At 43.9% G+C, this 124280-nt stretch overlaps 11 protein-coding genes across 14 annotated transcripts; 4 read left to right on the forward strand and 7 right to left on the reverse strand.

Annotated features, from left to right (window-relative positions):
* Nucleotides 1-6072: 6072 nt before the first annotated feature.
* Nucleotides 6073-10494, forward strand: LOC127771670 (AP2-like ethylene-responsive transcription factor BBM1). Its single transcript, XM_052297595.1, has 9 exons — nucleotides 6073-6507; nucleotides 6602-7229; nucleotides 7858-7940; nucleotides 8118-8126; nucleotides 8258-8346; nucleotides 8466-8539; nucleotides 8661-8711; nucleotides 8855-8931; nucleotides 9416-10494. The coding sequence occupies exons 1-9, from the start codon at nucleotides 6279-6281 to the stop codon at nucleotides 10156-10158; spliced, it is 1983 nt and encodes a 660-aa protein (XP_052153555.1). The 5' UTR covers nucleotides 6073-6278; the 3' UTR covers nucleotides 10159-10494.
* Nucleotides 10495-11672: 1178 nt separating this feature from the next.
* On the forward strand, nucleotides 11673-15332 carry LOC127771804 (uncharacterized). Its single transcript, XM_052297739.1, has 8 exons — nucleotides 11673-12056; nucleotides 12527-12738; nucleotides 13014-13295; nucleotides 13388-13510; nucleotides 14106-14259; nucleotides 14349-14560; nucleotides 14771-14807; nucleotides 14889-15332. The coding sequence occupies exons 1-8, from the start codon at nucleotides 11696-11698 to the stop codon at nucleotides 15017-15019; spliced, it is 1512 nt and encodes a 503-aa protein (XP_052153699.1). The 5' UTR covers nucleotides 11673-11695; the 3' UTR covers nucleotides 15020-15332.
* Nucleotides 15326-16840, reverse strand: LOC127771805 (uncharacterized). Of its 2 annotated transcripts, none has more exons than XM_052297740.1 (3): nucleotides 16725-16840; nucleotides 16568-16630; nucleotides 15326-16458 (listed from the first exon to the last, which is right to left on the reverse strand). In XM_052297740.1, the coding sequence occupies exons 1-3, from the start codon at nucleotides 16752-16754 to the stop codon at nucleotides 15541-15543; spliced, it is 1011 nt and encodes a 336-aa protein (XP_052153700.1). In that variant the 5' UTR covers nucleotides 16755-16840; the 3' UTR covers nucleotides 15326-15540. The 2 variants fall into 2 exon arrangements, with proteins under 2 accessions (XP_052153700.1, XP_052153701.1); XM_052297741.1 differs by having other exon boundaries at nucleotides 16703-16833.
* Nucleotides 16841-18651: 1811 nt separating this feature from the next.
* Nucleotides 18652-25043, reverse strand: LOC127770458 (polyadenylate-binding protein 2-like). The gene is made up of 9 exons (XM_052296183.1): nucleotides 24472-25043; nucleotides 22795-22913; nucleotides 22037-22693; nucleotides 21877-21954; nucleotides 21716-21805; nucleotides 20869-21003; nucleotides 20165-20341; nucleotides 19574-19774; nucleotides 18652-19175 (listed from the first exon to the last, which is right to left on the reverse strand). Exons 1-9 carry the CDS (start codon nucleotides 24746-24748, stop codon nucleotides 18930-18932), a joined length of 1980 nt encoding a protein of 659 aa, XP_052152143.1. The 5' UTR covers nucleotides 24749-25043; the 3' UTR covers nucleotides 18652-18929.
* Nucleotides 25044-32031: 6988 nt separating this feature from the next.
* Nucleotides 32032-38328, forward strand: LOC127772124 (filament-like plant protein 7). 2 transcript variants are annotated; one of them, XM_052298110.1, is made up of 4 exons: nucleotides 32032-32236; nucleotides 35121-36943; nucleotides 37048-37105; nucleotides 37500-38328. In XM_052298110.1, exons 2-4 carry the CDS (start codon nucleotides 35166-35168, stop codon nucleotides 37914-37916), a joined length of 2253 nt encoding a protein of 750 aa, XP_052154070.1. In that variant the 5' UTR covers nucleotides 32032-32236; nucleotides 35121-35165; the 3' UTR covers nucleotides 37917-38328. The 2 variants fall into 2 exon arrangements, with proteins under 2 accessions (XP_052154070.1, XP_052154071.1); XM_052298111.1 differs by lacking the exon at nucleotides 32032-32236 and adding an exon at nucleotides 34171-34498.
* Nucleotides 38329-42063: 3735 nt separating this feature from the next.
* Nucleotides 42064-43816, forward strand: LOC127772323 (uncharacterized protein At4g06744-like). The gene has a single exon (XM_052298352.1). The coding sequence runs from the start codon at nucleotides 42237-42239 to the stop codon at nucleotides 43599-43601; it is 1365 nt and encodes a 454-aa protein (XP_052154312.1). The 5' UTR covers nucleotides 42064-42236; the 3' UTR covers nucleotides 43602-43816.
* A 1633-nt stretch (nucleotides 43817-45449) lies between these two features.
* Nucleotides 45450-51900, reverse strand: LOC127769356 (uncharacterized). Its single transcript, XM_052294906.1, has 4 exons — nucleotides 51532-51900; nucleotides 46266-46385; nucleotides 45973-46003; nucleotides 45450-45768 (listed from the first exon to the last, which is right to left on the reverse strand). The coding sequence occupies exons 1-4, from the start codon at nucleotides 51898-51900 to the stop codon at nucleotides 45644-45646; spliced, it is 645 nt and encodes a 214-aa protein (XP_052150866.1). The 3' UTR covers nucleotides 45450-45643.
* A 4987-nt stretch (nucleotides 51901-56887) lies between these two features.
* Nucleotides 56888-58870, reverse strand: LOC127769682 (putative UPF0481 protein At3g02645). The gene has a single exon (XM_052295298.1). It carries the CDS (start codon nucleotides 58601-58603, stop codon nucleotides 56924-56926), a length of 1680 nt encoding a protein of 559 aa, XP_052151258.1. The 5' UTR covers nucleotides 58604-58870; the 3' UTR covers nucleotides 56888-56923.
* A 9964-nt stretch (nucleotides 58871-68834) lies between these two features.
* LOC127771739 (F-box protein At1g47056-like) lies at nucleotides 68835-70976 on the reverse strand. Its single transcript, XM_052297665.1, has one exon. The coding sequence runs from the start codon at nucleotides 70690-70692 to the stop codon at nucleotides 69025-69027; it is 1668 nt and encodes a 555-aa protein (XP_052153625.1). The 5' UTR covers nucleotides 70693-70976; the 3' UTR covers nucleotides 68835-69024.
* A 5018-nt stretch (nucleotides 70977-75994) lies between these two features.
* Nucleotides 75995-83733, reverse strand: LOC127770354 (probable leucine-rich repeat receptor-like protein kinase At5g63930). Its single transcript, XM_052296020.1, is given in 4 exon segments — nucleotides 75995-78159; nucleotides 78898-79331; nucleotides 79503-82515; nucleotides 83193-83733. Coding segments are annotated over 3 exon segments (4890 nt in total). The 5' UTR covers nucleotides 82435-82515; nucleotides 83193-83733; the 3' UTR covers nucleotides 75995-76635.
* A 21424-nt stretch (nucleotides 83734-105157) lies between these two features.
* On the reverse strand, nucleotides 105158-109359 carry LOC127769920 (uncharacterized). Of its 2 annotated transcripts, XM_052295581.1 has the most exons (13): nucleotides 109268-109354; nucleotides 108948-109169; nucleotides 108752-108828; nucleotides 108398-108557; nucleotides 107950-107974; nucleotides 107720-107809; nucleotides 107443-107614; nucleotides 106674-106747; nucleotides 106525-106594; nucleotides 106305-106376; nucleotides 105937-106070; nucleotides 105666-105739; nucleotides 105158-105417 (listed from the first exon to the last, which is right to left on the reverse strand). In XM_052295581.1, exons 2-13 carry the CDS (start codon nucleotides 109117-109119, stop codon nucleotides 105323-105325), a joined length of 1215 nt encoding a protein of 404 aa, XP_052151541.1. In that variant the 5' UTR covers nucleotides 109120-109169; nucleotides 109268-109354; the 3' UTR covers nucleotides 105158-105322. The 2 variants fall into 2 exon arrangements, with proteins under 2 accessions (XP_052151541.1, XP_052151542.1); XM_052295582.1 differs by having other exon boundaries at nucleotides 105666-105848; nucleotides 108948-109359.
* Between the last annotated feature and the right edge of the window lie 14921 nt (nucleotides 109360-124280).

A 124280-nucleotide genomic window follows, 5' to 3' on the forward strand; every position in this document is an offset into this window, starting at 1 on the left:
TTACATAATTTTTTTAAATAAGACGAATGGTCAAACATGTGAGAAAAAATCAACGGTATCATCTATTAAAAAACGGAGGTATTACTCTACATTAAATCTTCTGGGCACTTCCCTGGGAAAAAAACAAAGATAAAACACTTCTCAGCACTTACAGTGGGGAAAAGGACCACCCACTTTGCTTCAAACTTTGCAGAATCTCGCTATAGTATGTTTTTAAGGGCATTCAGTGTGAATATAGAGTGGGTAATAAAAAATAAAATACTTATAGTTATATATATGTGGGAGTAGCAAACAACAGTATGATGTAAGGAATAAACAAATGTTTTTTTTCATCCCTCTCTCCTGACTGTGGTTGTGGGACCTAGCTTACTACCATTTTTATTCTTTCGTCCTTTTAGCTACGACAACTAATACCTACTGACGCATGATCTACTCTCTAGACATCACTAAGATTTACTCTATCTACTTTATAAATAAAGATAGGTCTGCATCAGTGGGTATTAGTTGTTGTTGTAGCCACAATGATGAAAAAATAAAAGTGGGTAGTAAGCTGAACCCCACAGTCACTAGCCATGAGACAAGGATGAGAGAAATTATTTCTTTATTCCTTATGACTAGGTAGTAAGCATATTACCTAGTAATCCCTCCGTTTCAAGTTATAAGACGTTTTGACTTTAGTTAAAGTTAAATTGTTTCAAGTTTGACTAAGTTTATAGATAAATATAGTAATATTTATAATACTAAATTAGTTTCATCAAATCAATAGTTGAATATATTTTCATATTAAATTTATCTTGGGTTGAAAATGTCACTACTTTTTTCTATAAACTTGGTCAAACTTAAAGCAGTTTGATTTTAACCAAAGTCAAAACTTCTTATAACCTGAAACGGAGGGAGTATACTTACCACTTCCACAATGTTACAACCTAGTAGTAGTAGTATTTTGTTCCTTATTATCCACTTTAGATACACATTGTGGATGCGTTAAGGGCATTCTCAATGTATGTTTACTAGGTATGTAGTAAGGGTGGGACCTACAAAACCAGGTCGTATAGATGTTTTAGTTCACACAACACATTTAAGAGAATGGATAAGTAAAGAAGAGAGGGAATGAGAGAAGGGAGAATCTTAATATTTGTTTATTCCTTATTGTCTCGTAGTAGCACTACTACCGGATGATACTATTACCCATCTTACTGCCTACTCCAATAATGATGAACCAGGTAATAGGACTCCTTACTACCCACTTTTTTACACATTGTGAATGCCCTAACTAGCGTTATATGTTAGGTGGAAAGGTGTGTTCTCTAACGAGAACTTCTCCCCGAGTTCATCATTGATATATGGACATGTGGATGGTGGGTCCTATATATCAATAACCACGTCCCTCTAGCTTCGCGTCAAAGATCCCAATCCATGTATTTTATATGGTTACTTGATAGGACTTGTTAAAAAGAGAGAAGGGCTTGTAAGTTTCACCTATTGATAGTATGATGGGATTCTAGTCCTAGAAGAACAAGTAATCCTATATTTTTCCTATTGGCAACTGAAAAGAACTCTCTGTTTTTGCAATATTCAACATTAGCGATGGACCCTGAAAGTTACTGTTTGCCAGTTTATTTTTTAAACCTTTTCTTGAGACGGATATTTTGAAAAATAAAAACAGGGTTGTAAAAAAAACCCCAACTTTATTGTGATAAATTTTCTAAGTTGCATATCTCAATATTTTATTGTCCAGGATATAACGTGTTCCTACATCCTGGGTTTGGAAAGAGGCTCTGAAAAACTAAAATTAAAATAGATGCCTATAATATGGCATCCTTCTCTTGGGCAGTCGAGCGTAGGTCAATTTGGTGCACTTGCGCAGTGTATAAGTCGCCGTATGTAATAAAAAAAATGTACGTTGTATTGTAGAATAAAAATTAAAAAAAAATATAAAACAAACTCGGTACAGCTTTATGTAAACTCGATATGCCACATTGAACTGGGTTACTGCACACACTTCGCAGCAACCCAGATTAACACACACATAAGACGGAAGGACACTGTCGTAAAAAAAAAGTACCTACTGTATTAGCGACTACAGAATCTACTAAACACGACTCGACTTCATGATCGAACAGAGATCAGCTCTTTACTTCTTTTTTGAGTTCTTCCCCAGGGTCGGGAAGTGTGCCGCGTCATCGAAGCTCGGTGGCGGAGTAGCCGGCCTAGGCGGCGGCGGTGGCGGAGACGGCGGCGCCGCCGCCGCCTCCTGCTCCTTCTTCTTGTCCGCCTTCGGGTCCGGCTTCTTCGTCCTGATCGGCGCCCTGTACTGGTAGCCTATGTACTTGGCCGTGTCCTCCTTCTTGACCGCACTGGGCTTCTTGTTGCCTGCTGCGGCATTGGCGGCACCCTTACCGGCCTCCTGCGGCTTCTTCTTGTTCTTGCTGTTGTTATTGTTTTTCTTCTTCTTGTCGTCGTTCTTCTTCTTCGGCGCCGGCGCCGACTTGGACGGCCAGGCCGCCGGCGGCACGGGCGGCTTCCTGTAGGCGACGGGCTCCTTCTCCTTGCTCAGCGGATTGTCGCCGGGATCGTTGCGCTCGAGCAGCGTGAAGGGGTTGAAGCTTGGCTGGAGCGCCATCTTCTCGACGTACGATCGGTCGAATCGACGACGAAGCCGACGTGAATACACCGAGCGATCGTACGTGATCTGTTGCTTGTTGCTGTGTTGCGCTTTGTGTTTCGTTGGTGGGCTACGGCGTGCGACGGCCGAGAATATAAAGGGGGGGCGGGCAGGCGCCGCCGGGTACAGCTCGGGTTCGGCTTCGAGTTTGGAAGCGGCACACCACCGCACACGGTACGTGTCGGGATCGGTTTTGCGGTGTTGGGTCGGCGTCGGAAGCCAGTCGCGTGGCGGCGGCCCGTACGCGGACACGGATTGCGCTTGTGGGCTCTTGCTTGCCTTGTTGGGCCGTGAAGGGAAGTTCTCGCCGGGTCGGACCTTGTGCACATCGGACTCCGGGCTCATGTAGTTAGTACTCGGAGACGGACCCAAAAGGTGCGTAAGATAGAAAAGGTCCAATTTAACTCCCTCAAACATAAATCGGATCAGATTTGTATCCCTCACTCATAAAAACCGGATATAAAAACTCCTCCAACTAACAGGTGCATAATAACTCATAGTGAAGTATTCCTCCAACTATAGTGGATCTCGATTTTATGCGGAATCGTAGTCAAGTAAAAAAAAAACGAGACCCATATGTAGTCTGTCCCTCTGCTTCCTTCCCAATTAGGGGTGGGCGTTCGGTCTGACCGAAAAATTCGGTCTCAGTCTTCGGTCTTTCGGTTATTTCGGTCTTTGAAAAGTGAGGACCAAATTTCTTCCAAAAAAACTCAGGATCGACAAATTCGGTCTTGGTTTTTTTTCTCGGTCTAACCGAATTTTGACAGAGGGGGACCGGCTCAAACGCGAACGCATCGAATCCCCCACCGCAGTCTGGCTGGAGACGAAGGCGACGCAGTGGCGGCGTTGAGGCAGAGGCGGGCTCGCGGAGGACGGACCGGTGGAGGCGGCGTCGACGCGATGGAGGTCGAGGACGGACCGGCGGAGGCTGCGCCGGCACGATAGAGGTGGAGGACGGGCTGGCGCCCAGCGAAGGCGGCGCGATGGAGGCGGACGGGCGGAGCGTGGAGGGCGGGGACCGGAGAGCGGAGCGGCGCCACGGAGGTGGAGGCGGCGCCGCCGCGGTGGAGGCGTAGGCGGCACGGTGGAGGCGGAAAGGCAGAGTCGGTATGGTGGAGGCGGAAGGCGGAGGCGGGGGAGGCGCCGTGGAAGCGGAGGCGGCGCGGTGGAGGCGGAAGGCGGAGGCGGCGTGACCGAGCTGAGTGCGACGCGATGGGGAGAGGCGGCGCTGCGTGAGGCTGGTGGGAGGAGGGATTGGATGTGTGGTTGCCTCTAGGGTTTAGTAGTTTATTGGGTTTATTGGGCCTCCTAAGCTTATTGGACCAAAATTCGGTTTTCTTGGTTAATTCGGTTAACCGAGGGCAATGACCGAATTACTCGAATAAATTTCGGTCTTTCAATGGCCAAGACCAAACTACTAACCGAATTTCTCGGTCTCGGCTTTTTCGGTCTTGGTCTTTTCGGTTCGGTTCTTCGGTTCGGTCTTATTTTGCCCACCCCTATTCCCAATCATCTTCTAGAAGTAGAGATGGCGGTGGTGGCGAGATGGAGCCGGAGAGGGCACTAGTGGCTCCTTCCCTCTTCTCCCAAGTTGTAGTAAATACAACAAATTAAATTAAACCTAGTATACGCACATTCACAATTATATTTATTTATTTTGTTACATCTTGTAGAAAGTCAAATTAAATGTAGAACAATATATGTCATATTTTAAAGGTAAATTGTGTTAACGATACAAGAAGTTGGTAAGTGGGTGTGGTTGGGTGCAAGAACTAGAAAACTGTGCATAGCGATACAATAACTTGGTTAAGTGGGTGGTGCGCTCGTAGTGTAGAAGGTTGCCACATAGAAAATTTTTGTTACGTGTTCCATCTCAGCGAGATTGTCACATACTCACATCAGCAGTGACATGAGAGAGATGCTCTCCTATCTCATTTTACATAAAATCCTTTGTAGCTGTTGAAGGAGAAGTAACTGGAATACAAAAGTATAAGGGGTTCACTCTATAAAATCAGATATATAGGAGAGCACCTCTTCCGTGTCACTGCTAATATCACAATCTCGCTAAGGTGGAACAACGACGACGTGGCAAAATTTCCTAAGTTGTAATCTTCTCCTAAAGTTATTGTATTGTCATGCTCGATTTTCAAGTTCTTGTACCTAATTGCACCCACCTGCCAACTTTTTTTTACCGCCAATGTAATTTACTTATTTTAAAAAAATAAAAATAATAAAATTATAGATGACACGTATAAAAGGATGAACATCTTACCAAATAAAACACTTTAAATATAACAAGGTCGCCCATATATTAGCATATCGGACAAGAATGCTCTACAATAATGTACTTGTAGTAGCAAAGACTGACAGGTGGATCCGATCCACATATCAACGGCAGCTACTAAAGATATAATATTGTGCGGCCTGTCAGGTTGGGTGAATCCCTTTGCACTTAGGTTCCTCCTTTCATCCTTTGCTACAACCAAATACAAATTTCCTTTAGCTAAACTAGCTTATAAATGCATCTTGCAAGCGCACTTGTTTTATAGCCCTTTAGTGCCATTTTGCAGTAGTGGATAGGCTTGCCTTAGAAATTTTACGAGAGAAACAAAAGTTCTAAACTTCAAATCGCTCTGAACCGCGTTGAGCCCATTTGTACCAAAAGGCAAATGCACTTTTCAGCGACCGGTCCCACACTACAAGATGTTCAGGTTTGGAGTATCTAATTTACCCTTAATTATGTGGTCCTAGAGTCACTGTTCACAAAAACCAAAGATTACTTTGTACTTAATCATGATTGAAATCTTGAGGAAGTCCACGCCCCCCTGCACGGTGGTCCAATTTATACACATCGGAGAGAACATTACAAAAGCCTGTAACAGCTAGGGAGATTGTGCGTGCATATGCACGGGGTCTCGCTCTGTCAGGTTTTAACCTGAGTTAGTCGTTTGACCAAATTAAGGGCTCACGTTTCGTTATTTTGTTCTTTGGGAGAGGAATCTTTCGGGGGAGAATTTTGTCTCGAGAGGCTCCCGTATCCACGAGAGGGGCAAGGGAAAAAAATTTAAAACATGGAGCTTCTCTAAACACGAAGACGTTTTTGCAGTGTAGCTGTGTAGGTAGCGTCACTGGAACTGTTGACTGGCCGAGCGAGCATGCACCGGCCGACCAGTCGGCTTGGATTTTTCATCCTTCTCTCGTTGATTTTTGTTTAGGATGCATACTGGTACTAGCCTATACTGTGTAGCCACTCAATATAAAATTGCTGGATCAATGGGAACTAGGGGTGCAAATGGGTGTTACGACCTGCGCTTACTGTTTGTATAAGTACACAACTATAGAGATCACCTGCTGCTTTAGCCTTCAGGCCTCAGCTAGCGAGCACTTAGCCACTTACTCTTCTTGCCCCCATTCTCACAGTACTGACCTTGCTAGCTACACCTGAAGATCAGCTGGTTGCCGACTTGCCATTGCCGATGCAAGATTCCGGTAGCTGCACTGATCGATCAAAGAACAATCTGGCTAGCAATCTTGGTTCTTGTTTGCAAATTAATCAGTGAAAAGATACACGAAGAAAGCTAATTAAGCTAGTGATTTTGGTGTCTAGTAGCTAATGGCTTCTGCAGATAACTGGCTAGGCTTCTCGCTCTCCGGCCAAGGCAACCCACAGCATCACCAGAACGGCTCGCCGTCTGCCGCCGGCGACGCCGCCATCGACATCTCCGGCTCAGGCGACTTCTATGGTCTGCCAACGCCGGACGCACACCACATCGGCATGGCGGGCGAAGACGCGCCCTATGGCGTCATGGATGCTTTCAACAGAGGAACCCATGAAACCCAAGGTGAGGAAGCCAGGTTGCTGATCTGATGAGCATGCAGCTAGCTAGCTACTGTGCAGTGATGAGGGATTTGATATGTGTGGCGTGTGCTTTGCAGATTGGGCGATGAGGGGTTTGGACTACGGCGGCGGCTCCTCCGACCTCTCGATGCTCGTCGGCTCGAGCGGCGGCGGGAGGAGGACGGTGGCCGGCGACGGCGGCGGCGAGGCGCCGAAGCTGGAGAACTTCCTCGACGGCAACTCATTCTCCGACGTGCACGGCCAAGCCGCCGGCGGGTACCTCTACTCCGGAAGCGCTGTCGGCGGCGCCGGTGGTTACAGTAACGGCGGATGCGGCGGCGGAACCATAGAGCTGTCCATGATCAAGACGTGGCTCCGGAGCAACCAGTCGCAGCAGCAGCCATCGCCGCCGCAGCACGCTGATCAGGGCATGAGCACCGACGCCAGCGCGAGCAGCTACGCGTGCTCCGACGTGCTGGTGGGGAGCTGCGGCGGCGGCGGCGGCGCCGGGGGCAGGGCGAGCTCGCATGGGCAGGGCCTGGCGCTGTCGATGAGCACGGGGTCGGTGGCCGCCGCCGCAGGGGGCGGCGCCGTCGTCGCGGCCGAGAGCTCGTCGTCGGAGAACAAGCGGGTGGATTCGCCGGGCGGCGCCGTGGACGGCGCCGTCCCGAGGAAATCCATCGACACCTTCGGGCAAAGGACGTCTATATACCGAGGTGTAACAAGGTTAGCGATTTCCATCAACTTTTGCTAGTGTTATTGTTGCTGATCTTGTTCTGCATCTTCCAGCTCAAGTATTATATTGCTTATCGATTTTCTCTCATGTTTTAGTGTATTGCTCATTGATCTCAAAGCAAATGTTTGGATCGAAGTATATTAGGATGTGTTTCATCTAAATATCTAATTAGTTGCTGAGAGCATATATAATGCGATTCTCCTAGTAGTCGCTTCTTTGCTGTTGCTCTGCTACACAGTGCTACTTGCTCTTCTCACTTAGCCTAGAGGTAACACTAGCTTGTAATACAAGGTGATTTAGAAGTATACAATTCATAAAATGTACTAGATTTGACCAACACAGAAGTGGAGCACATGTAATTTCCATGATTTCTTGGTGATCCGCTTTGCCAATGCAAGTGCTTCTTTTGACGCTTCGAGTACTGAACCGTTAGCGTTTGAAGTGCAGTGATGATCATCTGCAATGAACAGATGCTCTCTAATTAGTTTTCTTGTTGTCCACAACTTTAATTATTTTTACAATTTTCTTCTAGTCGATAAAAAATAATATATATGCATGTTTATATAAAAAATTTTAAGTTCTTCATACGTATAATCACGTTGTTAATCTGTCTTTCAGGCATAGATGGACAGGAAGATATGAAGCTCATCTGTGGGATAATAGCTGTAGGAGAGAAGGCCAAAGTCGCAAGGGGAGACAGGGTATGTATATATAGTGAGAGATATGTAATGGTAGTTAATTACTCCCTTATTCTATAATCTTAAAGATAAATTAACTGATCAATGATTAATCATTCTTCCATCTGTTCTGTGACTGAATACTGAATTTTTGTCGCCTCTCCATCCGGGATATGACACTTCACACTCATGAAAATGCAGTTTATTTGGGTAAGAGCTAATCTTGTGCAATATATTCACCTATCATGTATAGCATATATATCCATTTCGTAAAAAAAAATGTAAATCTTATGCTAATACTTCGAAGTTCTCACTTATCTTCTTCACGAACATTTGTGTAGGCGGTTATGACAAAGAAGATAAGGCGGCTCGGGCTTATGATTTGGCAGCTCTAAAATACTGGGGCACGACCACAACAACAAATTTCCCAGTACAGATATTCTTCTTTTTAAAAAAAGACTTAAAGAGATGATACAATTCTGTTAATTGCTTTTTAGATTTGTCTATTTCCATGTGCATGGTTTGTTTGAATATCAAAATTCTGTGCAGATGAGTAATTATGAAAAGGAGCTAGAGGAAATGAAACACATGACCAGGCAGGAGTACATTGCACATCTTAGAAGGTATTGCTTGATGCATGCTGATTATACTATAGCATCACATGTTTGGAAGATTGCACAGCACGAAAGCACGCTTCTGTTGCATAGCAACTAATTAATTACGTGCATGGTCATTCAACCACAGGAATAGCAGTGGATTTTCTCGTGGTGCATCCAAATATCGTGGTGTTACTAGGTAATTAAATCTACCATCAAATTACATGTTGGGTAAAAGTTATATTATATATGTATGATACTCCTATTGTTCGAGCTGAATATATATGATTTACTATGTTTATGTTGAGATGTTGGAATTTATCTAGAATGACGGTTTGACAGGCATCATCAGCATGGGAGATGGCAGGCAAGGATAGGGCGAGTTGCAGGCAACAAGGATATCTACCTAGGCACCTTCAGTAAGCCAATTATACCAACTAGCACACAGAAGCTAATCTATTTGTTAATTAAGCTAGTTAAGATCCTCTGTTAATTGAAATATATCCATAAAAGTACTTACTGGAACTGGAGGTACTAGGACGGCACTGTGCTTTCAAGAACCCCGAGTCATCATCAAGCCCTAATTATTTAGTAATCCATTTTCTCGAAATCTCTGCCTCGTAGAGCGGAGAGAGGGTGCATTATTCTATCCTGCCCAATGGGTATTAATAATAGTGGAGTAGCACATTAATTATGTCCCAAATGTTCCTTTCCAAGTTTGTGTCTCGGAGCTGTCTGAGGAAACCGGGGCATGTGGTCAAGAGCTCATTTTAGAAAAACCCTAGCTACTGCATCGAGACGTCACAGCTTGCATGCAGTGCGCGCGGCGAGTACACACACATGCACGCGCGCGTCGGTGGGCTAACCCTAATCATGGCGTACGTGCCGTGCTGTGCTGTGCAGGCACCGAGGAGGAGGCCGCCGAGGCGTACGACATCGCCGCCATCAAGTTCCGCGGGCTCAACGCCGTCACCAACTTCGACATGAGCCGGTACGACGTCAAGAGCATCCTGGACAGCAGCACGCTGCCGGTCGGCGGCGCGGCGCGGCGGCTCAAGGAGGCGGAGGCCGCCGCCGCCGCCGCGGGCGGCGGCGTGATCGTCTCCCACCTGGCCGACGGCGGTGTGGGTGGGTACTACTACGGGTGCGGCCCGACCATCGCGTTCGGCGGCGGCGGCCAGCAGCCGGCGCCGCTCGCCGTGCACTACCCGTCGTACGGCCAGGCCAGCGGGTGGTGCAAGCCGGAGCAGGACGCGGTGATCGCGGCCGGGCACTGCGCGACGGACCTCCAGCACCTGCACCTCGGGAGCGGCGGCGCCGCCGCCACCCACAACTTCTTCCAGCAGCCGGCGTCAAGCTCGGCCGTCTACGGCAACGGCGGCGGCGGCGGCGGCGGCAACGCGTTCATGATGCCGATGGGCGCCGTGGTGGCCGCCGCCGATCACGGCGGGCAGAGCAGCGCCTACGGCGGTGGCGACGAGAGCGGGAGGCTCGTCGTGGGGTACGACGGCGTCGTCGACCCATACGCGGCCATGAGAAGCGCGTACGAGCTCTCGCAGGGCTCATCGTCGTCGTCGGTGAGCGTCGCGAAGGCGGCGAACGGGTACCCGGACAACTGGAGCTCGCCGTTCAATGGCATGGGATGATCTAGCTACGCAGCGGCCGCGATGTTGCAAGAAGTAAATTCTTGAGCTTAATTAGCGGCAAGTTTAGGATTAGTTCATCATCAGAGTCTACACCACTTGACCAGTGCATGCATGAGACACGTATACGTGCGTTGGTAGTATAACATGTGCCTTCTGAAGGCTGGTAATGGCAGGTATTAGGGGGTAATTAAGATTTGTTGTAAATTGCCGCCTCTCCTTGCTGTTAGTTTTGGGAAAGTTTCAGAAGGAGCAGATCTGATCGATCTGGGACATGTAAACTGATCGATACAATAATTTCACGGTTCTAGGCATGATAGGCTAATTATCCAATCAAGTTGTCTTTTTCAAAGGCCCTTTTAATTTGACTCCTTGACATGCATGAGATGTTTTATGATGCTTGGAGGAGATCAATTGCATGAATCATAATTAGTAAATCAGACAAAGGATTGTGATGCGTCCTTTGCCATTTTCTTGCCTCCATTTGCTCGATTCAACATGAACTGTGTTGAATGGCACTAATCTGATTGGATGGTTGGAAGTCTAGGTGATAATCCATTCAAATAGCCGAAGCAATGTCATTGGCGATTCCACAACTCCACGAGTAGAAAAACAGTAATCCAGCACAGCAAACAAACTAAAGAAATGCTCCAAATGTCATATGTACATAATTAATCACCAAATTTAAATTCCTCCAAAAAAATCAGATTCAAGTGGATTACTGTTTGTTTAGTTTGTTTATCAGCAAAAAAAATCAGATCCAAAAAAATCAGCAAGCAAACAAACAGTAATCTATGCTATCTGACCTTCAGACGATCGAGTGGCTTCATCCCAGAGACCCAGACTAGCACATAGCACCGGCATAGGCATAGGCCCCATACAACGTCAACACACCTAACATGTAATCGTTAGGGTTGAAATTGGCCGTGCCCCTTCTCCTGGGAGGCGCACCATCGTCGGCTCGTCGCTCTCCCTCTTTTGCTCGCCGTGTGTCGTTCTTTCTCCTCGTTTGCCGCCGCCGCCGGCACCGGGGATTGCTTCTTGGCCTTAACCTTGACACGCTTCCGGGTCTTGTCGTCGCCGGCGAGACCAAAACAGGCCAGCGAATTGTGCATCTTCATTGTGTCGTCTCGACGTCTTTGTGTGGAGAGAGATCCCTGCCTCTCTTTGATCGATCAGGTCGGCAGTGCAGGGGTGACGCTGTCTCGAGCTTCGTTGGTTTTCGCTCTGTTTCGTGTTGGGATATGGCACGCAAATGGAGAGAACCGGTGAAAATATGTAGCGGCCGGGTAATGGACAGTGGAGTAGCTTTTCGCAATTTGTGTCCTGGACTCCACGAGCCGGAGTAATCAGACTCCGATTAAAATCGTAACAGGTAACCCACCGTGGGCCTTATTTCAGCCCGCCGCAGACGGCCCAACATGCTACTCATTACTGGGCCGCCCGGGTCTGGGCCCATGAAAACGGCAGTGAGGCTCTACTACTACTCACGCTCACGCTGTCACGCAGGGGAGCAAAGCGACTGAGGAGAGCGAGAGAGATGGCGTGCCACGCCGCCGCTCTCCTGCAGCATCCACCGCCGCCGCCGCCGCCCGCGTCGCTCCCCTCCACCGCGTGCACGTCCTCCTCGCGCCGCCGCGCCTCTCCGTGGGGCGGCGCTGGGCGGTTGATACGGTTACGCCTGCGGGGGCACTGCCCCTCGCCCGCCTCGGCGCGCGCCGCGAGGGTGGTCTCCCCGCGCTGCTCCTCCTACGGCGCCGCCGCCGACGCCGGGGAGTCGCCCGCGGAGGCGCTCCGGAGGGTCCTGGAGTCCCCCGGCGCCCACCAGGCGCCCGCGTGCTACGACGCGCTCAGCGCCCGCCTCGTGGGGCGCGCGGGGTTCAAGGTCTGCTTCACGAGCGGTACGTGCTCGCTGTTTTGCCTCTGGGCGTGGGGCTTCCCTCTGCGCTCATTGTAATTCTAGTTCATGGGCATAGGGGATGGGGCGATGGGCATGGTTGTGGGACTGTGTATTGTGCGGTTTGTGATCCTTAGCTGATATAACGTCTGACTGCTTAGGCTCCCAAATCTATTGTTATACTAGCTGCTAGTAATGCCTTGAATGTCGCAAAGATGAGAACTTTGATTGATGTGAGGATTTACTCTGTGTTGATCTGTATTGGATAATTGCTCGTGTCTCTGCTGAGGGAACTTTAATCAAAGATTTAAAGTGGCATTACACTTGTCAAAACCACTAAAATTATGCGCTTTGGCTATATATTCAGAACCTAAAAAATGCAACCACACTATATTTTGCTTCTGGAGCTTTCACATGACTATGTATAAAGAGGTTTAACAGTGTTCAAGCTTCAACTATATTATGTCTTTTCAGGTTTCTCAATATCTGCTGCGCGACTTGGATTGCCTGATGTGGGTCTCATCTCCTATGGGGAAATGATAGATCAAGGGCGTCTGATCACTGAAGCGGCCTCAATCCCAGTGATTGGTGATGCTGATAATGGTTATGGAAACTGTATGAATGTCAAGAGAACAGTAAAAGGATTTATTAAAGCTGGTTTTGCTGGAATTATTCTTGAAGACCAGGTATGCTTTTCAAGTGATATTGAGTTGTTCATGGCGGATGTCCTTCCATACACTGTGTTTGTTCTAGTTATCTTGAAACTCCACGATTAGGGAAGTCTGTTGTGTTCATTGTACAAAGATGGTACTTCCAGTGGAACTATAGGGCACCTTCATATACATACTTGACTGTGGGATCCCTGTGACTTCTGAAATGAATAGTGACCTTTTATTTTTGTGATCAATCTTTCCCTTTTGTTTAGTTTTGTTTTAGTGATATGATCTGTAGTATTCTGAAGGTATCTCCAAAAGCATGCGGACATACACAGGGAAGGAAAGTTGTCTCAAGGGAGGAAGCAATTATGCATATAAAAGCTGCTGTAGATGCCAGGAAGGAGAGTGGCTCTGACATTGTTATTGTGGCAAGGACAGACTCTCGTCAAGCTTTGTCTCTTGATGAAGCATTATGGAGAGTACGCGCTTTTGCAGATGCTGGAGCAGATGTTCTATTTATTGATGCCCTTGCTTCAAGAGAAGAGATGAAGGCATTTTGTGCAGTATCACCTGGAGTTCCAAAAATGGTTAGATCTGTTACATGCTATCTTGCTTATCCAAGTTGTCTGTGATGGCCATGAAACAATTGTCCCATCATATTCTGTGCTATCTTCTGCAGGCTAACATGTTAGAAGGTGGTGGTAAAACTCCTATTTTGAGCCCTGCTGAACTTGAAGAAACTGGTTATAAACTCATAGCATACCCATTATCTCTGATTGGGGTATCAATGCGTGCAATGGAGGTTAGTTGATTTGTATATGTTAAATGCATGTTTTTTTTTTCCTTCTCACAGATTTTGTAAGCTACAACTGAAAACTGGTTCAGATTGCTTACCATTTGTCCTGTGAGTAATAGTTATGGATTCTGAAATTCTAGTAAAACATGCCGGGTGCCCCATAATCAGTATGGAAACTCCAACCTATGATGTTAGTACGAGTTTAGGATACTATTGCAACCTAAAATTTTGTCCAGACCTTCCATAACATGACCCTGCTTTAGAATTGCAACTAAGGGCGTAAATTTCAATAAAAGGTGTCTCGACTGATATCATTGCGCCTCATTCCTTCTACCATTTTCATGTAAGATCTTGCTTTAGCCTCTTTTGCCTTTCATCTACCAAAAATCTGTAAGCGCAATCTTTACAGTACCTTGTTCCCTGTGAGGATTCGGTTGGCATACTATTTTTCACTTCTTCTAAGTTACATGGATTTTATAAAGTACCTTTAGGGGAAAAAAGTGCACATGTGCATGTAAATAGATAGTCATGTGAACCTGTCTGTATGTAAATTTATGTAGTACTCATCAACTATAACTGTACATGAAACCCCGATATGCAGGATGCTCTTATTGCTATAAAAGGTGGTCGCATACCTCCTCCCAGCAGTCTGCCATCATTTGAGGAGATTAAAGATACTCTGGGGTTTAACAGCTACTATGAAGAAGAAAAACGATACGTTGTGACACCAGCCCAATCATCATCGTACAGGAGCGGTGAGGACGATTACTTTTAGATTACTTTTATTCTATGTCGGATCTATGTTGAATGTTTTTTTTCCTAACCTTGAACTCCTCAATTATAGGTTACTATGATAATACAAGTGAAGCAAGCAGTCCAGGAGATGCCAAATCAAGAACTGAAACACCGCAAGAGCCTGTTATTGACATATTGCCTCAGCTATATGATCTTGGTTCTACTGGAGGCAGAGGCCCTTCAGCAGGGATGTGGTCTCGGACACTTCGGTTAAGGATTACAGGAAGAGATGGAGTTCAGAAAATCGATGCTAGAATACCTGTAAGAACCCCCTCCACATCTACTTGGTAGTTGCATTGAAGCATTTAATTTACATCGAACTGACCTATATCATTGATGTTGGTTATACGCATTTTGTTATTATTACTGCAATAGCCTCTTGGTCCTTGTGTTCCCGTATATTTTCTATAATCTAGTTTTTGCCAAACTGATTGAAAGGTTGCTTTTGTTTATCCCCATTATCTACAACAGGCTGGATTCTTAGAAGGCATGACAAAAGTTATTCCAGGTCTGTACTTCTTTTCTTAAGAGCAGCATGCACCATAAGTACCACCTCCATCTTCATGTGATCATTCCCTGGGTTTTGCAGGTTTGGCTGGAGCTAATATCATGGAAAGGCTTCGAAATGCACCTATTGATTCAGAAAACCCCCAGAACGGTCAGATACTGCTTGATTTTGAGGATGCTATGGGAGATAGGATCCAGGTGTTTATTGAGTGAGCATGCCTGTTTTCCATTTGCTGGCGCACTGCAAAATCCAAATGCATGGACCTTCAAAGCGGCACCAGACTTCTTGTTGTTGTGAAAACCAGTGAACTAGTAAAATCCAACATTGATCATATGACCTGAAGTCATGAACTAATGGTTTCCTAGTCCCTCGATGCTACACCCAAATAATCAATCTAGATGTGTGCGTAGCTGCACATTGCAATACCATGCAGAGTATTTCCCGGGATTAGTCTGGTAGCCTTTGCTTGCCCCCAAAATCCTGAAGTCAAATTTCGAATAAAAAGCATTCTCAGGAGGTTTGAAATGTTTGCATGCTTCTATCTGCTGATATTTACATTTTTGAAGCAGTGAACAGCTCATGCGTTGTGATGTACCCAGGTTTTATTCTCTACACTCCGGTATGCTACAGTTCACAATATGACACTAGCAGTGCAAGGATTACTACAAGTCTACAACTTCACAACACTATACTATACAGTGTCCAATGGTTACACCTTTGCCCTTTGGTTACCCTACGCTAGCTTCTGCTGCCATGCTATATCGAAGAGACCCAGCAATGCTTCCTCCCTGCTCTCCGTGCGGGCCATGGCGAAGGTCTCCTCTTCTTCCCTCTCGCTGCCTCCTCTCTCCTGGTCCTCATCCTTCACGATCTCCGTGCTGTCCTTCATGGCGTCTGTGATCTCTGCAGCTGGCGTCTCCACCCGCTGTACATCCTCCACGCCGCATTCTTGGCCACCTGATGCGTCACCGCGTTTCGCCGGAGTCGCCGCCTCTCCTTCGCCGTCGACGGGAGCCTTGTCGCCATGCACGGTGTTGCCACCGCCGCCGCCGTCGTCCGCCGTGACGACCTCCAAGCTCTCGAGTTCCTTCCGAGCCACGTCGTCGGAATGCCTCCGCGCCTCTTCCTCCATTGCTGATCGGTGCAACGACGCGGCTTCCTTCTCGTCGCACCAGATGTCCCTAAAGACGGCGCCGCCGACGCCGTCGTCACCGTCCTCGTCGGCTCGGTAGCGGCGGCAACGCTTGGGGAGAACGAACAGCCCCGCGGCGCCGGCGAGGAGGGCCTCGAGGGCGTCGATCGCGCCGTCGAGCCTGGCGGGCAGGGACTCGACGAGGAGGACGAGGTCGTCGGCGCCCCTGCCGAGGACGCGCTCGGCGGCCGGGAAGAGCACCGCGGCGACGTCCTGGACGACGAGGAGCTGCCTGTCCGCGAAGGCGAGCGCCGAGAGGCACCTCAGCCGCAGCGGGCTCAGCACCGGGGCCGCCGCGCGGGAGGCGCCCCTGGCCACGCACCCCACCGGGCACCGCATCGCCTCCACGCGCCGGTACGCCCCGCGCGCCATGGCCAGGATGGACTCGCCGCAGCTGCGCAGCAGCCGCGCCCTCGGCGTCTGCATCGGCGGTATCCTCTTGGTCGTGCCTTCCAAATCCTGCAAATCATAGGCATAGCACGCGGTATTAGCAGCAATCTTAAAGTTTGGAGTAGATTAACCGGACGAGAGAAACCAAAGCGTAAAAATCGGTGTTTATTTATCTCACCATAACGACATGCATCTCCGACACGGCCTGATTTTCCATCTCACAGACGACGACGTCGACGACCTGAAACCAGCAGAAATCAGTTCAGAGATGCATACTGGTCGTCAGGATTTGGAGCAGGGCGCGAGAAATTACGGAGCTGAGGGAGGCGAGAGACCGTGGCGGTGACCTCGCCGTGGTCACCCATGGTGGGTTGTCTGCAGGGTGGGGAGTGGGACTACTAGCAGTGGCTAGGCTTCATATTTGTGGTTGTCGTCGTGGCTATATCCTCCTTCTGCAAGGCCTCGTGCTGCAGTCCAGCTAAGTTAGCAGCCGCACCACCGCTCGGGCTTGTGACGAGGGCGCCGCGCCGTGTGGCGGAAGGCACGCGCGCGGCAGTGACAACCTGACAACGACGAGGGCGGCGCGGCCTGGCGGGAATCGCGACCGGTCAGTCGATCGCAGTTTCATGGCCTCCTCTCACTGACAGGGGGGAGCCAAGGCCTCCGCCGCTGAGCTAGGTTGTGTTCTTCCTCTTATTTTCTCAACCCACATCTCTCGTTTTCCGTGCGCATACTTTGATTTATAAAAAACTTTCTATATAAAAGTTGTTTTAAAAAATCATATTAATTCATTTTTCAAAAAAAAAGTTAATACTTAATTAATCATGCAATAATACATGCAATAATACGAACCTCTTCTCCCGAACACAGCATTAATATATTAAGAAATAAACCAAAACAGTATATTAAGAAATAAAAATTAATTTATAAGGAAAAGTTTTATATATTTGTTTGTAACGACTTAAAAGCTAACGCTAAAAAGAAATTATATTAAAAAAATTTTAAAAACAAGTCCAAAAATTTAAATTTTAACTTTTGCTTTAGTTTATTGGGCCAACCTACGGGGCTTTTACAGTCCTACTCAAATCTGAACAGCTCGAGTCAGATGCAATGCAATGCCAGAATAGATTAAAGTGGACTAGTTAAGTTATGCTCTCTTCTTCGTTTTTCTTTTAGAACTAGTTATGTCATTTTCGAATACTCGTCTTCAAGCTTTAACCGTTCGGTTATTTGCAGAAATATAAATCAATACTTAAAAGTATGTCAAGTGTGTTTGCTTAATTAAATATAGCCATGAAAATCTTACATTATGATTTAATTGTTAAAAACTATTGATAGTTAAAGTTAAAATTATTTTTGTCTGAAGCTAGAGTGACCATTTTTACTACTACCTGCGTTCCCAAACACACGACAGAAATTTCAATTCCACGAGAGGACGAGCCTGTTCACTTTGATGAAAAAAAAACATTACCAAAATTTGGCATTACCAAAAGCAGGATTTCTTATATAGTTACTAAAATTTGGCAGCAAACTAAATATAGCCACTTTTTTTACAACTTTATCAAAATTTGGTAAGGTTGAAAATAGCATCAAAATGAACAGGCCCGACGACGGTGGTGGTAGTGACGACGAGAGGTGCAGTGGAAGAAATTGTTGGTATGGCCAGTGATCTCCCACCATCGTCCTGGATGAGATGCTTTGTAATTGACTGCACCGTGCTTTTGTCACTGACATATGGGTCTAGAGATTATCGAGCTTATATGTTAGTGATAAAAGACACGGTGCAGTTACCGCAGATCTTAATCCCATCGCCCTTATACGACACCCTTAGACGACAGGTCGACAGCGACGAGTTTCCCAGCCATCAGATGACGACGATGAGCGTGTCCGACGATACCGTCTCTCCCCGGCACCACAACCTCCCCTGCTCTCCGGGGCGTCAACTCCAACGTACTCAGGAACCCCTCCATCACCCTCATGAATGTCGTCACGTTCACGGCCACCGATTGCCCTCACTGCCTCCACTCTCTCCAGGAAGAGCCTAGGCAACCATGGCCATGGCCCTCCCCTGCGCGCCGCCGTCGCCCAAGAGGCAGAGCATCAGCTGCAACAGATTAAACGAAATTTGCTCACGGTCGATACTGTGATGATGCTTAACTTTTGAAACGGGGACAAGGAAGCAGGCCCTTCCCGGTCACAACGTGACAACAGGTGAACCAAGCAAAAAATATAGCATTGACAGGGCGAAATTAACAGCAATCGTTAACATCCAACCATTTCTCTCACCAATCATTAACAGCAAAAATTGTGATCAAGCATAAGAGGTATGTGACGGATGGTCCGGATAATACTCAAACTTGGAAACAAGTACCTGGCCTTAATGGCAAGGATACCAGGCAGAGAAGTATAACGCCTAACATCCAACCCGGGAACTCGAACCACTCAAGTCAAACCATACGAGGGAAAAAGTGCCATGTTGCCGATAACCTCATGCAAGATCACACACAACTGCAAGCTAAAAAGATAGCTACGACTGTAAATTAGGAGATAATGGCGTCGCCCAGTGACAGCGCAGCAAGTTGACTGGTCGGGGTGTTCGCATTGTGCTGCTGGGCCACATTGCGGAGGACATCCATCGCCTCAGCAACCTTGGACTTCAGAGCCTCTGGAGACTCGAGCAGATGCAGGACCTCCGTCTGATCCATCTCCAGAAGCATTCCGGTGACCTTGGCCGCATGGTTCTGTTCCAGAAGCTCAACCAGTGGATACAGGCTTTCACCAAGTATCTAGAGAGAAACAAATATCAGAAAAGCTGAGGTGTACATGTTTAGCAAGCAGAATCAACAATGCATTTCGATGAACAATACATGTTTAACCAAGCCAAAACACAGGATTTCTAATGCTGATTGGGAGCTGGGACTTGAATTCGCAGACTCAGACTGTGAAACAGTAACCGGTAACCAGTGGGTTGGTTGGTACAGACAATTCACATTTGAATCAAGTTTTCAATTTTCCTACTAGCTCTCTTCGATCTTTTATTTTGTTCTCAACTTCACATGAGATATACTGGTAAATTTACTGGTATGGAGACTTGAGCAGATGCAGATGCAGAACATAGATTATGGTAACAAAACGAATAATAAATTAAGCACACAACTAGTAGAGGGATATAATTTGGACATACCGTTCTTTGCTGTTCTGGATTAGCATTTGCAAGGGCAGAAGTCAGCGTTCCAATTGGAGCAGGTGACAAACCAGCATCTCGTACTGGGAAGCCTCCCATATCATACGATTGAATCATACCACCAGCAACCCCCGGCATTGGTGGAACATCAGGCATGTTACGCGCAGGTGGGTAACGGTACACACGTCCTCTTGGAAGCATCTGTTAAAAGAACCATGGTAAGACGTGTGTCGTCACTGTTCATTCAATTGGTCCACATGACAAGGATAAGTGGACAACCCATCCAATGATCCAAAATTCGAGAGGAAAGGATAAATGGTAGAATTCATACATGAAAAAGTGGATATGGGGGTTTTCTAAGTACTACAAAACGAATAGCTCACTGTTTGAATAAATATATCCACCGACAAACTTCCCCTCCCCTACCACTGCTTGGGAGCTCAGCACGGTTTCATGTTCTATTTCACTACCCACTGGGGGTTCTTTTTACCTTTCCCTCATGGCACTACTTTGCTATCAGTCACCGTAAATCATAAAAAACTTGGCACAACAGTAGAAGGTACAATGTTATAAGGATGTATATTAGCAAACCTGTTGCTGAAATGGCTGAGCAGATTGCTGTCCCTGGGCAGAACCAGCACCAGAACGCCGGATACCTGGACGTGGACCCTGTTGACCTTGTTGGACAACTGGAACAAAGTAATTTGGCATATGGGCACCCCCAGGCCTCATGCCTGGAACAAGCTGTTGCTGGAAACCAAATCCAGGCTACATGGAAGAAAATTGGTAAGAAATTGACCTACTAAATTGTCCAGAAAATACAACACATTAGATGGAAAATTTGAATCATTTCTATGAGATAATGATCAGACAGTAGAATTTCAAAGTAGATGCCAAATGAACAAGATATATGCAAAATGAGTGCTTGCAGCAGAGACATAACGCCTAGTACAACGGTGTTGATGAATGACTAACCTATTGTGTCCCAAAAACTTGCATGGCATTGATTACCATACTCAAACTCCTGATATATGCCCAGCATCAACAAAACCAATATTGAAAACTAAATGCATAAAAGTATTGTAGGAATTGATCAATGATATCACTTCACTCATGAAGTTGATGTACCAATTGCAATGACCAACCAACCATTAGATATATAATAATGCAGAATTTCAACAACTTGACTGCAGAGGGCAGTGCTAGTCTGTTTTATAAACAAACGAAAACACATTGATTCTCTCTTACAGTTAAAGCTAGACGGGGAAAATGAATGCATTGATATCGAGCAGTACCTGTGGGGGCATGATAGCAGGTGGAGCTTGTCCGTAGAAGAGTTGCTGCCCAAGAGGAGCCATAGGAGGGTACATGGGAAGACGTGGAGCCATGGAAGGTGTCATCGGTACAGGGCGCACCTGAGAAAATTGTGCCTAAATAACATGGAACATGCTACCATCAGCATTTCTTTTTCATTATGAAATGATCAGAAACAACTCAACAAGAAGAATGAGTTATTATAAAGCATTTATTAAGAAACTTTGTCAAAACACAGCAGTAAGAAATATGGTACAGCCGTACAACTTAAATATATGTTGTGGACTGCAGGCAATTGAAGATACATTTCTGAGGATTCAACTACAGATCTATAGAGCATGCATTGTGAGTCATCCTTGCATATCAGTATTTCCCTTAACTATTATACAGAATAATGAGTTCTGAACTGATGCTTAAAAGTTCTTCGCCAAACCCAATGACCTACTTCCTCCGTTTCACAATGTAAGTCATTCTAGTATTTCCCACATTAATATTGATGTTAATGAATCTAGATAGATATATATGTCTACATTCATTAACATCAATATGAATGTGGAAAATGCTAGAATGACTTACATTGTGAAACGGAGGGAGTAAATATCAATAATCATAACTTAATTGCCTAGATTATCAATAACCATAAACAAATTACTGTTGCTCTTGTAAACATTGAGTTCACGATGGTGCAAAACAGAACAGTAATTCATGTGGCATATCTTATTTTCATATCCATAAATAGTACTAGGAATAGCAGTTTGGGCATGCATGTTGTCATGAATTGAATTATTCAATTACAAACACTCAGCTGCTTAAAGGACTACACTATACCTGCAACATCGCCTTCCTGTCTTCTTTACGTTGTGCAAATGCGACATACAATGGCTTTCCAGATATCATTTTGCCATTCATTTCAGTTAACTGTATAAAAGGAACTATGTAAGCCACAGTGATATACAATAGCTAATCCAATATTCAGGAAGTAAACTTACAGCTTGAGATGCTTCCTCACGAGTTGAAAATGCAACAAATCCAGACCCTTTGCTAACACCATTTGCATCACGCATTATCTGTCAAACAAATCCAGTTAGTTATAATCATATATCAGTAAGAAACAAAACTGAAGGAAAAAGGGTGGATGACATGAATCACCTTGCATGAAGTAATTTTGCCATAGTTAGAGAACAATTCACAAAGCTGGTCATCCCCAATGCTATCATCCAAATTCTTCATGTATAAGTTCAGTCCTTGATATTTGTCAGCAGCATCTTTCATGCTTTGCTCAAATCTTCTCTTCAATTCAATCTCTCTTTCTGACTTCTTCTGAGCTCTTCCAACATACCATTCTTTGTCATTAATTTTCTTTCCATTAAGTTCCTCAACAGCACGAGCAGCATCATCTGGGCTCTCAAAATTGATGAAACCAAAGCACCTTGATTTACCATCCATGCCAACCATGATAACAGCACTTGTGATGTTCCCATAGGCACCAAAAATTTTGACTAGATCCTCCTTTGTGGTAGACTCAGACAAATTTTTCACAAAAACATTGTTAAACTTTGTCTTGTCAACAGAATTCTCTCTCTCTTGCTTGCGGAGAAAAGGTCCAACATAAACAGGCTTATCATTGATCAGCATCCCATTTAGACTTTTTATTGCAGATTGGGCAGCCTCTCCCTTGTCATACTGAACAAAACCAAAGCCTTTGGATTGGCCCATTTCATCTGTGGCAACCTTACAGGAGAGAATGTTACCAAATGCAGAAAAGGTATCATGGAGAGTTTTGTGGTCTATTGCTTTGTCAAGGTTCTGAAAAAGGCAGTTGAATTGTTTGCATTAGAGATAACCAATAAAAGATGATTGTTTTAGCGTGACAATACACACTAACAAATGAGTAAATGACCTAGTACCTTGATGAAAATGTTAGCAGATCCACTTCTGCGACTGCTTGGGTCACGGTTTGAGTACATTACCCGAATGGGTTTGCCATTCAGAGGAGCAAAGTTGAGCAGCTCCAGTGCTCTTGCAGCTGTCAAATGGAACAGCTTATCAGTTCAGAAGCCCAATTTACATTAAAATCATTAAGGGAATTAGACCAGTAGCATAACTGCAAAAGACAATGATAACAACATGGTGGAGGACATATTTAAGCCAGAACAATTGCATTATTGAAAAGCATTCCAAATTTGTCCATTAAATGCCATGTGCAACATTCACATGAAGGATGCAAAGCACCTAGTGCAACTCTCTAAGATGGATATTCTGATTGCCCAAATTTAAGTCTCTATTGAGGACAGTTCTACATTCCTATGGAAACCATCCAACAGATAATGACTAATCTAAACAATAGTTCAATAACAGCCAGCAGCCATCTATATAGGACATCACAACAGATATATGCTATAAATTCCCAGAAATCAGCATGCCATAAATTATTTCAGTATTCGGCACACTCATGCTCCTATAGCCTAAAAAAAATCCACAAATCAGACCATCAATTCAATGTAAGACATTATGTCTTATCTACAGACAGGTCCAATGCATACACAAGTACGTCGTGGTGTATAAGGTAGCCACATAGTGTGGTGGGTGTCCAAGGTTGGCTAGACGTAATGTTGGTGGGATTTTGTTGGACTGATGCGTGATTGCATGCTACTTATTTACCAACAAAAGTGGTAGAGCAATTACAGTTGAGATAGATACAGCCAAGTGAAAATCACTTAAATGATCAGTATCAATCTACCCAGAAAATTTCCTCCTCCTCGATCATGGAGAAAGAGTAGTTCGTTGACCGCAACCTCATTTCTGATCCATACATGTTATAGTGGATATTGTAATTTAAAAGGTGGTTGCATTACCTTTTACTTCTGATGTTCAAAAGGATAATCAACTACAATCATGTTGATAAACTTGAAGAGCCACAAGTAGGGAAAGGATCAATCCAAGCAACAACACGAGGACACCAACTTGAATTAACCCCACAAAACCACACCATGCCGATGATTTTTCCCCGATTAACCAGTGTTCACCTACTAGCGAGGCGGTCAACTAGACTGGGACATGTTGCGGGCGACTAGAGATTATTCGCTGGCTAGGCAGCCATCCCAGCGAACGCAGCTAATATCCCACTTTCATTAAGGACAAACTACAGAGTTCAACCATCGCATCGATGATTTAGCGGGCTATTAAGCTACCATTATGGAGAATCAATAAAATTTCCTTTCTAGGAATAGCTAGCGCGCGCCATAATCCGCAATATTCAGACACATTAAATGCAAACGGCAATGCACCATAGTAAAGGCCTCATGTGAGTCGACTACGTAAACATCGACCGATTGCTTCACTATATACCTAGAATCCTAGATATCACACACAAAACTCAACACCCACCCATGTTCACCAGTTAACAGATAGCACCGGATCAAAGATTGGGTCCCTGACACATGGTTCCACAATTCAACAATATAGAATCCCCAATCAATCCGTGCAGCCGAAATGTGAAAATAGCGATCAATCCGTGCAGTCCGCGCAGCAGAAATGGAATAGGGCCATAGGGGGGGCGATGAGGAGAGGAGATCGCGATATACCATCCACGGGGTTGTTGAAGTTGACGTAGGCGTAGCCGAGCGAGCGGCGCGAGCTGATGTCCCTGCAGACGCGCACCGACATCACCTGCCCCGCCTGGCTGAAGAGCTCGTACAGCTGCGAGTCCGTGACCGACGCCTCCAGGTCGCCCACGTACAGCGACTGCGCCCCGCCGCCCCCGAGGCCCACGGCGACGCCGACCCCTCCCGCCGCCGCCGCCGCGGTGACAGCCCCCGGAGAGCCCCCGTTCACCGCCACCGCCGCCATTTGCGCCGCCATCGCCCACCGATCCCTCGACCTCGCTCCCTCACCCTTCTCTCTTTTTCAATTTTTTTCCGCGAAACAAAAAAAAAATCTGCTCTAAACCCTAGCTGATGGATTGGTATATAGCTCGGCACGGGCAGATCTCGCGGAGTTTTGGGGGAAAATTTTTTTCTCTTTTTTCTTTTGGTGTGATACTAGAAATTTTTTTTTTTTGGGAGTAGTTTTTGGTTGCGGGATACAAGAGGCCGTAGGCGGAGAGCACGCGGCGGAGGCGAGACTCTCTCAACGGTGGGCGAGGCCGACGGGGGAAGGCGTTGCTTTTATCAGCCCACCACCCGTGGGAGGGAGGAGGACGGAGATGCCAGCTACGCGCCTACGCTAGGGTTTACGCGCGCCCCGCTCGCCTGGACCCGGTGTTTGGTGCGCCACGGGAGCGGGTGGCCGCCTGGTCTACACGGGGAGCACCAACACCGGGTCCACGTATCCTACCGCTCGCCCGGGGTTTTTTCTCTTGCGTGGGAGCATTCCTGTCTCGGTGGATGGGTTGGGTTGGACCGTTCGACTCGGTCGTCGTCGTTCGTAGGGAGGAGTGCTTCGGGTTCTGTGCAAATTGGTCTCGAGGCCTGACGTGTGTTGCGTCTTGACCGCTTCGTTGGGTTGGGCCAACGTTCTCGAAGGGCCGGGCCTTTTGGGAGAATTGAACGTGTTTTTTTCTAGGCAACATATCCTATACACACAGGCCCTCACGTGTACACACGTGCACACCAACTAAAAAATGTCACCAAAAAATCTAGAAAAAATCATACACATACTTTCAATTGTATTACACCTAGGGTTAAAATCTTAACGTCAAATTCATTATATTTTAGCCGTAACAAAAAAAACAAAAAATCTGACAGTTTTAAGGTTGCAATTTTGTCAGAATTTTATCTTTTTTGTTATTCTCTATGTAGAATGAATTTGAAGATGCGACTTTGCACGTAGATGTAATACTATTGAAAGTATATGTATGAATTTTCCTAGAATTTTTTGTGATAATTTTTAGTTGGTGTACACGGTGTGTACATGTGAGGGCCTGTGTGCATAGGATACGCTCACTTTTTTCTAACCATTTTATTAGGGCAACCACAATATATATAGCAAAATTAATCCATATAGATGGGACCCGGAAATGCTACTGAGCGAGCTCGCCCAAGGCAATCATATTCGGGCCCTCCTCTCCACCTGGTTTTCTTTTTTAGCACCGCATTATTTTCCTATTTTAGTAAATTTATACATCTCAAGTTTATACATCTCAAGTTTACACATCTAAAGTTTAGAGACCAAAAGTTTATAAGTCAAAGTTTATATATCCGATTCAAATTTGAATTTGAATTTAAATATTTTTTATATATAGTATTTCTTTACATATAAAGTTTATAGACATAAAGTTTATAAGTTAAAGTTTATATACCCGTTTCAAATTTGAATTTGAATTATATCTGATTCAAATTTGAATTTGAATTCAAATATTAGTTTATAGACCCAAAGTTTTATAAGTCAAAAGTTTACATACCCATTTCAAATTTGAATTTAAATTCAAATATTTTCATATATCGTATTTTCTATACATAAATTTTTCCAACTTTGTTTTTTTTATTTTTTTTAAAAAAATTATGGTGTAGGAAGAGAAGAAAGCGAGCAGGAAGGAAAAGAGTAGAGTATAGAGAGGGGGGGTGATCGCTGGGGAGCGATCACCCGCCCATTAGCACCCCCCGATGGGACCCCCTTATATGAACTTTAAATATTGTAACACCCACAATATATATGGATAGCAAATAGTATTAGGTGGTGTTTGGGAAAGAGGGACTAACAAAAATTTTAGCCCCTCCCATAAGGACTTATACTTTTGTGAAAGGGGCTAAAGTTTAGTCCCTCCTTCCCAAACACCACCTTAGGATGAGTGAAGAGGTAGAGACAAATAATATATTTTATTCTCTATGGACAGCCCATATGCTTATGGGTAGCTTTGGTTATTTCTTTGTTATGAACTAGTTCCACAATGTTGCTAGGTGGCTGAAACAAATATTGTATTGCTTATGGACCACTTTTAGACTATATTGTGATGCCCTTATTACTATAGTCTATATTATTCTCACATTGTTCAATTATAAACTTTATTATTAAGCTTGGGTGGAAAATTACAAGTAAATTTCTCGTCAACCGAAATAAGGTTTAAGAGTTTTCCACGCAACCAAAAAACTATAATTATTTACTATATTATTCTCACATTTTCCGAAGATTGAAGAATTTAACTTTCCCTTCTGAGGCTGACCGATCCATATTTTGAACATGCTATTTTTGTTGTTGCTATTGAGCAATATACTAGAGGTGACCGGCACTGTGAACAAGAAAACCATGTTGGTTACTGTTCTGCCTCTTGGATACTGCAAAATTTACTTTGATCTTCCGTTGCCAGTGTCATATGTACAAGAACTAAACCTGCTTGACATCAATAGGGGAGGACGTCTTTCTGCACTAACCAAGTACATCAAGAACTGATGAAGAACAGGGGTATAGTACTACAGTATCCGTAAGTTTCTACATCATTTTTTTCTCATCAAGCTTTAACTGTGATGAACTGATGATAGAGTGCGTTGCTTGATATCTTTCTCATCAGATGCCTTGCTTGTCATCTCAAAGGGCCCTACCCCTATGCAAGAACTGGCGCTTTATTTGGGACAACCGAGTATTTGGGACAACCGAGCTCCCTCCGCATTCAATTCTTCGCTTGGTTTCTTGCTAAGGATCGTCTTCCTACCAAAGCTAACTTACTTAAGAAGAACATTGTTCAGACAGCTGGGTGTATTATCTGCAACCGAGGTATTGAGACAGCGAGTCATCTCTTCCTTCATTGTCAATTTGCCCAAGACTTTTGGCGAGCCTTACGCATATCTGTCGTTTCGGATGTACATGATCTTGCTGACCTTGCCGTCCCCGGTCATTTGCCTGCCAAACACTTCAGAATTTTCTTCCTGCTTTGTTTTTGGGGGCTTTGGAATCATAGACATGATGTTGTGTTCCGGAGTCTTCCCAATTCTCGGACTAGGTTAGTTGTCAAATGTATTGAAGATGCTACTCTGTGGGCTGAGCGTCTTCGCAGGGAAGACAGATCGGTAGTTACCGATTGGAAAAATCTTCTCTCTTCCTCTATTCGTTCTCCCTAATCATGTAATCTCTATGTGATGTAACCTCCCTTTTTACTCAATATAATTCAGGTGAGGAATCACTTTCCCCCGGTGTTATTTAAAAAAAAAAAGATTGGCGCTCTTTGCGTCCAAGTCTTGAAGATGCGTGCCCATACCAGATCATTCCTACTACAGCTATGACCATCCCAAGCGCAACTTGAAAATTCATGTCTTAGCACAAGGATAGTCTTCATGTGTCCCAGAACTTGAAATGAGACGGCTGTGAATCTTCTAATGCATATTTACTGGCTTATCCCAAGTTCGAAGTTCCCAACTATGTAAAACAGTGAAAATATTTATGCTAAGCGTAAAACAACTGCTGCTGAACAGATCACATTGCTTGCTTCCACAACCTTGACTGTTTACATGGTTAAGAGCCATCCATGCTGACCTTTTGAAATTAGGAATTTTAGCTTCATACAATTTTAGGTGACAATTTGATTTCTGTGAGGTAATAGGATGCATAATTTAAGCATTCACTGCTGAAATTTATATTTTTCTTGCATTTGGGTCTAAGAAATATATAGGTTCCCCATATTTCACTTCTATATTTAAAAGTATTTAAGTATTTCAGCTGGAAGGCATGTAAAACAGGATAGGATAGGTGAAACAGTACTTCCATTTTTTTTCAGATGGAGTGCGAGAGATTTTAAAGTAAATTAGTTATTCAGGATGAATAACACTTACCATCACCACCACATTATAATCAAAAGCATCAATTCTGCTGTTGGTCATCCAAAAGTCCACAAAATGTCCAAATACTAGCAATTAAACCCGGCTGTTGCCTACCACGTCTTCGGGTCTTGGACGGGTGTGTTCACAGTAAAAAGTTACACCTACGCCTATCCTCATTAGGCCAGGTATTCACGGATACCCAGATCCTTGGGCAAAATTGTCATCCCTACTTTGGTCCAAAGACATGCTCTTTTGTCATTAAAGTTTAAGACTCATAAAAAAAGAACACAATGAAATTAAAGCACATGAATGGCCTGGATTAAAAGGGTAAACCACATTAGGGTACCCATAATGGTTATCTATAGGCTCTCTACAAGAGATGCATGTCAGCATATTTACCTACTTGGAAGAGATTAAATGAAGAGAGAGCAAAGCTATCTACTAACCTGGAGATAGTCTATAGAGAAAAACGAGGCAATGGATTAGAGAGCTATAGATACCCATGTAGACATACCATTAAAGTGCTTTATTATTAATCTAGTCTATTGATGAGATGTACATGTTTTATAGATAGCACCTTACTTTACCATTGCGGGTGCTCTTAGAGCAGGTACAATAGCAGGCTATAAGCCAGCTGCAAACATATTTTAAGGAGATAAATGAGGTGAGAGAAGAGCAACGGGCTACAGATTTGTAGCCAGCTGTAGCACGGGCTCCAAGACGCAATGTGTGTATGACAGGTGGGACCAGATATTAATAGTATAGTATGTAACTATTGTATGAATGAGCTACTAGATTGGCTATAGATAAATCAGAGCTAGTGGTTGGCTATACTATTAAACTTGCTCTTAGCAAGGAGGGTTCACATCCTCTACCATTACAAGCACTGATGTATGGGGCAATTAGAGGTTGGGACCCGCGTACCAGTGACTGTAATGATAGTGACATTATGGTAGAGGATCCTTATCCTAGCAAGGGGTATTTCCCTCTGTAGAAAAATTGAACCGGATCCAACCCATCCTATCCGCATGACCACGATCTCGATGGATTGATCGCTCCATCGTCAGCCTGTATCTAGCCACATCTCATCGACATGCCGATAACCCCCTTCATCTGCTAGTCACGATGCCCCGGATTCCTTCGCCCCGCCCCTTCCATGCTTATTCGGTTCATAGGATTTTCAAATGAAAGGAATAGGAAAAGGTAAAGAGTTAGGGCAAGTACTATAATGCTTCATATGTTGCCCCTACAAGTGCCACATTGGATTGAGTGATGAGGTGGAGGAGAAAAGTGAAGAGAGAGATGATGAGCCACCCCTAAATCAAGAGGCAAACTCCACACAAATTTCAAAAAGGATATGAGAGTATTAAATATATTGGTATTTGTGAACTAGAGGTGATACATTGTATGGGTTGCCTCTTGCTTCATGAGTGAATAAATAGATAAATTTGGAGGCAGTAGTCACATCTACCATAGCACTTGCCCTTAAGATGTCAAATGTACACAGAGGTGGTTGGCATTTATAGCACCTACTTGTCACAATTGATTTTGGACATATTTATCGTAAACCACGACAAGAGTATTGATGTTGCCGATTGCTTTGGTTAGAATTAGGGTGTGCTTAGTTCGCGAAAAGAAAATTTTTGGGTGTCACATCGGACGTTTGACCGGATGTCGGAAGGGGTTTTTAGACACGAATGAAAAAAAAGCTAATTTAATAACTCGCCTAGAAACCGCGGGACGAGTTTATTAAGCTTAATTAATCCGTCATTAGTACATATGGGTTACTATAGCACTTATGGCTAACCATGTACTAATTAGACACAAAAGATTTGCTTCGCGATTTTCATACAAAAGGTGTAATTAGTTCTTTTTATCTATATTTAATGTTTTATGTATATATCTAAATATTCGATGTGATTTTTTGGGAAAAAAATTTAGGAACTAAACCATGTCTGTTTGAGAGAGACATCCAAGAGACTTACTCAGAAGAGCTTTTTTTTTAATTCTTTTCAGTACTCCGTAAGATCGTAGAAATAAATGTGGATTTTTATACAGAAAAGCGTAAAAGCGCAGATGTCAGATGAAGGGCACAGTGAACCACTTTCAAACTCATCGATAGTTCACCATATCTAGAGCAATCACACCACTCGCCAGTGGATACAAGTAGGGAAAGAAAATGCACCCACGAGTGTACGTAATCTGGTCCAATGATTAACGGTGTTGGACAAGTGTTTGACTATTGCAGCATTCCCTAATTAAGGATCGACTTGGGCCTACACGATGTATTGAGAGATAGAAAAACAATGGCATTTTGATGCAAATCTTGTGGCATAACGAAAATTTATTAATTTACGGAAATTTATCGCAAGACAATGGGGGAAGGTTCTTAGCTGCGGTGGCACATCCATCCCCATCCTCCATCCTCTCTCTACGTACCACCCACCACTCACGTAGCTTAGGCGCGTTCCTTTCCTGGTTCCTATCCAAGACTTCAAAACGGCAATTACGATTCAGCAGATATGCCGCAGCATTCGTGCCCCACGTACTCCCTACCGGCACGTACGTACCAGCGCGCAAGTCGACAGATCAGCATCTCGCGAAAGCGATCGATCGATCGAGAGTGGCGCACGGAGGTGAGAATATCGCGCGCGGCGAACGAGCTGCGAGGCCCCCCCGGCAACAGCAGCGGCCTCCCCCCACATTCGCGGCCGCGGGACTTGTCTGTCCCGGTTGGCAGTGGCAGCAACAGCCCAACCGTTTTGCTTGCTACCTACGGAGAGTAGTCCTCCATCCGTTAAAAAAAACAAATATACTTCCTCTGTTTCACAACATAAGTCATTCTAATATTTTCTATATTCATATTAATATTAATGAATCTAGATATATATTTTCTAACATTTCCTATATTTATATTGATGTCAATATGAATGTGGAAAATGTTAGAATAACTTACATTGTGAAACGAAGAGAGTAGTATTAAATATGACATATTCTAAAACAATGAATTTGAACAGAGGTATAGTAGTACTAGCATGTGTTATATCCAGTACTAGGTTGTGTTTTTACAGGACGGAGGGAGTACGTACTACATAGGCTGTGTTTAGATCCAAACTTTCAACTTTTTCTATCACATCAATCTGTCATACACATAACTTTTCAGTCACATCGTATCAATTTTAACCCAAACTTCTAATTTTAAAAGGAAAAACACAGCCGTACAGTACACGCTCTTCACTTCTCTGCTTCGATTTCGATCAATCGGACTCCGAGCCGACCACCACGTCGCCTCGCGAAAGGCACCTCCGCTCTGTAGCGTTGACGATCAATGGCAGCTGTGCCCAGGGCTAGGCTAGGCTGCTAGAAGTAAAGGCGACCAACAGCAACAGACAGCAGCCGCCCAGATTGCACACTCTCTACTCCTCGTACCAACCATCCAAATGGACACAAGGATATAGAGTGCCATGGCTCGTTAGCGAGCCTTGCGAGCAAATTAACCGTACGTGCGATTGCCGGGAGAGAAGCCAGCCGCTGGCCTTCGCTGCGGCGCGCGCGGTGTGGCAACGACGAGCAAGCAAGGGGGCTCTTGCATGCTGAGAAGGTGAGTGCTCTTGCATGCTCTTCTTTTGAGTGACGCAAACTGCTTGGTTTCTTTGAGTAATCAGTTGGATCTTGGTTCATGAGGCTTTGCTGATTCAAACAGAACATGTTTTAAGACTGGTCTCGCAGAGGAGAAAGTCTGGTGGCGCCACATGCATGTTTGATCGCCGCGTTCTATTTTTTTTTTTAAAACAACACGCATGCATGTGCCGGAAGAATTAACTTGTTTGGAGTCCGTCCTTGAGAATTTCAGAATGAGATCACTCTTTACGAGTACTAGCAGTTTCGATGTCGGTATATGGAATTCACATGACTGGCCGATGGCCTGATGCGCTTTGATGTTCATCTTTGCACCTCAACACTAGTTGGTCGATCGTCAGTTCGTCACTCGTTTAGTTTTACGCAATTATGCGGGTCTTTCAGATGACAATGCTACTAGTACTTCCTCATTAATTCAGTATCACACTCTTTAGTCCCTTACTTTGCACTTAAGATTTTTTTTAATAAAAGAAAACCCTGATCATGTTCGGAGTGGACGAATGGTGTTTGTTGTTTGGTCTGATGACCTCATGTGTCAAGCTAATAATTTGTTCATATCCAGCAATAGTTTTTTTCTATCATGCCCCCAAGTAGACCAGTACATTTCATACTCCTTGGTTCTATTTGGTGAAGCTTGTAGCAGTTTATTTCAAAATCTTTAGTCCCCCAAAATTTTTACCTACATTGTGAGGAAAACTCAGCTTTTCCAGATACTGCTATGTTAAGCTCTTTCTGGATCAGGCCTTTGCATGTATCTCTCTCTCTCTTTTTTTTTTCTTTCGAGCGATAGGGCATGTTTCCTTGCTACCTCTCTCTCTCTTGACACAAAGGCTGAGCCGCTGAGGCTATGTTGTCTCCTGTGCTCTCCAAACCCGAAGCCAGACTAGTCCAGCACCATTGCGCCAACACACAAATACCCAACCGCAAAACCAGATATCCAGCATCTCATAACTAATCAAAACCGGTTACAATTGGTGCTTTGGTGGTTTTGACCCAGGTTTTGTCCTACGTGGCGGTTGAGTCAGCGTGGGACCCATGTGAGCCTCACATGTCAGGATGCCACGCCATCTCTCTCCCCTCCTTTCTCTCTCTCTCTCTCTCTCACTCTCACTCTCACTCTTCTCTTCTCTTCTCTTCTAATTCACCGGTCATGCCGGTCGGCCGAAGCAGGGGCAAGAGCCACTGGTGGAGGGGCTAGGGGGGTTTCGTCGCCAGCGATGGCCTAGATGGAGTTGAGCGTTGGTGGTGGCGGTGTTCCGTGACCCGCCGCAGTGTTTTCACATCGGGGTGCAGCGGATTGCGAGCATCACCTCTCGTCATCGCCTTCTCCTTCTTCCCCGCCACCGGCGTCGAACTCGCGTTGGAGGAGCGCGGCCTCATCGGAGACATGGCTACCGCCATGAGGATTACAAACGCGAGGCAGCCGCCGCCGCCGCCTCCGCAGTCGACGTCATCACCCGTGCAGTTGCTCCCCCGCCGCCTGCGCCCACCGGTTGCCGCCCGTACAGCTGCTCCCTCGTCGGTGCCCGTGAAAAAGAGAGGAAAGAGGAAGAGAAGTAGAGAGGGGAGGAGAAGAAGAGGCTGACGCGTGGGGCTCACGTGGGTCTCTCGCTGAGTCAGCTACCACATCAGACAAAACCGGAATCAAAACCGCCGAGAAACCTAATTTGCACTGGTTTTATAAGTTGGGGGATACGTCATATCTGGTTTCGCGGTTTATGGACGATTTTATATCTCGATGACAAGTGTATGGGCCGAGCGTCCAAAACTGGACCCATCTTAATTTGCTTTGAGAAAACTAGGCCCAGCTTAATTTGTTCTTGGCCCAGGCCCCTTATTCTGGTCTCTTCCCCGAAACTGGGAAAAGGATCGAGCCCGAACGGCGAACACCGCCGAGAAAGATCCGGTCTTCCATATACCACAATCGTGAAGCAGAGAGCGAACTTTGCGCAGGCCACGGCGTCGACGGCGATGGGCTCCGAGGCGCCGCCTCCCGCGCGACGCGGTTATGCCGACGCCCCCCGCCGCTATGAGTCTCGTTGGCGGAGGGAGGAGGATGCGGTCCTCCTGGCTGCGGCGCCCGCGCGGGCGCGTACAGGCACCTGGCCGGTGCACGTCCCCCTCTCGCCGGGGCGTCCGGCCTGTAGTAGATTGGCGGCAGGGTGCTTCTGGATGGGTCGACGGTGAGGCTCGCGTCGTCGCGTCTACGCCGAGTCACTTCCATGTGAGCAGCCAATTGGGTACCCATATGCTACAGTGTTTTCACTAGACCGCTTCTGCCGCTAGTATAGGGATCTGGACTTGCTCACTTGGTCCTATGTAGTTTGGATGGCATGGGATATTGGTTATTGAGATATAATTTTAGTAAGTTGTTAGTCGTAACTGTTAATTTTATTAAATTATTTCTATTCTTCACTTGGATTAGTTTGATATGCTGCATAACTCAATTGTACTAACCGGTGGTTTGCTATTTGTTTGTAGTTAATTGTTGTAGAATGGAGCATCTGTTAATTTTGACATAGTTTTTTTTTTGTTACTCTGTTCAGTTTTCCGTTAAAAGATTCCATAAATTTTATGGCCCTGTTTATTAGTTCACACCAAACTTCCCCCAAACTTCCAACTTTCCATCACATCACATCACATCCAAAACTTTTCTACACACATAAACTCCAAACTTTTTTTCCAAACCACCAACTTTCCCCAAACTTCTCCCCAATTTCAGGAACTAAACACAGCCATAATTTATTTATGACTGTTACTGTGTTTCAACTTTCAACGAACCACTTACTGTAGTAGTACTACCTAACATCAGAGTCTAATAAGATTTGGTTTTCATGGTGTTTCAGAAGGTGCATGATAACGCGCCACACGTGAAACTATATTCATGAGGGATGACTGAAATGGAGGATTCCTTAAGATCCTGCACAGAGCAGCTACTCCGTGTTAGAGAAGAGAAAGAACGCCTTATCATCGAAGCAGCTGATAAGATCTCTTTGGAGCAGAAGAAAGTGTGGAGTCTGCAGCAGAAGTTAGAAGATGCAAATAAGCGGTTTGCAAAGGTCACCACTGAAAACTACAATCTTCGCAATATTGTCAACTCCAAGGATAAGGTGATCACTGAGCTGAGTGAGTCTGCAGCACTCCTGAACCAAAAGTTAATTGATGCCACAGCCAGACTTGAATTCACACACAAACAGTGTGGCTCTCTTCAGTATGAGGTGCGCATCCTTCAGAAGGAACTCGAGATTCGGAACAAAGAGCGGGAGTATGACCTCAAATCAATTGATGCTGCCCAGAAGCATCAGCAGGAAAGCACCAAGAAGATTACTGCATTGGAAACTGAATGCCAGAGGCTGCGGACCATGGTCCAGAAGCGTCTTCCTGGGCCTGCGGCTTTGGCAAAAATGAAAGATGAGGTTGAGCGACGGGGCAGTAATTGTGTTGAGAACAGAAGGAGAAAGCCACATTCATCTGCACAGTCATCACCGCAGATGGTGACTCCAACGCATCCTGTTTCTGAAGGTTACCTTGTCAAGATGCAGGAATTGGATGATGAAAACAGACACCTCAGGCAATTGTTGGCCAAGAAGGAGAATGACCTCCAGTTTGTGCAGTTGCAGTATGCAGATGAAGCATCGAAGCTGTCAGTAGTGCAAGGGCAGCTCAAGGAGTTGGTTGGTAGCCATGAACTGGATGACGACAACCGTCCTGAACCATGGGCAAATAGTTCTTTAGTTTCCAAAGGAGAGCATTTTAGAGTTGGGAAGCAACATGCATCTCACAGTAGGGGAAGAAGAATAGCAGGATCTGACATGCAGTTGCTTGTAGATATATCGGAGATAGAGAAGCTTGAAATGATTTCAAGGCCTTCAAGTGCGCCACATCAATGCGTGCCAGATGCTTCTGATACAGAGTCCAAAACTGCCCTGACAGAAACAGTTTGCCAAGATCGAATCCTTGAAGATGGTCTATCTGACAAGTATCCCGAGTGGATTCAAGATGTTTTGGAACTTATCATAAAGAAGCATCAAGTCCTTAAAATAAGCGTCGATATCATTATTGATGAAATAAGATCTGCATTGAGGACTGAGATTTCAGACAAAGGAAATGATGCTGCAAATGTGACATATGACCAGGCAGTAATAGACAGCATGGTGGCTACTCTTGTTGAAAGAGTGAGTTGCATGATCGAAAGATCTTCTGGAAACAATGTTCTGAGTTCTCAATCATTTTTGCATGAGAAATCTGAACTCACTTGTCATCTTGAGCACCTTATCTGTGTATGTAGTGATGTACTGGATGGAAAGGCCAATCTTCGAAAGTTCATCGAAGAAGTTTGCTTAACCCTCGAGTGGACAGTGAACCAATATATTTATTGTGTCGATGCTCTCGAAACTGTGGATTGCATCACAAATGATTTCGATGGAAATGTATCTCTTAGATCATTAAACATGCAGGAAAAACAACAAATGCAACGCACAAGTCCGAAAGTGGCTGTAGGAGTTCAACAAGAGGTACAGAAAGAACCGTTTCTGATCCCTGGTGACCCCGTAGAAAATCATTCTCAGGTTCAGTTTGTCACTTGTAAGCTTGATAAGGAACTGCTGGCTGTTAGGCAAGATCATGGTGATAATTGTCAAGAAAAGCAGTCAATACATTATGAAGAAAGGTAACTATTTCTGAGAACCATCAATCATGTAACTATTTTCAGCACTGTACACTATTATTGAGAATCATCCAACATAAATATGTAACATCTATTTTATGATACAGTGCTACGGCTGATGGGAGCATGCAATTGTTACCAGAAGAAGAGGGGAAACAACTAACAGTAATATCTTATGTCCTTCTAAACGTTCTTATGTTTTTTTGTTTGTAAATTAATACACATCTGAAATCTGATGTTTCAATTCACAAGTTGAACTTCACAACATTCCTTGTTTAGCTGAGCACCACAATGCCCATAGCTATCACTCAATCACTATCGCATGATTCCTTAGACATTTTATTTTTCTATTTTATACATATTCCATCAAATGTTCAAGGTGCAGTTTATGTAGCAAGTGTTGATTAAAGGCCTACTACTGAATAAATATAGTTGTACACTTGCATGACACTGGGCTATCCATTAGTGAGCTTTGAATAAGCGCAATAATTGTGAAGTATATTTTCTAGTCATTTTCATGTTGGTATGATGAGAACCATAATGGTTGCAACTCTTGCAGAATTCGGCAATATCCGCAGCAGCTGATAAACTTGCAGAGTGCCAAGAAACAATTACAAGCCTAAGCAAGAAACTGCAGGCGCTAAAATGTCCAGCAAATGCGGATGCTGTAGACAAAAGAAAGTCTGATAACTTGCACCTGTTAGTTGCAAATCAGAATTTTAGTTCTCCCCCATCCATAGAAGCAGCATGCAAGAAAGAGAACGATGAACGTGTTACAACTGAAAAGAACCTTCTACAGGAGCAAGATGTTGGCACTGGCCATAAAGTTGATAACAATGGTTCAACACAAATCGCTCCTCGTCCCGTGATCCCCAAGTCGCCACTAACCACTGTTTCTGTTGATATGAAGAAGAGGAAGAAAAAGAAGCAGGGTGGGAGCTTGCTGAGTAGACTCATCTTTGGGAAGAAGGCATAAAACAGCTCCTTGGCTGCTAGCCTGCTACGCTCCTCTGATTAAGTTGTTAGTGCATCCAGCAGTGCTGGAGCTTGTTCTTCTAAGTTATTCCGATCCCATGTCCAATAAGAGGGGGCAATGCTACGTAGCTAAAATATAATTTATCGGTTATGTCATATGTGTTGCGACGTGATCAACACTATATGTTTGTAAAATCCTGTTCCAGACATATGCATATGGTCTTATGATTGGTGGATTTATTATGGTACGGGGTACTAAAATTGTGCTGTGCTGTACTGATGTTGGATGGCTTTCCGAGAGGCACGGGCATTGCGGGTCGAATACGGAATACATATAGGTAGAGCCCTGGTTCGGCCTCATGCTGTGCTGTACTTCCTTCCCATGACCTAAGCAAAAAGCTTGTAGCAACATGTGATCGATCGGTACCATGGTTTATGGTTAGGCTAGCTTAGCTGGTGCAACTTCATCTCACTCACCTTGGTCGTTGCATGCACATAAAGAACAAAAAAAAAATATAGAACAAAATAGCGAGGAGGGTGGCTCTCAGGCTCTGTGCCGAAGTTCTATGAGCAGGCTACTACTAAGGGTGTGTTTAGTTCACGTTAAAATTAGAAGTTTGGTTGAAGTTGGAACAATGTAACGAAAAACTTAGAAGTTTGTGTGTGTAGAAAAGTTCTGATCTAATGAAAAAGTTAAAAGTTTGAAGAAAAATTAGGAACTAAACCAGGCCACACCCTAAAAAGCGGATAGCGGGGCGGCAAATTCCTATGCGTAGCAAATAGCGGGTGATATTATGGATGCTTATATTTCAATAGAAAAATCATAAAAAAAACTAAAATATGTAAATTGTGTATATTCACTTTTTGTCAGACTATTTTACTCGTTAAAATTATAAATTGTAGATTAGTGTTTAATTTATATTTTGTTATAACATAGCCAAGTAAAAAATATTTATTTTATAACATATACCAAATAATGGATGATATTTTTGCACATAGCCCCCGTAATATTCTCTTCACTATTTTAATAGCGCAACACCATCGCGCTATCACTATTACGGCCAGCCGCTATTTAGTACTACACCCGTCTTAAAATAAACTATTTTTTATTTACCTCCCAATCTCAATCAATCACAATAATTTTCTATTTAATTTCTTCACTTAATTCTTTTCTCTTTTTTTTTTGATATTCCTATATTTTTCTTGATCAATCATAATCTTAGTTTCATTATTTTTTTAGATAATGGATTTTATTTAAACCGGCCTTTATATTCACAAAGTATACACACCAAGTTTCATTATTTCTATCTATTTTTTTAATATCTGTGTCTAAATAAACAATACTAATAGCCGTACTCCTTCCGTTCCGTTTTATAAGAAACCAATCTGGTGCTGAATGTGGTATTTTAGTATTTTAGTACTACGAATTTAGACATATCTCCGGTTCTAAATTCGTTTTATTTTTTGGACGGAGAAAGTACTAGGAGTACCACGGTTACAAGTACAACTAGGAGTATAGCCTAATCTTACCGTACAGCGACACACCCACACGCTCCGAGACAATAGCAGCAGCCAGCAGCAAAAACACAATCGCCGCGACGGCGTACTCAAGGCTCACAGCGACAGCGCCCTGCCGCGCACGGCGCCTCTCAATCTCCCCCCACCCCACCTCCCCCCTTGCGCGAGGACGGTGCACATGCTTCGCTGCTGTTTGGGCGCGGTACGGGCACCGCGCGTATGTACGTGTACGTGCACGGCGGCACGGCGCGGTGCATATATACAACCCCCAATCTCGAGCAAGAGGCAACCCCACCCGCGACTGCGGGCGTGGCTGCGGTTAGTTGTGGCAGAGCCCGTGACCGATCGATCGCTCGGTCGCTGCTCCACCCGCGCGCTCGATTCGAGCACGAGCGCCTTTTTTTTCCTTTTTGTTCTTTTGCGCGGCCCGCCGGAAGCGTCGGTTTGGCCGGACGCGGAGACTCACTCGATCAACCGATCGGTTTGGTTCGCAACTAACGCCGATCGAGAGGACGACGACGACTACGGATTGCTATACGCGGACGGAATATGGATGCGCTAACTGTAATCGAAGAAAAAAAAATAGTACGAGTATACCGTATACGTACTACGTAGTAGTGTCTTCCGAGCAGGGGAAGAAAGAAACCAAAGGGCGCGACAACTAGGCCGCGGAGGTAAAGCGCGAAAGGGCCTCCTCAACCACCGTACGTCGTAACCACCGCTCTAGGTCTCTAACCTCCGCGCTTATGCACGTAGCTAGCTGAGCCGACTTCACCGGTGGGAGTTTCGCTAACAACGTTTCACGTGTGCCCGATTGAAGTTAATGTGAAACGTTGATGATGCATAGCCTTGTTTAGCAGAACAGAGTTAATTAAATCATTGGACCCCCTGAAACCTGAACTAATTAAGTGGTAGTACTAAGTACATTAGGTGATTAGGAGGAATGGCGCGGCAAGCATAGCTGCTAGTAGAACGGATGTCGTTTTCTCTTCCTATCCTCATGCTTACGTATTTTCAATGGTGCCGGCCATAGGATAACGCATTCGGCACCCGAATTGCCTAATCGCGACGACATTGTCTGTCCCCTTTGCTTACGACATTCCCGGTAAGATAGCCAGGGAGCTTGTATTTTTCTGGCACGACATTGGCGCATACGTACAATTATGGATGTAACATCTTGCGCGCCATCACGTGGTCCATCATCGTAGTTAGGCCACTGCATGCATAATAATGCAATCCGATACCATTGCATAGTAACAATATTTTTTTCTCTTGAAATAAAATATTTTATTGGCAGACACTCAAGAAGACAGTGAGCAGACGACATGGTTGAACTGTCAAATGCTACTAGTAACTGACTTGTCAGCTCGGCTGCGAAAAGGAAGCGTAATCCTGGATTAGGTAGGCCCGTCAAGTCGATCACGGGCTGTAAGCTGGATGGCTCGCTGAACTAATCGGTGGAGTGCTAAAAGGGCCCGATGGTTGGACATTGCCATTTGCCAAGCAAGCACATTCCATTTCCACGGCGAGAAAGGGTACCACTACCAGTTCACGACTACGTACAGGTACCTTTCTGTTGCAAAGTCGAGAAATCAGGAGAAGCGGTGAAACAGTGCAAGGAATTAGCGGCAGTGAACGCTCATGTGGTTGGTCAAAAAAGTTAATATCAAAGCGAGTAAATGGTCATGTGCTAAAATAGCTTATCGATAGGGCAAATTTAAGCCTGAAGCTTCCATCAACGGATGAATTCAGTCGTACTACTACGAACCAACGAGCTTGGAAAGCTATATATTCAGGTGCGCCGATCGAGCGCCACGAAATTAAAAATTGTACTTGTTATCATATTCGATCGTACTACTACGAATTAAGAGCTCTCATGTTCTGTTCGCTGTTAATTAATCGTCTAATCATAAGTTCAGTGCTCGCATTTATTAATCAAGGACAGAATTCTGGCAGTTCCCTTCGGTCAGTTCGGACTTCCGACGTAGATGCATGGCCAAACCACATGCGATAAAAATGAAAGTAAAATCACATCCGTTCCATGCAGAAACGTATAGGGGTCTAACGGCTAGCTCCATAAGGTGGTGGGCTATTAGGTCATTCTCTAATATTCATGTTTTTTTTACCCTTTGTGTTGAGCACCTGCATCTCTGCACGTACATGTTACTTTCCCCATCCAAAAAAATAAAAGATTTTATCTATATGACTATATGAATATAATCCCTTGTATTTAGAGATAAAGATGTTGGTAGTACGTATGATGTAAATACTCACACGTGAGCTCTGCAATTATTTGGTGGAGTCCACGACTAGGTACCGATATGCTCACGTAGTATGATCCAACGAGCAACGAGACAAGGCCCCATCTTCTGAAACAATAGCCATATTCATCACTCATTCACTCTGTCACAGTGTGAGTGAATGGAATAATGGAGTGTCCCTGGGGAGTAAATGCTCAAAGTGAATCTGTGAAGGAGACTTGCACAGCGACCTGATGGATGATGATCGATCGAACCTTCCTGGGTAAAGTGGAACACGCAAATTGACGGCTAGCTAATAACCCAACAGCCTCCCATGCACGCCGATATTGCCGCCTTCGCGCCCCCCGTGTTTATATACTACAGGCGCCTGCGCGCCCTCAGGACCAAAGGTCGAAGCCGCTCGCGCGCGCTCACTCGATCGACCAGTCGCGCGCGCGACGAGAGGGAGAGCGACGCGGCGCCGAACCGGCTAGCTCTCGTAGGCACAAAAGCCCAAACACGTTGCTTCTGCAGTAGCTAGTGTGCCGTGCCCGTGATCGGAGATGGCAGGCTCGTTGTCTGCCGCGCGGTGCCTCACTCTCTTCTGCTTGCTGGGGGCATGCATTGCGCCCGGGGCGCGTGCTAACGGCCGGCACAGCCGGCGGGACCTCGACATCAACCTCGGCAACGGCAACGGCGGGGGCATCAGCATCGGCATAGGAGGAAGTGGTGGTGGTGGTGGTGGTGGCTCCAGTGGTGGCTCCAGCGGCGGCGGCGGCGATCTGCGGCCGTGCGACTTCGAGAACGAGCGGCTGTACAAGGCGTACAAGGTGATCCAGAAGTTCAGGAGGACGGTGACGTGCGACCCGCAGAACATCATCTCCTCCTGGAGCGGCGCCGACCTGTGCAGCACCTACAAGGGGTTCTTCTGCGAGCGGCCGCCCAACATCACCGACCGGACCATCGCCTCCGTCGACTTCAACGGCTACAACCTGCAGGCGTCGTCGCTGAAGGAGTTCGTGGACGCCCTCCCGGACCTGGCGCTGTTCCACGCCAACAGCAACAACTTCGGCGGCGCCGTGCCGGACCTCAGCCGGCTGCAGTACTTCTACGAGCTCGACCTGAGCAACAACAAGCTGTCGCCCGCCACGTTCCCGACGGACGTGCTCAAGCTGAAGAACGCCACCTTCGTCGACATCCGCTTCAACAGCTTCTACGGCGAGCTCCCCGGCGGCGTCTTCTGCTCGTTCCCGCAGGTGCAGGCCATCTTCGTCAACAACAACCAGTTCTCCGGCAGCCTGCCCGACAACATCGGCGACTCGCCGGTGAACTACCTCTCCCTCGCCAACAACAACTTCACGGGGGAGATCCCCAAGTCGATCGCGCGCATGGCCAACACGCTCTTCGAGGTGCTGTTCCTCAACAACAAGCTCAGCGGCTGCCTCCCCTACGAGCTCGGCCTGCTCGCCAAGGCCACCGTCATCGACGCCGGCACCAACCAGCTCACCGGCCCGATCCCGGCGTCGTTCGCGTGCCTGCGCAAGGTGGAGCAGCTCAACCTGGCGGACAACCTCCTCTACGGCGAGGTGCCCAACGCGCTGTGCGAGCTCGCCTTCTCGTGGTCGGGCCGCCTCAGGAACCTCACGCTCTCCAACAACTACTTCACGTCGCTCGGCTCCTGCTGCTGGGACCTGATCAAGGAGGGGAAGCTCAACGTCGACCGCAACTGCATCCCGTACGCGCCCAACCAGCGGTCGCACGACGAGTGCGCCGCCTTCTTCCACCGGACCAAGACCTCCGCGTGCCCCTGCAACACCTACGTGCCGTGTGGCCACAACAAGCACTCCGCCGCCGGCGCCGGCAGCGAGCAGGACACGGCGGCGGCGGAGGAGGACAAGTACAGGACTTACTCGGCGCTGCATCCATGAGCGCGAGAAGGAAGGGCAAAAGCACTGTGCTTCTCGTGAACGTGACACGATTATCGATTGATTCGGTTGCTCTTGGCTGGTTGTGTTCATTGATGTGTTGTGTCTACTTTTTTGTTACTTTTGTTTCCTTTCTCATCCACTGTTACGTACGGCCAACTTAGTTTCACATATATCTGCATGTTTAGGTAAGGTAATGGAGATTTTATTTTGATGAACCACAGAAGCTTGTAATAATTCAGATCACCATGAAAGATCAGCTTTAAATTTCCCTGCCTTCGTCAACTTCACTGCGCATGCAACTGCCAATATATAATCTTGAAAACATAATACCTCAATTTTTTAATGTGTGACACAGTTTACTTTATTTTATCTCAAACTTTTACTAACAATATAGTATTTATTGAATAACGAGTATCCATAGATCTATTATGAAAAGCGCTTTAGACATCTAGCTATCTTAAGATGGCAGAAATTTTGTCAGCTGATGGGTGGAGTTGGCTTTCAATAGTTTGTTGACACGTGTTGTTTCACCTCTCTCTTAACTATCTGTCTAACTAGTATGTTTACCTCTTCGCATTAATATTACTAGAAGGACAGATAGTTAAGTGAATTTAAAAGTCGATTGTGTTATATATTAAAAAAAAGTAAATTACACATTAGATCACATTTGTTTACCAATGTTTCATGGACCAGGGGTAAGCAACACTTTTCACTTTGGACTAGTTCTTCCTCTCTAGACCAGCTCTTCCTCAGGCTCTCTTTAATTACCCTCTCTCTCTTCTCTAGTTCTCTCTCAGCTCACTGTACCACTGAAAAAGCCATGCCAATGATCTTGATCTTTCGAACCATTAGCACTACGAGGAATGGCATATTGCAGGAGGTAAATAATCTTACTGCTGCACTCCATAGGTGCTGATCGTTGCTGCTTTCAATGAGGCAAAGGTAAGGGCCTGCTCAGTGCTCAATGGAGAGTTGAGCGCTCAGAGAGAGAGAGAGAGAGAGAGAGAGAGGAGGAAGAATGCATGGGTCCAAGGTGAAACACTTTGCAAAAATTTATAGTCAAAAGTGAAAAATAGTGTCATGCCCCTAGTCCAAGCTGCAATAATGGTGGTAATCAAATGTGGCCTATTGGGCAATTAATTCTACTAAATAAAACAAATGTAGTAGTACGCTATGGCCCTCTTTGTTTAGGCTTATAAACCAACTTATAAGCTGAAAAGTCTAAACGTAAACAAATAAGTAGCGTTTTTGGTTGGCTTTTTTTAATGTCATAAGTCACTCTTACATTATTAAGCCAAAAATTAGGTTGGAGAAACTTTTTTTTTTCTTATGTGAGATATATGTATTACTCCACTATTAAACTTAGACTTTTTAAATCTATTGGCTTATAAATCATATAAACCAAAATACTGACTTAAAAGCCTAAAACAACACAAAGAGGACCTACATTCAGAACTAGTTACCATATTCACTCTAAAGGGTTTAAAATTATCATCTATTAAGAGAGAAAAATATGGACCACAAATTAGCAAGGACTAGCTAGAAAAAGACTCCATGTCAAGAATACCACTTAAAAGCCATCTAATTCACCTAAATATTAGTAACCAAGGGTGCATGTAGAAAATAATACATGAATAACTGAAGTTATGGTAAATAAAAAAGAATTATTCTTGTAAATGCATATGGCATATGATTAGCTAACTAAAACAGTGTGTAAATAAAAAAGTCCCCCTCCCCCCAACCCAACCAATATCCTGGCAATGGCCTCTGACGTACTAAATATCATCCAACATAATTGCTATCAGCCAATATCAAATTTGAATCCAACCATATAGCTAGCACATGCAGATTAACGGTACAGTACTCGAGTTACAAGCAAACATCAACGAAAAAACAACTGATAACTGAGAAGCATCATCAACGGTTTGATGCAGAGTGCACTTATTCTTAAGGGTACCATGGAAAATAGTTTAGCTAGCCAAGTAATAGGCTTATTCGTTGTTCCCTCTCCCAGCTTTTGGCATATGCAGTTTGAATCGAAATTACACAAAACCATGAGGCAGAGTCAGCTTCTTCGGCATCACAGGGTAATCTCCATTACTCAAGGCCTTCTTGCTTTTCTTAGAACTGGTATTCTTCTTTTCTCCCTTGTTGGATTTACTTCCCCCTGATTTCAAAATAATGGGTGAAAGGAAAACACTAGCTTCAGTACCTTGCACGTTGAACAGAATCAATTCAAATACAACTATGCAACTAATAAAGAGTAAGGTAAAATATTCTAAATCACATTATACAAAACCAAATCACAGCCTAGATCATGTTATTTATTTTGTGAAACAAGCTTCTAAAATTGTATGTTTAAAATTCATACCACTACGTTCGCCATAGGAATCCATTGTCCTCTGCAAATAAAATTATAAGATATATCAAGATTTTGTTTCTGCAAAAAAATTTTAGTACAGCACGTATACAATCATATAAAAAATGACCTAGATTGATTTTTTTTTTCATATACCTTACTGTATTATAAAAAAGTGACAATTTGAGATTACAACTTACTTTTAGTTCTCACATTTTTGTTCCAGCAAATCCCAAACATCAAATATTGTGCTAAATTATACTACATATATAATAGGTATTAGCACAAAATAGTTGGCCACCTACCTTCTTCTGTAGCTTTTGTCCTTTGAACATATCTGTCCCGTTGATTAGGGTTGTTTTCAAAAATAGTTTAACGTCTGACCTGGACCGTAACTGTTTTTTGTATTTCTGATGATAGTAGAACTGCAACAAAAGGTATTACGAAATCACAATTCATATATTGTAAGGAAGACTTCATGGTCTAGAACATCGACTTAAAAAACCAAAAAAAAACACGAGATGATCTTGTCCATGGACAACACTAAGCAACATCTATCAAAAGAGATTTGAGATAATTGAAAAGTCAAAGCCAAGTAAACAAATGCACATGATGAAATGATGTGTAGCATGCGATACTTGTTTGTCATGGGAATACTGAAAAAAAAAACAAAGAGACAAGCTTGCTTTAAAAAATGGAACCTTTTCTTGTAATGCGCCCAACTATTTGTGTGGGGATACCGTATGGCAATTAGGATATACTTGTATCTGAATAATGAAACATATGCACCTTAGTCAATCCATTTAAAATGTTAGAAGCCAACGCGCTATTTGAGTTTATACTTATTTCATATAGGTTTTTCAATAGCTAACTTTCCACATCTAGGTTAAATCAATCCAATGCATATAATTTCATATCTTTCCAAGATATATTATTCATGTGAGAAGCATAAATAACTTGTTCATGCGAAAGGAGTAGTTATTTTAGTGGCCTTGGCACATGTACTGGGATCACTATAGAAAAATATTACATGGAAGGATATTTTTTTTTGAAGGAATACCAAGATTTTAGTGGATACGAGTTTAGACAATATACTTGTGGACAACTTAAGTCAAAATCGTTGATAACCATGGATGTGACACAAAATAGAAAGAACCTAACCTTCAAGGTTACCTTTTATAATTAAAACTCTATTAGGGTTATGCAAATCCGTAACCTACCATTGCCACTGTATATTTTTTTTATAGCTATGACAAGAGGATGAATTGAACATGCAAGTTTGCTTAATCCGTAACTCCATCTAATGCGGCATTATACTTTCTCGGGGCTTAGGTCAATTCCTCAACCACTTGATTCCCACTACGGAACCCATGTATAATGGTGTGATAAACCCACATGACCCACTTCCAGGTCATACATGGGATCGGTTCCTGAAATGGTAAGTCATGAGGCAACTTCCGTTACCAGCTTCTAAAAAGGGTTGGGAATCAATACACTAAAAGAAAAAGAAATAATGTTAAGCTTGATCCATATGCATGTAAAGGTCGTTTAGGCTTGTAGATTTAATGGTTGACAACCAACAAACATATGATTAGACCAGACAATGTTGAATGCAAATACATTACAATTACAAGGATTCAACTCATGATAAAACTCGTGTAAAGGAATCAGGCATGCCATCGATTATGTATGAAAATTCATGCATGCCCATTTTCCCATGAAAAAACTCATAACTAATGAGAAACCAACAATACCTATAGTAGTAAGAAACTAGAGATTAATCAAACCGTGATCTCATTATCATCAATGATGTCATCAAGGCAGACAAAATCAACCTTTACGTCCCCACGTTCTAGATGTGCGAGAAGGGATCCATTGAAATGGATCCGACTAGGTACATCCGACTCTACAGAGATGGAGCGTCACCTAAAGTCAAGTGTTGGTTATCGACAAAAAGCTAGCTTGTGATACTTCTTTTGAATCCGGGTAGATGGTGGGCCAATAGTGCTTGTTTAGTTCAACATCACCAATAGTTGGAACATCCAAGGTTCGATGTGGATTCTGAGCCAATGCCTCGAACACGGATATAGTTGGCCGAGTTTTCTAGTCTAATTTGCAACATGTCATTTGTCCAATGACTTTTGCTGTTGGCCAGCTTTCCTTAACCTAATAATGCATTGTTACATGGAATCTTGGTGGCATGATTATCATAGAACTATTCTTCACGTTAAATCTCCAATATAATTCACAAGCTCTATCCTAAAATTTCAACATTATCAAATCCTTATTGAAGGAGTGTATTGGTGTTAGGCCACAAGAGTATGACCATAATTGGTTGGTCCATACAATATTAGCAATCAAGCTTGATTCCCTTCTTGAAGGTTTTGCGACGGGAGAACTAATGGTGATCCTTAAATTTCCATGGCATCGGATCTCTTGTCATCGTCTTTGTTCATTCTTTTGAAAAGAAACTATTGCACAATAAATTTAACATAGATTATTTTCCCCAAGACACTAATCTAATAGGTATGATACTTTTGATAGTTATGTTGACTTAAGATTTTCTTTATCCCTTATTTTTGCTAGTGTGATGACTATGTTCATCCCTAGCTATTGGAAACATGGAGTTACCACATCCATGATCAGTAAAAAAGAGAAAGAATGTATCATCTTTCACCAAATTAACAACCATTAATTAAAAAAGCCTCTACATTCTTGCACTGATTGTCATAGAGCAGATATGTAAGACTTGACCCTCCAAATTATGATCTTTAGTGCTCCTTATATCGAACTAAAACCTCCTCTACCATATTATCTCCAACTAATTGTTGAATATTATGTGAATTTATAGTGTAAACATGACCGTGACTTGCTTCACATTGTGATATTGTTTCTGAGGCTATATTCCAATACTCCATTTTTTATTTTAGTAGTTCTAATATCATTTTGTTTATGGCTCTACCATTTTTATTTCCTTTTTGAGGAAAAAAAAGGTCAGCAAAATGGTATTTTTCTGACCATTTTCATCGTTTCTTCGTGGGCAAACAAGGCTTGTAATGGCGAAACACACATGCATCCATGGGGAAGCTTACCCATGATATACTCATTTACATGTTAGGTATAAAAGGGTTAACCATTGTCACCATAACCTTATTTTTTTATGTATATTGGGCTTGTGTGTCGGCCTCTAGTCCTTAAGCCCTTGAACTTTGACCTCGCCAACCACCGCCTACATAGGCACACCTAACTATGTCCCGCCGCTAGTATGCACATGTTTTGCTCGAGATTGACTTCCTCTAGAGCTCCCATTGGACCACCCCCAATGTCACCAGATTTGATTTCTTCCTTATCTTTCTTCAATCTTCATTATCATGCTATATGTGAATTCAACGACTCCGGTAATGTCTACATCCATATCAGAAGCCCATTTCCCTTGAGCAAGAGCTTGGCTTGGTGGACTTGATGATTGATGGCAATGACAAACTGTATGAAGACATGTGCTCTGGAGTTATATAGATATGTGCTTTGTCGATGTAGGCGTCAACATTAATTAGCATCACAGGCTTTAGCTGCCAACCGCAGCATGTAATGACCCATGATGGAGTTTCTACCCAAATAGCTCGGTTAACTTTTTCTAATATTTTTGGTAACCAATATTTAACTATTTTCTTTTAAACACAAGAAAAAAAATTGCAGCTCCAAAGTAGGCACTTAGGAGTTACATACTACTTTTTATTTAGCGGGAATGCAAGGGGATGGGATCTTGTCCCTCATCTCTGTTCGGTATCCCCTAAATCATCGACGCCGGAGGATCAGTACCACCTCCTCTATGTTTGAGCTTGAGCTCTACCACCACCTCATTGACTTAGCCTGGCGGATGCGATGAAGCTGAAGCATAACCTCTCTACATCGATGGCAACCATCTGGCGATAGAGAAGAGTTACCGACGTCCTTTCTACTTGATCACCTCCTCCACTCTGTGGCGATTGTGATGGAGCCAGAGCTAGAGCTCGAACTCTCTCCACCACGGGCATAAATCTAGTTGAGCTTGGGGAGGAGAGATACTATGATGACACAAGAATCGACAAGGCTAGCGACGATCATACGGACACATGAGGCTCGATTTGAAGGAGTCGTCATGGTCCTATGGGCTAGTGTGGAGCTCAAGCTCACCGAGGTGGGATGGCCCTACGACCTAGAGCCAGCCTCTTCGCTATTGTCCAAGGAGAGAGGGGTAATAGAGGAGAGCGTCTGAAAGCCCCAGCCTCCAATGTCGTTGTCCCGCAAAGACCACACCCCTACCTTCGCCATCGCTGCTCGATTTGTATTGGTTGGTATCACCTAATACCCCACAGGTATGACCTAATAACTACGAGTGTCAGATCTGATAAGAGGTAAGTCAAATCTGATGCTTACCTAGTATCATCCCGTTCGAATGGGATCCCATACAATAGCTATCCTCTTGTTCAGTGGTATAGGGAGGGGGTGGTGTCAATGACTAATGAGGACTATTACCCTTCCTTGCACCTGTAGAACATATCTATGCATATAGTTTCTGTCTTAAAGAAGACTTTGATCTAATTCTACGACAATTTACTCAATTACTTAAGAACATAATATATTTTTGAGGGAAGCACATAATACATTATGAAGTTCCTAGTTATGAAAATACATAAATTAATTTACACCAATACCACTATCATAACAACTTTTCAATTTGAATAAAATTGACTTTGTGTAAAAATGCTCTTTGTTCTATAAACGGAAAGTACTAATGATCCCCTCTCTATTTCTCCACACCTAGTACTTTCTGCGCAAAGATTCCCATTACTGACTATAATCAAAGATAGTAACAAATGCAATTATCAAAACATCCAAATATTTATCACAAATAGGAACTATAATGTAACAGATGACCCCTCCTACATGTATTTCTATATGTACCTAGTTAGCATGCCGCTTAATTCATATAAAACATAACCAATATATTTTAAATGGTTTTAATAATATTCAACCAAATCGATCGTTTTATTTTGGAAATAGTATGGATTAGTCGCTACTCTATGCCATCGGATTGTCCTGTTTTATAGTAAATGCATTCATCTTCTAATGTACAACTTGTAGATACTGATAAAATTGTATTAATAGTATAAATGATTACATTATCGTGTGGTGAAAATATCCATTTCATATATTTTTTACATGATAACACAAGAAAGCTTTAATTTCTTTCAAGCATGCTTTGTTAGATATTATAAATGTGATGATATGTCAAGATTGAATTAGATGTACATAATATTCATCAATATATTGACAAACAAATGGAAGTTATTTACAAGTCAACAAAACAAGAAAAAACTAATTGATAGTATGTCATAATATTTTGAAAGAAAAAGTAAGAAGCCTAAATACTATTGCTTAAAATAAATCTAGTAGATCTTGAAATAAAACGCAAACACCTTATTCAAAAGTGTATCAATCCTCACTATTCTAGATATATCAAAAATATATATAAAAAAGCAAAGCATATGTAACAAATTTAATAAAGAAATGTAAGATTGCACCACTAACCCAATCTTTATGTCCATCATCCCTTATTTGAAGGAACACTGTCCAGTCCCCATCTTTGTAGTTATCAAGTTGTTTCATCCATTGAGGAACCGGAACCTCTTCTTTACTCGAATCCACTTTTTGGTGAAAAGCCACCTCTTGCCTGAAGGGAATGGAGTTCAAAGGTACAATATCCAAAGGTTGATTATTGCCAAGCTTATCTGGACCTTGAAGATTCAACATGGATGACATATCAGACATATTTTCCTCTTCCTCTAAATCTGCATCAATCACTATAGGAGGAATGTCATCCAGAGTCGCCTCTGAGTCAGAACTTGAATATTCAGAACCACTCATTGGAGCTACGCCCTTTGAAGCGTTATTACTCATAGATCAAGAGAGAGAGAGAGAGAGAGAGAGAGAGAGAGAGAGAGAGAGGAAAGTAGTATAAAGGGGATAGCCTTAAACAACTTGTCAAATATATAATACTAACACAAAAGGGTCCAAAATAGATGTTGTCGTGTGTGAATACGTCCTGGTTACCCTGTAAATGTCATGCTTCCAACTGGAATTGGTGGCCTACTGTAGTAATGACAAAATAAAGTGTATCGCTTTAACTGATACATATCTTCGTCCATACAAGGATTCAACATTTAATGCGATGTATATTTCTTCAATATATGGGCGTATCATTTAATTCTACATATATACATCTTTCATTTGCACAATTTAATTCTACCTATATTTTGCTTCTTATTTGAAGATACCATTTAATGTGATACTTTTTTAATAGATACACATATCTTCCTCTGTAGCACAAGGCTGGATCATTAAAATTTAATGTGAAAGATATTTTGATCCATTTATGACTGTGTCATTTAATACAATACATTTTTTCTTCCTTGTATGGGTGCACCAATTATTTGTGACAAATATTTTGTTCGTATATTCACATATCATTCAATACGATACACATTTTTTTTCTTACAAGGATGTACCTTCAAGAAATACATGCTTTCTTCCTCGTCTGGTTCTGCTGTTTGTTGCAATACACGTCCTCTAACAGATGACTGTATTTACAAAGACATTTGTCCCACCAACTAGAGGGAAAAAACAACGTACCTCATGACAAGCATGCATCTGTGGTCCACATGCATAATTACAATATTATAATTCTTTATATCTTTGCCCTTTTTTGGATGTCCTTCCATTTTCTTATTTTGAATGTACCTCTACATAAGGATAGTGTGAATAATCCAGAGTAGTAACATTCTCCAATGCTTTATTAGCTATGTACCAAATGAATGGCACACCTAGGAATGTGTTCCAAGCTGTATAATTTTTTGGTCGAATGTACACCGCAAGTAATAGGAAAACTTTGAAGCACTTTGTTTTTCTTTTCTATTTTAGCAGAACAATTGGCTTTTCTAAGAAGCAACCAATAAATTGGTTAGCCCCACCTTACCATGGTCACCTTCGCATCCAAATAGGTCATGGTTGTAGCATGTTACACATAGGGTTTAATTATTGGTAGTTACCACGAAAACTAGGCTTACCATCGAGCTTTAGTAGCGGAAACGACCAGTAAGGTTTGGCAAAATTTATTTAAATTCATTTCTTTTTCCAAAGAGAGGAAATTAAAAATAAAATCATATAAGTAGTATAGTGCTATCTGGTGAAACATTTATGAAATATATGAAGTTAACTTTATATTTTGTACCCAACCCAAGTTGAAAATAAAAAAAAGAAAAATAAGCAAATGGGCTAGGCTAATAGTGAGTGCTATTCACAAAACCTATCTTAGAGAGCCAATCGTGATTTCTACTATGTTTCAGTTTCCAAAATACAAAAATGGTCACACGAAATTGCATGCTTGATTGCTTTATTCTTTTACATCTTCTGAATTTGCCCTACTTTTTCTAGAATTATCTATGATTTACCTGAATTTTTGAAACTTTTTCTCACTTTTCAGGTTTCCCAAGAATAGTGTTTGTCCCCCTGAGTTTGAATTTTTGAATTCAATTTTTTTTAATATGAATTTTGTCAGGGTTATGGATACCACATACCTAATAGTAGTTGACTAAATCTCGGCAGGACCCACCACATACCATGTCTTATACGGAAACAACCTTCGGATATAGGAGGAGTTCCGCATAAGGAAGGATGAATAGAGTTCTACATGGAAACGACAAGAACTACTCAGATTGTATCCATATTGGTTTTCCTAGTTCTACTTGTACAAGGGGACACCTATGGGTATAAATACAAGGCCCCATAGGAGGAGAGGGGACACGAAACAATAGATCAAGACATAAGATCAACATACAAGCCAACATACGCCAAAACAAGACGCCGGATATCGACTTCAGAGATAAGCATGGCTAGTCCCCTACAGCGTCTACGAATACTGTCAGGAGAGACATAGCGATGTATTTGATCTCGCTGGATGCGGATTCTAGGAGGAAGGCTACCCTGTTGTGGACTATGAGTTAGCACTTCAGACCACCATGTCAACAACAGTTAGATAGGCTACCCCAAATATTGTACTAGTGTGATTATGATGAATAAGAGCAACGACCGGCTTCGGCCAACAGGAGTAGGCTTATTACCTGACAATTCAGGGGCTCGAACCTGTATAAAAATCCTCGTCCCCATATCTTTTATTACAATCTCGCATATATCATAATACCAACGATCCCCGTACTATGTAAATACCGGAATCGCGACATCAAACGTCGACAAATTTCATCTAGTTTTCACATTTACCATGTGCTATATGTGTTATCCTAGGGTGGCCGTAGGGTTTCAATTATCAAAGCACAAGGTCACTGATAAGTCCGATTTTCCCGTTTATCGCTACCCCCGATAAAATCTCCTATCGGCCAAAAATTTCGGGTTTTTTTTTGAATTTTCTGGACATAGCGTCAATAACTACTACAAAGTTGCTTTGATTAATTCGTTATGACCTGTAGGTTTTAATCAATAGGTTTTGTGTTCGATTCAAGCAAAGATATGAATTTCTTCTCTCTCTTTTTTCACTTCCATTTGCTTGCGTTGTGTGTGCTATAAAAATGTTGATATTATCTCATTTATAAAGTATATATTAATTTTTTATACAAAATGGTTTGGATATAATCTGTATGATTTCCTAACAACTTTTGTTCAATTTCTTTTCAAATTTTATCCAATTTTTTTTCTATCGCCGTTAGAATTCCGATAAATCTGATAATCCCATTTATCGCTACCCTTCGATATTTTTTTAGCTATCGATAATTAAAACTAACTGTGGAAACTACTAGCTTTTTATTTTTTAAAAAAAGGAAACAAACTGGCCTTTTCTAAGATACAACAAATAATTTGGTTAGCCCCACCTAACCATTATCCACATCACCACCCAAATAGTCCATCATGGCACGCATTAAGCCCATCCACAACCAAGATATCATGCAGTAACTAGGTTTACAACCACGCAAGACCTTCTTCGTTTAGTCAACAAGAGAGGGATTAGAGGGATTGTGAAAAATTAATTCCACATCTCAATAGGTGTGGAATTATTCTCCTCCAAATCCTCCTCGATCCCCTTGTGGGTGGATTAACTGAACAAGGTCTAAATGATAGCCAATCTAATTAGTTGTAGTCACAGTCAAAGACTTAGTGCAATAGGTGGTGTTGTCAAGCTAAATGGTCTTATGGGCGAGAGGGTATAGATGCATAGTACTCCATCTATCCTAAAGTCTTTATCCAATTTCATTTTTTGTTTTTTTTTTCAAATGAGATATGCTTATCTGTAGTCTTCATACATCTAAAACTTAAATAAAAGGGCTGTCTTTTCATTTTACAATGCTAAATTAAATTTTTGATCGAAACTAGAGCGACCATCTTAATATTCATTGGTTGCATGCAAACATATAATTTCTTGATTTTGTTATATGAGGGATGAATTAATCCCTCCTTAGGTTGTGTTCTTCTCTCAACTTTCCCAACCTCTTCTCTCTTGTTTTCCGCGCACACTTCCCAAATTGCATTTTTTTCGAAGATTTTCTATAGGGAAGTTTGTCAGGGTTACGGATAAGGTATACCCTTTATCCTTGGATGTATGTTGTATACTGATACGGTATACCCACGCGTATACGGATAGTTTCCGTATATGTTAAGGAAATCTATCACGTGATAGAGACGGTATCTACGGATGGAAGGAGTTCTACTCGGACAAGACTGGGTCTTTACCATATCGTGAGGGGTCTGATATCTCCGAGTCTTACTTGGAGATCAACTGACCCGCGGTATATAAGGGACCCCCTGGGCGGGACCTAAGGCATCAAATATCACTGCCAACACACCCACCACAGCCTACGGAGCTAGAGCGTGCAGGAGCCAAGTCGCCGGGAAATATAGTCGGACCAACTCGACTGCGGTCTTGTCGGTATCATCGAGTTCTGCTATTCCCTTTGTAATCTGTGGTTTCCATCATATAATGCCATACCAACTGAATTAGGGCTATTACCTACCAAGGGACCTGAACCAGTATAATCCTTGTCTTTTGTTTGCTTGATATCGTACTACGTAGATCCTCGTACCAACGGACCCCAATACCCTCTATATCCGGTCTACGGGTATCCCCCGTCGACAAAGTTGTTTTAAAAAAATTATATTAATCCATTTGTCAAGATTTTTTTTAACTAATACTTAATCAATTATGTGCTAATATTTTGCTTTGTTTTCCGTGGTGGTGTTTGGATCCACGGATTAAACTATCACATCGGATGTTTTGACATTAATTTGGAGTATTAAACATAGGCTACTTATAAAACTAATTACATAAATGAGAGCTAATTCACATGACAAATTTTTTAAGCCTAATTAATCTATAATTAGCACATCTTTATAGCATCACATAGGCTAATAATAGATTAATTAGGCTCAATAGATTCGTCTCGCGAATTAGTCCAGGGTTATGAAATGGGTTTTGTTAATAGTTTACGTTTAATAGTTTTTATTAGTGTCAAACATCCGATGTGACAGGAATATTTGGGAGACTTCCTCATTGCAAGGCTGTTAACAGTCATATATTTGAGTTGAATTAATTTAGTCGCTCTGAAACGAGCTTAAAGAACATACGAGTATTTTTCCCTTTGCAAAAAACCCTTTTTAACCTTTGTATGTGGCTGTGTTTTTGAAATGTACACAACATGCAACTTTTTGACAAAAGGATTTGCTAATCAAATCCCTCTCTCCCACACAACGCACTCCGAAGTCCAAGGAAGAATACTCCCCATCAAAGCTGTAATTGCAAAGCCAGCAATCTCACGCTGTCACAAAATCAGCTAAACTTGATGCCTATCGCACAATGCCAAACCCAAAAAATAAAAATATCAAATTTTGGATTGCCTCGAGCCCCTGCATTTTGTGCGGATCAATGCATCGGCCTGTAGTAGCTGTAGGTGCCGTAGAAGGTCTGCGTCATGGTGAGCAGCAGCAACAAGACACCGGCGACCACCGAGACGATCGCCCATGGGTTGCTGAAGTAGTTGTGCTTGAGGCTGGCGATCCAGGTGCTCCACTTGTGGTCGTAGTACCTGTTCACCTGGTCCGAGAGCCCCGAGAGGTAGCTGTCGTTGATGTCGAACACCACCTCCTGGCACAGCCGGTTGAAGAGGTCGGCCACCTCGGCGTCGCTGCCCAGCCAGTGCTCGATGATGCCGCGGTCGTGGAGGTACTTGACGTCGTCGGCGGAGTTGATGAGGTTGTCCATGAAGATGGCGTAGGAGGTGATGTTGTTGCCGCCCGGGGTGGCGATGTCCATGTGGCATTGCTCGAACGCGATCAGGTTGAGGAAGAGGGACTTGGTGCCGTCGTGGATGAGGATGCGCGGGATCTGGAGCACGCCGTCGTGGAACCTGATGTCCCAGAAGCGGTCCGTGTTCCGCCGCCGGCACCGGATGCCGGCCTCCCGGAGCTCCGACACGCAGTGGACGAACTGCTGCCGCCGCTTGTCCGCCACGCGCCGGAGCCCCGACCACTTCTTGAGCCACAGCCGCGCGGGGGGCGGCGGGGTGGGCTGCAGCCCCGCGCGGAGGAGGCTGCGCCGGAACACGTCGAGGCAATGGAGCATCGGGCCGGACAGCGGGTCGAACTCGAACGCCGCCGCCGCCGGTGAGGCGCCGATGGAGGACTCCAGCTTGGACCGGTCCTTGCGGAGCAGCGGCTCGTCGGTCGGCATGAGCGGGTCGAAGAAGCGCACAGCGAGGCCGGCGACGGCGCCGGTCTGCTCCGGGTTGCCGAGCTGGAGGCCGAGCAGGAGGTCGAGCACGAACAGGGGTATCTGGTTCTCGAGCAGGATCATGTCGTTGCGGATGGCGTGCATCGCGCCGCGCATGGCGAAGATGGGGTCGTGCCGCGAGTACCCCAGGTCGTCGCCGAACCCCTTCCCGCCGTCCTGCGCGCCGCGGAAGAGCTCCAGCACGAAGGTCCCGTCCAGCACCAGGCACTCGACGAGCTCGTTCCCCTGCATACCGGCGACGCGGCCGTCGTAGCAGGCGCGCGCCCGCTCCTCCATCGGCCGCAGCGCGTCGAGGTAGGCGGTGACGTCGTGCCCCGTGCGCTTCAGGACGTGGTGCAGCGCGCGCCACTTGTGCCGCTCCATCTCCCGCAGCCGCCGCCGGCCGCGGTGGAGCGGGCCGATGGACACCACCTGCGGCATGTACGCGCGCTCGTCGCCGTCGCGGAGCGACTTGGGCACGCGGTACACGGACAGCCGCGCCCACGGGCACGCCGCCTCCTCGGCGCGCGCCTGCGCCAGCTTCCCGCGGATGGCCACCACCCATTCCGGGTCCTGCGGCTTCGGGCTGTGCGCCGGCGACTGCACCTGGACCTTCACCTCCCGCTCCCGCTCCTGGCGCGGCGGCAGCGCGTCGCCTCCCGCTCCGGCGGCCTCGCCGTTGGTGAGCAGCGGCAGGTTGCGGTTCAGCGCCTGCCACAGCGGCAGCGCGCCGGGCGGCGGCGCGGACTTGTTGAGGTTGGCATCGACGGTCTCCTTGAGCTTGACCGTGATCAGGTACCAGCTCAGGACGTCCTTGTTGAAGACGGCGACCATCGAGATGGAGGCTGGCAGTGGCAGGTGCAGCGGCTTCGCCGGCGGCGTGGGGCTCGCCGCAGTAGCGTCTCGTGGTTGCCAAGATCAGTGGCCCCGGGACAGAGAGAGCAAGCCAACTCGAGAGGGAGGCGAGGCAAGCAATGTACCTATGAATATCTTAGAACGATAATTTTATCAGCTGATGATGATTGATAGTGGAATTTTTGGGATTGCTTGCTTGTTGTAAAATATTGTGTGGTCTTTGACAAAATTAAATAAAGTTTCCTCTTGCGATCATGTGCAATTTTCAACGATGGACATTGCTGCCAGCCTGCGATGTGCGCTCATCAGCAACTTACGCTGCATTGCACGTACTCCATTCCGTCGAAGACTGATTGGCGACTGCACGATAATCTCACCGCTGTAATATAAAGAATATAGATACTTTGGATTTGTAATATAACGATGTATTCTATCTAATTAAAATCTTTTATATTTTAAGATGGATTGAGTATTTAACTACGACACGTATGATCGCTACTCCCTCCATTTCATAATATAAGACTTTTCAGCATTGCTCATATTTATATAGATGCTAATGGACTAGACACACATATATATTTAGATTCATTAACATTTATATGAATGTGATTAATACTAGAAAGACTTATTATGAAACAGAGGAAGTAGTTCGCTACCCGAACAATCTCAGAGTTTTTCTTTTCTGGAGAGGATCTAGACATGTAGTTCGATCCAGTGCACTGTAACCGCACACAAGCTAACATCGTAGAGGTACCTACCACAAGCGACTGACCAGCGATCTGAACCAGAAGATTACTCTACCCGAGCAAAGCGCCAACCAGAAGCCCAGAGGCAACCGATTCTCCTTACGCTTCGGGAATCGTGGACCAGCGAAAGCTGGCGAGGCAGTCCGGCACATGGCCGCATGCCCGCATACATTTATCCCCTTGATTCCCATAGCCGTTGGGTTGCCTCTCGGGGATCGGAAGTGACGAGCTAATGCGACGCCACGATAAACGCACATCCTCACTCACCCAGCGAAAGCCGGAACACCCAGCTGAAGCCTTCTGCCGGCATATTGTCACGCGCCCCACTGGCGAAAAATCACGCCGCCCGTGCTACGAAATGTACGCGTCGATGAAGATGGCCGCCAGGTCAGGTCAGGTCACGTCAGGCAGGTGCGGAAGCGGTGGGCCGATGGTGGCAGGCTGGGCCTGTTGGAGGCAGCCTGCGGGCAATTAATTGGAAGGCCTGCAGTAGCAGCATGGGCGCGTATTTAGAGCAAGTTAAATAGTATAACCCGCTACGGACTCCAAATTAACTATAACTAATTTAATAGCTTATTTATATAATAGTTAACTATAAAAATATATACTACTCCTATTAATATCCGGTCTCACATCTCATACACACATACGTCTTGAAATTTATACTGCAGCTGGCTATAAATCTGTAGCCCGCTTTCTTCTCTCTTCTCTTTTTTTTCTCGATACATGGTTATAGCTGACTTATAGCCTGCTATTGTCCCTGCTCGTATGCTCCGGGGCCGGGGGCAAAGGTGGATAAGCTCTTTCGGTGAGACGGTGACAATTATTGAAGTAACTGATCGTGATTGTGATCCCTTCATTGCATGATCAGGCAATAATTGAGCAGTAGTAATTTTTGCTGCACAATAGATTGGGCCTTCAAACAGGCCGATGGGCTTCAGTGCTTCACCAAGGGAATAAGTTCACTTAGTGACCCTTAAAAGTGATCAAAATCTAATCCGTGACCCTAAACCACAAAACCGGATATCTCGACCCCCAAACTCTTAAAACCGGTGCAATTTGACTCCTTCAGCGATTTTGGAGAGCGGTTTCACTGACGTGGCGCCTACGTGGCATCCCAGTCATCAAATAAATTAAAAAAATTAAGTGGGGCCCACATGTCAGTGACTCCCTCCTATATTCTCTCTTTCTTCTCGTTGGCATCAAATAAATTAAAAAAATTAAGTGGGGCCCACATGTCAGTGACTCCCTCCTATATTCTCTCTTTCTTCTTGTTGGCAGCGGCGGCGGGAGGATGAGGGGAGCGGCAGCGGCTGGCGGCACCGGGGCACAGCGGAACTAGGGGCGGCGGTCGGCGGCGTCGGCGTCTGGCGGTGGGGACGGCGTTCGGCAGCCGGGGGAAGGAGCCGTTGCCCAATCGACAAAGCCATCGGCTTCCTCCGCCTCATGCCACTTCCATCCGCTTCCTCCCATGGCGGCGGCATGATGCGGTCGGGAGAGGGGTGGTGAGCGGCGCAATGTCGCCGCGGGACGGCGCTAGACGCCGCAGCCTTCGCTTTGGCGCCCCGTCGCGGACAGCCAAGCCGCCGCTCCTCCTTGGGCCGGTGCCACTTCCATTCGCCTCCTCCCACAACGGCGGCGGGATACGGTCGAAGAATGGGGTGGGGAGTGGCGCGAGGGACGACGCTGGCCAAAGGAGTTGCTGCCGGGGGACGCAACGGCGACCACCACGACGTCGCCGTCCTCGCCTTTCGACCCGACCGCCGCGCTGCCGGGGAGCGGCTCCTGGTGTTCTTTGCGGCGTCCAGGTCGCGCACCCGCTTCTTTTGCTGCAGCCTCCCCTTGCCGCCCAGCGCAGCTCCGGTGCTCGCCGCCTGCCGCCGGCAGAAGGGGGAGAATGGATGAGAAAGGGAGAGAAAGAGAGAGAAAAGGGAGAGAAGAAGGGATTTATGTGGAGAATAGAAATGGAATCCATGGCGGCGGCTCCGGCTTGCTCCCGCCCGCCGCCATCCATGGCGACCGCCGGTGCCGGAAAGGAGAATAGAAAGGGGAAGAAGAAGGGGGAGAGAAAGAGAGAGAAGGGAGGAAGGAGGAAGAAGGAAGGTCAGAGGGAGGACTGACATGTGGGCCCCACATGTCAGTAGGCCCACATTTCTTTTTGTGTGAATGACTAATGGGTCCCACGCACATTTTTTTATTTCTAATGCCACCTAAGCGCCACGTCAACGCCACGTGGAAAGAAGACCGAGTCAATACTGCCACGTAGGCGCCACATCAGCGAAACCGCCCTCCAAAACCGCCCAGGGAGTCAAATTACACCGGTTTTACGAGTTTGGGGGTTAAGATATTCGGTTTTGTGGTTTAGGGTTACGAATTAGATTTCGATCACTTTTGAGGGTCATGAAGTGAACTTATTCCCTGAGCTAATGACAGAAGGGATGGGCCTCTTGAGTTATGTATGAAGAGGCATCATCTCAGGCATTGGTATCAATGCACTGCATCAACTTTCCTTCTCTTTTTCAGAATCCGAGGGAGCGATGCCTATCCAGATTTTGTTTGGATGGGAAATAGGAGGCTATCCAGATTTGTAATATTAGAATATGTTTGTTTCAACCAAAATAAGGGAGTACTAAGTCCATGGACATCATACTACTTCTTTGTTCATCCTCAAATAAAATGTTGCTACCTAGTATCTGATTGGAGTACTTCCTAGTACAAAGAATCTGAACAGGGAGTATCTAATCAAGTACTACGTATAGTAACATTTTAGGACAGATGAAGCAAATGATGAGCAGCAGTGCAGGTGATGAAGTGGTCAAGAGACTATCCTTCTCATCGCACCAGATGTCGTAGCATGCCACGCCTCTCATACCGCTACGGAACATGACGATGGGGGGCATCGCCGCACAACTAGAACACTCTGGGACTCTAAGTAAACATATTTAAGTATAAATAACGGGACCTCACGAGGAAGAAAAATACATCATATAAAGGTAGATACTATATAGAAAATATGTATCAGATTAAATAGTATGTGCATATAACAAACAAAATATTTGTCCCGTTAAATGGTGCACTCTTGTGAGGAAAAAAGATACATCATATCAAATGCTACATCCATATCAGGAACATAATATCTATCATATTAAATGGTGCAACCTTATATAGAGGAAGATATGTCTATCAGTTAAAGCTAAAAACTTTATTTTATCAATATTGTAGTATGCCCCCAATTTGCAATATAAGTTGTAAAAGTTTGAAATACCTAGAACATGTTCACAAAACACGACAATTATTTTGGAGCATTTAATGTTCACATGGTATATCTATCAATGATATTTCGCAGAAGAAATGTTTAAGGTTAATGGATAGATTCCTCCTATCCCCTTACATTTTACTTTCTCTTTGGAACTCTATCCAAGAGCACTGAAGCTCCAAAGAGCGTAGCCACAAAGAGAGATAGGAGGAGTCTATCTGTTACCCTTAAACATTTCTTTTGAGAAATATCATTGAGAGATATATAGTGTAAACATAAAGGCTTCAAAATAGCTGTTGTGTTGTTTGAACACGTACGAGTACTCCAAACATTTACAGCTTATGTTGCCAACTGGGATACTACAATGCTAACAAAATGAACTTCTAAAAGCTTTAATTGATGTACATATCTTTCCCTGTACAAGGTTGTGTCATTTAATATGTTAGATATTTTGTTCCTTGCATAGACATAGCATTTAATATGTACATCTTTTTTTCTTCCTTATAGAGGTGGACCAATTAATGTGACAGATATTTTGTTTCTATACCTTTTAATATGATACATATTTTCTTCCTTATATGGACGGGCCTATATAAAATACATTTTAGAATGAAAGAGTAGTAATTATCCCATCAATCAACTCTCATTTAAATTTCTTCATATCTCATACCCCAGTCATCCTTGAACCTTATCCGCCTCTCATTTAATGTTGTGTGCCAAAGTGTTTTGTTTTTGCCCTTATTCTCTATAATTATTTTATAAATGATTATTGTAGTCGGAGGGGGTATATTCTAGGATAAAATTTGAACTCTAAAAAAGAGATATTCCCTCTGTCCCAGAATATGAGGATTATATTTTTAACCTAAGTTAAACTATTTTAAGTTTGACTAAGTTTTACACTACACCCGTCTCAAAATATAACAGAATTTTCTCATATAATTACATGAGTCAAATCACTTATTCTTTGAAATGGGTATAGCACAGAAGAATATTAACATCTACCACACAATCTACAACATAAAAACAGTAAATTATAATGATATATTTTATAATGGGTCTAATGATGCTCATTTGATATTGTAAATATTATTTTGTTTTCATAAACTTAGTTAAACATAGTTTGACTTACAACAAACATAAGGTCCTTTGAGACAGAGGGAGTATATGATATAGTAGTACCGAATGTAAGAGCATCTCCACAAGTCCCATAAACATATTCTGTAAATTTAAATTTGGGGAATTAAGTCAAAACACATGTCTCCAACAAATACCCAAAAGAGCTCCCAAATTTTAAACACCTCTAATACCGGCGCCATCCTGAGCTAGATATGGGGCACCTCATAGAACTCCCAATCCCCGGCCACAATCACGCCAATTTTTTGCCGCTGGCATCATTTTTTGGCAATCGTGAGCGATCAACCTCGCAATGAAGTACAGGAGAAATATAATCGGCCAAAAATAGTTGAGGAGGGCCCACTAGCGATGAGATAATATATTTCAATGTTTTGAAACCTAAGCACTGACTCTGTTGGAGAAGTGGGTGATTTTCTTCTTGCATATTTTTGAGATGACCATAATCCAAGATTATCGGGAGTACAATTTTAAGCCATTGGCCTACTCTATACACACTTATCACAGTTAACAAGTATAATCCAAAATTAGCAGGAGTTTAATTTTGAGACTGGTATGCCTCTTATTATGGTTTACCATATTGCTCATCTAAATGTTTTTATCATACTGTTTTTGAGATTTAAAACTAGTATTTATCGGTTTGTCGAAAACCGAGCAAAAACCTGTGAAAACCAACAATTTATATACAGGAACCAGCTTAAACAACCCCGTTTCGGGAAGCCTAGTATGCAAACGTTTGCGGACACCGGGATCACACAAACGCGTTGACTTCCCATTTTCCGACTTCATGTTCTATGGGGTCGTTTCTATTTTTAGCGCAAACAAGATGAAGGCCTTTCCGCCCCTAGTTTTAGCTATTTGTGTCCCAACTTTCCCAACATAAACTTTCCTGTCAAAACTTTACCTACATAACCCTTCCTGGTATAAACTTTCTATCGAGAAACTTTCATTGTATAAACTACTTCCCGAAAATATTACCCATATAAACTTTTTTCCCAAAAACTTGCCCGTATAAACTTTCGTCCAAAAACTTTCCACATATAAACTTTCTCCACATAAACTATTTCCATATAATTTTCCATATAGAAACTTTTGTAGAGAGGAGATTACAAATGAATGAAAAAAAATTTCAAAATCATATGAAATTTTAATCAAATCTCAAAAAGTATATACTCAAATTCAAAGACCTTGAAATGAATCTTTCAATAAAATAACTTCTCAAAACCCTGAACTTAACCATGGCATGGAGCTCACCGGGGTGCAGTGGATTTTTTGCTGGAGAGGAACGGATTTCGTGCACACAACACCTTGCCAGAGGGAGGAAAAAGCACGTCGTCGTTGACAACCACAGCTGTGACAGGGCCACCTCGCCCTTCGCTTCATCTATGATGACGACCTCATCAGTGTGCGCTCCGTCCATCTCGCCAAGGTGAGAAGAGAGGGGAGGGGGGAACAGGGCTCTTACCGAAGAGGTGAGGAGGAATAGGGAGTATGCACACAACTTGATTTGTCGCGATAGTGGTGAAGGAAGTGTGAGAGGAACTCAAGCAGGGAGGAAAAAATTATGTGATAGAACAGATCTACTTCCTCCGTCCTTAAAAAGAGTCGATTCCTAGATCCCCAATGCAAATTTTGTATAAACGTGAAAAGACAAAAGTGTCCTCATTAACTATATCCATTTATCAACTATGCCGTTTCTATGCACATGTATGTATGTAAGAGACATCTGATGCATAATAAACAACGCCAAAAAAATTAAAAAAAATTCACTTGCTGGAAGAAAAGAAAACATCTACAATCTCTCCAATCTGAGGGAAAAAATGCTCTTAATTCCCCTGTAAGAACTACTACTGCAAACAACGGCAAAAATCAAGAATAAAGAAAAAAGAAAGACAAAAAAGAATAGAGAAAAAATACAACGGTATTTGCCTTTACCACTGTAGGCTTGTGCATCGAGAGTCAGGATTAGATCCACTGTAAATGAAAAGCATACAAAACGCAAGAGAAGAGAGATGGGGGCGGAGATAAGATTTGTGGTGTTGAAGCGTGAATGATAGGGAGAGAGGACAGAGTCATTGAATGCTTCTATTTTTTAAGCATTCTAGGTCGGTTTTTTATAGGACAAACTCTTCCTCGTACATTCGTGGTGAAAGTTCCCCCACCCCCCCACACTCCCCCCGTTTTCACAAACCGATGCCTAACATGCTTGCGTGCTAACATCGATAGTGCGAAGTTTTTGAATTTGAAACGAAGAGCTGGAATTCATGAGCAGAAGCATCAAGATTTCGCTGTACGAAAATATAAATGCAGAGACGCTTAGGGGGTGCTAAACAACAAAAACTGAACGAATGCACGCATCCCCACGCTGGGCTCACTCTTCCCCTGTTTCCGTGCCAAAGATGAGCATCCGAAGCAAAAGAGCGTAGCGCAAGAGGAAAGGAGTAGACAAAAACCGACAAGCTTCACGTTTCGGATTAATGGCACCGAGGCATTTTCCCAGCACTCAGGCATTCGACTGACGCCGACGGGGCCAACGGCATTTTCGCCTAGCAACAAGCACACACAGTGCTTGTTTACCCTACAGTGGCATTGTGGCAAGCGGCCAGCCGAAGCCATGTTCATGATAAGGGAGGGTGTTCCTGTCGACAAATTCGCACGGCAGAAACAACAGACGTTTTTCAGTTTTTCACATGCATATTCTGTAGATTGTAGATTTCCTTCTGGTTAAGCAAGGTTTGCAATTGCTCCCGTAGCCAGCTTAATACGAGAATGTTTGGGGAGCTTCTGGGAGAGAGAGCATCAAAAGCTTTCTCAAACAGTTTTATCCGTTCAGAAGTTATTCAGAAGTTAGGGGAAGTTAAGGCCGGAAAGGCTGATCGCGATCGATCGCCAGGGCCAACTGGTAGCGATCAGTGCCCCCCTCCCTCCACCTGGTTTTATTTTTTGGCACCGTATTACTTTCATATTTTAGTAAATTTATGCACATAAAGTTTATACATCTCAAGTTTACACATCTAAAGTTTAGAGACTAAAAGTTTATAAGTCAAAAGTTTATATATCCGATTCAAATTTGAATTTGAATTCAAATATTTTTTATATATAGTATTTCTATAGACCTAAAGTTTATAAGTCAAAAGTTTATATACCCATTTCAATTTGAATTTGAATTATATCTGATTTAAATTTTAATTTGAATTCAAATATTTTCTATATATAGTATTTCTATATACCTAAAGTTTATACACCTAAAGTTTACAGATCCAAAGTTTATAAGTCAAAAGTTTACAAACCCGATTCAAATTTGAATTTGAATTCAAATTTTTTATATATAATATTTCTTTACATAAATTTTTCTAACTTTTATTTTTTAAAAACAATTTTGTGATGTACTGTAGTAGGGAAGAGAAGAAGAGGAGGGGGGAGAAGAGGGACGTATAGGGGAGGGGGTGCGGGAGCGATCACCCGCGCATTAGCAGTCCCCAGTTAAGGCTTCTTCGGATTAGTAGAAGATCTTCATAGGATTAATTATTTTTGGAGGAATACTATCCAAAAAAAAATTCCCTTTCCTTTGGTGCTGGTTTCACAGGAAAAGTCCAGGAAAAAATCATCCATCACAAGCTCTTTTTTTTTTGCTTCCTACATGCAAGTCCTAGTAAGTTATGCAAGTCCTAGACAGTCAACTTACCGTGATCCGCATGCCCTCAACTTTTGTACTCCTTTGTTTTTCATTATTCTGTTTTACGCTTAAATTCCTTCTCTATTCCTATACTTTTCAGATCCTATGGTTTTCCTATCCTTTAATCCGAACGAGCCATTATAGTTACAAACTCTAGAAAATAAACTGAAGCTAGAAACAAGTTTTTTTCTTCTTCTAGATTGTTTCTCAAGACTCATACTCTCCCAAACTCAATTGTACTGCTTGGAGCCTTTGGATGCCTACTTTCATTACCATCCAGTACCCAGTTACCCACAGAAGAAAGGCAAAGAAAATTTCCAGCCCCCCATGACGAAGCATCGAAGAGGACATCATTGACTACCAAGGGAATTCGTTGCTTTTCCAGCTCAGAAAGTGCCCTTTAAAACCAATCGTGTCTAACACATCCACGGTATCAGAATTAATCGACAACAAAATGGCAATTTTCCCAAGGACTAAATAAAAGTACAGCAAAGGTCTCATTATTAAGAGGTGAAACTTAGGGCCTGTTCACTTTGATGCCAAAAAAAAACCTTACCAAATTTTGGCATTACCAAAATTTTGGCAAAATTTTGGCAAGATTTCTTATATAGTTACCAAAATTTAGCAGCAAACTAAATGTAGCCACTTTTTTTTGATAACTTTACCAAAATTTGGTAAGGTTGAAAATGGCATCAAAGTGAACATGCCCTTATTTTACCCAGATGCCATACTAACTTCCATCTTCATACCTACTATTCGCTACGCAGTTGCAACCGAGTTGCTTGCACATAAACATTAGACTATCGTTAGGATACCTCGCTACTATTTGATATTCTGATTGAACTCATTCAATTAACACTCTCAAGGATGTACTAACAGAGGGCATCAAATTGGGGAGAACTACAAATACAAGGCGGCATACCATACATAACATGAAATCTTCCACTATCAGCATATCAGTATCACCTACTGCCTTTAACTAAACTTCAAAGCAACAACTAGCATATCACTATCCAACATCTCTATAATTAACGACAAAAAATGGCACTTGGCATAACATATGCATTATCTTCATTGTTTACAGAATACCATTTCAATAGCACACTACATGTATAACAAGCTAGATAAATGGAAGAAGAATCTTAAAAGAGAACACAAGTTCAATTATGCATGTTTGGTTCTAAAACCTAATGCAGAATCGGAGACTGCAGTGCAAAGAGCAACCAATTATATATACCATGTTGTAGGCTGCCCTATACAGCTAATTATTCCAATGTGCTCGACAGCGATGGCAACTATTTTTAGTACTGAGGTAGTTAAGCTTGCAGGCCAGATTTCTACAACTCGAAGCAACCAAAGAAATAAATTTGTATAGATGCATCCTAATCATCAACAAAAAGCTAAACCAAACCCTTTTTTTTAATCAGAGAAAGGGCAACAACTGCTGATGAAATAGCAATGGTAACACAGAATTATCCATCATGATGATTTTGCGAGAACTAGATAGTAAAATTAATAACCTAAGGAACATGAATATGAGATTAGAAAGCATAAAGTAGCAAATAGGTTCATCAATTTTTTTTATCTCACATCACAGAGCTGGAGGATTGCCAAACCTCCTCCTGAGTGCTGACATGACGCTCCTCATCCTACTACTTGCCTGGGCAGATGATTGTGCATTGGTGGCGTTAGTCGGGAGATCCATGGCTGCCATCTGATCAGTAAGCTCTGTAATTTGCACCTGTCCAGCCTCTTGCCCGCCATTTTCAATTGCACCTCCAGCATCACGCTCCAATACAATATCCAAGCTGATAGAGAATGAGCCACCCCTAACCACCTTCAGGTTCTCAATACATTCATATGATACGCCGCGGCATCTCTTCAATTTCACCTTGACCAAGCTGGGGCAGCCCCCATTCAGTGCCCACATCCCACGGTCTGAGACTGGGCAACCCTTGATGCAAAGCTTCTTGAGCGCAGCGCAGCGCTCAGCCAGGCAAATGATCTCAGGATCCCCAACGGTCTCACACCCACAAAGGGCAAGACGCTCCAGTGAGCGGCAATGTTCACCAAGCATACGGAGACTCTGCACGGTAGGGTTGACCCCAATCAAGACGAGCTCTTGCAGGTCTGGACATCCTCGTGCAACAGCCATGAGGCCATGATCCCCAATCCTGTTTGTGCGCCACCCATCAATATGTAGCTTGCGCAGTTTGTGACATTTCTCGGCAACGCTGATTATGCCTGCATCAGTACACTCTGGGGTCTTGACAAGAAACAGGACTTCAAGGTTTGCACATGCCGATACAGCGGAGAGGCCGCGGTCACCCACCTGCAGCTTCTCAAGGTGGAGCTCAACAAGGCCAGGTACACGCGCGGCGATGACCTCCAATGGGAGGTCCCAGGAGCCAGAGCACCTCAAGATCTTGAGCGACCGGAGGTTCGGCGACGAGGCAACCAACGGCACGAAGCAGAGGGCGCTGTACAGGTCTTTCAGGCAGACTGACCGCAGCGACGAGGCGGGCGGGAAGAGGATCTCCTCGGTGATGGCTGTGGTGGCGCCGGCGGTGTCAGGGAGGCCGCGAAGGCGCTTGACGGAGAGGTCCTCGAGGAGGGGGCACGACCGGAGGACGGCGACGAAGGCCTTGGGCCCAAAACTGCAGGACGCGACGGAGAGCTTGCGGATCACCGGCGTGGCGCCAGCGAGCGACGCGAGCCCGTCGTCGGAGAGCTGCCGGAGGCCGCGGAGCTTGAGCCTGGCGAGCCGCGCGGACGGCAGCGCGGCGGCCACCTGGCGCGCCCCGTCGTCGGAGAGGCTGTCCGTCCCGGAGCCCCGGGCGCAGCGGAGCGCGAGCTTGCTCACCGCCGTGAACCGCGCGAAGATCCCCTGCGCGGCGTACCCGAGCGCGGCGCGGGCGTCGAGCGAGAGGCGGTGGCGCGTGGAGGCGTCCACCTCCTTCCACCGCGCGCAGGTGAGCGAGCACGCGTTGCGGTCGGTCGGGGTGAGCGACGCGAACACGAGGGAGAGGATCTCGTCGGGCAGGTCCTGCGTGTGGTCTCGCTCCGGCGGCGGCGCCGCGAACCTTGCGCCGCCGCCGGCGGTGGGCGGCGCGTCCCCCGCCACCACCAGCATCGTCCGCTGCGCCCTGGGCGGCGCCATGGGAGGAGGAGGAGGAGGGGAGGGTGAGGCGGAGGAGGTGGAAGAGGAAGAGGAGGAGCTGGATTTGGCGAGGCGGGGAGTCGAGGGGGATTGGCCCATGCTACGCTATCCCCGAGGCCGCGATGGGTGGGGAGGCGCAAGCCATCCGGGTGGTGGACGGGATGCGCGGCCGGATCTGCCGATCCGGTTTGCGGGGGGCAAGCGAGGCGACGACGCCTCGTCTAATCGACCACCGGGAGAGGAGGACGAGGAGGAGATGGGGAAAGTAGCGGAGTTTAGTACACCGATGCGTCGAATTGATGGTGAGACCGTGAGAGCGTTTCGATTTTCTCTTTCCTCTCTTCTCTCGTTCTAATCTCAGGTGGTTGGGCGAGGTTGCGGACGGTGCGTGCGTCGTCACAGCCGAGCCGCCTCGCGGAGAGGGCAGCACCGCAGCAGCGTGCCAGCGTCTCGTCTCTCGTGGACTCGGTCATTCGCTGGCGTGTGGCCAAGGCAAAGGGCGTGAGCGCTGCTGCCTCGGATGCGCGCAGCGGGTGGGGGCGCAAAACTTGTGTGCGTATTGACCGTGTTTTTTTTTTTAACTGAGGCGGGATATTTCTGGGCTTCTGGCGAGCGGCGGAGCCAGCGGCCAGTGTATGAACCTGTGGGAGCAACACCGTTTCTGACCGGTTTACTAGGTACTAGGAATTTGTTTGGTGTCACGCGAAGTACGACTATATTAAGGCCTGTTTGGTTTGATGAAAAAAAAAAAACCTTATTAAATTTTGGCATGTCAAAATTTTAATATAGTTGCCAAAATTTTGGTAACTAAATATAGCCACTTTTTTTTATAACTTTATCAAAACTTGATAAGATTAAAATAGCATCAAAATAAACAGGCCCTTAATCTGAAGTTGTTGCGGGGGAGGGATCCTCTCTTTAGGACATCCACAATGTAGTCTAAAACTAGTCCATAAGTAATAAAATATTTCATTCAGCTACCTCACCACATTGTGGAACTAGTCCATAGCAAGAAAATGGGAGCGTATCCTATGCACACAGGCCCTCGCGTGTACACACCGTGTACACCAACTAAAAATTATCACAAAAAATTCTAGGAAAATTCATACCTGTACTTTCAATAGTATTACATCTACGTGCAAAGTCGCATCTTCAAATTCATTCTACATAGAGAATAACAAAAAAGATAAAATTCTTACAAAATTATAACCTTAAAACTGTCAGATTTTTTGTTTTTTTTGTTACGGCTAAAATATAATGAATTTGACGTTAAGATTTTAACCCTAGGTGTAATACAATTGAAAGTATGGGTATGATTTTTTCTAGATTTTTTGGTGACATTTTTTAGTTGGTGTACACGTGTGTACACGTGAGGGCCTGTGTGCATAGGATATGTTGCCCAAGAAAATAGCAAAAGTTACCCATAAGCATATGGGTTGCTCATATAGAATAAAATATGTTATTTGTCTCTATTTTCTCTCTCCTTCTAATACTAGTTGCTATCTATATACATTGTGAAGATAACAATAATTATAGTCCATATATGTGGGTCCCATCTATATGGACAACTTTTGCTATATACATTGTTGTTGCCCTTACTCTCTTTTAGTACGTGCTTGACCTAATCCTAAACAAAAGAAACGGGCCCGGTCAGGTCAGGTCTACCTCAACCTCAACCGGACAATTGCCGTGTGGTTGCACAAAATGGGTGGTCTATCGCGTGACGTGCCGAATTACATCGTGTTTTGTATTCGGTGCAGGTGTCGATTTCGCGTGGAGAGACCCACAAAGAGCTGACGAAGAGAAACGAAAACTTGCAGCAACCATTGTTTTGTTGGGGAGAAGAAAAAACCCAACCAAACAAACGCATTGATGACGTCCACCCAAAAACCACAAAAAAACGTACGGCTCTAGCTACAGTAGCGTAATGCTCGCACATTGAAACAGTAATAATCCCTTGCTGTTGCTGAAGACTGTGTACATCGTACATCCAGCATGCGTCTACGCTACTGCTCAGCTGTACCGACGCGGATGGCAGTTGCATCCCCATTATTTGCCGGGACCGGTGCGCACCGGTCGGAATCCACGTTGGTCAGCGCCTCAGCGGGCGCGGCGGCAACAAACAGCGCGAACGCTCCACGACGCCCGCCTTTGCTGGAGAAGAGGGAAATTCGGAGCAGTTTGTTGCCGGTGAGCCTGCAGAATTCGCGCGCGCGTACACTATTTCTGCAGCTTGCGGCTGAAATTTTAACAGGGACATCGCATCGTGATCACCACGATATCCACATCCACTGGTCCGTTCTATAGCATCGTTCCGTGCAACTACTTGAGGTTGATGTTTTCAGAATCTTCAGACAAGCACCACAAGCCTGCATCAGCCTTTCGGTCCATTTTTACAGACTACACAAGTTAAAGACGTTGCCCGGAAACATTAGCTTCGGTCCAGAAATTCAGTCCATGCAATGGTGTAGTCTTTATCTTGCTTTACAGCTCAGGCATACACACAGGTGTATGTACGCAGAAGCGTAGTAATCAGTGGAGTCAAATCTAGCTAGGAAGATTTCGCTTTGCAGTTAACTACGCTCTCTTTCTGCTAAGTGGTGCAGCTTTGCTGAAAAGACGAGCTTCCCATACGTAGTGGGGCGCACTACTGCAGAACAACAAGAAGAAGAGAAATGGCGCAGGACGATGTGAAATGATGAAGTGATTATCATAATCATGTAAGACAAGGATGTTGCTTGTTAAATACTCGTGGCCTGCTCTGAAAAGAGGAGGATTCTGGATAAGAAAGGAGCAGCCATTGGTTGCTTTCAGCACAATACTCAGCTTATCCTGTCAAAGAACAACCAACACTCGAGTAATCATTCACCATTAACTTTCAGTGAATCCTACCTACAAGCTTTCTGAATCGCCTTTAGCGGCTCTGCACTCATTAGCTAAAATTGCAAAATTACTGGAATAAAGACCAAAGCAGTTCATGTTCATGTTCATCCTGCCTCATGAGTCATGAATAAAGTTACTTCGTTCTACTTTTATTGTCAGATTTCCATTTGATGAGTAATGAGCCTTCAGATGCAAAATTGCCGAGCTGGAGCCCTGGAAGGTGGCGCGTCTGTATCAAGGAGCCAATTTTGTCTCTTTTTTCGGAGTGGGATACATCAAGAACTACTTTTTATACAACTTCTTTTGTGCAATTGATTGATCGATCAACAGTAATACAGAGGAGATAGTAAGAAACAGTGGTTTCTGTAAGTCTATTATAATCTCATCCCCATTTCGTCTTGTCTGTTGGGACATGGGACTGTATCACAGTACAGTCATGACAATCGCACCGCCGTGAACTAACTGCCTTTCGACATGCTAATTATCAGATCGCAACTGTATTATTGTAATTATTGCTGCAGTCTGCCGAAACATTTCACTCAAAGAATCGAGATTCCGAAGGAACCCGGTTCTTTTCTTTCTTCAGCCGAGGTGGTCAGGTGGGTGTGTTAGCTATACCTGGTTTCCAACTGGAGCGGTCCATTAGCGCGTGATTAATTAAATACTCTATTAGCTATTTTTTCTTAAAAATGGATTAATTTGATTTTATAAAGCAACTTTTGTATATAAAATTTTTGCAAAAAAACGCACCGTTTAGTGGTTTGAAAAGCGTGCGCGCGGAAAACGAAGGAGATGGGTTAGGAAAAGGGGCATCCGAACACAAGTATAGCCAACTACTAGCTGTAATTCATCTATAGCCAATCTAATAGCTCATTCACGTAATAGTACCTATAAGCATATACTACACCATTAATATATGGTTCCACCTCTCATATACACACAACGTATTGGAGTCCACGTGGTAGCTGGTTACAAATCTGTAGTCCGTTTTTCTTCTATATTTTCTTCTCTCCTCCACATGTGCTTACAGCTAACTTGTAGTCTGCTATTGTACTCGCTCTAAGGGTGTGATGGATACCAACCGATGATCAGATCGCAATATGGTTGATGTTTCTGTCACGGAAACTGAGGATTCGTTGGGTTTAACCGTTTAGAGAAAGTATAATAGTGAGCTATAAGCTTACTGTAAGCTTATGTGGAGGAGAGAGGTAACAAAAAATCAAGGGGGTGGCTCTCATGCAAGAGCTAGCTTAACACAATATCTAAGACAAATACATTAAATGTATAAGTGAGAGATAGCGAGAGGAGAAGAAAATTATAGCCAACCTTATAGCTAATTTTATTATATATGTTAACTTTAAGATGAGCTAATAGTAGAAGTTGAGTTATACTATTATCCTTTCTCTTAAGCGTCGACGGAAGGTTGATCGATTGGTGGGAATTTGGGTGGTCAATCACCGTATCCCATGAGATCGTTCTCCAACTGATCGAATCGCAAGGAGTTACCGGTACTTCTCACATAGCTATTTGCTGCTACGCAGTCTGCAAAGTAACAGCAAAATCTTCACGGGAACAATGACCGAGGATAAAAGGAAGTGGGCTTTCTGGGATGGAAACAAAGGTTTCATTCCAGGATAGTACGGTATAACTCTGGATTTCAGGATTGGTTTTATAACTCTGACTTCCAGTGTTGATCTTTTTTCTTCAGAACGATTGGTTTCCATTTAGATGAACAAGGCTTCACGTACGATTCATCCAGTGTTAGGAAGGGCCTGCGAATTCGGCATGTTTTCTACAGTTAAGATGGGCTGCCAAAGTCCAACAACCTTAAGGCTCACTGGGATCAGCTAATTACAGTAATTGCTCTAACTGTTTAATTAAACCTAACATGTTTGAACAGTGATATTCATGAAACTTATTTAGTAGTAAAAAAATATAGTACTTCATCCACCCAAAATATAACAACTTTTAATCTTTAAAATTTGTATCAAGTATAACTACATATTCATCCACATTCTATTTTTAACTGATCACAACACCATTCAAATTTCCACATACCTCATCTTTCTAATCAATCACAACATTCTTCTATTTAATTCTACCAACTTACTTAGCAATCGTGTATAATTTTAAAACTTCTTATGTTTTTTGGACGAAGATAATACTCCCTGTTATAAAATCTGAGCTAATATACCACGGGATCCCGTCTAAATGGGATGATACCGATCAAGTATCAGATTGATCTGATACCCGTAGGTACCAGTCACCAACCTATACCTCGTTAGTATTAGCTGATGCCTGCTGGGACCACGTACCTGGTTGATACCCGATGGTACTAGGCGTGGTACCTATCAGTACTAGACCTGGTACCTATTGAGTATCAGACCAGAGCTTAGAGGGGAAGAGAATAAGGGATGAAGATGGTTATATGTGTTGGTTCTCTCACCTGGAGATGATGACGCCAAGCTCGATCAATGCCAAATCCAATAGCCGAGGATCTTGGGGTTTCAAATTTGTCGAACATGAGCAACAAGAAGGACACTTCCTCCCCTATCCTCCCTTGCACTTGGCGGCAATGGTGGTCGGTGGTGGTCTTACTCGACAACAATGGCATCGACACTGCCTCATCCTCTATCAACGGTGATGGAGGCGGAAGCTCCATGTCTTCCATCAATGCAATGATGGCGCTTCCCATCTCCTTCGGCTGCGACTTCCTTTGTCCTCGCAGCGCAAGTCCACCTAATTTTACTGTGGTCCTACGGCACACCCTAGCCGATATGGGACTGTTTTAGTGCTTACCTGCATCTTGCCCTCCGACTTGTTGCTCCGCGTTGATCCTTCTTCCCCGCCGTGTCGGTCCAAGTCTTCTCCGCTGGGCATAGGTGCCGGAGAGGGGATCTCGCCCCGGATGGTAGGGATTGGGTGACAGTATCTTGCATTTTCTAACATGGGTTATTTTTCTTTAGTGACAATTTTGTTCTTTCCCCTACTCTAACACCACAAAATCTTCCCCTTGAGTTGTGATTCTTACTATGAACATACTACGTCCAAACCGAGATAAATATACACGTCTAACAGAATATCTAAACCGAGAGAAATCAGAAATTAGAAAGAGAATTCACATCAACATTGACACGGGTGGTTTTCGCGCTGCACCAATCACGAAGCACCCAAGCACGAATCTCGGAGCGCCGATGCCTCAACGCATCTGAGAAACCGTTCCAAGCTCGCCGCCGACGACCCGGCCGGCCCCTCCCACGCCGCCGCCATCGCGCGCGCGATCTCCCCCGCCTTCCTCCTCATCGCCTCGCCCTTCTCCGTCTCCCCCATCACCGCCCCCACGGCCTCGGCCACCTCCCCACTCTCCACCGCCGAGCTCTCCAGGTTCCCGCGCGCCACCTCCACGCACACCCCCCACTCCACCACCACCATCGCGTTGAAGAACTGCTCGGCCCCCACCGGCCACCCGAGCAGCGGCACGCCGTGGCGGAGGCTCTCGAGGATGGAGTTCCACCCGCAGTGGGTCAGGAACGCGCCCGTGGACGGGTGCGCCAGGATCCGCGCCTGCGGCGCCCACTCGCGCACCACCAGCCCCCTGCCTGCGCGCGCCATCCGGTCCTCGAATCCGTCGGGGAGCCACCCGGGATCGAATCCGTCCTTGGGGTCGAACCCCACCGGCGGCCGGACGGCCCAGACAAACGGCCGCCCGCTCGCCTCCAGCCCCAGCGCCAGCTCCGCCATCTGACGGATGCTGATGCTGTTCTGCGACCCGAACGAGATGTACAGCACCGAGCGCCGCGGGTGCGCGTCCAGCCACCGGATGATGCTGGTGTCGTCGTCGTCCTGCGATTTCGAAGGATCCGGCGCCGCGAGGATCGGCCCGATCGCCCATGTCTGGACGCCGAAGCTCGCTCTGAGCATGTCTAGCCCGGAGGTCTCCAGTTCCTGGACGGTGTTGACGAGCACGGCGTCGGTCTTGCGGCAGCATGGGATGACCCGCCGGAAGAAGGCCGTCCAGGGGTCCGCCCCCGTCGCGGCGAGCATGTACTGCGGGATCTGGGTGCGGTGGAGGACGACGTCGGGGAAGTCGGGCAGCAGCGGGAACTCGTCGCCGCCGGCCGTGAGGGTGTGCGGGAGGTGCTCCCATACGGAGAAGAAGGCGGCGTGGCCGAAGGCGCCTCCGGGGAGGAACACGGCGTGGGACGCGCCCCGCGCGCGCGCGACGTCGGCCGTCCACGCGAAGAAGGAGTCGGCGATGACGCAGACGGGGGGCCGGATGCCAGCGACGAAGCCATCGAAGGCCGGGCGGAGGGACTCGGAGGCCCGGAAGAGGGTGATGAACTGGTGGACGTGGAGGTCGGCGAGGGACTCGGCGCCGTCGGGCAGACCGTGGTCAGCGGGCGCGAAGGGGAGCGCGTGGAGCCGGATCGGAGGGGAGGTGGCCGGGAGGGAGAGGGAGCCGAGGAGGCGTGGGGTGGAGACGAGCGTGACGGCGAGGCCCGGGCGGAGCGTCTGGAGGTGGCCGGCGAGGCGGAGGAAGGCCGGGATGTGGCCGTCCGCGAGGAAGGGGAAGAGCACGACGTGCGGGCTCCTCGCCTCCTCTCCCTCTGCCGCCATGGTGAGGTGATGATGGGGACGGGGTGTTCGGTACTTCGGTGGAAGTGGACGCTGAGAGTGATGCGGCTCCCGCGCTGCCACTGAAAAACAAAACGCTGATGCGCTGAATGGCTGGAAAGGCGCCCTCCACTCACCGGGTGAGATACCGAGATGTGACCGCTTCCTTTCTCCAATTCTTCAATTTCGTCCAACTGAACTGTGCACTGACGCCATGATCAAACAGGTCCAGGTTTGAGCAGCAGAGCTTCATCAGATTATCAAAAGGAGTAAAGAAAGACGAAGGGATGGCACATTGGTACCGATCGATGCAATGTCTGCAGTTCTCCACTGCATTCTGCTGGTACTCCTATATGTACTCTGGCCCCCGGTAGTACTAATACCACATGAGTAATATCAGTGATTATATGATTATATCAAAGGCGAACTTTAGGAAGGGATGGAGATACTAGCTGAATTGCTTGAAGCAGAACCGTAGATGGAGATAATCAGAGCTTTCCAAACGGGAACACTATTAACAGGTATTTGGTCTATCGACTATTATTTACAACAACTGGGCAATGAACTCGAAGAAGGAACTAGAAAAACCCACATCAAAGTCAGATAAAAAAACTCTAGAAGTAAGAACTGCCATCCCGCCCATGAAGAACTCTGCGGCTCTACCGGAAATTCTTCGTTGTTCTGAAGGATATGCTGAGACACTGGATGTACAGAATGGCATTTATATGAGTCAGTTTTATTTATCTCCCTAGAAATATGACATAAAGAATGAATGCAAACTCCCAAAAAATTCCTACATAAGTAAACAGAGAGAGGGAGCAAAAGGGCATTGCCCTGACTAGAACATATATAAATACATCATAAGTTATCCTTCTTTGAAGAATGATCAGAAGCAGGCGAGGATGAAGAGCTCATCCTGGCCCTATCTCTAGACTCACTTAACATAACTACAACATTCCGCATCGGTGGTCTGTCATATGGAGACATACTAGTACATAGCAATGCAATTTTCAAGACCTCAATCATATGATCGACAGACGTTTTGTCTTCCAAATTCAGATTCTTATCAAGAATCCCTGGACCCAAAGAATTGTCCCTGATGTAATTCTTTACCCATGTTACCAGATCACCTCCCAGTTCTAATGGTTGTACAGGGGCACGTCCGGTTAGCAGCTCCAGCAGTACGACGCCGTAACTGTATATGTCACTTTTTTCAGTAACCTTCATGGTGTATGCATATTCTGATCAAAGGAGAACTAGGTTAGTACTTTGTAGGAAACAATCACATGTACTTTCTGCTAGTATAAAGCAATCAAGTGGTATAGTAGCCTAGGATTTTACAAGCAATTTCAAGTAAAAGAGATAAGAGCTATAACAGGAATAAGTATGCAAAGTAACAGTAGAAGACTCACCAGGTGCTATATATCCATATGAACCAGCAATTGCAGACATTGATTTTGAGTATGGCATGTCTATCACCTTTGCCAATCCAAAGTCACCAACATGAGCTTCAAAGTTCTCATCAAGTAAAATGTTATTTGATTTTATATCTCGGTGGATGATGCGAGGTTTGCAATCGTGATGCAAGTAAGATAGCCCTTCAGCTGATCCTAGGGCTATCATGAAGCGTGTCTCCCAATCAAGTGAAGACGAAGATTGCCCATGAAGTAACTCCCCAAGGCTTCCTCTTGGCATGTATTCATACAACAGAAGGTTGGAACCCTGGTGATAGATGAACCCATATAACTTCACAATATTACGATGCCTTATCTTTCCTAGAGTAAGGATCTCTGCACGAAAACTATTGTCTGTGTTGCTTCCCTCTCTGTTAGAAGCCAACTTCTTTACAGCAATTGTCTGTCCAGCTTTCAAGATGGCTCTGTACACTGTTCCACATGCACCTCTTCCAATAACACAACTCTCGTCAAAATTATTTGTGGCAGAAACCAATTCCTGAAATGTATATGCATCCTTGGTAGAAACCTGCATGTTAGACCCAGCAGAAAATATTTGCTTGTCTTGCAAAGGAGCTACTGTTTCTAGTGGTTTTCTCATATGATACACAATTATAACGATAAGAATAAGTGAAATTCCTCCAATAACAGCAGCAACAATTGCTATGACCTTGCCCAAAGGGGGGCTGCCTGAATTGGATGACTGGGAAGAAGATACTGACTCAGACCCACATTTGCCAAGTTGTCCGCCACATAGTCCTTTGTTTCCAAGAAAGCTGGTTGACGCCATGTTATCAAAAAGTGGTATAGTGGGGAGAGCGCCGGTGAGATTATTGTAGGAGACATTGAACTCAAGCAAACTAGACAGATTTGCAAAGGTATCTGGGATTTCACCTGTCAGCTTGTTATTATTGAGAAACAAATTTTCCAATAATGCAAGATTACCAAGCTCTGATGGTATGTTGCCAGAGAGATTGTTATAACTCAAATTCATGGCGATCTGCAAACTTGAGAGTAGTCCAAGCTCCTTCGGTATTCCACCAGAGAATTGATTGCCACCAATCTGTAGAGCTGTCAAATGTGAAAGTTTACCAAGAATAGGTGGTATCTCTCCAGAGAGCCTATTGTCAGCAAATGATAGCAGCTCCAGCTGAGGCAGGCTGCCAACTTCATTTGGCAATGAACCTTCGAAGCTATTTTGGCTGAGATCTAGGCGTTGCAACATAGTGCAATTGAAAATTTCTAATGGTATGCTTCCGCCTAGTCTATTGGATGATATATTGAAGACGACGAGCTTTGACAGATTACCTATTTCTTGAGGCAACTCTGATGTGAAATAGTTATTTGTTAGGTCAAGCCTTTGGAGAGACTTGCAATTGCCTATCTGAGGAGGAATAGGACCATTGAACTTGTTTCGACCCAGCTCAATTGTTGTCAAATTCACCAGATTGCAGAGATCAGTTGGGAAGCTTCCTGTCAGACTGTTATCAGCGAGACGAAGCTGCACCAAGGATTTACAACTGGTGATTCCATGGGGGATGTTCCCAATCAGCTTGTTAGCCCCCAAATTCAACAAAATAAGGTTCGACTGCCTGCAAAGATCTCGAGGTATCTGCCCGGTTATATTATTATTTGAGAAATCCACCACCCAAAGCCGGCTATAGATACCAAATCTTGGAGGTATGTCACCTGACAGCATATTGTTGAATAGTTGCAATTGGATTAGTCTGCTCATGTACTGAAAACAGGCTGGAATTGGGCCACTGAGTGTATTGATCGAAAGATCAAGCTTACTCAAATTCCTCAATACACACAACTCGGTAGGAATAGGGCCAGTGAGTTGGTTTTGGAAGAGATAGAGTAAATACAATCGTGGTATCTTGCCAAATTCCTTTGGTACCCCTCCAGTTAAAACATTCTCTGAAAAGTCAATCTCCTCTGCAAGAGAAAGATTGCCAATTTCTAACGGAATCGTACCATTTAATAAATTCCTGTAGAGGTATAACCTCTGAAGGTTCTGGATGTTCCCGATTGTTGCAGGAATAGGCCCAACCAGATTATTGTCATAAAGGGCAATTGTCCTAAGATTTATGCAGTTTCCAATCTCTGGGGGAATCACACTAGAAAGCTGATTTCCCCACAATATTAAGTCTGTCATATTTGTCAGTTTCCCAATCTCCTTAGGCAATGGCCCTCCTAACTTGTTTTGTGCAAGACCAAACACCACCAGGTTGAGGCATTCACCTATCTCGACAGGAATGTTACCAGATATTGCATTCTGACCTAACCGGACGGTTTTCAGGTTCTTAAGCCTACCAATAGTATGAGGTATAGAGCCAGAGAGATTATTGCTGTACCCTACCAGGTCCTCGAGTGATGCCATATTACCAATCTCATCAGGTATTGCACCAAAGAGCTTGTTGTTGCACAGGTTGAATGTGATCATCATAGCCAGCTTCCCGAGCTCAGCGGGGATTGTGCCCTGGAACTGGTTGTTGTTCAAGTTGAGCCCCGTCAACTTCGAGCAATTCCCAATCTCTGCAGGGATAGTGCCAGAAAACCCATTGAATGACAGATCAAGGTTAGTCAGCTCAGCCAGGCCACCAATGCTCGGGTCGACGGTGCCCGACAGGTTCATGTTGCTGAGGTTGAGGGACACCACCGCCGGCGTAGACCCCGACGAGCAGTTGACGCCCTTCCACCCGCACGGCGATGGATCCTCGGGGTTCCAGTCGTCAAGGTGGTGGAAGGTGTCAACTATCTGCTTCCTCAGCGTCAGGAGAAGCCAGCCTTCATGGTTCAGGCCATGGCAGGTAGTGGCCAGCAGGAAGGCCAGCGCCACGCCGAGCTGCAGAGCCCAGGGCGTGCGAGCCGCCGCCGCAGAGCCCATCTTCCCTTCACAATGGTCGCAGTGGAACCAGAGCCGAACCCCCCCTCCCTACGACCTCGTGCGCTGCCGCATCTCTACGACCTGGAATAGGATGCAAAGAGGAGTTTAGAACATGCAGCAAGAGACATGAAAAGATCAGCTTTTGGATTGGAAAAAAGATTCTTAGGACCAGGAACTGTCTGCAAGCTAACAAGGAACTACTTTTGCATTGTCTGGACACTAAAAAACAAGGCAGCACAAATCCATCTGAACTCATCTAATCTAAACCCCCCCGAAGGTCAGAGAATCATCCAAAGCTGGGACCGAATTGAGGCCATCCGAATCAAGAAGCACGGCCAAAAACAGCAAGAATCCGATCCCTCTGACCAGGAATGGTACCCGGGCTGGGCTTCAGCTCATCAAGAATCTGAACAGGAGCGGGCGGCCACCCAATCACACCCACCATTTCCCAGCAGTGAAGGGATTTTAGCGCCCAGGGAAACCCCACCTCCTCCCCCCCGAATCACGGGAGCCCCCACCCCATCATCCCCGGCGGGTCCCAGGAACACACCGCCGCGCACCACCCACCGGAAGCAGATCGGGGAGAGAGAGAAAAAGAATAAGAAGAAGAAGAAGAAGAAGAAGAAGAGAAGAACCGAGTCTTTCCCGACGCGACGCGAGCTCCGCGGTTGCAGAAGCCAAGCCATGCCGCACTGCAACAGCGCGGAGCACACCCACCGGGGAGCACGGTAATGCAAGGTATGCGCGCGCGAACTCACCGCTCACCGACGCGTGCTCTCTCGCCGCCGCCGCCGCCGCCGCGGATGGGTCGCCGCTGTCGGCTGGCACGCTGGAGCACCGTTGCGACGGCGAGGTCGGGCCGGGCGCGTCCACCGGCGGGAGCTAGTAGTGGTAGTATTAGGAGGAGGAATGGGCGAGGAAGAGAGAAGAAACCTCGTCGTGGCTCGCCGTGGAGGGAGGGGGGAGAAGAGGTGGCGGAGGTGGGAGATGGAGATGGAGATGGAAGGGGGAGGAAATGGAAGCTGGAAATGGCAGGCAAGCACGCTTTCAAGCTCTTGCGAGGCGTAGCGATCGCGGGCGGTCCCTCTCTCCCTCGATCTAGCCTCCTTTCCTCTCTTACACTTGCTTTCTCTCTGCTTTGCTTTTCGTCCTAATCCGGCCGGCCCCACCAAGCACTTTTAAGTTTTAGCTCCCCTTGTTTTTTTCCTCCCCTCCCCCTTCTTAATTTTCTCTCCTGTTCATATCTACCTGCATTAATGTTGGGTTTTGCTTAAACAGAGTGTTTGTGACCTTGTGTTGTACCCCACTGTTAAAAAAAACTAAACCTTCCAGTACAACGAATGAAAAGATTGCACAGATTTATTATACTAGGAGAGAATATGACCCCGTGATTCATTGCCCAGATTGCTTCAGACAAAGAAAGTATTATCTCCATCCCATAAAATATCAACTAGTACTGGATAATATGTTTTATTACTACGAATCTGGATATATCTCTAAATTTATTATAATAGAATGTATTACATTCAGTTTTAGATTTTTTTTATGAGTACGCAGTGAGTGAGGTACAGTGGTGAGGAGGAAGGTTCGGGAGATCGGGTTGCTTTGGCCGGCATAAAGACGACGAGGAGGAGGCATTCGATGATCGATCTATGCGTCTCCCGGCGGGTTTGGATGGGCGTTTTCGGGGGTTGATTGATTGATTGGTCGTTGTTGTCATGGCTCACGAGTGAGATCAGCTGTTGCGTTCTCCGCTACGTGACTGCACGGGACTCTGTGCTCTAGAGAGAAAACGAAAGACAGCGCATGCACACGTTTGGAGCCCTACGCGTGGTGGGAGAGGTTCCTCTTCTTCTTCTTTTTTTCCCGAAAGAATGGAGTTTGACACTTTGACTGCATTGATGTACAGGAGTACGCAGTAACTACTGGCCGGTAAGGTTTGATCGTTTGATACTTTGATTACGATAGTTACCCTCCCTACGGCTAGGAAATGTATTAGGGAGTGGAGGAGAGATGGAGTGGGATTGGGATTAAACTTTTAAACTAACTCTCTGTTTGGGAAACAGAAACTTATTACAAATCCCTATACATCGGATGTTTGTGATATGGTTTTTAGCCTCATCTAAACACCCAGCATCTCGTCTCGTCGTCTTTGACTGTCTGACCAACCCAAAAAAAAATGCATCCAAAAAGATTGTGCTGCGAGTACTAGCACAGTAGTAGTACTAGTAGTACTACGTAGTCGGCCTCGGGGTGCTCGACTGAGTGAGTGGCAAGAGAAAGAGGGGGTGATGATCCGAGATCGCACAAAAAGGAGCCTTTACGTGCGTGCGAGTGTGCAAAAATCAGCCTTCTCTCTCGGAACCGGAGAGATGCTAGCCTAGGTGTAATCACACGGGCGGGTGCCTTCAAGTTTACTCCTCTCTCTCTCCTCTTCTTATAATCACTTGGATTAACGCGACGCGGTAGCAGTAGGACTCTACGCGTGGGCCCCAGAGACAGATGTTGTATGGATCGGAGTTTCACGTGCATTTGGCCGGCTTCGTTGTTTCGTTGTAGGGAAGCTTCTGTTCACTTCGTACGACGAGCCGCGAGCGAGTCGTTTCTTGCTGAAAGAACGCCATGACCGGATGACCACTGCGAGCTTGGGCACAAGTCCGTCGCAAAACGTTTTGTATCTCCTGTAGCTGCATGCGTTACACCTATACAAGTACCGTGCCGTTCTGAGTTCTGACCTCAAAGTATAGTACATACGAATTGAACATTACTCCGTATCAATCAGTGTGTGCCTCGAAAATTCAAAGACGACGACCCGCCAGCTGCCCGTAATTATATTCTGAGTTTTGTTTAGCTTGATCCGCAGTCATGACCAAATAAAAATAGGTTCAGGCATGCCCCTGTTACATTACATCATACAAGATAATGTGCATGAATGTACAGAGCATGCTACATACTACTCCCTTCGTCTCTAAATATTTGACGCTTTTAATTTTTTAAAATATATTTGACCGTTTGTCTTATTCACAAAATTTAAGCAATTATTAATTATTTTTCTATCATTCGATCCATTATTAAATATACTACTACTACTCAAGTTTTTGAATAATATTCACAAATTTTTTTAAAAAGATGAACGGTTAAAAATGTTTTAAAAAGTCAACGACGTCAAACATTTAGAGAACGAGTTAGTAGTATTTTATCCAGGTAGTCGCTAGCTTGGACGATGTTGTTTGTTAGGTAAAAAAAGAAAACCGGATAATAAGCTGTTATATATGTCAGCATCTTTGACAGCACGCAGACACTACTGGTAGCGTACAGATTCCAGTCTTGAGACGCTACACCGTATTCAGCACAGATAATAATTAATTTTCTTGGCCATTTTTTTAGTGGAGAGAAGCCTGTCCATCTAACGGATTAACTAAGCAAACGAGGGGGATTAATTAATCAGGCTAGGCTCTTGTAGCACGAGAAATCAACCGAGGACGGCGACACGGCATCCCGCCGGTCCGGTTGGCTGGTTTTTTCTCCAATTGTTCCGTTCGGCTCTTGCGGCGAGCGCGAATGCGCAAGAGAGATACGAGGGACAGAGAAAGGTGAGGCGCAGCATTACTTGGCGGATACAACCAGCGACTGAACTAGCCGGTTACAGTGGGAAAATAGGGGAATGGATCAGACATGGAAAAACCATGGAAAGAACAAGTACACTACTGAGGTGTACTTAAAAGAAGCATACATCTGTATCTTGACATGTTCTACACGATGGCGAGGCGAAAAATTGTTAGAGGAATCTGGCAGAGGGTAACCTTTTCGTTGTCTCCCCACTCACCTCGGGTTGAAATCATAGAATTAACCCTTATTTATTAGGATTTTCTTTTATATTTAAGGAGGTATACAGTTCATATCAATTTAAAAAAAGTACTCAAGTAAAATATGTATAGCAAGATCAAAATATATACGATAAGAACTATTTAAATACCTACCAAAAATATCCCAAAATAATATAGAGTACCTAAGAGTATAACCAGTGGTAGAGCTAGAAATTATCATAGCCTAGGACTCAAGTAGGGTTTAACAAATAAGATATTGATTTTCTTAGTAAAATGTATGGTGGTTTAAGAGGATTTAAGCATGACTATGGAGACAAGCGTAGGGTTTAAGTCCAAACTACCCTAGCTAGGCTTGCCTCGCCCCCTAAGTATAGATACATAAAAGACCTCTTTGGGCCAAGAGTGCTAAGCTATCGAGAAACCAACAAACTAATGCTCAAGCCATAACCAAGCTCAGAATCCAAATCAACAACCACGATAATATTCACTAAGGCCCTAATCAAGATTATCGCATCAAGGTTTAGATCGTACTTCATAAGTACAATAGAAGTATGAGGAAAGTGGTGGTATACGAAGTACAATAGAAGTATGAGGAACACTAAACTAAACCTCTGATGCTTACATAAGTGATCTTGGATTTCTGTTATATCCCGAACTATCGTCGCTTAGTTAATCTATGGCACAGTATATAGGTTCATGAAAATGGTTGAAAGAATTGAGTTAGAGCAACTATAGTATTTGACAGAACTACTAAAGGATGAATGTTTTCAGATATACATAATAAAATGTTTTGTTTGAGATATTATGGATGACCGGTTAAAATGAAGACAAATATTATGAAATGACCTAATATTAAATAAATAGGAGTGAGGCTTTAAACTCAAACAGGCTAACCCCTATCCTGTGAAGCTAGCGAAAATATTCCTGGGCGTTTCTCATTATGAGCGCATAGTTAGGGGGAAGATTATTGTGTTTTCTTTTTTAGGATGGTCCATCCTATTGCCCTTCGTGGTTTTGTCACTTAAGGAGATGGTTAATTTACTGGGACAGCTTTTTAGCTTGTCGGTAAGGTGTCGTGAAGCGCGAAAAAAAAAAAGAATATGGGGCTGGGTGTTATAGCTAAAATGTTTTATGCTCATTTTAAACTTAGCCGTGCTGGTAGGGGATACATTTTTATTTTAAGAATATAAATTCCTTCGTGAAGTGTTCACATAAATACGAGATAATAAAATCTCTATATGTGATTTGATGAACTTAGCACCTACTAAAGCATGTTTAAGGAAAGGATTACAGTACAAATGAATAACAATAGTCTACATATCTAAAATATTGACGTACATTTTTTTACGCGTTCACGAAAATAAATAGTCTACACAGAGATCGATAATATGGCCACGTGTTCTTTGTAACCTCATCACCATATTATTGTCACGGATTATCTACTCCATATCTGTCAAAATCCATATTGTAACAAAACTTTCTTCTCATGTATATTACATAAGCTGTTCTAATTTATCTCTATAATAAAATAGATAATCCAGCATAATAATCCAATCAATTTATCCTACTTTATTAGCCGTAAAGTGGGTATTTCCACCTGAAGTATTTTTCTGGGTCCGGCAGCTTCCTAGATCTCACTAACAACTTTCAATAGCAAATCAATTAACGTCTTCACCCCCAAACCGCTAGACCAAATGACCACATTTGATTCCTTTCCTTTTCACCTCTCAAATGCATGCATGCCTGCCAGCAGACCTAACTCTTCCAACTCTTTCAGATGAACCACTTTTTAAAACCTTAAAATAAAATAATGTACTTTTCGGTGAAAAGAACACATAATAAACACCCCCTCATAACCCATCATCACATGAAGCAATGGCAATAAACAAGAGTAGTAGCAGCAAAGCAAGAATCTCGACCGATCCAGTACTAAGGAGGTGTTTACAACAAGGGTGTAAAATTTTGACTTGTCACATCGGGTATTATATAGGGTGTCGTGTGGGGGGTTCGGTTATTAATAAAAAAAACTAATTACAGAATCCGTCAGTAAACCGCGAGACGAATTTATTAAGCCTAATTAATCTATCATTAGCAAATGTTTACTGTAGCACCACATTATCAAATCATTGAGCAATTAGGCTTAAAAGATTCGTCTCGTAAATTAGTCACAATCTGTGTAATTAGTTATTTTTTCTAGCCTATCTTTAGTACTTTATATAGGTGTTCAAACGTTTATACAGGCGTTCAAATGTTTGATGTGATAGTGTGGAAAATTTTAAGATCAGATCTAAACCGGGCCTAATAAGAGCCAGCCGAGAATTATTTCAGCAATCAACAATCTCCAAATTAACACTAGTAGTGGACAGTGCTATCCGTGCTTACGTGTAGCAGTTCACGCCCAGGAGGATGACGCCGCTCTCTCTCTCTCTCTCGCAGTTCACGCCCAGGAGGAGGACGCCGCTATCTCTCTCTCTCTCTCTCTCTCTCTCTCTCTCATCAAGCACGCGACGACGCCGACTGGTGGTGGCCGACGAATTGAAGTCGACATGTGCGTGCTGTGCTGCCTCTCCCCCCTCTCCTTGCCCTTTCCTAGGTATATAGTTGAGACCAGCCTCCACACACGACGCTTTTTGGGGACTCGATGATCAATCGATCTGTAGTCCGCTTTATGATCACATCGCACAATATTCTCGCCAACGATCTGATCCTATCCACACAATTCTTGCAGTCTCACTCTTTGGCCTCAATTTCAATTCGCTAATGGATATCGGTGACAAGCTAGTCTCGGTCTTTGACGTGATTGGGGCAGCGAATCTCCGTATATGTGAGAGATCACTGATCACGTACGCTGCTTCGGATGTTGGGTGGGATCGATCGACGGCGATGTAATGTGTCGAGCGACGCGTGTGTCCACGGGGTTGGTTAACTTGGGCTCGCGTAGTCCAATTGCTAGCTGCAGCTGCGTGTGCGTGTTAGTATACGTGCTTGCGGCGGAGTGAGCTCGATCAACTCGATCTTGGGTGTTTTGCTGTGTCAGACCGTGGGGGTAGATTTTGAAGAGATTGATACGAGACAGCAACGGCACGACCGATCATGTGTCGCATGTGCCTTGGAGACGCAAGGGGTGTGGAGGAGGTGCCTCTCTCTTATATTTTATTTTCCCTATTTCTTGCTGCTAGAAGGAATTAAAAGCGAGTGGAGTCGTGCAAGTTGGGAGTGTGCCTCTCTGGTCCATGGGCGCTTGCCGATTGATAGGTTCGATGCAAGTACGGTACGAGATCTAGTTTTATTGCGGAATGTGGATGGAGGAGAAATTTGTTTCCTATTCCAACCAAGCCCGATCGTTCAGTATCACCAACAAAATCCTTGTACGTACTAGTACTAATTACAACTCCAGACCAGTTTGATTCATCAATGGCCACCCTATATAACTTTTCTCCCATTCATAGCAAGCGTGGTAGTATATAATTTTGCCACGTAACTTTCCTGCTTTTCCGGAGGCGGTCGACGAGAGGATCGGAGGAGCAATGGAGGTACACTACTAGAAAAAGCATTTTTCATGTGGACAAAACTAATTTTTACAGACGGCGGAGAGGTCCACCTACACCACAACGACTGCGAAAATCATCCATCTTCACAGTCGGGGCAACGGCCCGCCTGTGAAAATAGAAGAAACGAAAAAAAAAAGCCGGCCCGCATCAGGAGCCGCCGGCGGCCTCCCCCCTCCCTCCTCCGGCAAGATCTGCGGCAAGATCTGGGAGGGAGGGGGGAAGGAGAGCCGCCGCCACCGCCTAGCCCGCGCCGTCACCGCTCCACGCCGTCGGCGCCGCCGCCGGCCTCCTCCCTCCCTCCTCCGGTCAGATCTGGGAGGGAGCGGGGGAGGGGAGCCGCCGCCGCCGCCCGGCCCGCGCCGTCGCCGCCGCCGCCCGGCCCGCGCCGTCGCCGCCGCCGCCCGGCCCGCGCCGTCGTCGCCGCCGCCCGGCCCGCGCCGTCGTCGCTGCCGCCGGCCTCCCCCTCCCTCCTCCGGTCAGATCTGGGAGGGAGGGGGGAGGGGAGCCGCCGCCGCCTAGCCCGCGCCGCCGCCGGCCTCCTCGGCCGCGCCGCCTTGCCTCCCTCCTCCGTCGCCCTCCTCGGCGCCGCCCTCCTCCGTCGCTCTCCTCGGCCGCGCCTCCTCGCCGCTGCCGCCCTTCACCGCCACCGCCCGTTGCTGCCGCCGCCGGGGAGAGTAGAAGTGAGGGGAGGGGAGAGGAGGAGAGGGGAGGGGAGGGGCCGGTGGTGTGGAGAGGTGAGGAGGAGAGGTGTGGAGGGAGGACTGAGGACTTAGAAAAAATTGCCGCTCGCATGTATTTATATTAAGTCTATTTTCGCAGGCGAACCACTTAAACGGTGCCTGTGAAAATGATTTTCGCAGTCGCCCCTTAAGTGCTCCGCCTGCGAAAATCATTTTCGCAGGCGCCGTTTAAGTGGTCCGCATGTGAAAAATTCGCAGGCGGACATCAAATTTCACCCCGATTTATATTTTCGTAGGCGGTCATTTGGCTCTAAGGGTCATATCTGTCTGCGAAAATGAGACCCTCATGTCGGAAAAAATGCTTTTTCTAGTAGTGGTATATACTGGAAGCAGCAAGATCACACGCTGCATGTGACACGATCGATGGATCGAGCGGGTCACAGACTCACAGAAGTCACAGGCCATGTCGGGTCGGCGACGGCGGTCGATGCCACGGTTCACTCTCGGCGTCCCCATGATCCCATCAGCGAATGTGCGCGACGTCGGATGCTTGCTCGATCGCGCGCGAGGTGTATCCCCTCGCATGCACGCGCACGCACCGTCGCCCGCGCGCGCGGCGCGACAGCAACCGCACGGGCACGCGCCCTCGCGTCGCGGGGTCGCGCGGCCAAAGCCAAACGGCACCGGCCGGCCGGGCCCCGCGCACTCGCGCGCCGTAGCCCGTTGCTTAGCTTAGGCCGCCTTTTTTGGCCCTCCCGCGCGCGCACGCGCACGCCACTTTACTACTAATAACTCATTTGTTAAACTCGTCTTCTCTCGCGCGCGCGTGCATGCGTATACTACGTGTGCGCTCGCGCGCGCTGTGTGACTGACCTCCGAGCTATTCGGCACGTGACGGGCAAGGCAGCCATAGTGGTGGTGATAGTCCAAGTGGCGGCGCCTGCGCGGCGGGCGGTCTATAGCTAGGACTACTGGTCAGGTATTGCTGCTGCTTCGTGAAGTTTAGGACGCAAATTTCGGTGGTGATCCCGTTGTTGCGTGCATGGTTTTCACGAGATGTGCATGTGCGGATATTGATTCATGGACGCGACGCGTGAGGGCATTCCCAACCCAATGACTAGGATGATGTCCATAGCATTAAATAAGTTGCCATCTATGAAAAAAAAATGATGTGGCAAGTGAATAAATGAGGAAAGAGAAGGAAACCATGTCTTGCATGAGACATGGTTTTTACACAACATCCAAGACATCATGTGAGATAAGTAGCATTAAATTGAAGTATGGAATAGTGGTGTTTGCATTGGAAGAGTAGTGTTTAGTACTAGTTTCTTGATGATGTGGAGTTTATGGAAATTATGTCTAGTGTTATGGGTTGGTACTGCCCTGAGGGCGCGCGCCGGCCGGGATAGGCTTTTTGGCCGGAGGGATCTCTACAGGAGTGGAGTATCCCTCTAAGGAGGATATTCCTCATTGTTTGTATATTATGAAATTTATTTTAAAAAAATTCAACACCCAATTTAAATAGGCATTTCTCGTTGTTGTATTTCTTTAGTGACATATGTATAAATACTATGGGGCTATTCAGATTGTAGCCAAAATAAACCTTGCCAAATGCCAAAATTTTAATAAATTGACAATATTTCCAAAATTTTAACAGGATTTCTTATATATTTATTAAAGTTTGGCAACAAACTAAACGTAGACATTTTTTGACAACTTTGTAAAAAAAATGGCATACTTGAAAATGACATCTATGTGAACAACCCCTATAACTTGTTAACATATATTCATAGCCAAATTTATTCTCTTTTCAACTTGTACAAGTTAAGTTTGATCTTTTATGTTTATGAAGTGATTTATCACATATTAATTTATTTTTTCAAGACTTTTTTTTATCTTTTTCATAACTATTTGAATATAAAAATAACAAGGGGTGGCTCCTCGAGAGTTTAAAATCATTTCCCGTGGGTTAATTTGCAGCTTCCGTTCCTTATGGAATATCCAACTCTTCTGAATAGTCTAAATTTTCTCACTCAAATTTAAGAAATTCTATTTATAATCGAAAAATTTTGCTAGAATTTAGAAATAGGGAAACACATTTTTTTCCATATTCTTACCATTTGCTGAATTCTCACATAATCTCAAACTGCCTAAACTAGGCCTATATGCGATTCGTGCTAATGTATTTTACCATATTATACTTATGTCCTGTTTGTTTCAGCTTAGGATTATTAGGAGTAAGTTGAAATAAACAGATAGCTTATTACGATAGATTATTACAATCTATAAGCTAGATTACTATAATCTAGTAATCCACTCTAAAGGTGTTTTTTTAGATTATTTGTTTGCTAACACCTAACAACCGGCTAATAATCCAGAGAAACAAACATCTAACAACTTATTCTATGTTGGCTTATTATAATCTAACTTATAGTAATATGTCTCAATAATCTAGATTACAATAATCTTAAACTGAAACAAACATGGCCTTAATTAGGTCTCTCTTTCAAAGTAGGAAATTTTATAGGATTTATTTGCGAATTGAGTAAATTCCTGTGAGAATTTCTGTAATTTTTGTACTACATTCTGGTGGAGTTTTTAATGAGATAAATTGATCAGCCCGTGTGTGAACATGTTTAATCAATTGAACCCTTTCAATAATTGTTAGGAATGAGACGCCGATCGAAAGTTGGTCAGCTAGCTCACAGTTTTACTACTGTAGGTTTTTCCGGAACGTACGTACACAGATTTCCTTTTTCCATAGCTTTTGCTGCACAGTCATGGCTCTCAGCCCTACCATTGCATTATTATGCGTTATCCATAATAATCCTGTATCTAGACAATAATAAAGTTATGGCCACCTAATATCTGGCACCGATTTCGATCACTTTGAGACCTTGGCTAGGCTAGCTGATGAGAAAATATCTCTCCGAAAGCACGCACGACGTGTAAAGTGTAAAGTACGTAAACATCACATGAGAACGTATCATGCATCCAGTGACCGTGTTGGCTTGGACACTTGGACCGGCCAAGATGTCCAACTCGTGCAGCCTGGAACTCCGTAGTGGTTTTGCCACAACCATCTCATCCATCTCGTCTTTTTTCCTTAGGCAGGTCCCGTTGATATGTGCTAAAACACTACTGTAGCACTACAGAAAATCGTGTTTTTGCTCAGAAAAAGCAGTGTGCAATAATGTGCATGTATATCCTGTAAGGAAAAAAAAAAAAGGCTGTGTGTGTGCATACCAAGTCAATTAAGCCATCGATCGATCTCCTTTTGTGGATTATGTGAATGCTGGTGTGTTATCTGTCCTGTCCTGGTATCACATTGGCTGGCAACTAGCAGGACATCAGAAATCAAACTGTGCACTAGCATGTGTATTATTATGGTTGTGTTTAGTTCCCTTTAAACTTTCAAAAATTCTATCATATTAAATGTTTGGACATATGTATCGAGTATTAAATGTGGACAAAAAAAACTAATTGTATAGTTTGCATGTAAATTGCGAGACGAATCTTTTGAGCCTAATTACACCATGATTTGACAATGTGGTGCTACAGTAAACATTTGCTAATGACGGATTAATTAGGCTTAATAAATTCGTCTCGCAGTTTACAGACGGATTATATAATTTATTTTGTTATTAGACTATGTTTAATACTTTAAATGTGTGTCCGTGTATGTCAAAAAAAATTTAGGCATGAAACTAAACACGGCCTATGTGTAACCGATTTGACACACATGCATGGCCCTATATATATATAGGTCAAAGCACATTGGCTGACCGCCACTGAGATTTACAAGATGACAGGCTGACATATGTGGCCCACAGATATATGCACGGTTGATGGAAACTCATAGACATGTCAAGAACCACATACGTGTACTGCAAAAACCACACGAGATCGCACTACACGTTCATGCGTAGGGGCAACTCAAGTGGCGGTCACAATCGAAAGCGATGTCCCCATTGCAAATTGATCAGAAAAGGAGTCCCAGGGCTATGTAATTAAGGTCGGCAAACGTAATCCAAAGCACGTTCGTTTTGGCTGTAAGCGACCATTCGACACATCCCTCTTTCTTTCTTTTTTCCCCTGCAAATACTGCTCTGTTTTGTTCTGTTCTGTTCTGTTCTAGTAGAAAAAAAAAACACGGGCCAATTTGGCCATAACCTAGTGGCGTGCGGATCAAAAGCACAACGTAAGTACCCTAGCTATAGCTCCTACTAAGTACTAGCTCACAGATGAATAATAGTACTGCGAAAAGAAACCTCTTTCTAAAAGAACACTGCAAAAAGGAAAGATATTGTTCATTAGTTATCAGTTGTGTTAAGCTTATATTTATAGTGTGCATTATTATTGATCGACAGAAAGGCGGACCTATCATTGGCAAAGCAGACATGGATCGAGTAGTTTTGTTTGTACACAGCTCAATCTTAGACAATACTATCTCCATCCCAAAATATTTGACGCCGTTGACTTTTTTTAAAATATTTGACCGTTCGTCTTATTCAAAAAATTTAAGTAATTGTTAATTCTTTTTCTATCATTTGATTTATTGTTAAATATACTTTTTTAAATATACTTTTATGTATACATATAGTTTTACACATATCACAAAAGTTTTTAAATAAAACGAACGGTCAAACATGTTTAAAAAAGTCAACGGTGTCAAACATTTAGGAAAGGAGGGAGTACAATGTTATTAGTCCAAAAGTAACTTGGTTTTGGATATGGGTTACACGTACGCATGTGTGCAATGCAGAAAAAGATGCGGATGGTTTGTGTTTCTTAGCCAGCAATCTATAGGCTGTGTTCGGTAACAAGGGATGGAAACTAATCCCTCCTACGAAAAATAAAAAGGTTCATTAGCACATGATTAATTAAGTATTAGTTTTTTTTAGAAAAAATAGAGTAATATGATTTTTTAAAACAATTTTCATATAGATTTTTTTTTTCAAAAAACACACCGTTTAACGGTTTGAAAAACGTCGCGCATGGAAAAAGAGAGGTGTGGGTTCCCAACTAGTTTTGCCGAATGCAGCCTAAAAGGACAAGCGCCTACAATATCCAGATAAAGAATGAATTGAGATGACAGAATTGCAAATGCAGAAAGTGTGCAAGTAAAGCATATATAGGATCAACTAGCCACGGACGACTTACCTTCCCTATTATTCAGGTATTAATCAACTTAAATGTGTCACGTGACAACATGAGAAAACATAATAAATATTTATTAATATTAAAAAATTTTAGCCGAAAATTACATTTTCAAAACACAGAACACGAGCGATCTCTCCAAGATCCCAGCCAATATACCACACCGGCTTTACCATATGTCCATGGCCATACAATCATCCTCTGTGCACCTATGGTATATGGATGCCACCGTGGTTATATTGTGCGGTGCTTTCTCAGCTTAGAGAGTTCAGTGCTAACTCAGCTCCGTACAATTATTATAACTCTAAATTCAATTGTAACATAATATGACTAGCTTATATTTGATAAATATTCTAACAAGATTAGACTAGGTCCAATTAATCAATCAGTACTTTTGATCTTGTTTTCTTTTCAATTTAGTGTTACTGGCTCGTTGCATTGCTTTAGCTAATCATGTCTAATTTGTTAGCAATTGCTTAGCATGATTAAAAACTAGTGTACTGCTTTGCTTACCGTTAGCTCAAACGCCGGCTGGATAGAGTAGAAAAAAGGGCCCGGCGTAAAAGAGCTGGGAAAAGAAAAGCGTAGATGAACATGTTAGGAACGAATCATATAGTCTGGTGGAGTGTCCTGTGCTTTGATCAATGTCAGGTAACTCAACCTGAAAAGCCTGACGAACCTGATGAAGCTTTAACTGAAGAAGAGAAGACAAACAACGTGCCAGTTAAGCTACAGGAGGGGAAGGTAACTGAAGATGGGCCGCGTCGAAGCAAAAGGACCGGTCAAGCCAACCCCAAGTACTATGGGCCAAGCTGGGCTAAGTAACCAAGTGGTTACAGCTGTTACAGGGAGTCGTGAGCGTATTGAACTCTGTAATGAGAGAGAGAGAGAGAGAGAGAGAAGGAACCATACTATAAATATTCGAACTGAATTGTAATAGAGGATTAGGCTGATTTGGTGGCGCTGGCGGCGGTGGCTCCGTTCCTGTCGAAACTGGAGAATTATCTCAATAGAAACCTGATTCCTCAATCTGTTCTTGTTTCTCGTTGGTTCTTGCTCGTCGATTAGAATAGCTGCTAACAAATCTGGTATCAGAGCCCTTCGCTCCAAAAATTCCTCTTGGTTTGGCTCACAAAAATTCCAGGAAGGGGATTGGAAATCTGTTCTTCGGATCAGATCTTCCGCGAAAAGGAAACTTGCCCTTTCTTGGTTGAGCTGAACTCGGAGAGAGCGAGCGAATCGATTCTGGTATCGGTACCAAATTTTCCACACACACAACCCGAGCAAGAGAATGGCGCATGAAGGGAAGTTGGATCTAGTCCTCAAGGCGATCGAAGAAAATGAAAGGAAAAGAGTAGAGGCGGAAGAGCGAGCGCGTGGGGATTTCGCGGAGTTGAAGAAGATGGTGGAGCAGCGGCTCCCCAAGGTGGAGAAAAGGGTGGAAGAGTTGAGTGGAGTCGTGCAGTCTCTGGGAATCAAGGTGGACCAGATCGAGTTCAGCGTTAAGGGGGAGAATCGTTCGGAGAAGATTGGTGAAGGTTCCCCATGGCTAGCTGGTAAGTGCGATCCCACCCTCTTTTCCCCTGAATCTGATACCGTGTCACCAAAATCTGCAGGTGTGAATTTGGACATTAGCGCTTGCATTCCCCCTATGACTTGTCCTAAGTTTGATGGTAGCAACCCCAGATGTGGATTAGCAATTGTGAACAGTACTTTGATGTATATGGTATTCAGCCGATGCACTGGGTTAAAGTAGCCACACTGAACTTTAGTGGTAATGCTGCTTTCTGGCTGCAGTCCATTAGGTCACAGATCTCTGGTATCACTTGGCTTACTCTTTGTGAATTAATCTATGCCCGTTTTACAAGAGATAGGCAGGAGTCTCTTATCAGACAATGGTTCCATGCCCAGTAGAGTAGCTCTGTTTCTGAATATGTTGAACGATTTGACAGTATCATGCATCAGTTAATGGCTTATGATAAGGCCCTTACTCCTGTCTATTTTGTTCAAAAGTTCATTGAAGGATTAAGGGATGATATTAGGGGTGTTGTTATGATTCAGAGGCCTCAAGATCTAGATTCTGCTTGTTCCATTGCATTATTACAGGAAGAAATTTTGGAAGGAATTAAATCTTCTGGTGTGAAGAGGGTTGAAACACACACTCCTCTTAGGAATTTCCAAAGGTCTGTTCCTCAGAATCAATTACACAGTGCCACAAAAGGGGGTAGCCCATTGGTAACTGAGGATAAAAGAACTTCTGAAGCATCTAAGGCCAAGGAAGACAGAATTGCTTCATTGAAGGCTTATAGGCGATCCAAGGGTCTCTGTTTTGTCTGTGGTGAGAGATGGGGAAGAGACCATAAGTGTGCCACCTCTGTGCAATTACATGTAATACAAGAACTCATTCAGACTATCCACTCTGAAAATTTGCCGGAATCTGAAACAGTTTCTGAACATATGACTGAAAATTCTGATGAAACCTTGATGGCAATATCACAGCAGGCACTCTGGGGCACTGAATCCTCTAAATCCATTAGATTAAGAGGTTGGGTACAAGGAGTTGAATTGCTCATGCTCATTGATTCTGGCAGTACACACTCTTTTATTGATGAGGCAGTTGGAAGAAAGTTAAGGGGGGTACTGCCTTTAAAACAACCTGTGTATGTTAAAATTGCTGATGGTGGAATTCTTTCCTGTCAATATCATATTCCAGACTGTGATTGGTGTATCCAAGGTCATGAGTTCAGAAGTTCCTTTAAACTCTTGCACTTGGGCAGCTATGATGTTATACTTGGGATGGATTGGCTAGAGCAATTCAGCCCAATGCATATAGATTGGGTCAACAAATGGTTAGAAGTTGAATTATCTGGGTAGCCAGTCAAACTGAAAGGGATCACCTCTCATACTGACCATTGCGAAGCAATCTCTCCTAGTCAGTATCTTGGAATGCTTAAATCAGGGTCACTCATGTACTCAGTCCAACTAGCTCCAGTCACTTCTACTGCTACTACTGATGTCCCAGAAGGTGTTCAACAGATATTGAATCAGTTTCAGTCAGTCTTTGCTGAACCTTCTGGACTGCCCCCTAAAAGAGCTTGTGACCACAGTATTCCTCTGATTCCCGATGCCAAACCGGTTAACCTCAGACCCTATAGATTCAACCCGGCACTTAAAGATGAAATTGAGAATCAAATTGCTGAAATGCTAAAGACAGGGGTCATACAGCCCAGTCAGAGTGCCTTTGCCTCACCAGCCCTCTTAGTCAGGAAGAAAGATGAGACATGGAGACTTGTAATTGATTATCGACAGTTGAATGCTATCACTGAAAAGAGCACTTATCCTATGCCTGTAATAGATGAACTATTGGATGAATTATCTGGTGCTAAATGGTTCTCAAAACTGGACTTGAGAGCTGGATATGACCAAATTCGAATGAAGGCTGGGGATGAATATAAAACTGCCTTCCAAACTCATACTGGACATTATGAATACAAGGTTATGTCATTTGGTTTAACAGGAGCACCAGCCACATTTCAGGGTGCAATGAATGACACACTCAAGCCTGTTCTTAGGAAATCTGCATTGGTGTTCTTTGATGATATCCTGATTTACAGTCCAGATCTGTCATCTCACTTGATCCACCTCAAGGAAGTGTTGGAATTATTGCAGCAACATCAATGGCAAGTTAAGCTTTCCAAGTGCTCTTTTGCTCAACAGCAGCTTATTTACCTTGGTCATATTATCAGTGCTGAAGGTGTATCAACTGATCCTAGTAAAATTCAGGAAGTGATAAATTGGGCTACTCCAACTACACCCAAGAAGTTGAGGGGATTCTTGGGCCTGGCTGGTTATTATAGGAAATTTGTCAGAGGATTTGGTTTACTCAGTAAGCCTCTAACTCAATTATTAAGGAAAGGGGTTCCTTTCAAGTGGACTTCTGAAACAGAATTGGCCTTTCAACAGCTTAAACAAGCCCTAGTCTCAGCTCCAGTATTGGCACTTCCCAACTTCAGCATTCCATTCACAATTGAAACAGATGCCTCTGAGTCAGGTATTGGAGCAGTTCTTTCTCAAAACAAGCACCCCATAGCTTTCCTCAGTAAGGCACTTGGCCCAAGAACTAAGGGACTTTCCACCTATGAGAAGGAGTGCATGGCAATTCTGTTAGCAGTGGACCATTGGCGTTCTTACTTACAGTTGGGGGAGTTTTATTATTTTGACAGACCACCATAGTCTTATGCATTTGTCTGATCAACGTTTGCATACACCTTGGCAACATAAAGCCTTCACAAAATTGCTGGGATTGACTTATAAAATTTGTTATAGGAAGGGCTCATCTAATGCTGCAGCTGATGCTCTTTCTAGAAAGTTTCAAGGAGAATCTGAATTGTCTCTTGTTTCTAGCTGTTCTCCCTCGTGGTTGCAGGAAGTTATTCAAGGCTATTATCAGGATGAGTTTTCAACTCAACTACTCTCTTCTTTGTCAATCAAGGCAGATGCTAGACCTAATTACACCCTCCAATCTGGTCTTATTCGGTACAAGGGTAGAATCTGGATTGGCAATAATCCTGAGTTGCAGCTAAAATTGATGACTGAAATGCATGCCAGTCCCTTGGGAGGACATTCAGGATTTCCTGTTACTTTCAGCAAACTGAAGAGACTTTTTGCTTGGTCAGGAATGAAATCTCAAGTCAAAACTTTTGTGCAACAGTGCCAAGTCTGTCTTCAAGCAAAACCAGACAGATCTAAATATCCTGGACTCCTTCAACCTTTGCCAGTTCCTGAAGGAGACTGGCAAATCATCACCTTGGACTTTATTGAAGGCCTGCCTAAGTCCAAATCTTATAATTGCATCCTGGTTGTTGTTGATAAATTCTCTAAGTATGGTCACTTCCTTCCATTAGCACATCCTTTCACTACCCTGGATGTGGCCAAGACCTTTATGTTGAACATTTACAAGTTACACGGGTTGCCAACAGTGATCATTTCTGATAGAGATCGTATTTTTACAAGCCAGTTGTGGGAATATCTCTTCACCAGTTCAGGTACTAAACTCCATCTCAGTACAGCATACCATCCTCAGTCTGATGGCCAGACTGAGCGTGTTAACCAATGTCTTGAAATCTACTTGCGCTGTTTTGTGCATGCTAAACCTTCTCAGTGGGTTAACTGGTTACACTTAGCTGAATATTGGTACAATACCTCATATCACTCTTCCCTTAAGTCTTCTCCTTTTGAGGTATTGTATGGTCACCCTCCAAGACATTTTGGCATCTCTACTACTGACTGTGAAATCCCTGAACTGTCTAATTGGTTGGAAGAGAGAAGGTTAATGCAGTCCCTTGTTCAGCAACATCTGCATCGAGCTCAGCAGCAAATGAAAGATATGGCTGATAAGAAGCGAAGTTTTCGTTCCTTTTCTGTTGGTGACTGGGTTTACTTAAAGTTGCAACCCTATGTTCAATCATCTGTGGCTTACTGTGCTAACCACAAGCTTGCCTTTAAGTATTTTGGCCCTTTCCAAGTACTACAGCAAATTGGTTCTGTTGCTTACAAAATGCAATTGCCAGAATCCAGCTCTATTCATCCGGTGTTCCATGTGTCCCAGCTCAGAGCAGCACGAGGTTTTCAAAAGGCAGTGCAGACCCAGTTACCTGCCAATGATATTGACCTCAGTGTTCCTTTACAGATCCTGGATTCCAGAATTAAGAAGAAGGGTAATAAAGCTGTCTCTCAAGTACTGATCCAGTGGTCTAACTCTGCAGCACAAGACGCTACGTGGGAAGATGTGGAGGATCTGCGCTCCCGTTTTCCAGCTGCATTGGCTTGGGGACAAGCCAATTCTCAAGGAAAGGGGATTGTCAGGGTAACTCAACCTGAAAAGCCTGACGAACCTGATGAAGCTTTAACTGAAGAAGAGAAGGTAGACAACGTGCCAGTTAAGCTATAGGAGGGGAAGGTAACTGAAGATGGGCCGCGTCGAAGCAAAAGGACCGGTCAAGCCAACCCCAAGTACTATGGGCCAAGCTGGGCTAAGTAACCAAGTGGTTACAGCTGTTACAGGGAGTCGTGAGCGTATTGAACTCTGTAATGAGAGAGAGAGAAGGAACCAGACTATAAATATTCGAACTGAATTGTAATAGAGGATTAGGCTGATTTGGTGGCGGTGGCGGCGGTGGCTCCGTTCCTGTCAGAACTGGAGAATTATCTCAATAGAAGCCTGATTCCTCAATCTGTTCTTGTTTATCGTTGGTTCTTGCTCGTCGATTAGAATAGCTGCTAACAATCAATTGATCCTCAAATCATACATAGCAGTAGATACTACGCCCTAGTGCTGGTGGAACAGTTGATTGTTTTTTCTTGGTCTATACCTACCACCATTGCATGACCACAACATATTTGTTTGCCCTAATCAAATGATTGAATCTATCAGGCTTTGCTTAGCCATTCCTTTGATTATCTTTAATATCCCCTCATATTCTTCATCCCTGTGCTAGAGAATACTATAGGTCGGTGCATGTCCTGTGGAAAAATGACACTTCCCTCAAAAAAATCATTATACATGATTAATTACGTATCAACAACTATAAACTTAAAAGAAAATAAATTTATTTGATTTTTAAATAAACTTATTTATAAAATGTTTTTAGCAAACATGCACCGTTGTTAAACGTGGAAAATATACTTACTAAAAACAAAAACGAGGGAGTAGCTAAGCCGTTAAACTGATTAGAACTTAGCCTTCAAAGTTTCTAAAAAAAAAGAAGAAAAACTTAGCCTTTAAGTAAGTATTTTTTTTTCATAAAAAAAGGGCACTAATGCAATGATTGGTCCTGTGAGAAAAAGGGGTGATCCAGGCCAACTGTGTTAATTAAACAAAATTATTATGCAGAGCAACAAGCATAAAGGCTTTCTTGATTTAGCAACTATATACGGACAATTGTTGGAGGTAGCATCATGATCAGCCACAAACAGGATTGCTTTTCGTTCTTTCTTCTCGACGGATCAGCTCTCGAAGAATTGGCTCGTGCACAATCAGAAACAGTTGGCGACACCAGAGAGTTTGCCGATTGTTAAAAACAAAACAAAACACTCGCTGGATCGAGATGTGTGTGCTGGTCGTTCGACCGAGGTGACATTATGGACGGTGGAGATTAATCTGTCCCGTGGTGAAGGCATCTGTTGTCCTATAGCGTTCTCTGCTTTCTCTGGCTGCCATCTGTTAGTGATCCTGTCAAAATGTCGATCGATGCTGGCTTGTAATCATACTTAACCTTTTTGTTGTTGGGTTTTGTAAATGGTGTAATCTTTGGCAATTGTGGAATTAGTGGTGGCATTTCGGATGCGACATGCATGTCTCGAGCTTCTTTCATGCAAAGGATCCGGGTTTGTGCTTGTGCCACTTGCAATGAGCTCAGTGATTCACTGTGCTCCAGTGACATCTGTAATCCTAACACGCAAGATGCAACCAATCCCTAACAAGTTAGCAACATTCTGGAGTAACATGGACGATGGATCATTTTGTTTGTTTGTCTGCCTTTATATTAGAGCATGATCAGCATCCATTTCTAACATGTTTGTGAATGTCAGAATCTGCATTCAGGCTCCAGAGATGGTAGAGAGATCATAACGTGTAAGGGTAGGTACAGTCAAGGTGTATTTAACCAATAAATTTCGAAGGGTACAGTTCTATATTAGTAGATGGTTATGCATGATTGTACCTGAGGATAAGAAATGAATTTAAGTTTTGTCATCTGGAATACTTGGCACCTGGACTGTGATATGGGAGTACTTGTCATTTATGTAGGGTGCTTAATTAATTAGGCAACCAAACCTGGTTGACGCAAGTGATGTTCTGTGTAATAGCTGCAAGAGTTGTCTTAATTAAGATATCCTGCATTTATTGTTGTGCTCAACTACTAATACATCTGTCCAAATTGCAGTATGATAATTGTTACAGTGACTTCACGATGTCCTCAAGCCTGTCAAGATCGTGTAGCTTGACCCTGATAAACTTATACCTCATGAATGATTGGGTGCGTAATCAGTAGGAGAAGCAGACCACTTCGACAGTGCTTGCACTGTTCATGAAAAGGTTTGGGTTTGCTATCGTCAGCTTGTCTGCAGCTGCATGCATCATGCGGTTATAGGGTAGTACAACTGAACCAAGCTAGGAAGATTACTAACTCGAAGCCTAAAAACTCTTAACCCTGCATGTGCTGATGTTTCTGTACAAGGCGACAAGATTGAATTCCGAGGGAGTCATGACACGGTTTAACGTGTTCGCTAAACAACTTGGTGTAAACTAATCTTCACTGCAATCCAAAATTTAAATGCGGCATGCGAGGCAGTTGAATCAGTCCACGGTTTTCGAGGGCGGTGAACTAGCTGTACGGTTTTCTGTACTACAATCAAATTCGCGAGATAAATTAAGTATGCAGTGGTCCATGTGCATCGACGGTGATTTACTGATTTTTTTTTTAGCCGAGATGAATTAAGTATACTGAATTGTACTACTACAAGGGAATTAATACAGACTCTCGTCTGAATTACAGTGGCGAAGGTCAGCAAAATTCAGCATCGTTCGTCAGGAACAGGAGACTTGTTACACATGTCTGCTTCACTACGCATTTGATTACTGTCATCACGCAGGCAGCACTGCCACCACCACTGCGGTGATCGAAATTCTAAAACTTCTGCGTACGGTGGCCGGCAAGACGCTAGACTTGTGGTCCATTTCATCAGACTAGTTTGCTGCAGTGAAAGTCTTTGCTTTTTCGCCCGAGCGCTCACATGCGGTTCAGAACTTCAGGTGTCACTGTTACTACTTCATTTCACAGCGTTTCACGTCAGCCTAAACCCTGCCCATGATATCCGGAGTCTGGACAGGACAGACAACTAGCGAGATACAGTATCGAACCAAGAACTCAATTCTCAACATAATTAACCATGAACTTTATTCTGAAACATACAGTACTAAGTACTGGTACCATCCAAGCCGGTGACTAAATGCTTACGCCAAAGAAACGTATTAGTAGTACCATTTGGAACGGATCGATCGTGGATTCGATTCCAGCGTTGGATCGGGGACGACTACGACGGAAGAGCGAAGAAAAACGGTGGCCCGGTAGTGTACAGGACAGCGCATGGGAGGATGCACTAGCAGACTAGCTCAGCCATGGACGCGTAAACTGGGGCAACTCCTCTGCGTTTTTGGTCGATCTGGATGACACCGACTGGTCTCGCTCTGCCTGTTAAGTGTTAGCTTTGCATGACTTGCAAGAAACTGCGTGTCCCTCCAGATTCTTTTCCTCTTTTTCGTACCAATTCATGAGTCATTGAGTCCATGAGTGTACCAGGATTGAGATTTAAAGAGGAGAGACTTTTTTAGGCGAAGAAAACGCTGCGTTTGCCTTGCCTAAAGAGCCCACAAAAAGTGGTTTAGCCGGCCTGACCAACGACGGCCCATGAGCCCAAGAAGCCTTTGCAAAATTTGCGACGAAGGCCCATTCAAACATTACTGAAGTATACTAGTTTTTAGCTGCATATATATATTTGAATGAAAAAAAAAAACATGTGTTTGGGCTGTGAGCAATCAGACTGTATACTCTTAGCTGGATATATGCATTTCACAATAATTGAATCGAAAAATGTGTGAAGGAAGAATTAGCTATCTTGAACACTGTACTATGAGGGTCCGTGGCACCAGCTCTTCATTATTGGCAGCTTGCTTCCTCAATATAACTGGAGAGATCAATCTCCAAACTGCAAAAAGTATAGACACATCAAATTGATTTTTTTTTCTTTCCAGGAATCATAACAATTCAGATGGTAGTACATCTTGCCATCTAATAATACCGAACAAGCAAAGCAATGCACAATAAATCAGAACATTAGCACTTACATCAGACAGTAAAGAAAGAGCCAATCGTTTTGATTTTGTCAGAATGAGTTCAAAGAAATGTTTCAGTAAAAAATGGCATGGCAAGCAAGATGATTTTTTGTCGACTTACCATATATGCTAGCTGCAAACCATTCATTGATGATCTTTACCCATGTACTAACCCATCCAACATCTATGCTCCACCTGATTATGAAAGGGTGGACGTGAGAGGATATTCTTGGATGCATCTTGTACGCAAACAATGATGAGGTGGCAAAGTAACATCATGTCGCTGATGAAAAGAAATGGCACTCTGTAGCATGCTAGCGACGAATAAGCATGTCTCCAGTTCAAATCGTATAGACCATTGCTTTTCTGCATAGGAATATAGGATGCCTTACTTTCTCGTTGGATGGTTAAGTTCCCAGCTGATGAACAGCATCGCAAAATACATGGCTCCCATTGCAAATACAATGTGGAAAATCTCGTAACTGTAGGGGACATCGTCCTCCAATTGGTCCTCGTCATTTCGGAACTGAAAGAGGAACACTTTGGACTTCAGTTACTGTCATGATAACTGAAGAGGTAACACACTTTTCGTAGTGTTTAAAGTTAGCTAACTCTTCAGAAGAAATTCTTGATAGTCAACATAATTTGAATTATGGTTTGCACAACATTGAAGAGAGATATTGTTTCAGTTTCATCCACTTGAAGGACGTTACTATTGATTGTTCACTTATAAACTTGCTAGCAGAGAAGGGCAACCTACTTGGAAGGATCTGGTGTCGATTCCAGTAGAAAATGTGGCCATCACAATGGCACAAATTGCAATAATGAAGCTCTAAAAAAATAAGGCCAAGTTAATCAGAACACTGAGCTACTATCATGAAATAAGATGAAAAATAAATATGCCAACCCAACTGGGCAACAAGCAGGAAAAGAAAACAAGATGGCCTGGCCATTAGAAAAACATCAAACTTCTTACTTACAACAATGGTAGCCCAATCACTATCATTGGCAAATATCAGCCGAGTATGGCACTTTCCAGTTTGTGGTTCGCTACAATATGAAAAGTGATCATAAAACTCGTCAGAAGAGTTAAGTTAAAAGTGACCAGAGTGAGTACAAAAATTAGTACCTGTGGAGCGCCGACCAACAAAGGAACACAATATATAAGCCCATGATTCCAGACGAGAGGAGACCCTCGTTGACCTTCGCAAACATTACAAATTCAAATTCAGATCATACAATCCTAGGAACATGCTAAAATTTCCGCTGCCAGTTTTTAACCGAGAGATGCAGCATCAAGAGAGATCTGCATACCCTTCTACTCCCTCCGTTCCCACATTATAAAGATATTTTCACATGTTCATATATTGTCTAGATTCATTAATATATATATATATATATGAAGCCCATACTTATATCCATACATCCGAAATGGAGGATGCATTTGCTAATTGCATAAAATACAGCGAAATGGAGGATGTATTTGCTAGTTGCATCAAATACAGCGTCATGGGCTGGTATTTCACGGGAGAATACGGAGGCGGGCCGGACATAGCGTGCGCGCGTGGGAGCACTATTCGGCCGGTGGGCTGGGCCGTAGGAAGGTGTCCCGCGTTTTTGGGCTTCAAGCGAGCAGGCCGTGGCGCCAGTATTCGGCCGGTGGGCTGGGCCGTAGGAAGGTGTCCCGCGTTTTTTGGGCTTCAAGCGAGCGGGCCGTGGCGCCCTTGGCCCCGGCCCAGCTTCAAATTTCACCGGATCACCACACATCCACACTACCCGTGGGAGGTCTGGATCATCGATTCATTTCTGGTTGAATCACCGGATCGCTACTCGGCGACTACTCTACAAGCAGAGGTGAGTTTAGGTCTTCACTAAATGAAATTCAGAATTCCTCGTACCTTTGAGTGCAGTGACACCGCCATCATTACCGCTACCAGCGTCGCCGTCCATGTAATGGTGAAGATGTTGAACGCGCACGATGAGTTGGGGACGTACAGGACGTACAGCACGGCGATGCCGGCAAACGAGGCGATGAAGGAGATGGTCGACAAGAACAATCCGAACAGGCCGCTGCAAAAATGCGCAAATGACACGAGGGTGTGACAGTGTCATGGCCAGGCATACTTATCAAAACCGAGAAAACGGGGGAGGTTTCAACGAATTATGTTCTAATACCATTGATTTGATTGAGAATCTGGCATCCAACGCTTATTGCACCACGAGATGAAGTGTGACACGCTTATGAGCTGGAGGATGAGAAATATCCTGGTGTGACCATGAAACGGAAGTTAACTATAACCTGCATTGCAATCTGAGTAGAGAACTAGAAACATTTGAGTAACTACTAAGTATTAAAACTTTTGTAGTCTCAGCAGTGAATGTAAGATAAGATTCGCTAAAATTACCCGGCACCCATTCGAGCAATTTCACCTGCAACAGAAAATGGAATAGGTCTCGTTCAGGGCACTAATGCTTACAATTATTTACTCAGGTGAAAATTTACAATTGGAAAGTATACTGAAGATATGATTGGAAAATGATCTTCATGGCAAATATTCTATTAATTTCTAATCAAAGATCTGTGTTTTGCGGCCTTGTCCTTGCTAATTGCTATACTTCCTAGCTGCAGCTACCTATTTTTCAGGGAGGAAATGCTTATCTTAAGTTGAAATACATCAGCTACCAACGCATTTTTGCCGTGTATTATGATTATTGCACATCTAGCAATGCCATTAAATCTAAAATCTAGTATCTTGCATTCTCTGCAGCAACTACACTTGTGGTACAGGTCACTCTGAGCAGAGTGCCACGTTGAATAAACAAACGATCATGAACTGGACAAAAGAAACTTACCATACAGCTGGATGAAGATGTTGGGGACAATAAACGGGATGATGATTGACACGGCATACACAAGAAACTTCAGAATCCAGCACCCAGAATGCCACGAATTGCGAACTTCATGGAGCTTGCGAGTTCCAAATGTTGTGGCAAACATCACCCAGAAAAATATCTGGACTTATGTATAAGGAATGAACATATGGAACACAGCTCCTCCATAGACAGATAATAGCATGCCTATTCTTTCAATTTTGCTAAGTAGTTCCAAAGAAAACATCTGAAAACAGTCTAGCTGAGTGCATGTCTTCGCAATTAACATGCAGAATTAGCGATTTCAATTGCAGTATTCAGAACTGAAAAGGATACAAAGCAACCTAAGCTCACTCGAAGCACTCCTCCAGATTGGAAGCACTTGGAGTCTCCTGCTCCACAAACCGGCACATCTGAAGGTCAGACGAACAAACAGTAAGCACAGTGAGAGCTGGAATCCACAATTCATGGCGCGAAAGAACTTAGCGAACGCAGATGATTCAGAATTTTTGAGAGCGGAGAAGGAACCCACGGTGCAGGCCGCGGAGCAGCTTGGCGCCGTAGTCCCTGACGAACCAGGCCAGCAGGTTGGTGGCGAAGAATATGAGCCCGTACGCGTACCGCGCCCTCAGCGACCGCCTCCTCCTCGCCGCCTCATGCACGCCGTCCTGGTACAGCACTACTGGGCCCTGAACCTTGATCATGGCGGCACCGTTGCCGCCGGTGATCGCCGGAGCTTCAGAGCTTGAGGCTTCTGCGACGGACCAAGAAACGGAATTGAAGCCGCAATGCCGAGGCCTCAGCTGCTGCAAAGCTCGCGTAGGCCAGCAAGGGAGGACGAGGAGGGCTCACGGGCGGCGGCGCTGCTGCTAGCTCCGACGAGGTGGCGGTGCTCTCTGCTCGAGCTCGACACTGCTCTGCTATTTCTACTGTTGCAGTGGTCGGGTCGGCGTCGCTTCACGCTTGGCTCGCTTTGCCGCTTTAAACCGGGCGGGTGCTCCGCTGGCAGTGGCGCACTGGTCCCGAGCATCTGGACCGTCCGATGCGCGGGATCGGATGGCTGCGCTGTACTGACGGGTGGGGCCCACGAGGTGGACCTGTTCCCCTCTCTTCTAGAAGCGCGCCCGGTCGACCGTTGGGGCGCGTGGGTGGCGTTTAAAGAAGGACGGCGCGCTTGCGAAAAGCCCCCTATGTTTTCCTCGTAATTACAGTTTCTTATTGGATTTCTGTAGTACGGGATTATTTGGGGAAAGTTGAGGGTTCATTCGAGAAATTTGCTTCTCAGCTGTTGTTCAAACGAAACCCAAATTCCTGTAAATTACTATGCGCTTTGGTTCATTCGTTGGGACACGTTTGTACTACGCATTTTTAATGCGGTTTGGTGAATAATAAACAGAGGGCCCCTAGCCTTTTCAGGGCTTTTCCGTGATAGGGGCACAAAATGACACGTTGATTAGGTATAAATAATCACCAACTGCTTTTTGCTAATAATTTTGCTTTTCTTCTTGGACTGCAATGAAGCAGCTATGAGCTAATAATTTTGCTTTTCTTCTTGGACTGCTTGGACACGATGCCTTTTGCCACATCTCTGGATTAACTTGTCGCCATGGTAAAATACAATATAGCATGTCTGGCCATTTCGGTCTGAAATTTGGATGGGATTTTGATCTAATCGGTCCAGGACTTGTTAATTTTGTGCCAAAGTATAGCAGGTTGGTGCAGCGTGAACAGTTGTTTCGTGGATGCAATTGTGGTCAAAGACCATGAGTGTACAACTTGGTGCAGTAACACGTAAGTCAGTGACCGACTCCATTCCTCCAACCATTCACAGTTTCTCTGACAAAATTGTTTATGCTGTTTGTCCAAGAAAGTAAAAAAAAACAATATTGTAAAAGTAATATAAAGTTAATTACAATTCGAACCATCTTTTATTATTTAAGTTTCACTTTTCACCATGCTTTTATCATATATTTTCACTTTTGGTTAGTTTATTTTACTATCTCTTATTTCACTCTCTTTTTTTTTTCTCAGTTTGGACCACCCAACTCTTTTCTCTAGTCATGTCTAATCACTCTCTTGCAAAAGATATGGCGAGTTCATTGGTGCACTGAAGCCAATGTGCTAATAAAAATAGTTTGGGTTGGTACAAATTACAACAAAAACAAAACTACTAGTCTGAAGTGGAAAGATGAGACAAAAGAGTACTCCCTCCGGTTTCATTTTAATTGACCCTTTGTGTAAGATCAAAGTGTGTTTTGATTCTTATTCTGTGATGAACAATTGGCATCTGTGATTATTGGTTTTGATATTTGGAGATTATCGTTGAAGTGGTTTTGGAGATAATCAATTTCAGGTGATGATCGGATTCACTGTTATTTTATGTGACCGGTCCAACCGGGCGGAGGTTGCCAGTCAGACCGTGCTATGTGTGCGGTCAGACCGGCCGGCCCGCGGTCTGACCGGCCGACGCCGTGTAGGTTTCGGTTTCGGGTTGTTTCTTTGGATATCCGTGATTGTTTCATGGTTATGGCTTCTAGATGGATACTATACGTATGTAATACTATTGTTTGCTGCTAATGAGTCAAGTTGGAGATAGCTTGGTCTCGGAATATGGTTTCTTTGTTAGTTCCATGTGTAGGTGACTCGATGTCTCGGGAGAGTATTTGCGGTGATGGACCGGGAGTCGGCTTGGGGATAAGACGACGTCCGTGGTGGTCAGAGATCATGCGGGATACTTTGGCTAGAGTTGATGCGCGTGGTTGATGGAGATTCCATATGGCATACTGTCACACCCTAAAAATTTCAAATATATAAATTGTTGTTTAATTGGAATTATTAGAATTGATTTTAAAAGCCTAGAAGAGAAGATCTAATTTTAAATAATAAATTCCAATATAAAATGGGGCCAGATAAAATTTTATTAAATACTTTGCTTAATTCTATAATTCCTAGATTTTTCTGGGATTTATTTGAGCTAAGGAAGTATTTTTAATAAATGGAATTGCATTTCATGAATAATTTAAATTGGCAAAAGTTTCAAAAAGTCTCTTTTGGCTTTGGGCCGAAAGTCGGCCCAAAACCTTCTCTCTCTCTCTCCCCGGCCCAAGTCGGCCCAGTCCGCAGCCGCAGCCGTCGCTCGCGCGCGCGCGTCCGCCCGCTGACAGGTGGGGCCCACCTGTCAGACTCGTCGTCTTCCTCGCGCCGCCGCCGCCCGAAACCCTAGCGCCGCGCCGCCGTCGTCTCCTTCCAAATCCAGCCGCCCCTTTCCGTTTCCGGTGAAATCAATAGAGGGGAAATGATCTTCTCGATCTCCTCTACCTTTTCCCTTTTGGAACTTCGGCTAAAATCGTTTGGAAAGCGGAGGATTCGATCTCGAATCGGATTCGTCTCTCTCTCCCGAACCCTAACCTTTCCTTCGCGTCGCCGGTCGCCGTGGGCCTTCGCCGCTGCCTCCTTGCCCCTTTAAAAGGATCCCCGGTGTCTCCGCTACCCGTCGCCACCCTCGTCTTTGCCTCTCGTCTTCCGTAGAGCCCTAGCGCCGTGAGCCCTCGCGCCGCCGTCGCCGCCGCTCCAGCCGTGCGCCGCCGTCGCTCCAGTCGTCGCCGTCGCTCGGGGAGGCCGCCATCGTGGTCGTCGTCGTGTCGCCGTCCTCGTCCGCCCCTCCGCCGTCGCTGTCGACCGCCGGAACACCGTTGCCGTCGTTAAGCCGGAGGTCGCCGTCGTTTCTTCTTCGCCGCTGTCGCCGTCCGTTGTTCTTCCGCCGCTTCGTTGGTCACCGGTGAGTTCGCCGTGCCGTCCGCTACCCGTAGGTGCTCTCCGTTCGCGTCGCCGTGCCGTCGTTCGCCGGCGAACTCGCGCGGTTCGGTCGCCGCCGGAGATGACGTCATCGCCGACGTCATCGATGCCGTCCGCCGTGGTCCGGCCGTGGACCGGTCGATCTCGGCCGTTCGTTTTGAATGGATCGATCTCGGCCGTCCGTTCCTGTGAACCGTCGCCGTGCACCCGGTCCACCGCTAACCCTAGCCGCTAACGCAATAAATCCTCTTTTCCTTTTCAAAAATAATTCATTATTGCGTCATAATTCAATTAAAATCCATATAAGTGTTTTAATCTGATTTAATCTTTAAAAATTCATAACTAATTCATCTTAGCTCGGATTTAGTTGGTTCAAGTCTCTAAATTTTTCTAAAATTGAGATCTACATGTTAAAAATATCCACATGTACTGTTCATGCTTGTTTATGTGCTGTTTTGGTGTTTTGCTCTTTTCTGTTTAGATTCCGACATTTCCGGAGGGTCCGTTTTCGCAGGAGAAGAATTTGAAGAGCTCCAAGGCCAGCAAGGCAAGTCACACAGATCCCAAACAACCCCTTTGAGCATGTTGATCCCATCTAAAGCTATTGTTTCTATTCAACTATTGCATTTATTTTCGAATGTCATTGGGTGGAATTAACCTATTGTTTGTTATAGCCCTTTTGTTCTTGATTACTTTATTCCTTGATACCTTTGGTTCTTATAAATTGACTAGTTGAGCTTTATATTGGTTCAGCTAGATATTAGATGTGATTGCTTAGCCATGCTTAGAAACTTTAGCACACTATTGGGATAACTTATGACTCACTATTATTTAATGATGGCTTAATGATGACTCATGATGGTTAATCATGATTGGTAAATTAATTAATTTGCCAACTAAAACCTGATAATGGTGGGTTGTGAGCACATGGTTTTGATGGTCGTGCTCATGACAATTAAGGACCGGTTCACGAGTCTCGGTTGTGAAACATTAACCGTGCCAACCACAAGCCAGCGTGGGCAACGGCTTTACCTTTTGTATAGCATAGTTCATTGCGGGGCACCAGACTGAGAAGTGGCGGAGATAAGCCCACGGGGGTCGCTGGGGAGTCCATGCCTTGTTTATAAGGGGGTGATTATGATCTAGGAACGGTGCGCTGTGGTGGATTGTGTTGTGCGAGGGGTACTGTCACAGCTCCTTTCTGAGGTACCGTGGTGGTATCAAGGCGCATGGTGACATGTCGTGGGGCTGTGTCTTGTGGGTACAGTGGTACACCTCTGGTCAGAGTAAAACTATTCGAATAGCCATGCCCGCGGTTATGGGCGGGTTTAACAATGTCTTTCGTGATTAGTCTCACACCTCTCATCATAATAAAAGATACTATGACTGGTAATAATTTGATTAGCTCCTGGTTTGGAATGGTATATTCCTGGTCTGGAGATAGAACTGTGCAGCCGGGATTGGTTGTTCAGAATGGTTGGGCCTATGCAACAGGGTATGTTGTATAGCGTTGGATTAATATTGTTTAATTATTACTCAACTGTTTTACTAAATTCTGAAATGTTTATTAAATGCTGTTTATGCAAATGAAACCCTACTATGCCATCCTTTGTTATCCTGTGCACTTGCATATTTGCTGCGTGGCTTGCTGAGTATGTCATATACTCACCTTGCAATCATTCATCAGAGGAGGAGTTCTACAGTGATGCTGATGGTGTGGAGGATTAGGTGTAGCCCTGGTCAAGCTGCCTGTGGAGTGGAATTGTCTGCGCCGTTTATCTTATTTTCCGCTGCTTAGATCTTTATTGATTGAGAGGAACTATCTACCTCTGTAATGACATTTTATTCGCTTATTAATTAGAGTAATAATTGTACTCTATTATCAATTTGTTATTGTGTGCCTCGGCTGATTCCTGGACGAGGGTTCGCGCACATGTAAGCGTTTGGAATTTTGGATAGAAATTCCGGGCGTGACACATACGATGGAGGTATTGTGTGCGTATGGGATGCGGAGTCGAATTTGGAAGGAGTCCAAATTTGGTACGATTGGTTATGTAAAGTTTGTTTCTTGTACTAGAGGGTTTCCTAAGGTGTTTAGGACTCTTAGTATGAGTTTGGTTCGTGGCTTTAGGCTGCCTACCTCATGTATAAATAGAGGGGGAGCGTGAGGCTTCCCGGTATCTCTTTTTGTGTCGCTTTTCATAGCGTTGTGTTTTAGGGTTTCGAGTTTAGTCGAGATTTTTGTAAGGAGTGCTGTTGTTGCACTTTGTAAACACAGAGAGAAGCAATAAAGTTGTCATCTACTTTGAGAGTTCTTCGATTTGTGTTTCACCGGGTTTCGGCGGTCTAACTGGCGATATACCGACGGTCAGACCAGCGGCAAGCGGCGGTCAGACCGGCGGCATACGGGCGGTCAGACCGGCGGCGGTGACAGGCGCGACAGGCGATTTCGGCGGTCAGATCGGAGATTCAACACTGGTCAGACTGGCGGCATCCACTCGGTTAGATCGGCAGATCAATCTCGGTCAGACTGACTTCCGTCAATTTCGAGGGTAATTTTTATTTCCGCTAAAAGTTTTGGTTTTTGGGTATATCAACCATTCACCCCCTCTGGTTGGCTTAGTTCTTGTGATTTGATCCTACAAGTGGTATCAGAGCCTTGTTTTCTTCTTTGGATTTTTATCGATCTAGAGTTTTTGCCATGGCTACTCCCGCTAGGTTTTCAACTAAGCCTCATGTTTTCGATGAAACGGATTTTTCTCATTGGTGTAGTAGGATGCAATCTTACATTATGGCTGAAGATTATGATATTTGGAGAAAAGTTTCTCATGCTTATGTGATTCCTGAAGCTATTAATACTGCTGCTAAAAAAACTGCTTTTGAACAAAATTGCAAAGCTCGCAACATTCTTTTGAGTGGTATTTCTTGTTCGGATTATGATCGTGTTGCTCATCTTCAAAATGCTCATGAGATTTCGGTTGCTTTGAGTAATTTTCATCAAGGAACAAATAACATTAAAGAGCTTCGTCGAGATCTTTTTAAAAAGGAGTACATTAAATTTGAGATGAAACCTGGAAAAGCTTTGGATGACTATCTTTCTAGGTTTAATAAAATTTTGAGTGATCTTAGATCTGTTGATTCTTCTTATGATGCTAATTATCCACAATCTGAGATTTCTCGTCACTTTTTGAATGGTCTCGACATGTCTATTTAGAAGATGAAAGTTACATCTATTCAGGAGTCTGTTAATATGTCTACTTTGACTTTGGATTCACTTTATACAAAATTGAAAACACATGAGATGAATGTTCTTTCTCGAAAAGTTGATTCTAAGTCGAATGCTTTGATTTCTTCTTCTTCCTCTTTGGATGTTGATGCTTCTTCATCTAAGTCGTCTTTTCTTGCTGTTTTTAATGCCACATCCGATGATCAACTCGAACAAATCGAGGAGGAGGATTTGGCTTTGGTTGTTAACAGAATTGCTCGAGCTATGAATAATGCCAGGAACAGGAAAAGAGGTGGTCCAAATCATTGCTTTGAATGTGGTTCAATTGATCATCTTCGTTCGCATTGTCCTAAGCTTGGGAGAGGCAAAAGAGAAGACAAAGATGGTGAGAAGACCAACGACAACAAGCCTAACAACAACAAGTCGAAGGGTTCATCCCAAGGGAGGAAGTTGGATAATCTCAGGAAGGCTTTTCAACAAGTTTGCGCCGCCTTCGAGCCACTAAGTGATGTAGATGGTGAAAGTAGAGATGATGATAAGGGAAAGAACATCTCTGATGTTTGCTTCATGGCGCATGGTGAATCTGACGCAGAGTATGAAGATAATGAGGTGAGTGCTTTTGAGGAAGCTATTAATATTTTGAGTGCAAAAAATAAGAAGTGTGAGAAGATGTATAGAAAACAGGAATTTATCATTGAATCTCTTAAATCTAAAATTGATAGGTTAAAATCTCTTATTCCTAATGATGATGATTGCTTAAATTGTGAGGTTTTAATGAATGAGATTTCAAAAATTAGATATGTTAATGCTGCACATGATTTGAAAAATATATCTTATCTTGCTTGTAGTTTTGCTTTGCACACACGCACTTTGGATGAGTTGTTTTTAACTAAAAAGTTGTTGCAAAAATATCAAATTGCTTTTCATGCCAGTTTGATGTTTAACATGATTTCTGCTAAAAAGTTAAAACAACCTCATGATGTTTTGGATTGCTCAACATGTAGTTTGAATAAGATGAAACTAAAAGATGCTTTAGGTCGTGTTGAGTTCATGGAAGATGTTGTGAAAAACAATGAAGTGCTTTCTTGCCCTAAATGTCGTAAATGCAAAGGTGTCATGGTAGATTGTGAAAATTGTGCTAATTTGGAAAAAGAGGTTTCTTATTTGAAAAATTCTTTGCTAAGATTTTCTGATGGTGAAAAGAACCTCAACATGATTTTGGATCAATCAAAGGTTAGCACACATAACCGTGGTTTAGGTTTTAATCCTTATGCTCATAATTCTAGACATCCTCCTGTTGTGTTAGGTGCTGGTGCTAGAAGTGGTGAGATTTTGGTTAAACCTGATACTAATAAAAATGTGTTTAAATCTGCTGGTATCATGTCTACCTTGAATGCATCTTCTTCGAAATCCAATATTATGAATGCAAAACCTTCTGTTGTTGCTTGTGTTGCTAAGTCTTCTAATTCTACCAATGTGTCTAATCATCGTGAAAAATATACTTGTTCTTTCTGTGGAAAAGATGGAAATATTATTGGTTTTTGTTTCAGATTAGCTCATAAATAGAAAAAGGAGAGAGAGATTTCTTTTGCAAAATCAAAGTGGCAAAAATCTGGTTTTCCCTCGAGGAAACCGGTCAGACCGCAGTGGGTCCCGCGGTCAGACCGGCGACCGGTCAGACCGTCTACAGAGCGTCGGTCAGACCGGGCACCGGTCAGACCGGCGGTACAGAGGTGGTCAGACTGGCCCCCGGTCAGACCGGCCACTGTACCTCGGTCAGACCGGCCTCGGAGGAATTTTTCTGAAAATTCTAAAATTGATTTTGCATGTGGATATATGCCTATTGGATCTTCTGGTCGTGTGTCTCGGTACTGGATTCCTAAATTTTTATTATCTTCTAACCCCAGTACTGAGGCTTCGACTTCTGCTTGTGTGTAGGCTTTGGTGGCAAGGAAGGAAAACGTGTGGATCGTGGATTCCGGTTGTTCGCAGTACATGACCGGTGATAAAAATTGGTTCTCTCTCAAAAAGGCATCCAAGACTGAATCGATTATCTTTGGTGATGCTTCTACAAGTGCCGTTCTCACTACAGGTTGGTAAATGAAAAATTTGAATTGAAGGATGTAGCTTTGGTTGAGGACTTAAAGTACAATTTGCTTTCAGTTTCATAAATTGTTGATGAAAATTTTGAGGTTCATTTTAAGAAAACTGGAAGTAAAGTTTTTGATTCTTGTGGTGATTCTGTGTTGAATATTTCTCGCTACGGAAGAGTGTTTAAAGCTGATTTTGAAAATCCTGTTTCACATGTGGTAACATGTTTGGTTGCTAAGTTTGATAAAGATGTGATGTTTTGGCATCGTAGACTTGGACATGTTGGTTTTGATCATCTCACTAGGTTAAGTGGTTTGGATCTTGTTCGTGGTTTGCCTAAACTTAAGAAAGATCTTGATTTGGTTTGTACACCGTGTCGTCATGCTAAGATGGTTTCTACTCCACATGCTCCTATTGTTTATGTGATGACGGATGCACCGGGGTAGCTATTACATATGGACACTGTTGGTCCAGCTAGAGTGCAATCTGTTGGAGGAAAGTGGTATGTGTTGGTTATTGTTGACGATTTTTCTCGATATTCTTGGGTTTTCTTTATGGCAACTAAGGACGAAGCTTTTCAACACTTTGTGGTTTGTTTCTTCGATTAGATCTTGAATTTCCTGGTTCTTTGAAAAGAATTCGTAGTGATAATGGTGGTGAATTTAAAAATGCTTTATTTGAACAATTTTGCAATGAAAGAGGTCTTGAACATGAATTTTCTTCTCCCCGTGTTCCTCAACAAAACGGTGTTGTTGAAAGGAAAAACCATGTTTTGGTTGAGATGGCTAGAATGATGCTGGATGAATATAAAACTCCTAGAAAATTTTGGGCTGAGGCTATTAACACTGCTTGTTATATTTCAAATCGAGTTTTCTTGAGATCTAAACTTGGAAAAACTTCGTATGAACTTCGATTTGGACATCAACCCAAAGTTTCACATTTGCATGTTTTTGGTTGCAAGTGCTTTGTCTTGAAATATGGAAATTTGGATAAGTTTGAGGCACGTTCTACCGATGGATTGTTTCTTGGTTACCCCGCACACACTCATGGCTATCGTGTACTTATTTTGGAGACTAACAAAATCGTGGAGACTTGCGGAGTTTCTTTTGATGAGGCTAGTCCAGGTACTAGACCCGATATTGCAGGTACACTGTCACAGGTTCAGGGGGAGGATGGTTGTATTTTTGAAGATGAGAGTGACGACAACGACGATGACGAGGTTGGCTTGGCCGGTCAGACCGGGCGCCAGGCCGGTCAGACTGGCGCATGACGTGCGGTCAGACCGGCCTGGGTCGTCGGCTGAGGGTTCTGTTGATGTTGTTCGAGATGGTCCTCCGGAAATTACTACTTTGACCAGTACTGATACAGAACATGGATCAACTTCAGAAGTTGCTGCTCCTTTGCACATTCAACGACGACATCCGCCGGAACAAATTATTGGTAATATAGGTGAGCGGACTACAAGGTCTAAGGTAACGACTCATGATGTTTGTGCAAATTCTGCATTTGTTGCTTCTTTTGAATCCAAAGATGTGTCACATGCATTAACTGATGAATCGTGGATTAACGCCATGCATGAAGAACTTGAAAATTTTGAGAGAAACAAAGTTTGGACTTTAATTGAACCACCTTCTGGACATAATATTATTGGAATCAAGTGGGTTTTCAAAAATAAATAAAATGAGGATGGTTTGATTGTGAGAAATAAAGCTAGACTTGTTGCTCAAGGTTTTACTCAAGTTGAGGGTTTGGATTTTGATGAAACTTTTGCTCCTGTTGCTAGAATTGAGGTAATTAGACTTTTATTGGCTTTTGCTGCTTCAAAAGGTTTTAAATTGTATCAAATGGATGTGAAAAGTGCTTTTCTAAATGGTTTATACAGGAGGAAGTTTATGTCAAACAACCACAAGGTTTTGAAAATCCTGATTTTCCCAACCATGTTTTTAAATTGTCTAAAGCTTTGTATGGTTTGAAACAAGCTCCTAGGGCATGGTATGATAGGCTTAAGAACTTTTTGCTTGCGAAAGGTTTTACAATGGGAAAGGTTGAGAAAAGGCTTTTTGTTCTTAAGCATGGTGATAATCAACTTTTCGTTCAGATTTATGTGGATGATATCATCTTTGGTTGTTCGACTCACGCTTTGGTTGTAGATTTTGCTGAGACTATGCGCAGGGAATTTGAGATGAGCATGATGGGTGAGTTATTGTACTTTTTGGGATTGTAAATTAAGCAAACAACTCAAGGTACTTTTGTGCATCAAACGAAGTATACGAAGGATCTTTTGAGACGATTTAAGATGGAGAATTGCAAGCCAATTTCAACACCAATTGGTTCTACAGCTGTGTTGGATCCTGATGAAGATGGTGAAGCTGTTGATCAAAAGGAATATAGAAGTATGATTGGGTCTTTATTGTATCTAACTGCTTCTATGCCAGACATACAATTTGTTGTGTGTTTGTGTGCACGCTTTCAAGCTTCTCCTCGTGCTTCACATCGTCGAGCGATCAAGCGAATAATAAGGTATTTGAATCATACACTTGAGTTTGGAATTTGGTATTCTACTTCATCTTCTATATGCTTAAGTGGATATTCTGATGCTAATTTTGGGGTTGTAGAATTGATAGAAAAAGTACTAGTGGAACATGTCATTTTCTTGGTACATCATTGATTGCATGGTCTTCTATAAAACAATCTAGTGTTCCTCAATCAACTGCTGAATCTAAATATGTTGCTGCTACTAGTTGTTGTTCACAGATTCTTTGGCTCTTATGTACTTTGAAAGATTATTGTCTTACTTTTGAGAAAGTACCTCACTTTTGTGATAATACTAGTGTTATCAATATTGCTAAGAATCATGTTCAACACTCACGCACAAAGCATATTGATATTCGTTTTCACTTTTTGAGGGATCGTGTTGAGAAGGGAGATGTTGAATTGCAGTTTTTGGACACAAAGTTGCAACTTGCTGATATTTTCACTAAACCTTTGGATTCTAATCGCTTTGCTTTTCTTCGTGGTGAATTGGGAATAATTCATTCTTTTGGCATGGTTTGAGGGGGAGTTTGTACCTCATGGTTTTATCAAGCAATAATATGACAATGAGAAAAATTGAGAAAAGAGAGCTTTGTTTATGCATGTGGTATTTTCTTGTGCATGCTAGCAATACTTTGAAGGTTTATTTGTCTCTAGCATAGCTTGTATGTATTCTAGTCTTTTCATGAGATTTAGATTTTGCTTTTAAGGGAGATGATGCATGACACTTAAATTCTGCTTGAATTAAGCAAATATGCAATGTTGATGCTACCATATGGTTTGATTTGTAAATGCTCTATATATATGCTTTATTGACTTGTTATTCCTCAAATAGATTTAATTGCTCATTGTGAAAAAGAGAATAAAAATATGAAAAAAATGAATACCGAATCCTTGGAATCAATCTTGACGACAAGGACGTATTCGATGTGAGCAAAATAATGGGTGCCGAATCCCTGGAAACAGTCTTGACGACAGGGACGTACCCGGAATAAAAGAGAAAAATATGAGCAAAAAGGCTCAAGAAAAGAAAAAGTTCATAAAATTCTCTTGGTTATTTTGTGCTAAAGTTTATTTGGGAAAGAGTGATAAATGCAATAGGTATATGCGTTTAGTGTTTATTCTTCAACCTATGTGCTTGTTAAGATGTTGCATTATAAATCGTATGAAATCATGAATTTCTATTGTTGATTCTAGCTTAATTGTAAAATATTTGGTTTATGGTTATACTTTAATGCATGCTTGTTATATTATAGATGGGTTTATCTTCTTTTTATTGCAACACATGACTTGATATGCTATATGTATGCTAAGCTCTTGAACATTAATGAACATAATTCCTATGCTTGATGAAATCATTGTCAAAAGGGGGAGAAGCAAGGTGAAAATTTTTGGATTTTTGGAGAAGCCACGTGAATTTTTGGAGAGTTGTTGAGAAGAGCATGTTTTTGGTTCAACTAGGAATTTCTTTCTTTTAAAAAGGGGAAGATTTCTTTCTTTCAAAAAGGTGGAGATTTCTTTCTTTTAAAAAGGGGGAGAAGTTTTCTTTTGGATTTTTGAGCACGATGTGTACATTTGTACGAAGTGTGCTTTTTACCGCTTTTGTTTTTATTTTTCCAAACACCAAAACATTTTTATTGGGTTTGCCAATGTGTTCATCAAGGGGGAGATTGTAAGATCAAAGTGTGTTTTAATTCTTATTCTGTGATGAACAATTGGCATTTGTGATTATTGGTTTTGATATTTGGAGATTATCGTTGAAGTGGTTTTGGAGATAATCAATTTTCAGGTGATGATCGGATTCACTGTTATTTTATGTGACCGGTCCGACCGGGCGGAGGTTGCCACTCAGACCGGTGCTATGTGTGCGGTTAGACCGGCCGGCCCGCGGTCTGACCGGCCGACGCTGTGTAGGTTTCGGTTTCGGGTTGTTTCTTTAAATATCCGTGATTGTTTCATGGTTATGGCTTCTAGATGGATACTATATGTATGTAATACTATTGTTTGCTGCTAATGAGTCAAGTTGGAGATAGCTTGGTCTCGGAATATGGTTTCTTTGTTAGTTCCATGTGTAGGTGACTCGATGTCTCGGGAGAGTATTACGGTGATGGACCGGCTTGGGGATAAGACGACGTCCGTGGTGGTCAGAGATCATGCGGGATACTTTGGCTAGAGTTGATGCGCGTGGTTGATGGAGATTCCATATGGCATACGATGGAGGTATTGTGTGCGTATGGGATACGGAGTCGAATTTGGAAGGAGTCCAAATTTGGTACGATTGGTTATGTAAAGTTTGTTTCTTGTACTAGAGGGTTTCCTAAGGTGTTTAGGACTCTTAGTATGAGTTTGGTTCGTGGCTTTAGGCTACCTACCTCATGTATAAATAGAGGGGGAGCGTGAGGCTTCCCGGTATCTCTTTTTGTGTCGCTTTTCATAGCGTTGTGTTTTAGGGTTTCGAGTTTAGTCGAGATTTTTGTAAGGAGTGCTGTTGTTGCACTTTGTAAACACAGAGAGAAGCAATAAAGTTGTCATCTACTTTGAGAGTTCTTCGATTTGTGTTTCACCGGGTTTCAGCGGTCTAACTGGCGATATACCGGCGGTCAGACCGGCGGCAAGCGGTGGTCAGACCGACGGCATACGGGCGGTCAGACCAGCGGCGGTGACAGGCGCGGCAGGCGATTTCGGCGGTCAGACCGGAGATTCAACACTGGTCAGACCGGCGGCATCCACTCGGTCAGATCGGCAGATCAATCTCGGTCAGACTGACTTCCGTCAATTTCGAGGGTAACTTTTATTTCCGCTAAAAGTTTTGGTTTTTGGGTATATCAACCATTCACCCCCCTCTGGTTGACTTAGTTCTTGTGATTCGATCCTACACTTTGGACAATAACACGCTCTACAAGATATACCTTTGACCTTATTTTTCTATTATAATATATATAATAAATAAATGCATGTTTATTTTTATTATAGTGTTTTGAAAAAAAATCTATATATGTTTTTCTAGTTTCTTTAAACTAAATATTTTTAAAGTTATTGAAGGTCAAAGTTATAAAAGTTTAACCTCAATCTTGTCCAAAACGTCAATTAATATAGAACCAGAGGGAGTAACCCAAAGTAAACTTTGTTAATGTAAGATGGTCCAAACTATAATCCACATGTAATACTAATATTGTTATATAGTAAAATATGGTATAGTTTTTATGTAAAAATATTATCTAGTACACTGGCTCTAGCAATCTAAAGTACTAGTCCTCTACATATATCTCTCCATGTCTCTTGGAGCTAAGGTAGATATTGCCATCTGCATCTTGTTGGGGAAATAAACCTCACTCTAGTGTTCGGTTAACTAATATAATAGATGACTAAAATGCCTTCAAGACAATGCCACTCGCAGGTAACAACCCAAGGGCAATGATGTAAATTTCCGAGCGAACCCAAGCTTAGATTCATGACGGAGGGGAGGAGTCACCCCGATTATCCCATCTATTCAACAACCATTCTCAGTCTCTTCCTATCATCTTCTCCCTCACGAAACTAAGCTTGGGCTCCCTCGAAAAAAGTGGAGTCCTTGCTATGTTTGTTGGACATTGCTCTAGCATTGTTCCAACACATCTCCTGTATTTTATTCCTTCTATACTGAGCATACATGACATTTTGATATCTTATGGATAGTGTTTAAGGGTTTATTGTACTTGCTTCAAGATAACATTTGAGAACAATTGTTTCGGTTTCAGACATACCAAGTAAATACTGAATTTGGTGGGAATGCAAAGCATGTGTCCTGGTTGTCCATAACGATATGATGCATGAGAGTGGACTCTCTGATTATTTTTTCGCCGGAACGACTGTGATTATTTACATTATCATTGCAAACGATCATCAATCATCATAGATTAAACAGATTTGTGGCCAGTGTTCAAAGCTGATGCAAGTGTTTATGATTTCCTTATGACCGGTTCCCCAACTAATTATATCATCCGTGCCATTCTGACTTTGGTCAAAGTCAAACTATTATCAGTTTGATTATTTTTATAGAAAATAAGTAGTAATATTTTTAACCCAAGATAAATATATTATAAAAAATTATTTAACTATAGATTTCATGAAACTATGTTAATGTTGTAAATATTACTACTTTTTTTTATAAAATTAGTCAAACTTAGAATAGTTTGACTTTGACCAAAGTCAAAACGTCTTATAACCTGAAACGGAGGGAAT

The sequence above is a fragment of the Oryza glaberrima genome, chromosome 4 (genome assembly GCF_000147395.1).
Source record: "Oryza glaberrima chromosome 4, OglaRS2, whole genome shotgun sequence".
NCBI lineage: Eukaryota > Viridiplantae > Streptophyta > Magnoliopsida > Poales > Poaceae > Oryza > Oryza glaberrima.

What these genes read in the sequence shown, in the direction of transcription:
- LOC127772124 (XM_052298110.1), top strand. Translation starts at nt 35,166, where the DNA reads ATGACTGAAATGGAGGATTCCTTAAGATCCTGCACAGAGCAGCTACTC. An exon ending in TCAATACATTATGAAGAAAG is followed by an intron (nt 36,944 to 37,047) that starts GTAACTATTTCT and finishes TTTATGATACAG; the next exon opens with TGCTACGGCTGATGGGAGCA. An exon ending in AAGAGGGGAAACAACTAACA is followed by an intron (nt 37,106 to 37,499) that starts GTAATATCTTAT and finishes CAACTCTTGCAG; the next exon opens with AATTCGGCAATATCCGCAGC.
- LOC127771739 (XM_052297665.1), bottom strand. Translation starts at nt 70,692, where the DNA reads ATGGGCCAATCCCCCTCGACTCCCCGCCTCGCCAAATCCAGCTCCTCC.
- LOC127772323 (XM_052298352.1), top strand. Translation starts at nt 42,237, where the DNA reads ATGGCAGGCTCGTTGTCTGCCGCGCGGTGCCTCACTCTCTTCTGCTTG.
- LOC127769920 (XM_052295581.1), bottom strand. Translation starts at nt 109,119, where the DNA reads ATGATCAAGGTTCAGGGCCCAGTAGTGCTGTACCAGGACGGCGTGCAT. An exon ending in ATTGCTCGAATGGGTGCCGG is followed by an intron (nt 107,810 to 107,949) that starts GTAATTTTAGCG and finishes TGGTCACACCAG; the next exon opens with GATATTTCTCATCCTCCAGC. An exon ending in GTTTGCAGCTAGCATATATG is followed by an intron (nt 105,418 to 105,665) that starts GTAAGTCGACAA and finishes TACTTTTTGCAG; the next exon opens with TTTGGAGATTGATCTCTCCA.
- LOC127771670 (XM_052297595.1), top strand. Translation starts at nt 6,279, where the DNA reads ATGGCTTCTGCAGATAACTGGCTAGGCTTCTCGCTCTCCGGCCAAGGC. An exon ending in CCACAACAACAAATTTCCCA is followed by an intron (nt 8,347 to 8,465) that starts GTACAGATATTC and finishes AATTCTGTGCAG; the next exon opens with ATGAGTAATTATGAAAAGGA. An exon ending in AAATATCGTGGTGTTACTAG is followed by an intron (nt 8,712 to 8,854) that starts GTAATTAAATCT and finishes ACGGTTTGACAG; the next exon opens with GCATCATCAGCATGGGAGAT.
- LOC127771804 (XM_052297739.1), top strand. Translation starts at nt 11,696, where the DNA reads ATGGCGTGCCACGCCGCCGCTCTCCTGCAGCATCCACCGCCGCCGCCG. An exon ending in TATCAATGCGTGCAATGGAG is followed by an intron (nt 13,511 to 14,105) that starts GTTAGTTGATTT and finishes CCCGATATGCAG; the next exon opens with GATGCTCTTATTGCTATAAA. An exon ending in ATCATCATCGTACAGGAGCG is followed by an intron (nt 14,260 to 14,348) that starts GTGAGGACGATT and finishes CCTCAATTATAG; the next exon opens with GTTACTATGATAATACAAGT.
- LOC127769356 (XM_052294906.1), bottom strand. Translation starts at nt 51,900, where the DNA reads ATGAGTAATAACGCTTCAAAGGGCGTAGCTCCAATGAGTGGTTCTGAA. An exon ending in ATGATGGACATAAAGATTGG is followed by an intron (nt 46,386 to 51,531) that starts GTTAGTGGTGCA and finishes CTTTTGTTGCAG; the next exon opens with TTCTACTATCATCAGAAATA. An exon ending in GACAAAAGCTACAGAAGAAG is followed by an intron (nt 46,004 to 46,265) that starts GTAGGTGGCCAA and finishes TTTTATTTGCAG; the next exon opens with AGGACAATGGATTCCTATGG.
- LOC127769682 (XM_052295298.1), bottom strand. Translation starts at nt 58,603, where the DNA reads ATGGTCGCCGTCTTCAACAAGGACGTCCTGAGCTGGTACCTGATCACG.
- LOC127771805 (XM_052297740.1), bottom strand. Translation starts at nt 16,754, where the DNA reads ATGGGTGACCACGGCGAGGTCACCGCCACG. An exon ending in ACGGCGAGGTCACCGCCACG is followed by an intron (nt 16,631 to 16,724) that starts GTCTCTCGCCTC and finishes TGCTGGTTTCAG; the next exon opens with GTCGTCGACGTCGTCGTCTG. An exon ending in CGGAGATGCATGTCGTTATG is followed by an intron (nt 16,459 to 16,567) that starts GTGAGATAAATA and finishes TATGATTTGCAG; the next exon opens with GATTTGGAAGGCACGACCAA.
- LOC127770458 (XM_052296183.1), bottom strand. Translation starts at nt 24,748, where the DNA reads ATGGCGGCGCAAATGGCGGCGGTGGCGGTGAACGGGGGCTCTCCGGGG. An exon ending in GCAAAATTACTTCATGCAAG is followed by an intron (nt 21,955 to 22,036) that starts GTGATTCATGTC and finishes TTTGTTTGACAG; the next exon opens with ATAATGCGTGATGCAAATGG. An exon ending in GTGAGGAAGCATCTCAAGCT is followed by an intron (nt 21,806 to 21,876) that starts GTAAGTTTACTT and finishes CCTTTTATACAG; the next exon opens with TTAACTGAAATGAATGGCAA.